Genomic DNA, 144,179 nt, shown 5'->3' with positions numbered 1-144,179 from the left:
AGGATCTATAATTCTGGAGTGCAGATCATATGATAAATTTTATACTTCTAGTTTGTTCCGTTTATGTATGGTTATGTTTACAGATAGACATAGCCTAGATTGATATTTACAGATAGGCATAGGTAGACTAGATAGGTATTTGCAGAGAGACATCGATATATATTTACAGATAGACTAGATGGATACTTACAGATAGACTAGATGGATACTTACAGATAGACTAGATAGGTATTTACAAACAGACATAGATAGACTAGATATATATTTACAGATAGGCATAGGTAGACTAGATAGGTATTTACGGAGAGACATCGATAGATATTTACAGATAGACACAGATAGACTAGATGGATACTTACAGATAGACTAGATAGATATTTACAGACAGACATAGATAGACTAGATAGATATTTACAGACAGACATAGATAGACTCGATAGATATTTACAGACATAGATAGACTAGATAGATATTTACAGACAGACATAGATAGACTCGATAGATATTTACAGACAGATAGACATAAACTGATAGACATAGATAGAACAGATAGATATAAACTGATAGACATAGATAGAACAGATAGATATAAACTGATAGACATAGATAGAACAGATAGATATTTACAGATAGACACAGATAGATATTTACAAATAGACACAGATAGATATTTACAAATAGACACAGATAGATATTTACAAATAGAACACAGATAGATATTTACAAATAGAACACAGATGGACTAAAAATGACATCTTCGGATTCGGAAAATTTCGAATTATGGACAGGGCAATGGGCCATGGAGAAGTTCCCTTCCATACAATGAATTCCATTAATTTCAAGAGAACTTTGCACTCTTACATCATAATGAAATAAAATTTAAATAAAATCTATATTATAGTAAAGCACAGAAAAACAAAAACAAAAAATTAAGTCATTATTAAGAAGGTTATTATCGCTTCAAGAGAATTTTTGATAAAGAGCAAATTTAATTCATTAAATATTTTAAATTATAAATATTAAGTAAACAAAAATGAATAATTAGAGAAAAGTAGAGTTCCGTTTCATGGCGTCAAAGTGAAAAGTTCGTTAAGGTCAAATAAAAGGTTAAAATGGATTGTTCTGGAACTCATTAAGAGTTCACGGAAATGATCACAACGCAAATAAACTGAAAAACGGAGATTCATCAGAATCGAGGTCAAATTTTTTAATGATGACAGCACTTTCTCTTCTTAATTCTCAAATGCTAGTTTAAAAAAAAAAAGATAAAAAATGAGTTCGAATAAATGAACTCTATTGCGATAAAACAAACGAGCTAGTATTCCACAACGATATAATTTTAAATTTTTTTTTAACTCTCAAACAAAAAAAAAAGCCTTTATTGCTCACTCGCATTTGGTTTAAACAAAGCACAAAAACTAGCCATTCACATGACGAAATCATTAATTTATTAGTGAATTGAAAATAACCATTTAGAGGTTCGTCTGTTATTTTTTCTTCTTCCTCTGGGTTGCATCAGAGCACATCCTGTTCTCCATGCCGCAATCGAAAAACCACCCAGCGACATCCCCGCTCGCACCCTCGATTCAATTTCAATCCAACAATGGCGGGCCATCTTAAACAAACCTCCAGAGGGGATTCCTCGGCGCCCTGGAGGACCATTAAGACAAAAATAAATCACTCCACCCATTGCCCGGGCCCCTTCTAACCTTTCTAAGAGCCCCTCCCGATAAGGCTCTTCACCCTTTGGGCCCCAGCCATGTCTTGACCTCTGCGAAGAAAGGATCAAGGGTAACGTTTTAAGGATCAGTCAAGGCCCTTGCCATCGACTCTTCCCGTTATGCGCGTTCTTTTTTTCTGCTCTGGCCTTGGTGAATCATTGTTTATGTGACTGATAGCGATGAAGGTTCAGTCGCAAAGTCTTCTCGGCAATTTTTATTTTTATGTTTTTTTATTTGTTCCCAAAGGTCTGGAAAGTGTATTATGGATTGTGGAAGGAGGCCCACGCTGCCATATTTTTCTGAGGAATTTTCACCACAGCGAGCCGTTTCCCAACCCATTTGGCCTTGTCGCTCTGCCTTATCGTGGCGTACGGAATTCTGATCCGCTTGCACTTTTCTGCTTTCCTCTATCTCGCATGACGCGACGGTTCTTGACATCTTTGTCTACACGCGCGACCATGATTTTTCTTCAGAAGTATGTCGATTGGCGTGAAAATTATTAAATAAATAACTTCTTTTTTCTTTGTCTTTCTGAGTATTGAATTTCTCGTTTTGTACGTATTTTGAAGTAAAATATAGCGATTAATTGGAAATTAGAAATATCCCATTTTTTCACGATTTTGGAAAACAAATTTTTTTGTGCCCTAAAAATTGAGCAGACGATCCTGATTTGCCGGGATAGTTCTAAATAACGATTCTTCCTCCAGGATTTTCTCGAGATTACTATCCATGCATTTTGACGCAAAATAATGTAACATGTCAGTAAAATAACGAATATTGATTATTTATCCCAGTGATATTGATTACTTAAATATCTGATATTTGTTCAAGTTTAGAAAAAAATATTTACTAGACTTTAAAGTGTATAAGTATTCTGGATTAACCGTAGCAATCTTTTTTTTTTTTTTTTTTTTTTTTGGCACTTTGTCCCGAAACAGAATCAAATGACTCACCATCCCAAGGTTTGATTATTTATCCTGGATTTAAAATATCATATTTGTCCTGGTTTAGAATAAAATATTTATCGGATTGTTCAAAGTGGGAAAGCATTCTTAATTTACCGAAGCAGTCCTTATTTTTGACTCTTTTCCACAAAATTGAATCAATTGTCCCACCATTTCGAGTTTTGATTATTTATCCTGGATTGAAAAATATCTTATATTTATCCTGGTTTGGAAAAAAAATAATATTTACCGAGCTGTTCAAAGTAAGAAAGCATTCTGGAAACCGAACCCCCGTTCTAATTTTTGCCCCGAAATGGAGTCAAATGTCCTACCATCCCGAGCTTCGATTATTTATCTTGGATTGAAAAATCTCATATTTGTCCTTGTTTAGAAAAAAAATAATATTTACCGGACTGTTCAAAGCATTATGGATTGACCTTATTTTTGACTCTTTTCCCCGAAATTGAATTAATTGTTCCACCATCTCGAGTTTTGATTATTTATCCTGGATTGAAAAATATCTCAAATTTGTTATCAAATTTAATTATTCTTAAATTTTTATTAAGTTTAATTTAAGTTATTAAATTATTAGTTATTATTCTTATGAAATTTTGTAATTATTATTAAAACAGTAGTACTTTATTAATTTTTAATTATTACTAAATTTATTTTTAAATTATTTAATCTATATTTTTATATTATTAATTTTTTCGAACTGTTTAAAATTAATTCGATTGAAAATGGTCCTGATGGGACTGGATTCCGGTATGGTCCTGATTTTTAACTGTTTGCTCCGGATTGAAAATTGAAATAAATGTCTCGAATTATCCGTTTTTATTTATCAATAAATAAATCACTTTAAAATTATCATCTACACATAATTTTTAAAAAAAATTAATATTTAAAGAATTTTTTCTCAAATGGAATTTTTACTACAGATGGAATAGGGCTGCCTTATTATGCTTCTGTGAATGAATCAAACTGGCGGGAAAGTTTTAAAAGAAATGAAAGAATGTAAAATTTATCTTGCTTAAGTTTTGCAAATATTTTTTAACTAATTTATTACTTTATTTGTATGTAATTTATTACCACTTTTTATTTTTTTTTAAATAATTTATTATTTTTTTATTCTTTTCGAGATTATTTTCTTTCAGAGCAGACGTTCCTGATTAGCACAGACGATACTGATTTCTGACTTTTTTTCTTACCCGAAAATAAGAAGCTAGTAGGATTGATCAGAAGTTCGAATTAAATGTCCCAAATTTCTAACTTAATTGAAAAATAATGCTTATTAAAGAAGTGTTGACTGAATGTAATTTCTTTCTTCACCTAGACAAATACACATAAACTGACATTCAGGATAGCATGCTAGAATGGTTCTAGATCTTTGCGAAATTGAATTAAAGATTGTTATTTGATTACGTTATTTATATGCATTGTGGTGCAAAATCAGATAATTGTTGTTTTGCAAAATTAAAGTAACCTGGTGCTTCTGACTTTGATCGAGGATAATCTAGATATAAAAGAAAGCAGATATCTAAAACTCGATTCGAATTCAAGCCTAGTTCGGAATGTCCGATATCTTAAGATTCATCTTAGGATAGTACGAATTTGTATATTACGAAAATTAATAATATCTGGGGAAATTACAATGCCATCAAAAACATAACTTGTAAAAAAAACCAAGTCTCGCAACTCAGTTCTTCTATCGTAAAAAGTTGTGAGATCCATGTAATACCAAGTCGGTCAATTTATTCAGTCCCTACTTAAGGGTCCTTCTGTCTTAAGTTATTACGTAATTAGCTAACCTAACAACATCTTATAGTGACCATATCAATATTAAAAATCTTTTATGGTTTAAATAAATAGAATGACTTGGCAATCGCACTAGCCAATCTAATTTAATATAATATGCTAATGTAATCTAATTTAATGTAAAAATACAATGTGTTTTCATGCGATGGCCAAGTCAATCTATTTATTTAAACCATAAAAGATTTTTAATATTGATAGGGTCACTATAAGATGTTGTTAGGTTAGCTAATTACGTAATAACTTAAGACAGAAGGACCCTTAAGTAGGGACTGAATAAATTGACCGACTTGGTATTACATGGATCTCACAACTTTTTACGATAGAAGAACTGAGTTGCGAGACTTGGTTTTTTTTACAAGTTATGTTTTTGATGGCATCTCATTTCTTTTTGTATATAGTCATTTTTGTATGGATGGAGTACGTCAATATTTCGACTTAACATGGCTTTTACTCCTATTTTTATAATTATGTTCTCTTCCAGGCCTGCAGTCATAGAAGCATCGTCTTCATATTTTTTATGCATTCACGAGCTCTTTTTGTTAGGTATGTGGGGCAATCTATGCTATCTACAGCTGTAAGTTTTATTTCTGGATGCTGTCGGATGCCAAGCCAGTGACCCAGAGCTTGGTGACAAACTTGGCGACCATTTGGCGACTTGGTGACGAATTTGCCGACAAAATGAATAATGCTCGAAACTTCGAGAAATTTATCGATCCGTCCATTATTATACGCATATTTTAGTTTTTCCTTGATTTATACACTAAACACTAATTGTATTCTAAATTTGAAACTTCTATGTCTGCTAGAAGTGCCTTAGAGTTTTGATGATCGGTCAGTCAGTCAGTCAGTGACAAAATTCACAAACTTTGACTAGTTATAATTCTTAAACTACTGGTTCAAATTTAATGAAATTTGAAATATACCGTGTTTATATAATGCCTGCTTGGTTACTGAAAATTCAGGCTTCTATTTTTATCCACAACGAAGTTATAGGGGTTCGAAAATGGCCTGAACTGCTTCGAGAAAAGGATGGTACGGCCGTGCCGCTTGTTTTTGCTCGACTTGGCGGGGGCACTACCGTGCCCCCAGATATTATACTGTCATTATATATTTAAATAAGTGTTTACATTGTCTTTCTATTAAAAATTATTTAAAAAAATTTCACTAAAATTTTTTGAAAAAAGAATACCTAGACTTATAGCTTTTTTTTTTTTAAGCTTTAATGAAAATAGTTAAATTATAAATAAAAAAACTTGTACTTGTCATTTCCAAATCAGGACAAAATATGAAAAAAAATACTCTTTCGTTTTAGTAAAAACATCGTCTAAGGTTTTAAAAGCAAATGATTTTTCAAAATCCATCTGCTAATGAATACATTATTTCTCTGTGAATTTTCACTTTCCAATTAATACAGGAAGACTTGGAAATACATTTTTATAATAATTCATATAAAAAATTAGTTATTAATATAAAAATGATTAAAAACAAATATAATCAGAGAAGAAGAAAACTTATTTCATTAATTCTGCCAAATTTAGTTGACCGTTCTCTAAATGCAATATAATTTGAAGAGAAGAATTATCCAAAAATTAACTTTTCAAAATGAAATGCATGTTGATGTCGCAAACTTATTCCTGATATATTTTTAATATGAACTACTTAACCAAAAGTACAAAATAAAGAATTCTAAGACATGTAATGATGCGCTTCTAGACAAAATTTGCAAATAAAAATTCGAAAATAAGAACTAACCTTGATCGTACGAAATATCTTAATGAATTTAAAAAAATGAAGTTATGGGCTTTCATATGAAACTGAAATTATTGAAATTGGTTTAGCGGTTTTAGCTGGTGAACTCTGTTGGAGGATTTCCCTCAAAGAATGTATTGCAAAGTTCATTTATCCGATTTTTTTTCGAAAATGGGGAAAGTAGGTAAGCGATCCTTAGTAACGTGTTTAAAGTCACTAGCTTTCATATGAAACAAAATTATCGAAATCGGACCAGAGATTGGTCTCGGCGATTGGTTCATTGACTTTCCTTATTATTTTAAATAAATGGATTCCAGATAAATTTCACGTAATAAAGAATAATAAATACAAGATTAGGAATGTTTAAACATTAGGATAAATAAGTACAGTACACTCCCGATTATCCGCGGAATTGGGTGGCGCGGCCGCCGCGGATAACAAAAATCGCGGATAATCCGAAAAAAGCTAAAAACGGGTATAGCAAAAAAGAAAACAGTCATTCCAACTTCAAAAAAATCGTTTTATGTACAATACAACGTAAAATAAATAGCAGGATGTTTAACTAACGCTTAATATTTTAGTATATCACTCAAAACTAACCTAAATTGCATTTTGTTAATGAAAACAGAAAAGTGCTTTGTATTTACGAGAGGCGTCAAGGATACACAGAAAAATTAATACATATGTACTGTTTTAATACTGTAATGTATTATGTAATTACAAAAGCATAACTGTAAAACTGCACCTTTTTGAAAAAATCAGTCAAAAAAAAAAACTTTGTGCGACAGGCGCGGATAATCCGCACCGCGGATAATCGGGAGTCTACTGTACTATACTTTAAACATTGATAATCGAAGAGCGTGAAATAGGCATGCAAATATTCAATTCCAGTTTGTTTTTTTAAATAAAACAGATTGGATTGCAGAAAAAGTCTTGTCATCTAGAATTCCTTACTGTTTCTAAAAATTATTCTACCCATTATTCTTCAGTTTCTTTTGTCTTATGTTACTTTCTTAAGAAGAATTTATTTAAATACAAAGTTATTTCTAAGCAATCCATTGTCCTGCTTATATATATACGTGGTAATATTTTAATTCAACTCTAAATTTGCATGCGATTGCATAAATTTTTTTTTCCATAGGCACGTCAGTGGCATTCTGTGGAGTATTAATATAATCGAAGGACATCCAATCATTCTTTGAAGGATTTCAATCGATGAATGACGTCAGTGATAAATTACTTCTGTCACTAAATGCTTCCAATTCTAAAGTAACTTCCTGTTTTACTTTCTCGTATATATAGTATAGAGAAAATAGAGTAATCGTCAAAAAATTCGAACTCCAAAGTTTGACAAATCTCCACGTATCAGATCACCCTGAGCTCGAGAAACACATTTTTGGAACATGTCCATCTGTCTGTATGTGATAAAGATAACTCAAAAACGCTTTGAGCTAGATGGACGAAATTTGGTAAACAGTCTTAACATAAAATTTGCAGATTTCTATCAAATTTTAAGCAAAATATGTTCAGAGTAAGTCGATCTGTCCATTTGTTTGAATTTACACTATAACTACAGAGTGACAAGAGCTAGATGGATAAAATTTGGCACACAGATTTAACATGCATAGTATAGACGCCTGCCAAATTTTGAGCTAAATCCAACTAGAGGTTGTCCATTTGTTGGTCTGTACTTTCAGAATCGTATAAACGCTTTAACTCAAATATGCCAATGGTCTTAAGTAAATCAAATTTTGATATAAGAATCTGACTACAAATGGAGTTTTGTGTCAAATGTTGTTTCAAACGGTGGTGTAAAACACGTCCAAATCATAAATACGATTTTCGGGTACTATTTTACCGCATAACAGGGATTAATCTTCAAATAACTGCCAAGAAGGGCACGATGGATTCAGTAAAAAGGCAAAATTTACGCCAAAAGTTAATATTTCGTAACTACTGTGCGCCAATGCCATGCCTGGCGTTTTCTGTGATAAAACTTTTATTAGAGAGTATGCGAAAAAGTTTTGCGGAGACCACTCCTGCTGGTTTATTTTTTAAAGAAGAAATTGATATAACATTGCAGACAATTTATTTTGATGTAATTAGAATAAAACTATCGTTTAGTAAAACACTCGGAGTGACAACACATCAAATAAATCAGCAAAAAACGGACGGCAGACTGTTTCAATACTAGGTACTTAAACATTACTAGTGATCAAATCATTTTCTTCAACAACACTAACTGTATATAATCGCCCTAGTTCTTGCCTAAACATGAGGCTCTACAAATAGCGAAACAAACACTCATTGAATAATCAGCTCTTTTAATGATAATAGTAATAAAAAAAATGACTGATGATAATTGATCAGACAAAAATTAATTGAAATTAAAATTGATAGTTGAAAAGGAATATTAGATAACCTAATTCGGATAACAAGATCTTACGTTGGTCAGTATTGAACTAAATTTTTCTTATTCGTTATTGTTATTAATCACAATTATGTTATTAATTAAATTAATGTTTATCATTTATTTTATTAGTAATTATTAAACAATAATTATATAATTAATTATTAATATTATATTAATAATTCAAGTATTACTTATTAATTTAATAATTAATAATTTAAGTATTACTTATTAATTTAATAATTAATAATTAAATAAGTATAATTAATTTAATAATTTAATTATGTTAAGTATTTATTTAATAATTAATTAGATTAAATTAAATATTTAATTAATTAAAATAACTAATTAATTGTGTTTAATTAGATTACGTTATGTTTATTTTTATATATTTTTTTAAATAAGATAAACAAATCAAGCCTAATATATTATCATGCTTCCATATGGCGGACTACATGTTCGAATCTTCTTTAAAAAAATTTTACCGCGCTGAAATTTTAATAATACCTGCTAATCTAAAAGTTGATAGATTTAATATGAATACTAGGTTTATAATTATCAATTAGAAATATAATTGAAATCAAAAACACCAACAAAGAAAGGAAGTGTGTGATAACATGTAATATTTTCTTTCAGAAAACTATTAAAAATGTAATGCTAATTAATCTGGATTAAATAAGCTTCGCATTTAATAGAGATATTTTTATAGAAAAATCAAAAGTCGTAATTATCTGCAAAATAAACTTCATTACACCTCACTTAATTAGCTAAACTTCATTACAGCTCACTTAATTAGCTTTGGATAGCTAAAGAAAAATAATTTAATTCATAAAAGATAATCTTTGAAACACTCTTTAAAGGGAATTATTATTAAAATAATTGTAAAAACACCTTTTAAAAGAAACGCATACATAATATGTCTAATTTGAAAAAGATGGCTATTAAATTAAATTTCTCTGCTATTTGAGAAATTAGCGTTATTATTATCAGATTTAATTGAATAGATACGTAAGATAAAATTTAATAATTAAGAAAAAAATTTAAATTCTTGTTTCTAATAAGTTTGTTTGATTTAATTAATAGTTTCATAAGTTGTTTTGAAAAGTTTTATGTTTTTGTTTTCATAGTTTGTGTTTTTGAAAAGCATGAATTCATCAATAAATACCAGTAGCAAAATAATGAAATATATTATTTTTGAATATCTTTTCTGACATTCTTTTCACGTATTTTTTTCATAATTTACTTCCTTTTTACTTTCGTTTTTGAAAACAACACAAAGATTAAAAAAAAAAAAATTGAAATTTTCAAAAAGTTCGAAGTCGAGGTTTTGGCGAATTTTTATATTTTAGATCTTTTTGAATCTGAAAAGCACATTTTTCGAATTATATCTGTCTCTCTCTGTCTGTGAGCATAATAAATCTGAAACACGTTGAGTTAGAGAGATGAATTCACATTTTCATAAAGATTTTGTTTTTGAAAAACAGGAATTTATCAACAAAAACTAGTAACAAAATAATGAAATATATTATTTCTGATTATCTCAACATTTCTTTTCTCGTGTTTTTTTTTTTAAAGAATTTACTTCCTTTTTACTTTCTTATTAACAAACAACACAAATATAAAAGATTATAATTTAAAAAAAGTTCGATCTCAAGATTTTGGAAAATCTTCACATTTCAGATCTTTCGGAATCTGAAAAACAGATTTTTCGAATTATGTTTGCTTATCTATCAAAAACATATTGAGTTAGGGTGATGAAATTTAGAATTAAACTAGCATTTCTAGATTTCTGTTAAAACTTGGTAGAGTCCGTTGAAACGAATCAGTCTGTCTTTCTGCCAGCACGCAAAAAGACGATTCAGAAATGTGAAAAATTATATGAATGAGATTTGGTATGCAGCGTTAACATAAGAATTATAGATATATATTGAATTTTGGGGGAAGTCTGCAAAAATCTTTTTTTTTTTTTTTTTGTCTATATAAATCATTTAACGAGCTAATAATATTATTTCAAGTAATGCTACGGTATGCGCAAGTACAGAGTAATTACAAAAAAACTATCCGGATGTATGAAACCGTAACTATCATACCATTCGAATTTTGGTTCAAGGTATTTTGAGGTATGCACCCAAGAATCATGTAAAAAACAACAGACGACGAGGGAATAACGGTTACAGTAACAAATTTTCAAACGGCAACATCGATTTTTTTTTATTTATTGGTTTGTGATCTACATAGCAAAAGCAATAAATATAGTTGGGACGGTATCTGCAGTATGAAAATTACCAACGCTAGACAGACTAAGAAGAAAAGAAAAAACAACTGTGGTGTGCCTAACAGAGACGCGAAATTCAACAGATTGCTTTCGGCAAGGCACGTGCTTTGGTTCTAGGCACCATCTGTCACATGCATAGTGTCATCGGGGTTCAAGCAGGTTAAATAGAAAATTTGTGAGACACATTAAAATGTTTTGCTTTCTGTTGTTTCTCTGCTGTTATTGGTTGTTTTCTCTTTTCTTAGTCTATCTACTGCTGGTGATTTCAGTGCTACAGATGCCGTTGCAACGTTATTTACTGTTTTTTGCTATGCAGAACATACATTCCAATAAAAAAAAATTGGTGTTGCCATTTGAAAATTTTGAAATTTTGTCTCGGTAACCGTAACTCTTTTTTTTTTCATATGATTCTTGAGTGCATACCCGAATATTTTTTTTAATTTTTTATAATCAGCCTGTATATGAAACAATGTTAACAATAATACATTCTGTTTTCAAATTATAAATTAAGTATTGAGTCATTATCAATTTAATAAATGTCTTTTTTGAACCAGCAGAAAAAAAAAGGAGACGGCAGTTATTAGTTATTTTTATTTCTAAATTTACCGTAGACAGAACAAACTGTTTTCTAACATTTATCTTTTAAGAAAAATATGGCTTACTGGAAAAGAAAGCATTTCCTGTCGTACCTGTAAATCATTTCAAAACGTATTTTCTTTCCTTTCTGTACTGTCTGGTGTGGTTTTATCTTTGAACAAATAGATAAGTTTGTAAATGAGAGAGAAAAATGTTCCTTTTATTTTTAAACTAAACGTAAGTTGTTTTAAAAGCCGCAACGGAAGATGTGACCTTAGAAATTATATTGCCATTTTTGATAAAGTTAAGAATGTGGTTTTTCTGAAATATATTGTGGACTATAAGGTAAGGAGATGACAAAAAAAAGCCTTCTCTGGTATTAAAGTTATAATTTCCTCAGTTTATGTGTATTCTAGCATTTGACAAGCCTGGTCTATTCAAAAACTGAAATTACGGAATTTAAACAAGCATTAATTTTATTCAATAAAAGCCTTCTAACATTTTTTTATTTTCTCTTGTGCAAAATTTATAACGAAAAAAAAATGTTACAATCCTACAAAATTGGATTTTGAAAATGGTGGATCAAACCTCAACTCGAATCTGAAAAATTTCCTTTTGCTATATTATATTATATATATGATTTAAATTAGAATTTAAAATATCAATTAATTCATTAATTTTTATCTTAATTTAATCCTATTAACTTCATTCTAAAATGTTTTTTTATTTCCTGATCCAATTCCCACTTTTTTATTTAATTCTACGTGCGTTCTATAAAACTGCTGATTGCAGCATTTTCTTATCTCCAAGTGAAGGGTTAAAAATCCCGAATTTTTACAACATTCTTTTTAAGATTCCCTTTTCTGACAAAAAATCCTTATCAAAACCTCGTAGTAAAATCACTAATGGGAAAAATTTCGGTCTTTTTTGCTCTTAAATCGCGATGTAAACAGACGTCAGCTTATCATCGCTTCTTCCTTTTTCATAATATGCCTCCAGTGATGAAATGAGCAGAAGTTAAAATTTCAAAAGTCTCTTCTATTCGGCTATGCAACTGCTAAAAGATGTTTACATATTATATAATATTTTTTAATCTAATTTAAATATTGATTTCCTAATTTTTAATTTGAATTAGATCATATTACTTTATTCTTAAATGTTCTCTTATTTAATGTTTCCAGTGATCCGAATCTTACTTTTTTATGTAAATATTTCTAACATGCGTTCTAAAAAATTGCTCACACTTAATTTTCCCACACTCTGAGTAAAGGGATAAAAATACCTAATGCCTATGCATTTCTTTTACAGATACCTAAGATTTCCTTTCCTAAGTCTACACATCTCAAAGAAATTCCTACTAGAAATTCATAAAGTCACTGAAGGGAAAAATTTCGATGTATCGAGGTATCGCGATGTAAACAGACGCGTCTCTTTTATCACCGCTTTTTTCCTGTTCAAAATATGTTTCCCTTTGTAAAATAAATTATACTTGTTCAAAATATGCCCAAAATATAAATAAAATAATTGTACCAAGGTATTACCGTTTGTGTGTTAAAATTAATTATGTGTTTTTTAAAAAATTAATTAATTCTTAGAAATTTATGTTAGTCAATTTATTTTAATTATAACAAAGTAATATGTATAAGAAGGCATGGGAACAATATTTGTGTAAAGCATTTGTAGTTCTTAAATTTCCCATAAGAGGCAATGAAATACCACGCCAAATAGTGAGTTAAGAGAGAAAATGCAATATTATATTTTAAAGACAAGAAAAATAATTATCCATTTTTGAAAAGCAAAAATTCATATAAGGAGCATTTATGCGTTTTGATCAAATTATTTCCTTGAAATTAAAAGCATAAGAAGTAATGAACACTTAAAGAAAAAAATGTAAAGCTGCTTTTTCCTGGATTTTAAACTGCTTTATAATCCCCCCCCCCCAAACACATTGCAAAAATGTAATTTTTATTTTATTTTATTACATTACTAATAAAAGATTAAATTTCCAACATTTCTACGTTTGTTTCAAAATCGGTGGCTTTATATCATGGGAATAGCCAAAATGCAACAGGTTGCCGCCACCGCATTAATCGAACTACGCAACGCAACATCTGTCTCTCTCGAAACGTTCGAACAGTGCGCAACTGCAGATGCACACACAAATTGACATTGCATATTTTTTTCCTGCTTTCGCACATTACGTTAGACGAAAACAATACGCGAATGCTCAATCGGACCTTGAAAACGGCAAGGCAGCGGTGAATGTAATGCCAAGGTAAAATTTTCAATGTCGTCTTCGTCGGAAAACTTTCACTTTTTCTCGTCTTGGGAACACGACGATTGTGTAAAAAGCAAACCACATGCTTGAAGGGCAAATGATTATTAGAAGTGGCTCGTAAACGCGGGCCAAAAGAAAAGGAAAATATGATTTATTAAACGTTATAAATATTCAGCGTGTAATTAATACGAGGGATAATGTTTGATGATTTGTAGCTGGACCTTTTGTTTCGACTTTTTTTGTTGCTTTCTTTCTTTCTTCCTTTCTTTTTTTTTTTTTTTCCACGTCGTCGTCTGCGCGGTATGGTTTTAAGAGCAGGTGGTTTTTAGCATGAAAATGAGAAGCTGTAAGACTATGATTATGCATTTTTTTTTTGCAAAGAAAATATTGTCGCGACATGATCGTAAATTTGAATCTAAATTTAGAATAAGTTGCAAATTAAAAGAATAGGCTTAAAAACTTTTTTTTTCTAACAAACCTTCATAAGTTAAGAATTCACCAAAAAGTTTTGCATTCTTCCTTTTTTTTTATGAAAACATATAAAATAATTGATTTTTTACTTTTTTCTAGTGTACATAGAAAAAGCATTCAAATAATCAAAAACTTTGAACTCGAAATAAAGACATATCAAATTGAATAATTATGTTCTTGAAAAAGCTAAAAATAGTCATATAATTTGAGGTGATAATCAATTTTTAAATTTTAATATGAAGGCAAAAACATTTTTTGGTAAAGAACTATTAAGTTTTCATTAATATATTATTTTCATTATTTAATAAATCTTTAAAAAATCCTTAATATTTTTATGGATTTTGATTATTTACATAAAATTATTTTCTAATTACGTTGTTGTAGCAAACAATAATTTTCAAAGGATTAATTCGGAAGATAAATAATATATCTGATAAAAGGGAAAATTTTACTTCTATTATGAATATTAGAATTTTAGCTGAGGAAAATTTTACTATTTTTTCTAAACACTTGTTTCTTTGCATAAACTAGGACAAAAACTTGATGGCGGTCTGAAATTTTGATACCAAGATCACACATGAAATTTCATTTCCAAAAAAAAACATATTTAGTCAAGTTTTAAAGACAAATCATAAGTCAAATTTCATCCTTCGAGCTCGTTATGTTTTTAAGTTAACGTATTCACAAGCAGATGGGGAGACATATAGAACTTCCATTAACATATTTAAACCAAAACTAGATACAAATGATCAATTTTGATGTAATAACCGCATAAGAAATGCCATTAGTCAAGAGTTATCTGTAACAAGCAGACGTAATTCTAAAAATTGAAAATTTCGAACTCAAAGAGATATAAAATGTGAAAACAAATCTCTCTCTCTCTCTCTTTTTTTTTGATAACATTCTTTTTTTCCTTGAGGGTGGGGGTGGGGGTATTTTTACTTTCCAGGATAATTTAAATTAAAAAGTAAAAAAATCTCACGAATCTGTTATTTTGCCAGAACCTCCAATAGGCATCATGAGACCTTCACCAAAAAGTTCTTCAAATTGTAGTTTATGATATTATTTAAAAATAACTCAGAAAATCCCAAACGGTTACAAAGACATGACTGATAATTAACTTTTTAATAAGCATTTAGGGAAAGATGACGGAGCAGAATGTGCGAGACAGACTGATAGGAAAATGGAAGGTTACTTTGTTTCCTTATATATTTGAACAAAACAGAAACAAAATAAGAATTCACCAAGGCTATGCTGTTTTTACTTTCTCGTAAACGAAGTATAGAGGAAGTATAGTAATCGTCAAAAAACTCGAGATTTTGACGAATCACCGCGTTTTAGACCTCCCTAAGTTCGAAAAACACATTTATGGAAAATGTCCGTCCGTCTGTCTGTCTGTGACAAAGATAACTGAAAAACGCTTTGCTCTAGAAGGATGAAATTTGGTATGCAGTCTTCAGAGCAAATTTGTAGATTTCTATCAAATTATGAGAAAAACCTGTTCAGAGGAAGTCTGTCTGTCCGGCTGTTCGAATCAAAGTTAACAAGATAACTACAAAATGGAGTGAGTTAGATAGATAAAGTTGATAGAAACAGTTTTACTGTAGACATCTGTATCGAAGTATATATCTGTATCATTTGGATCGAAGTATGCTTCCATCCAAATAAAACAATGGGTTGGTCATCTGCCAGTTTATACTTTCAGAAACATGTAAACGCAATAATTCAAAAGCGCAATGGTTTAAATATATCAAATTTGGCATCTGATTTTGTGGCCATAAGTGTAAAAATTTTGTTTGAATCGGTAGAGAAAAATTTGTCTAAAACACAAATTCAATCAAGGAATAATCGTCAAAAAACAAACCAATGTTCACACCATAGAGTAGTAAAAATGCTAAATTCTCGCCAAAAGTTAGTATTTCATACTTATTAAACACCAGTGTCACTCAAGAGGTTCACTTGGATATCACCATGCGAGAAAGTTTGGGGACAACCACTTGGTTTATGTTAAGGATAATTTTTTTATTTCGATAAAAGATTAACCCTTTAGGGAGTAGTAATATATTTTTATAAAGTCGAATCTAAGTGAAATTTAGCCAGAACATATTAATATCGTGAAGACATATGCAGCAAACAATTCATTGTTTCTAAATTCATGTTCTCGGAGACTTTTTCCCCGGTATTCACTTTTATCTTCATCTTCAGTTATATAACAAATACTTTAATTACACTGCCATTATCCATTTGGTATTCGGTCCATAATGATAGATGACCCCTTCTTTGCTCTCTCATCATTATTGTTCAAAAGAAGGTCATTAAATTAGATAGAGGGTTCGGTAAAATTTGATAGTATATGTGAATCACCGGTGAGTCACAAGAATCATTAAATTAGATAGATAGTTCGATAAAATTTGATAGTATATATGAATTACTGGTGAGTCACAAGAATCATTAAATTGAATAGATGGTTCAGTAAAATTTGATAGTATATTTGAATCACAGGTGAGTCACAAGAATCATTAAATTAAATAGTGGTTCAGTAAAATTTGATAGTATATGTGAATCACAGGTGAGTCACAAGAATCAATGTGTTAAAATATAAAATAAATTTCCCAAATTCAATTTCTAGCACGCACATATATGAAAGTATTTTAAAAACTTAAATACGAGAATTTAAAAGTGAATAATGCTTTTTCATAAAATATTATTAAAAACAAAATTATTTTATCGTCTGCAATCTTATTTTAAATTCAAATGCGAATATTTAAATCTCCTATGTTCTAAAGAAGCAAAATTGTATCAAACGATATTTAAAAACTATCGAAAACTAACTTATTTAAATACCATTCATAGTCTAATTTTTTTTTTCGTTGTAGAAATCCATATAACTAATCGGATTTCCTTCTAAACAGACTAATGTGAAATCGAAGAAAGTTTTTAATGAAGGTTTCACTACCATGTTTTTTTATTAAGTAAAATTTATATTTTTCTTGTTCATTCTCATCTTTATACAAACGAGCAACTAAGTGGCTTTCAAAATTTATTTTAGTTTTTACTGAATTTCTAAAAGTTGAAACACGAGGCAGAGAGTTATTTAAGCAGCAAAGTTTCTTTTACTTTATTGAATACTAGCCGCCTTTGGCGACCAGCCGGTTCACAAATCTTAATGTTCGTTAAAATTTTAATAATTAAATATTTTATGCAATTTCTACTTTAATAGCTTAATTTAATGTTTAATTTTAAATGCATCAAACATTAAGAAAATAAACAGAACCGATTGAAATAATCCGCCGAAAAATTTTAACCCTAGCCTCATTACTGTTGGGAGAAAAAAAAAAAACTGAAGCCTTTCTCGTTTGGCGCTGGGGATAATGGAAGATTCTTTTGGCGGAAAAGTTGGCGGTGGGGAAAATGGAAGATTTTTTTGGCGGGAATATTAGTTTTTAATTAATAATTAAAATTCTAATTAAAAATTCGAAAAAAGAAACCCCAGGTGCACATTCCCAACCTCCAAGGTATACATGTACCAAATTTGGTAGCTGTATGTCAAACGGTCTGGCCTGTAGAGCGCCAACACACACACACACACACACACACACACACACACACACACACACACACACACACACACACACACACACACACACACACACACACACACACACACACACACACATTGAGCTTTATTATAAGTATAGATATAGATTGGAAAAATTTCTCTTTAACTTAAAAATGTTTTAGGTTTTTTCCCTTCGCATAAAAATTGAATCAAAAAATGCCATTCTGCTATTGCAATCAATGGAGATTTAATATAAATATATATTTGTAAATGATACAGCATTTTTAAAAAATTTCATGTAAATGTATATTTGTATATCATTAAATGTGTATTTATGTCGCCACTCAAATTTTAATAATAATACTCGTTTAATAAGTTTTATATCATTTAAAAAATTATGATGAAAATAGCTTACTGCGGATTTTAAAAATCGTTTGGTAAATTTTAACCATTTTTCAAGAAACTATATTATTTTAAAATTCTTTGGACAAGAGATTCTCATTTTTATGAAAAGTAAATTTGCAACTAGTAGGAATATTTTGTGTGATATAATAATTTATATTATTATGTCACAAGTTTATAAATATTACCTTCAACTACTGATTTGATATATAATAATTATAGCCTTTGCTATAAATATATGTTATTCTATTATACAAATCTTTCAAATTTCTCTCATAATTGTCGAAGAAAATTTTCATTGATTTTTTTCGTGACAATTAATTCTAGAGTTAATTTTTTCATTTACGAAAGATTTGAAAATGATTTCATTCAGAGCAATCTATATCTATACTTATATATAAAGCTCAATGTCTGTGTGTGTGTGTGTGTGTGTGTGTGTGTGTGTGTGTGTGTGTGTGTGTGTGTGTGTGTGTGTGTGTGTGTGTGTGTGTGTGTGTGTGTGTGTGTGTGTGTGTGTGTTGGCGCTCTACAGAAAAGACCATTTGACCTACAGCTACCAAATTTGGTACGTGTATACCTTGAAGGTCGGAAATGTGCACCTGGGGTCCCTTTTTGAAATTTTAATTATTAATTAAAAACTAACTTTCCCGCCAAAAAAATCCTTTTATTTTCCCCATCGCCAAATGAGTAAGGCTTCAGTTTTTTTTTTTCCAACAGCAATGAGGCAAGGGTAATATTTTTCGGCCGATTATTTCAAACGATTCTATTTATTTTCTTAATGTTTTATGCATTTAAATTTAAACATTGTTAATTAATCGATCTTTCAGATTCATTCTGAAGTATTTTTGAATTAAAATAACACAGAATAAAGGAAATTAAAAATTTCTAATCTGCATAGCGTTACCCCAACTGGTGTAGAAACATTCACGCATTTGCGTTACCGTAACTGGCGGTGAAAATTCACGCATCCGCATTATATTCTAATTGTTTACATTTCAACGGATTCGAACTCGATTTAAATTATTTTTAGGTTAGCTGTATGCTTTTGTAATTAAATTGTATTTATGTTAGTTTAAGTTAATCGTTTTTTAAGTAATTTTTTTAACCTGTTTTCGACCGATTATTTTAAACGATTCTGTTTATTTTCTTACTGTTTGATGCATTTAAAATTAAACACTGTTAATTAATATACCTGCTCAAGATGAACCTGAAAAAATTTTGTTGACAAATTCTTGAGATATTACATAAATTAAGAAAGATATTCTTTAGTGCCCATAAGGTTTAAATGCTCAGTGACTGTTTTCAGTAATCATATTACAAAAAAAAAAAAAATGCTTTGTTTCAGTAAAAAATATTATTATATTAATTGCAGATTAATCCTTTCCACTTTAATTTAAAGCATAAATTCTACGAGGGGTAACAGAAAATGAGAGAGATACATATCACGTTATGACTGAAGGCCTTTATAATATTATGAGTGAATTATATGACTATCAAAATTTGAAATTTAAAAATATTTTGACGAAGAAGCTATTAAAGTAGGAGTAACATAAAATATTTAATTATTAAAATTTTAACGAGCATTAAGATTGGCAAACCGGCTGGTCACCAAAGGCGGCTAGTATTAAATAAATCAACTTCTTTTTCAATAAGTTATAAAATATTTAAAGAATAATATAAAATTATTTATATATTGCAAATGGCAACTCACTGACAAATTTATTGAAAATACATACAGCATTTCCATTCAAGAAAATGGCATCAAGAAAGTGCAAAGAGCTCTTCATTTTGAGTAAATAAACAACGAATGACGTAAGACGTCAAAAAAAAAAAGATTCAGGATACGAATTTTGATTAATGACTTAATATTTGATGTATGACGCATGTATTTAATTGTAATCACCATTAAGAAATAAAACGAAACAAATAAAAATCTGTCGAAATCGTTTCAGCTAATGAAAAATATTGAACGACATTTTTTGTGACCGTTATGTAAAGTATTCAGCAACAGGCAGCAGGAAGCTGCAATCAGAATTAATTTCACTCCAACATATGTTATTGGATCGTGACATTGAAATAACTTTCTAGTTTTCTATTTTTTATGAAACATTTTATTAAATTTTTAGATGTAGATTAACTACCATAAATTAAAAGTAATTTTACTTTATCATATGAAATGTATAAAATACTGTAATGGTCAACAATTCTGACAAGCAGATATTGGCCATATATGTGTTACCACATTCCGCCATTCTCCTGGACCTTCATGAAGCAGGCTTTACAATTAAAATTGAACTTCAAATATCAATATCAATTGATGACTAGATCCAACCCGAATAATCATATAATTGACGAAAAAGAAAGATATTTATTAAAAAAAAGTAGAAATATGATTATAAAATATTAATATAATGTCTACAAAAATAATGACGTCTATATTTCGTATACTTATCTGTTTATTTGAAAAATTTAAGGAAAACTAAACAACCAGTCACTCAACACCCCTCTCCAACCAAGGGTTCGATTCGCTTTTTTGTTCTTTTTTTTTTTTTTTTTTTTTTTACTGCTTTGTTTTTTATGAAGACTTACGTTCACAGATACATTATCAATGATAGTCTGCCTTTATTTTTTTTTTATTTTTAAAAAAACTTTATTTAAAAAAACCCTTACCCCGAGAATATGTGTGTGTTGGAGCTCGAAAAAAAAAAAAAAAAAAAAAAAAGGACAGTTTTGATCTAAAATTTGGCACAGATATACTTTGGCAGAATTTTATACATTTCAAATTTGGCATAGATATACTTTGGAGAATTGGAATTTTAACTTCTAAACACTTCTGCGTCATTTTAATGAAAATTTTAATCAATTAAAATTGAATATTAATTTTGTTTTTCCGCCCGTAAATCCAAAAAATAATATTTCGCACCATTAAAATTTTTTGAAAAAAAAAAATGATCTTTTTTATGATATATCAGCGTAATTGAGACGCTAGTTTTTCTCGAATTTTGACAATATTTTAAAATTATTGTTTTTGTATAATTTTCAAGAACAGATTTTACTATTCCAATGAAATTCTTAATGCTTTCATTGTCTCATTAAATATTTAATTGCATGATTTTCTTCCATTGTTGAAAGCTACATTTATGTTTAATATTTGTATATTTATATACGGAATAAAGAATTGAAGTTACAAAACCGATAAATTTAGGAGGCAGATGAAATCGAATAGTTTTTTTTTCTAATAGCACTATGACGTCAAGGAAAATGACTCCATTAGGATTATTTATATGTTCAATAAACATAATTGGTGTAAATCTATTACAATAACGCTCAGAGCCGGCCATCTGGGGGGTGCGGCGGGTGCTATGTACTGCATACTGTTTTCCCCAAAAAAGAGGATACACACGATTTATAGGTGGCTATAATAACTGGAGAAAGCTGTCAACTATAATCCAAGCTCATGAGCGTTCTAGTTGTCATTTTAATTCGTTTATTGCTTGGAAAAAATTACTAAAACGACTAAATTTATGTTCGATTATTGATAAAATAATTCAAGATAATATAAATAAGAAAATGGCACGACTCAAATTACTATTTCAAAGAATTGTAGATTTGATTCTATTTTTAGCGTGTAATTATCTTCCACTTTGAGGAACCAACGAAATAATAGAAATTTTTTACAGTTTAATCGAATTATTAAGTAAATACGACCTTACGCTAATGGATCATATAAACAAAACAATAAATTCTAAAAATAGAATTGTGCATCATTTAGCGCATAAGTCGCAAGAACAAATTATTTCTGCGTTAGGAAATGAAGTCTTTAACAAAATTAAATACGATATTAAAGCAGCCATGTATTATAGTATCCAAATGGATTGTACTTCTGATATTTTCCCATAAGGAACAAACTTCAATCATTATTAGATATGTACATTTTGAAGAGAAAAGGTTAACTATAAATGAGTATTTCAAAAGATTTATTGAAATAACTGGTGTGACTGGAGAAGGACAAGCAAAAACTCCATTGGAAGGATTAAGTGAACTTGATTTAGATATTATGAATTGAAGACGGCAAGCATACGACAATGGTAGCAACATGAAAGGGAAATATAAAGGTGTACAGTCTAGAATAATTGCACTAAACCCGTATGCAATTTATGTGCCTTGCCTATCACACTCCTTTAATTTATTAATTTGTGGTGCCGCTTCCAACAGTATATGTTGTAAAAAACTTTTTGGGATATTGCAACGCTTATGTTGCTTATTTTCTGCATCTACGAAAAGGTGGGAAATTCTACAAAAGCATTTAAACATTACTCTTAAACCATTATGTGATACTCGTTGGGAAGCTAAAGTAGATTCGGTTAAAGTAGTATATGCACAGTTTGAAAGAACTTGTCATGCCCTAGAAGAATTTATTGATGTAAGTAACGATAATGCAGAGGTATCTGAAGCTAAAAGTTTATTGGATGCAATACAAGAAATGCCATTTATTTTATGTTTAATAGTATGGTTTGCAATATTGTCCACAATTAACACTATCAATAAACTATTTCAAGCAAAAACATTTGTTCTTGACTCGGCTTTCAATTTAGTGAATAAAATTAAAACTGAAATCCAAAATTTAAGAACAAAATTTAACACATTTTTAGACCAAGCAAGAGTGCTGACACGCAATTTGAACATTTCAGAGCATTTTCCTGCAAAACGAATTCGAAAAAGGAAAAGATTATATTCCGAATTAGAAGACGAAGTTATAAAAAAATCCGGTAGAGGAATTTAGGTATTCTTTTAACACTGTAACTGATACTGTTATTGTACAAATAGAAGATAGATTTAAAAGTATACCAAATATTACTTCTGATTTCAAATTAATCACTCATATAAAAACTTTAGAAAAACATGAATTGTAGAAATGTTCTAAAAACTTTGTAAAGTTTTATAACAAAGATGTAGATGAAAACCTAATCCAGGGAATTTGTTTGCTATGGGATTTGATTTTGAATAAAAGAGAAGTAAATATTGCGCAAGACATATTGCAATACATACTAAATAATAATTATAATGAGTTATTTCTAAATTTATTAAGTGAATTAAAACTTTTTTGACGTTGCCAGTTACTCCAGCAAGTGATGAGCGCTCTTTCAGCAAATTAAAATTAATAAAGAATTATCTTCGGTCAAGCATGTGTTCAGAACGCTTAAATGCACTTGCTATATTTAAGCATCGAAAAAGAAATTGCAACAAATTGTAATTTTTCTGAAGTAATTGATGTATTAGCAAAAACAAAAGAACGCATTAAATAAACATGGATTAATATGTTCGTGTTTGTATTTTTTTTTTATACTTCTCAAACAATTAGGGCCCCAAATGGCTTCTTCCACCCAGGCCTCTTTATAGAAAAGGCCAGCTCTGATAACGCTGCGTTAATATCCATTACATTTTGCTTAATTGTGATAATCAGATGCTTAAAATTACCTTATTGAAGAAATCAAGAATATTGTATAGAAAATTTAATTATAAATAAACAATTTATATTCCTAGAGGAATATCTGGTCGTGAAAGGCAGCAAGCGATAAATAAAAATATTTAGAATAAAAAGTGAATGAGAATAGAAAGTATTTAAATAATATTTATTAAATAAGTTTCTTATTTAGTGTCTGTGTTCAAGGAATTTTCCAGAAATTTTAAAATGGAATAGAAGTCAAATTCCCTTTAAAGTTTTCAATATGGGAACATTTCCATTTCTAAGAATAACCTTCTATAATCAAGCTTTTTTTTATTATGTTAATGGATGACATCTTCTAATTCGAAAATATGCTTTCTTTCTGACAATAAAATACTTGAGATGTTTGTGGATCGTGCAAAAGTTTGCATTGAATTATAGCATCTTCGAATGATTTAATTTGAATTGGTAAGCCTGAAAAGCGATAACTGGATTCTCATATGACGCACGGCAACGTCGATATAAAGATGCAATAAGGGACGAAAGTGTTCATTTTGAGGGTAGAAAAAACAACCTTCAATATTAGCAACAAAAAAAAAATTCTAAGATTTTTCTTTTAAGGAAATGGAAAAAAAAAAAAAAAAAAAAAACCATGATCATGAGAATATGACGCAAAAACCTCTGAAGGATTCGAATTCGCATTGATAACTTGCAACTTTCTGAATGACGCGCGCTTTTAATTAAGAACTAACCCAAAACAAAGCAACAATCTGTCGAAAACTCTTTCTGCGAAAGCAACAGCCTCTGGTGTCCGTTATGCAAAACGTTCCAGGCACATGTATCTCGGATACCGCAGGAAGCCCCAGTCTATTAGGAAGCTGTCTATTAAGAAGATAAGTGAAGTGAACGGAAGCTTAGGATATTTCTCCGAAATCGATCATTCTTGCGGTTTCATCCCTTGATAACGTAATAGGATCTGGTGACCTTGGCCCTCACTGTTTTGTTTGTGAGCGACATTTGCTTGCGTTCACCTTGAATTCGGGCGATAATCACTCTCAAGAACAGAATTCGGCTCGTGCCACAAGCGCGTGATTATTAAGAGTGCACCGTAAATGGCGGTGGTGCGTTCACTGTTAGCTGGTGACGCACACTTCGAATATTTCTCGAGGATGCGTCGAAAACAAAGGAGGGATCTGTGGAATAAATAAAAGTTCTCTCTGCAATAGTAGCCAGCTGAAATTATTTTAATACTAGCCGCCTTTGGCGACCAGCTTGCTCGCCACGTTTATTGACTTTTTAGACTGTTAAACGATTAATATGAAATGCATTTTTAAAATTTTCTGTTTTTTTATACGATTTAAAAATATGACTTTAACACAAAAAATACCGACACTTAATACATACTTATTTCTATTAAATGACCGTTCTTTATATTTTCTGATTGAATGTATGAAATATGAATGTTAGAAAGGAAATAAATAAATAAACTTCATTATATTTAAACAAAACTGTATATTGTCAATTTCTATGTATTACAAACATAACGAATAAGAGTTTTTAATTCATTGCTTATGGCATTTTTTTACGTATACAGGGTGTTTCCATTGTACATTTTCCGCAAACATATTTTTCACATTTAGAACAAATTTTGATGGTTTTATTTTCGTTAAAGTATCCTATTTGACATGTATTGCGTTGATAAAAACCTGTAATAGATTTAGGCATCTATCGTTTTGTATTTGTTCTTTCTTTTGGTTGTTCAAGCCAGAGTAAAATATCTTGCCTCGAGATGTTTTCGTCTGTCGTCGTCTGTCGTTTGCTTGTGCAAAACCCATGCATTTATGCCAACTAAATCAAGAATGCACAATTAATTGAATACAATGCTTTGAATACGCATTGCATCATAATTTCAGATCCTATAACTTATAAAGCAATAAATTTTTCTCCCGGTCAAATGATCGTTTCTGGTAGATACCGATATATGACAAGTATTACTCAAAATAAACAAAAAAAAGAATATTAACTGCATATAATTCTTAAAAAAAGTCATGAAATCAAATGTGCAAAAGCGATAAGATGATATTCGCATTGTCGATGCAAAAGTTCATAATCCGACCGGTTATGGTATGTTTAGTGTTAACTGAATCATTCTACAACAAAAAACCTTGGACACAAACTAAAAATGTACTTACTATGAAATATAAGCGGAAGTGAAAATCCTGTTTAAGAATTAATGATAAAAAAAAAAGCATTTTTTTTAACCCTTTAAAGGGCCATTTTTTTCTAGTCATATTATGTTAAAATATTTTTAGGCTTGAAATTAGAATAAGAAACGGGATTCATTTAGCTTATTAGATAAATTTAATTTGATTAAATAATTAATTTGGTTAATTAATGATTAAGTAAGAAATCAAGACACATCATTTTGTCTGAGATAAAGAACTAAAGCATCTAAGTTTCTGACTTACTAAAAAAAATTTGCCAGAACTTATGCCAACCTACATAATTTCATACAAAGATGGATAAATTTGGTTTGAAGCATACTTACCACGGCCCTAGAAAGGGTTAAATCTTAATTTTAAGATTGGCAAAAAACACGCGATTGAATAGTATATGAATATAGAATAGTATATTCATATACTATATAGATATAGAATATAGAATAGTATATAGAATTGAAAGATAAGTTTGAATTTTATAACATTAAAAGAATCGCAACATTGTAAAATAAACTTGAAGAATTTATTAAAAGTAAAGAAAAAAAATCTGTATAGAAATGAAATAGATATCATTATTGAGGTAATTTTTTACGTTTTAAAGTAATGCAGAAACTTTTTCGGGAAATAAATAGCTTGGAAGTTATCTTTTTTTCCATTAGGTAAGTCGTAGCTTGTATCCATAGTGATGGTTAAGCCTGTTTCCAATTGTGGTGAAAAGCTTATAAGCCAGATAACAGCTACGAAACATGAGCAATTGCTTTTGTCTTGTGGTCTTGTTACTCGGCTAGTTTACCACAAAGTCCCTGGTTCTATCCTGGCTCATGTCAATCCGCTACCAAATCTTAGTCATTAAACTTTACGAATTGTGCTTATTAATTTCTTTTACATCTTCTAACTGAATGAAATGTTTGACACGGCAAGCAGTATTCATAATATAATAATTTTATTTAATTAGCGAACTGTTGAAGTAAGTGCAGCTGTAAAAGTAGTCTATTGAAACTTTCGTGCATCGATATGTTTACATTTGATTGCTGCCATTCCATAATAAGTAATAAGAGGGACTTCTGTGCCATGTGGGTTGGGTTGACGGGGAGCCTAGCCCCGGCAGTGGCTTATCCCCGGTAATGATGGACTGCAAAGAACCTGACTTTCGTTCCATTAACATGACCGTCTTCGAAGAGCTTTGAAAATGGTGTGAAGGCTTGTTGACTCTGCTTATATAGTATTGGCCAGGGATAAGAGCGACTTCTGTGCCACGTTAAATTAAATAACTATAATTAAACTTTGAAGATATGAAAATATGCATTTTCATCTTAAATATACCAACCTTTCTTAAATAAGGTACATCAGAAATTGAAAAAAAAAATGGATTAGAAATTCTGTCTTTATAAATATGAAAAGAATTAAATAAGTAAAAGTGTTTTAAAATAAATTCATCTGAACTTGAAATTATAACTGCAAAAAAAGAAGAAATGATAAAAGATTCAATGAAGAAAAATAACATAACGTAGAATGAATAATTTAAATATTATAATTAGATTTATGACAACTGAATGCCATTTTCAATTCAACAATAATTCTTGTGTCGTTGAGAAAGAAAAGAAATAATCGGAGGGAAACTCAATTACAAATGCGTCTTAACTGCAACCGAATCGAGAATGAATACAACATTAAACAAATGCGTTTCGGCTGATAAAAATGGCGGAAAGAGTAGTTATTTGGATCGAACGTTAGGAGAATATCTTAGCTTCATTATTTGTAGCAGTAATCATTAAATCGTTTGCATGTAAAGAGGTGAAAATTAGCAATTCATGAGAGGAAGGTACTTTGTTTTTGAGCGATCAGACGAGTTGCCGACATCTTTTTAAGTAACCGTAAGAAATGCGTAAAAGATAACAATACTGTTGCACATTCTTTTCTTCTTTAGTTATTTACTAACTTGATCCTTTTAACTGTTTCTGTTGCGTATATTTTCTTTCTTCCCCCCTTTTTACTTTCTTGTATACGTAGTATAGAGAAGGTATAGTAATTGTCCAAAAATTCGAACTTGATATTCTGACGAATCTCCACGTTTTAGATCGCTCTGAGTTCGAAAAACATATTTTTAAATAAATGTCTATCTGAGACAAAGATGACTAAAAGAAAACTTTGAGCTAGCTGGATTAAATTTGGTGTATAGGCTTAAAACCAAATTTGGAAATTTCTATCAAATTTTGAGCAAAATCTGTTCTGAGGAAATCTGTCAGTCCACCTGTTCGAATATAAGCTAGCACTACAACTATAAAAAGAAGAGAGCTATATAGATAAAATTCGGTACACAGATGTAACATGTTTAGTATAGACGCCTACGAAAGTTTGAATGAAATCCAACCCATGGTTTACCGCCTGTCGGTCTGTACTTTCAGAAACACGTAAACGCGATAACTCAAAAACGCAGGAACTTAAATATATTAAATTTGATACGTGGTTTTCTGACTCTAAGTGTAATTTTATGTCAAATTTTTGTTTCAGTCGGTTAGAAAAACGCGTCTGAAATCCAAACTCGATTTTTGGATATTTTTGACTGCATGGTAGGGATAAATCGCCAAAACATTCGCCAAGGATCACACGATAGATTCAGTGAAATTGCTAAATTCCCGTCAAAGCTTTATATATTTCGTAACTATTGTACCCCAATGCCATGCAATGCGTTCACTGGCATGATTATTGAGTATGCGAGAAAGTTTTGGGGAGACAACTTCCATTGGTTTTTAACTTCTTAATATAAGTAGAGAGTCTAGAAAACGTCAAAAAACTTGACTTGGAGAAAGACTTTCAGATTTCACTGAGTTCGCGAAAGAAAAAGATTATATCTATTGGTTTGTCTATCTGATAATATGGTAATCAAAAACTGCGTGAAATAGACAAAGAAGATTTATTACGCTGTTTTTACACTAAAACAATAGATGTATATCAAATTTTGAAGCAAATCCGTTCGCGGAAAATTTGTCAATCCGCGTCTGACTTAATCCTTGACTGATACGTCAATCAGATAAAAATTAAGTAAATGAAATATATTATGTGGTTTTGTCATCTGAATAGCAGATTTTTATAAAATGTTGGACAAAAAATCTCCGGTGTGTTGATAATTTATTTATTAGCTTATATATGAAAGTGATTCTCAAAAATGCATAGTCTTAGATAAAACAATTCTAGTTTGTCGCCAAAATTATCGATCTTCATTAACTACTGCATCTAATCGATCAATGGGAAGGTATCCAAAATACATAAACAGTTCTTTTCATTCGAACTACGAAATTAGAATTTCAAGCGAGCAGCGGTATACCGAAAGTAACGAGTAATACCGAAGGAGTAATTCAGCCATCTAACTCTCCGACCCGCCACGAAAGCACACGGATTTAAACCATAAAAACTGAATGACCGGACCGCCACAACAGCAACATTAGCGGGAACTGTGGTTGAGTCCTAAGGGCCGTCACCAGCCACGGTACAACCCTCCCCGAAGGAAGTACGTCCCGTCATCGATGGGAGGAGTCAGATCCCCCACCTATTAGTGTACCCTCCAGGGTGGCGAGATCCAACCACCACGCCGGAAGCATCTCATCCTCATTTCGAGGTGCCCCCGGGGGTTATACCGAAGGGGTATAATAGTTGCGAAATAGGAATAATTTAACACTTTTACAGAATCCATCGTGTCATCCTTGACGAGGTTTTTGTTGATTAATATTGGGGCATAAGGATAGTAGTATCAGAAAATCGAATTTGTGTTTTAGACCCGTTTTTTCTAATTTGACCCAAAACTATAATTGTAACCACAAAATACCAAACTAAATTTTATATAATTAAATCAGTGCATTTTTGATTTATCGCGTTTATATATTTCTGATAGTTCATATCGACAGATTGTCAACCCTTTGTTGAATTTGGCTCAAAATTTGACAGGTATTTTCCGCTATAGATGTTAAATCTGTGTACCGAGTTTTATCTGTATAGCTCTCTTCGTTTTGTAATTATCATGTTAACTTATATTCGAACAGCCTGACAGACGGACTTCCGGCAAGTGACATTACTCAAAATGTGAAAGAAATCTGTAAATTTGATGTTAAGACCGTGTATCAAATTTCAGTCATGTAACTCAAAGTGTTTTTGAGTTATCTTTGTCACAGAAGAAAGATGGACATTTTCTAAAAATATGTTTTTCAACTCAAAGAAGTCTAAAACGAGCGGATTCGTCAAAATCTCGAGTTCGAGTTTTTTGACGATTACTATACTTTCACTGTACTACGTACACGAGAAAGTAACAATATGATGAATTTGTTGTGCATCACGTGTGCATGAATTGACTCCATTTCGCATTCAGTTGAAAAACGTCACCTTTTCGCTCTACTTAGAGCTTCTTGAAATGAAAATGAGTCAAGGCCATACAAACTTATTCTACTCTAATTCTTTACATAACGTGATCAGAATGGTAGGAAAGCCAAACTAAACAAAACAAATCTAGTCCAACTCGCTGATATCTCTCTCTTCTTCCACTATGTCCCAATCAAGACTTAGCTTCTTCCACCAATAAAAAGCTGCAATTCCACCGCTGCTGCTGCTGCTTCCATTAGTGACCTGTGCTACTAGCGAAAGTAATTTTCAAGCCAAAAGTATCCATCATTCAAAAAGGGATCAATCATTGTAATAACTGGTCTTAAACTCGCTTCAGATTAATGATGCCATCTTAAAGACTGTTCTTTTATGAGGATTCGCATGGCCTTAAGGGAAAGAATCGACAAAAAATGCTGTGTTCTGAGCTGAGCGTTAAGAAGTTCCTGCCGTGATATGAATATTTATAACACATTGTAAAGGCCGTTGATGCGATGGTTGGGAGTACAATGGCCTGAGAAAAGTCCAAGATATAATGGCACTTCTTTCTCATTCTGCTTAAGTTTTCCATTCATATTTATTTTGGATTATGTCCAAAGTGTTTCTTGGTGACCAGTTTGTAATTTTAAAAGAGTGCTTTACCCTTTATTTTATTTGTAGTTTTGAAGAAGTTTTCAAGATCTCGCAATTTATTTTGATTATATATTAACCCCTTAAGCTCTGAATTTATTTAACATTCATATTAAATAGAATCTTTGTCGGAACATCTACATTTTTAAAATAATAAGCAAAATCAAATAACCAGCCCCCTCCCAAGTTACCCACATTAGTCCGATTTCATTAATTTTTATTTCATACTAAATGTGTTATCAGCAGCCGCCTATCTTTACCCGCTCATTATTCTCAAGGAAATTCGAAAAAATGTTCTTTTTGTGTAAATTCTCTATGGGAAAAGCACCGAGAAAATAACCGAGTTTCCAATCCAACTACTATATCTATTTCGCTAATTTTTATTTCAAATGAAAACTCATGACCTCTCGATTCGTCATCAGTAGTCGCTTGACCACCACTACCTCCTTTACTGAGAACAATATCAAGAAGAAATTCACTGTAATTCCTCTATGCGAAACACTATTGCACCATATACAATATACAGTATCTGAAATTTAATGAGCTTAGTTCATTCATATGAAAATTCATGATCCGTAGATCCTCTATTTTAGTGAGATATTTCAAAATAAAACTTATCCATTTCAATAAATCCTCGGATTCAATAATGACTAACCGATTTTATCCATTTTATTCGCTAATTAATTCTCCAATTTCAAGCGCAGCTTATTAATCAAAATGCTCCAATTTTGTTGCGCAAGTAAAATTTAAAAGAATACTTTCCTATGTCGTGATGAAATGTTATTCATCAAAGTTGGTTGATATTATTAAATTAATATTATTAATATGATTTGCCAACAGCTAATTGCCAAAGACGCCGCCATTTTCTTGATATTTCGATACATATAATAACGTCAAGGATGCACGAGATATTTCAGCTTGCACAAATGATTTTTATCGCTTGCTTTAATTTATTTTACTTAAATCACAGATAAGTAATACCAATAATTCTGTAATTCGATGCACGAAGCTGAGACTTTATTATATGCAAATAGCATGAAAATTATCTCCAAATTCATCCTCACGTCAAAAATAATCTAAGATATTGTGATTTATTACGATTCTCCGAAAGTTAATCGTGGTCTTGTATTAATTCTTGCTTCAAAAAACGCATTACTTTCGGTGGATGCTTTATTTTTCGTGTGCGTTTAATGTCGGATTTTCAACTAGGCAGCTCCCTAGGATCGCTAGGCTGAGAGGGGGCCGCGCTCAGTTTGATTAAAGACTAAGAAATAAATAAATTTGAATTCAATGCAATGAATCGTAAAATGATAGGATAATATTAACACTTGATAAAATATAATCAGTTGAATCAGGTTCTTACATATTTCATTATGTCATTTATTATTAGAATATTATATTAATGTATTTATATTAAAATTATTAGAAAAATCTGCTTTCATAATCGCGTGCATAAATATAGATGCCAAGCAGTTTGATGTCATTATAAATTTATAACAGCAAGAACATTTTCGACCGGCGGCAGTGGTCTTCCCAAAACTTTCTCACATACGCTTACATAATCGTGCCAGAGAACACCTTAGATGGCACTGGCGTACAATAGTTACAAAATATTAACTTTTGGCGTGAATTTAGCAATTTTGTTAAATCTATCATCTCATATTTGGCGATTCATCCCTGGCATGCAGCTAAAAGTACTCAAAATCGGATTTCTGTTTTAGATACGTTTTTACCACCAATTCGTGCAAAAATATGACACAAAACTACACTTGATCTCCCAAAATCCTACACCAAATTTGATATATTTAAGTCATTACGTAAACCGTATACCAAATTTCGACCGTCTAGCTCAAAGCGATTTTGAGTTATCTTTTTCACAAACAGACATTTTCCAAAAAATGTTTTTTTCAAGCTCAGAGAGGCCAAAAATGTAGAGATTTATCAAAATCTTGAGTTCGAATTTTTTCGGCGATTACTATACTTTCTATGCTACGTATACTAGAAAGTAAAAAGCTAATAAACTAAAAATATATATATTCACTTAAATAAAGCATTAACATGTTAAAATGTTCCGAAATATGAAACTAAATTGGTCAATTTATTAAAAGAGGTACCTCATAACATTGCTTTGGGCTCCAAAATTCTTGAATCCGTTATTACGTTTAATCACTTTAGTATCTTCCAATTTGACCACTGCTGATAGATAGTCTTCTTACAGACATTTTGTATCCCTGAAGGTTGGCCATGCGAGGATTTGAAGCCTGATATACAGTCGATCCAAGCCAAATTCGGACATCAAAGAAAAGGCACTCATACAGTCAGTCAAAAGTTGTAAATTAAAAATGATAAGAAAAATAGTTAAATGAATGTTCTATAGTCCATTTATTGCAATTATAATTAGAAATAATAAAAATTATAAACTAATTTATTTTAACCAGAAATTATGACAAGAAACAAAACAAAACAAAACAAAAATGCACAAGCCAAACTCGGATGGATAAGAAGATTTTAAAAACTAGTTAATATTTCAAATGTTTTATTATTTTGCATGTAAGATCTTGATTTTTATAGCCATTTTAAGACGTTTAGGCATAGATTACACAAATTTTTCACAAAAATTAAGTTTAATATTTTCTTATTCCTGCTACAATACTCTTTTCAATTCTTTACTGGAAATAGCGTGTTCTCGGACTTTTTTTTTCTTAATGTATTCCAATAAATTTTCGATCGAATTTGTATCGGGGCTGGAGTGTCCATGACGTGATGACAATCATATAGAAGCCAGGAACGCACTCGAAAAGCTTTATGCTTCGGATCATTTTCCTGATATAATCGCCAGTTGTTGCCAAGATAAAGTTTCAGCATATATTGCTGTAAATTTTTCTTTAAGATATCGAGTTAAAATTCTGATCCATTCTCCCTTCAATAAAATGCTGGGTTTCCTGGGTCAATAGCTGAAAACGAGCCCCAGACAATTACTGATCCATCACCATCCTTCACAGTTGCTTTCAAATGTTTTGTGTGAAATTCCATGCTCGATTTTCTCCAGGCGTGCGGCTTGCCATCGGATCCAAAAATGTTGAATTTGCTCTCACCAGTAAATAAGACATTTTTCCAGTAAGAAAGTCTCGTTTTCACGTTCCTTGGGAATTTAAGTCCTTATTTTGCTAATTTAAGTCGTAGTCTGATTTCGCTTACTTTTGAAAGACTTTTGTCTGACTTTTCTTTAACTGAGTTGCCTTGTGGAGCAAATTTTTTTTTATTGTTGACGGGCTAAATATTTTTCCTAATTCCTTTTCAGCAATAATTGATAGGTTTGGTGCAGGGTTTGACGGTTTTTCAGACCCGGTTTTAAAAACCGGTTTTTTAAAGTAAATTTGTTACGTTTGAAAACCGGTTTTTAAATTAAGAAAACTGGTTTTCCGGAACGCCTGGATATTCCTCTTCTTCAATAAAAACAAACAAATATTTTGAATTTTATCTGCTGGGACCGATTCGTCTAGCAGCGGAAGGCTTATGGCGACGAGATGCCAATTTTTTAATAAGTGAAGGTATATTTAAATTTCTGTTAAATGAACTAAAAATTTTAAACACTGAAATAAGTTTGAAATTATTATATGCTTTAGAAGAACGAATTCAAAAAAGAAGACAAGTAGAATCAGCAGCTCTTTTGCTGTATTTTGCAAAATCCACAAAACATTTCCAGTTCAGCGAAAAAATCTAGTGTACTTTCTTTAGCTTCAAAAACCGATAATATCAAATTATCTGGAAAGATATTGTCTAGAATATTTCCGAATTCTTACGTGGAAACCTATTGTGATGAAAAGCAGATCGAAGAAACTAATCATCCGAGTAATGCTTTTTTAAAGGAAGCCATGGAAAAATCAATTCATAAGTTTCTTCAAGACCCTGAAGGAAAACTTACAAATCCAGACACTGAAAGCAAACGATTCTTATTTCATTATTTGAGGCAAGGAATAAAAGAATAAACTTAGATTTGTTATTTGATGCCATGAAAACTATAAAAATCAAGTTTAGTAGCTAGTGAACGAGTATTTTCAATTTCAGGCAATATTGTCTCCAAAATAAGCACAAGACTTAGCCACCGTTTAGTGGATATTTTATGTTTTTTAAAATCCTATTTTCTTAAGAGAAATTAAAATTAGTGAAACTAATATAAATATTATTTGACATTTTTGTTTGAGTTTCCGTTTTTTTGTGTAAGTAATATGTATATGAATCCTTAATTTTTTTTTAATATTTTAACTTTGATAACGATTTTGTTTTTTGTTATTTTATATAAATTAAATATTTTTCCCTATTTTTTTTTGACAAAAATTCGAAAACCGGTTTTTTGGAAATATTAAATTCGAAAATCGGTTTTTTAAAAAGTCGGTTTTTGTATAAACCCTAGTTTGGTGCACTAAGGAGCGGATTTGCGTTTACTTTTCTGAATATCTTCTTCTTTAGTAATCTTATTGTGGGTTGTCTTGAGCTTATTTTCCACCTGATTATTAGTTTTGAAGCATTTTATGTCATGGACCTTTGAATGACTTCTGTGGACAATCTCTGATATTTCTGGCATATATTTTCCATCTTCAATATGCTTAATAACCAATTTTCTTAACTCAATGCTCGTTTAGCCCCTTTGCTTTGATATTTTCATTAAAATTAATATTTACTTCCACAGTAAATAAAAATAACCCGATTGGGAAATTTCCCTGAACAATTATAACGTTAACCATAAAGGTGGCAGTCATTTTTAAACAGGGTTGCAATTATTTGGTGCTTAATTGTGAGATATCCGATTTTGGCTTACGGATTCTTTTTCACAAATTTTACTTATAAATTATGAATTAGCAGTATTTGGTTTTGTTTTTAGCTGCACAATAAATTCGCCGTTAAAAAGGCCTTTTCGTTTTCTAAACCTTTATTTTCTAATTCATTTTAGTTAAAATGTTTTGGCAGAGCAAGTGCCCAGGTTTAGCTTGTAGTGACTGTATCTAACTCTGGCGCCACTGAAAAGGCAAATGTTTGAATATCAGCCTTGCATACAAACTAAACTTGACTAATTTGTTAATAATCTATTTGCAGATGATGCCTTCCTGCCGCAGATAATGCTTGTAGTGACTGTATCTAACTCTGGCGCCACTGAAAAGGCAAATGTTTGAATATCAGCCTTGCATACAAACTAAACTTGACTAATTTGTTAATAATCTATTTGCAGATGATGCCTTCCTGCCGCAGATAATGCTTGTAGTGACTGTATCTAACTCTGGCGCCACTGAAAAGGCAAATGTTTGAATATCAGCCTTGCATACAAACTAAACTTGACTAATTTGTTAATAATCTATTTGCAGATGATGCCTTCCTGCCGCAGATAATGCTTCCTGATATGATCTGCATTTATTCTTCTTATCGTTGCTTTTCCCCATCTGTTGATTGTGGTTATCATACTTTGATCACCATTCGAAAATCCGACTTTTCTTTTTAGAAAGTTTCTGAATTCTTATACAGATAGTCTTTCACAATTTCCTCTAAAACTCAAAGGAATAGTTCTTTCTTATTTCATCTTACATGAGAATCAAAATATTATTCCTTCAATTGTAGCCCTGTTAGTTAGTTATAAAATTTGATCATGTATTATATAAGCACTCCGATTGGTCAATCAGCAATAACTATTGTTCCCATCTAGTTAACCAGCTTAATTTGGGCCTTATTTTGGAAAAAGATTTCAATTCCGAGCATTCTAAAAATTTGTGCTGCGATCTTATTTTTCGATTGGATCCTATTTTCGGGAAAATACAATACATAGCTAACACTAGGTATCAAGAATAGATTTATCTCTTCGTGCTAGCTTTTCGAAGTAAAGAGGGAGAATTTACTCAGTATGGATCATAGCTCTCAAATTAACCAAGGCAGTCCCGATTTTTGAATTTGTCTCAACTTGAAATACCACAGATTTATCCTTGCTTTCAATCAATCGTTTTGCACCGATTCGTCTTAATTTTTACTTAAATGCCATTTGTTTATAATATTCAAGAATTTTAAAAATCTTCAAGTAAATTTAATTTTAAAAAACTAGCTTCCTAACTTCTACAATGCTCTTTGTTGTCAGCTAATTGTAGTAGTTCAATATTGTTTATATTTTAGGATATCCAAAAAAAATAAGTTCCGTCCTTATTAGCACAAGATAATGTATGATATCTCTACCATGTTATGCGATATTCTGAATGCCGGCCAATACCGTGAAGATATCGGACAATGTTGTTGGCCATTTTGTGCTAACAATTCTTTGTAAATTATGAAATACAAAACGTAAGGGAAGGAAACGCTTTATTTTTTACCGAGACCCATACTTGTCCGGTGAAAAACAATTTTTATTCGTATTGAGATGCTAGTCATAACGAGGTACCATACTTTTTATACATAAATCAAAGAACGATGTCACCAGTTGCAACACACAATGTCACCAGTCACCAGTTGCAACACACGATGTCACCAGTCACCAGTTTCAACACACGATGTCACCAGTTTCACAATATAGATATTCTGGAATCTCTTGTCAAAAAAGAAAGCCATAAAAGTGCAAAAATATGTGAAAATTCCAGTTATAAGAGGGATATTGGAATCTTCTCAACTCGAGACCGGTAATGAATGTCCATGTTTCAAAAACGGTATGGTACTGCAGCAGACATATTGAATTTTTATCTTTACAGAATCATTATGAAACATCTACGTAGTTACTTTCTTCCCTAACGATGACGTCTCTGTTTTGCAGATGGTTCGAATTAACTGGCACTCATGTACACTCATGCGATTACAGCATACATTACAAACAGAAACTTACTTTCCAGGCCGGAAAGAAAAACCTAGAGCTAAAATGACTTAGTGGTATACCCTCCAACAGCTACAGATATTAGGTCAAAATTACGGAGTTACGGATATATAGAGAAAAACTACGGACAGCTAGCTACATAGGGAAAATTGCAAAAAACGTCGAGATTATCCTTTCCCTATCTCCACACTCACAATGCTGGTAGTTAAAGAACGGTTAAAAAAAATCGAAATCGAAAAGTCATTCCAACATAAATATAAAAACATTGGAGTTTCTCCTCACAACAAAAATGAAGGTGGATGTTTGTTATGATGTTAAACTGAACAATGCTGACTTAAAAAAAGGCAAGAGTGGTTGCTACATAATAAAAATATTATAAATGTCCGACAAATGGTGTTAATTTGTTTGATCAACAAAATTGTGTTGTATGATTTTTTAATACAATTTCATTTATGTATTTAGTTAATAATAAATGTATGTTGAACAATTTTGAATAATGTTCGAAAATATTTATTTTAATTTAGTAAAATTCTTTAGAAATATCTATTCTTGAATAATTTGTTGATTGTAATATCTGTATGAAGTGCTACTAGTGGTTAGGTAACTAAAGTGGAGTAATATGTAGTGGAAAGGTATGGCTTCGTTATTTCATTGAAAGATCCGTCTGTATGAGTATCTAGTACATGGTAAATCTGAAACTGTGACCTAAACGTCTTCTTATTAATGGATCGCGGAGGAGAAAAATTGGTACTCATTCAGGAGTCGCCCTCGTCATCTGACCGAGATGCAAAATGACGCGGCCTGTTCCTAGATTGCGTTAAAACGGAATGTTAATATCACAAAACTAATTTTGGATAACCAATACAAATTTTCAAATTTCTTTATATGTGGGTAGGAGCAAGAATTAAACTTGTTGTAAATTCTTCATATGTTTCGAATCAATCAGGGCAAATCTTTTATTTCGAATCTTCCTCAATATCTAAAGCCGAATATTAATTATGTAGATTGTCTCTTTCCACCGTTTACTTAACATTAAAGAAAAATGATAGTCAACCGAATTTATTGCATATTCACTTTCATCATACTAATTAGATGATTGCTGATTTTTTAAAATTAGCAATTAACTTTCAACTAATTAATTATGAATAAGGAAAATGCCTTATTCACTGATGCGGTAAGCTGTCTTGAAAACTAGTCCGAACGAGCCGTAAACAATAGGCTGGCGGAGGGGGATCGGGTGCGGGAAACCAGTTTCCTTTTAAGTATTTACCTTCTTTGATAAAAGAAGAGAGAGCTTTGTTTACTTGTAGGGTAACCCTTTATCACACTCTTCTGCGAAACGCATATTTTTAGAGATAGTGATGTTGAATTTTTGGGAATTTATTATTGTTCAAGGGGAAAGAAATAGTCTTGAATTTCGGCAATATCCTACATAATATCGAAATTTTAGCTAATTTCTGTTAAAAAATATTTGAACACCAAAAAAATCCTTAAATTTGTTCATCGTTCAAAATCTTGTAAATGATATTCAGTATGCGACCATCCCTGATTTTGGATATCAAATTCAGAATAGAAAAGAATCATTTTAGTTTTAGTTTAGTTAATATTAAGGTCCCGTTTTAGAGCAACACTACGGCTATTTTAGGAGGGACCTCGTAATTTTGAGCCGCGGTCAGATGACGAGGATGACACCTGAATGAGTAACCCTCCCTCTCCAAACTTCCACACCACACCACACCACACCAGCGGGAGTAAGTTTGACCTTGACAGATTTAGCGTGCACAAGACTCAGTTACACGACGGTTCTTCGGTGGTATCGGGTGTCGAAATTGAAACTCTATGGTTTCGAAGCCGACACCTTACCACCAGGCTACCATGTCTCCTATAAAAGAATAAGAAAATCTGAAAAGTTCTCAATAAAAGTGCGTAATATCCCATTTCTAATCTTAATTTTTAACCCTTGGTATGAATCCTCATTGAAATTTTCGAAATATTCGGAAATAGAACTCAGTAAATGATAAATGGATAGCCAGAGTATATAAGTTCTATATTTTTTAACGTAGTGCTCTTAGTATTCAGCCAGCATATAACACATGCTTTCCTCATCGAGATTTAATCAGTTTTAATAAAGTTTACAGTCTGGATGCTGGATCGGTTAAATTGTATAATATGGTATGGATGATGTCAGAAATTGTTCGAAACTTAATACAGGGCAGATCACTGTTTCGACCTAGAGCTTCCAAATTTAGCACATGGTAACTTTACAGCAGGTACACACGTATAAAAAAAAGGAAGTTTTCAAAATATTACTTATATCTTTGACTAAAAATTAATTCAAGTTTTGATTTTTTTTTCCCGAAAATTAAACTTTGAATAATATTATTGGAATAACGCCATTTTTTTATGTTTTACACCTGTATGATTTCCCCTTATGTCTTAATACAATTTTAATGGATTAAAAAAATATTTGAATATAAAATTTGTTTTCATTGTTCCAGTTACAAGATGGATACTCATTTCGACAATCGTAAATGGATTTTTGGTTTCACGCTACACTGCTGTACATTTGAGAGCAAATTTTAAAAATAAAATAAAGATCCATGAATCAAGCCAAAAACATTATGCTATGATGCATTGGTATAGAGGTTTGGATCTCTTTCATTTTGCCACCTTTCGTTGTCTAATGCACCGATATACATCTCCTTTATTCGCTGACTCATATAACATGCTTGCTCCTATGTCCGTTCACAGGTGCCCTCAACTCTGATTGGCTATCGTTACACATCAGACATTTGGATTGGGCAATTCAATGACTAAATCAGTGCATTCCATACTGTTGAAATTAAAAGCGGACCAAATGTGTGTCTCCGCTTAAAATTCGCCCAAAAAGTTTGACGTAAATTCTTTATTTACTGAATTATTTTATCATCAATTTTTCAAAATTATTTTTGAACTATTAGTTAAGCTTTGATAATGAATAAACCCAGGAAGAAGAAAAAAAAATAACAATAAAAGATATTTTTTAACGTTATTTATAGATGACATCTACTGATTTCCATTGTAAATACGTTCTTCGTGTTCTTTCAAACACTGTTAGGGAAAAAAAAAATATAGTCATATTGTGAAGATATCAGCCGGATACAAACAGTACTTCGATAAATAAAAGATTAAGCTGTGGGCGAAGTCAAAGATACATTTTAAAACCATTTTGATTAAAAAATTTTCTTAGACAGGAACATTGCAATTTTGATTTCCAGTAATGCATAGCTAAATTGGTATTGTATTCAAAATAAACGCAATTTGACATTGAAAATTCCCATTGGATTCGGTAGAGTATCTAGTAAAAATCATCAGTGGTTAATGTCATATTTCGATGTAAGGAGCTGGAGTTGAAAGTTTATTATTAAAAATGCTTTTACGCCTTGCATAGTTTCATTTATATAAGAGTAAGAAGGAAGATGGCCAAAATTTCAAGGAGTGACGGAGTAGGACCAAAGTGAGACTTTGTGGCCAAAAGCCAAATGATTTAGGAGAGCACCATCTTAATACTCGATATCTGAATTGATGAGTTTCATTGGTGAATCCTTAGCAATTCCTATTCTCCACCTAAGCAATTTCTTTCTCCTGCAGTATTTGAAAAACCTATTTTTAGAAACGCCTATCGATTTTTTCTGCAAACTTTGTTACCAGAATATGCGTTGCATCTACTAAGCCCGCCAGGTAATTTCAAAATGCACCAAATTATTCTATTTTTGCTGTGAATCTTTCACTACAGTTGACGATGGTTTATTGAAACAATTCTATGATTTCACTCGTTAGTTGTCGCTGACAATATTTAACATTATTTGGGACACACGCCAATTTTCCAATTAAAGGACTCTTTCTCCGTTACAATTAATGGACAGTAGAAATAGTATCATCTAATCAAATAGAAAGTGTGAATCACAGGCGTGAGTCATGGCAGCGAACGAGCTGAACGGTTTTCTTTTTATTGTGTTACTGAATTTCGCGTTCGCATTTCACATTTCTTCATTTGTTATATTGAGAAATCTGCTCTTTTGTTATGATCTACAATTTATTTTATAGTCGTCGCAATCTTTCTTTTTACACTGCATGGCAATATCAATGTTTTGCTTATTTTTAAACTCACACACACACTCACATCTGAATTTATAAAAAATACTAATTTAATAAAAGACAGCTTTTATTGCCTTACAAGAACGTTTGTAATATTTTCGAATTCGAAAAAATAATCGTTTAAACGTTTTTCTGTAATTTGTGGCATTGTGATAAAATAATCAAAATAACTTTTTCATCAGGAATAAAAGTATTATTTCACAGAAATAAAATAATTCTACTCTGGAAGTCGGAGCCTATTTTACGATGCTACTCAAATATACCGCCTTCTGACTTGATAATTCTGACTGAGGACACTATTTAAATCAAATACTCACTTATATGCTTTTGTTTAACCCATATTTTCACCTAAGGTAAAATTTTATTTTTGATTTTATAATTTTAATTTATTTCATGCAATAATTTATCAGAAAAAAATTCGATCAATCGCATGTTATTTCCAGTTCATAGCGTATTATTAATATTTTACTACGATTTTTACTGAGAAAACTCAGACAGAAGCGAGAGTTACTCTAATCTGTAACGAAAAGGTTACATCTTCCAAAAAATATTTTAAGGTAAGAAGTTGTTTCATATGTTTATAGTTAAAAAAATTGAAATTCAGTTATTCAATGATTTTAAGATTGACTTTCAAAATTTCATTTAACAACTTGCACATTCACCATGTGTAATATATTTTTAAGGCGTACGATTATTTCCATAAAGTTTATTATTGAAGGAATTATGTTAAAAAAAAACACACAACTTCTATCTATTTCTATTTCAGTTAAAATTGTACAGTTAAGGACTAAATGTCATATTTTAAATATTTTTTTTATAAATTATATCTTTTTTTCTTCTGCTGTACGAAGTATTGTAATTGTCAAATTATTCAAACTCGAGATTTTGCACGAACGGCAACTCCAAAATGCAAAAAGACTGCTGAAATTTGGTATATGTAATTATAATTAAATTTGTAGATTCTTATAAAATTTTGAATGAAACTTATTAGTAGGAAGTCCAGCTTTCAAATACCAGTGATAGCTACAAAAGGCAAAGAATTAGACACATAAAATTTGGTACACAGGTTTAGCATCTAAAATATAGACGTTTATCAAATTTTGAACCAAATTCATCAAGCAGTTGTCCGTCTATCAGTTGGTACTTTCGCTTGCATGTAAACGTAATAATTCATAAAAGCAATGACTTAAATCAATGAAATTCGGTATGTCATCTTATGACTACAGCTGTAATTTTGTGTCAAATTTTAATTCCAATTCGACGTGCAAAAAGGTGTCCAAAATACAGCTTTAGATTCAATAAAAACGCAAGTTTTACGTCTCTGATCTGAATTTCATAAATATCGTTCCCCACTACCATCCAAAATATTTCCAACATTACCAAGGTCCACATTTTATGCGGAGGAAGGTGAATAAGACATTTATTAAGGAGCATGAGAGAAATTTTGATAATTTGGTTCTATTTCTTACAATTTTACATACATAACTCCCTACTTTAGAATTTTGTTATAGAAAGTTCAATCAATAACCACATAATATTGGTTCAATGATATGCATGTAAATATGAAGTCCATCTTATTCTTCATACGTAATTCTTTATACGTAATGAAACACAGGTTGACAACTAATCCTGTACTTCAAAAAAAACTTCTTTCTGTAGCTAATTTGCCATTCCGAAGTGAGATGAAGATGAAGAAACAAGCTTTCGTATTTTACTGAAGGCCACTTATAATTTGTCAAATGATTGGAATTTGGCAATACCCATATCACAAAGAACAGTAAAATTGTACTTAACGATGTTTGATTGCGGACATATAGTTTAAATTGGTTTCAGCCCTATATAAGCTGTGGTATTTTTGTAATCACCATGTGTAATGTGTGCATCAAGATCTATAAAGAATTCTGGAACAAAACCATGCAAACTATAAACCTCCGTAACCTCAAATAACTACCAAGTCTGCATTCATAATGTCCAGTCAACGCAGTGTTACTGTCTTTGCAATGATTTGACGATCCTACTAACCCATCTTTAATGCCGGCCATTCAGTGTTTGTATTCTTACCATTGGAGGCTCTGTGTCATACATTCACCCATTGTACTAGACAGACCCTCTTAAAGGAGATGCCCTATTATTCGTCTGTATGACAATACAAACTTGCGCGTCACTGTCCATTGGTTGGTCTTTTCGTGAATACCAACTGACTCCTTCCTCCTTTGTTGTAGACAGTTTAAAAGGGAGGATGTTTTCTTACTTGCTGGAAGCAGACATAACTTTTTCCGAACAATAAAATGTTGTCGGATATTTAAAAATTAGAAAATCATTTTGGTTTTATTGTCATCTAGTAGTATCGCTTTGATATCAAAGTTATACAGTTCTGATTACAAAATTTATGTGAATTATAAATAAAATGACATTACTCCAAGATGGCCATTTTGTGAGAAAACCGATTATAGTGTTCTTAATGTTAGGCCTGTCAAATGCACAAATTTCTAGTCATTGTTTATTAATTTTTTTTCCATGTCTGTCGTTTATTCATTAGTTTTTCATACTGTTTTTTTTTAAACCCTACATGCTTGCCTTCATCACTGTAATTTATAACTGCCACCGACTTGAACTGAATGGTGTCTAATTTATAATGTAAATTTTAGTTGGTTCATTTTCTGAATATGCGTCTGACCCTTTTTGTCATTGTTGATCTTACGAACACCTTCTTGCCTGCATTTGGCATTCAAAATCCCAATTTTATATTCTTAAGTCGGCTATTTAACTATTCATTCAACCCATTTCTGCAATCGATCATTCAATCGTAGCAGTCTTGCCGTCTGAGACATCTTTATTCACTTGAATGGCTAGTCACTCTCATTGGGGTCTCATCACTATTCATCTACATGACAAGTTTTCGATGGCCCATTTCGCAAATGTTTGACCGACCCTTCTTTTTTCGCTGTAGACAATTTAAAGGGTGACTTAGGGTGCTTCCTACCTATTGGTCGTAATCCTACTTTTTCGAGCTTTAAAACTTTGACTAGATATACACCAATAAAATTCTTCAACTGCAGGATATAAAAATAAAAGTCATCTCGTTTTATTATCATAATCAGTAGATCTAGTAGTATCGAACTTGAAGTTACATAATAGTAACACAAAAAATCACATGGTGTGATAATAATCATTCCGTTCTCAAATAAGCATTCTGTATAAAACTTGATTCTCGTTATTTTCAGCGCAAAGATTCTTATCCATGATTTATTAATTCTCCCATGAGTATAGTTGTTGTCCATTCATTGTGTTATATAATCATAAGGTGTATTGTCCTACGTAGGCTTTCACCATCGCTACAAATCACTACCAATGATTTCCTTCAGCATTTTCTATTTAGTAAATTTTGATGGGTCCATTTTGTGAATGCCCGACTGATGTTTTCCTAATCATTGATAATCATAAGATCTCCTGGGGGTTCCCTAGGGATCTCGGTCAAAATCCTGATTCTATGCTTTCACGTCCAGTCAACTTGACACAGCTTCCAATGTTTGTCAATTCTTCCAATGCATCTCTGCTACCAATCATTCTAGCTTTGCATTCTTGTCATATGAGGCGTTTCTCACCCGAGTTCATTCAATATAAGACTAGCCACTTGTTGAGGATTTCTTCGCTATTCGATTACATCGCATGGCAAATTTTGGTTGGTCTGTGAGCATCCAACTCTTTACCTTTGTTATAAACAATTTGAGAGACGGTGGGGGGGGGGGCTTCTTAAATTCTTGACGCAATCTCTATTCCGAGCAGTAAGTTTTTGAAGGGTGTAAATCTTATAATATAAACCCTTTTGCCGAATCTTATGATATTTTTCAATAGTTTTAATCAATGCGTTTATGTACATGCGCGTTGCGATGATATTAAATATGTTTTCTATGTGAACGCCGTCTTTGCTATAAATACGAATAAATTTTAAATAAGCATAATGTAAAGGCAGGTAAGAAAATCAAACCCAAAGCATTTCTATATACTAAGAAATTTCAGACTCACTGGTGTAGCGGAGGCGTCCGGGATTTAATAGGATCTTTTCGCCACTAGCCAACGTTAGTGGCTTTGCAAATATATCATTATTGTTTCGTCCTTTCATCGTAATTTTCTTTTAATAGCGGCATATGACACTAATATTTTGTTTCCATGGTACCCCCTAAGACTGATGCCAGGGACATCTGTGCACTCCTTGATCCCCGGTCACTATGCCTCTGTTCAATCTAGACGTTCAATCGATTTAAAGTTTTTTTTTTCAACCCTTAACTCTGAGTTTCTTTATACCGAAGGAAGAATGATCGGAAATCAATTAAAAACAAGACTAGATAAAATCACACACGAAAATTTGACATTGACCTTGCGATGGCCAATAATCACTCACAGCAACAATGATTATTTGCCACTGTAGGTCGTCTACACCCTTCTCAATACAGCAAAATGTTTAGATTCAATAAAAGCATTTCCAAAATTAAAAACTAACATTCTAGTTTATTCATCTGAGTCCATTTTAAATCATTCAGTAATTTTAAAATCTCTTTTACAAGCTTAAATTTGTCATTGTGAACAACTAGTGCATTCACCTTTTGCTGTATTTCATTTCTGGAGCACGCGATGTTCTGGAAAATGTCAATGCCGAATCAATCAGATTAAAGAGAGCAAGCCAAATATTTTACATAAAAAGACAATTAAGGCTGAAAACTTACGTGCTGTTGGATTAAACTCGCCATTTTTTTTTTTTTTTTTTTTTTTTGCAAAATAAATGAGTTTGCATTTCGTGATATTGAATGCATAGTTGTACAATATTTCGTTGCACATTTGCTGTTAGGAAATTTATTCACATTTTATTTTTACTTTTTTAAAAATACTTTTAAACAAATTCAGCCACAGGAGATTCAGCCATTTAACTTGATGACGGATTTAAATTCACCGATATTATAAAAACATTTTTATTTATTTCGTTTTACAAATGGAGAATCGATAAGCTCTTTTAAATATAACTATTTTGCAACAAATTTCTCGAGTATTATTTCGAAAGAATTAAGTGCTCTACAAATTTCGACAGAAATTATTTTGACAAGAAGGCATTAAAGCTAGAAGAAGGTTTTTCTATATAAATATCCTATTTATTATTAATCGTCCATCTGTCCATTTAATCAACAAAATTTTATCCTAAATTAAAAGCTAATTTGGAAGGATTATATTTGCAATTCAAATAAAATGTAAAAGAATGTCGAGCAAACGATTTTATTTTCAGCTTGCACCTTCAATCATTTGGAGGAAATACAACTTTTTCTCTGAACCTCCTTAAGAAGTTTTCATATCTGACAGTCCTTTGTAAAATTTAATTCTTCACACAATGTTTCTTTTTCTTATAATTGTGTGAAATTGGGAACTGAGCATTCTTTGATTCCGAGAAAGTTTTCATTAAAAGTTCAACTTTTCAATCCAATTCTGTTGTGTAAAATATCGATATCACTTTTTAACTTTCTTTTACACATAGTATAGGAGAAAGTATAATAATCGTCAAAAAATTCGAACTCGAGATTTTGATGAATTTTTACATTTCAGACCTCTGAGTTCAAAAATACATTTCTGGAAAACGTCCGTCTGTCTGTGACAAAGTTAACTCATAAACACCTTGAGTTAAAAAGCTGAAATTTGGTATACTGTCTTTACACCAAATTTGCAAATTTCTGTCAAATTTTGAGTAAAATTTGTTCCGAGGAAGTTCATCTGTCCGGCTGCTCGAATAGAAGTTAACAAGATAATTACAAAACGAAGAGAGCTAGACAGATAAAATTAGGTACACAGAATTAACATCTATAGGATATACACTTAATAAATTTTGATACATATACACTTAATAAATTTTGATACATATACACTTAACAAATTTTGATACATATGCACTTAACAAATTTTGATACATATACACTTAACAAATTTTGATACATATACACTTAACAAATTTTGATACATATGCACTTAACAAATTTTGATAGACAAAATCCAACTATGGGTTAACTGTCTATCGGTTTGTACTTCTAGAAAGATGTAAACGCGATCATTCAAAAACTCAATGGCTTAAAAATATCAAATTTGATTCGAGATTATGTGACTACCAGCCAGTTTTGTTTCAATCGTTTGAGAAAAACTTGTCTCAAATATAAAGTCTATTTTTGGATAGTATTAATGCATGTCAGGAATTAATTGTCAAATAACTCGCCAAGGATGACACGATGGATTCAGTAAAAATACTAAATTCATGCCAAAAGTAAATTTTTCTTAAGTATCGCACGCCACTGCCATGTAAGGCGTTCTCTGGCAAATTAAGTGTATTAGAGAGTGTGCGAGAAAGTTTTTGGGGGACCATTCCAGCAAGATTTTTGTTTATCTTTCAAAATATCGTAAATAATAAAGGAGTGTGCAGCCACTCCTTAAAGGGGCGGTTTTAAATAAGGGAACTGTGGAGTAATTAGGATAGTTCTTGGCCAGGCTTAGAATTCTTTTTCTACCTCCTCTTGTTTTTGCAACAAACACATTAAAATTTGGCCCTACATATTACTGGTAATATCTCAATCGATACCCAGTTATAGTCCCATTGCGGGAGAAAACTTTCCACATTCATCATCAGAGACAGTACTCTTTTAAGCAAGAAAAATTCTCAGAAGAAGGTATTTTTATTTTTCCAGTCTGGTTCTTTAACACTTGGTACATTATTCTTATCAAATTCCTTGAACTGAAAAAAAAAAAAGGAGGAAAGTTTGTAGATTATTAATGTTTTCACACACATACAAGTTCTACGGTATCTAGGATTTGTTCTAAACTTTCAAATACGGCTTGGTCATGACGATTTCTGGTGGCCAGTATTGGATAATGCATTATAGGCATTCTCCAACTCTTCAAATACATATAGTCATGAGCTAGCTCATGTAGAATTCTCCTTAGCTGGACATCACATCCTCTTGTATGATTAATCTGTTTCATGACCGGACTTTATGTTATAGAACTGAAAGCCTGACTTCCTAACTATATGATTCTGTTTGCTAATATGAACTATAGTATTCTTCCGACAATAGAGCTTTCGTTTCTGATGGGTCATTGAAAGCTGTATATCTTCATGATTGATGTGTTTTAAGGATTGTTCATTATTGAAAAATGGTAACCTAAAAGCAGAATTTCCTTACAGAAAAATCTCACATGTTGACATGAACTTCACTGGAATACAATAGAAGTAAGGCAGGGATTTCTTGTTTATGATCCCATTTGTTAACAAGAAATTTATTAGTCCATTCAAAAGAAACGTTTCTCTCTATCATTGATTATAATCCTGTACATCTGCATGATTGAACGCCGGCTCTCCGCGTTGGTTGGTTCTAACCCAAAGCAGGATTCCCTAATCTTCCATTTGCTACCATGAGCTTCGTTTGAGTAGGCTAGAATTAAGGTATGATTTTAAACTGCGTGATCCCATTTGTTAATATGAGCTTCAATTAAGTAAGGTAGATAATATAAAATTTCGCATCTTCGTTGGTCATCATATTCGCCCCAAATCTGATTAATCTGATTCATGACTGGACTTCATGTTATAGAACTAAAGGCATGATTTTCTAAGTATGCCATTCCATTTGCTAATATGGACTTCAGAAATGAAAGTATTCTTTCAGCACAAGAGCTTCACTCTTTGATTGGTCATCGGACGCTGTACATCTGCATGGTTGACTGTATAGTACTAAAAGGTGGTAATCTAAAAGCAGGGTTTCTTTAAAGAGTAATCCCATAGGCTGACATGAACTTCAATGGATTTCAATAGAAATAAGGCTGGGCTTTCTTATTGGGCGGTCCTATTTCCTCTGCCATTGGTCAGCCATCTAACAGTGTACATCAGCATGATTGAACATAAGCAAAGCTTTGATAGGTGCTAATCTAAGGCAGGATTCCCTATTCGCTCATGAGTTTTTCTAGAGTAAACAAGAGTTAAGATGATTTTAAATTGTGTGATCCAATTTGCTAACATGAGCTTCAATTAAGTAGAGAGCTAAAATGAAGCTTTCTATATGATTCCATTTGGTTATGTGGAATTTACTTGACTGAGTGTTGATGGTATAGTTGCATTTTCATCGGTCATCAGACATGAAAAGTTCTTTGAAAAAGATTATAATAAACACTTAAATAAAATTATTAGAAGAAGGTGAACAAAGTTTGGGCTTCAATAACTTGGAGTTCAAAGTTATTTGTATTGAATAAAGAAAGTATAATTTTTTTTGACAACGTTAGAAACATTTCAATGTGCTCCTCATAAGCCACGCGCAACATACTGAATCAATGAGATTTCCAACTAGGTTCTAACAAGAAGTGGAGCAGCAGTACATCGTCTTAAATCTACAACGCTAGTAACGCACAGACAGATGACTGAAATTTGGTATATGGTTTTATCAGGAAGTGGAAGTTATTTATTGAGTTTTGTAGACATTAACTAGCAAGAGAAGTGTCTGTCCGTGCGTTTACATCTGAATACGATAATTGAAAGGCAAGCCAAACCCACCAGCTAGGAATCAAGCAAATTCCAAATTTCATTTATCTAACTCATTTCAGTTTTGAATTGCCTTTTTCATATACATGCGCAAGTTAACAGATGATGTGCGTGTCCTTTGAAGAATAATCCAAAATTTGATAGATATTTGCAATTCTGGAGTTAAGAAACTGCATATTAAAATATCATTTATCAACTTTACCTAATTTTTTTTAATGCTGAGATATAAACGTATGTGTAGAGAGACAATTTTCTTATGAATAAATATATAAAATTTAACGAAGAAATTCCATTTTGTCGATAAAGCCATATACCAAATTTCATTTATCTGTGTTCTACCATACACATTGACGATAGATAGACATAATTTCTAAGTGGTTTTTCTTAACCATTTAAAGGGCCATTTTTTTCAAGTCATATAATGTTAAAATATTTTTAGGTTTGAAATTAGAATAAGAAAAGGGATTCATTTAGCTTATTAGATAAATTTAATTTTATCAATTAATTAATTTGGTTAAATAATAATTAAGTAACAAATCAAGGTACATCATTTTCTGTAAAATAAAGAACTAAAGCATCTAAGTTTCTGACTTACTAAAAAAATTTGTCAGAACTTATGCCAACCTACATAATTTCATACAAAGATTGATAAATTTGGTGGAAAGCATAACTTCCCACGGCCCTAGAAAGGGTTAACTCAATGAAATCTAACTCTTGGAGAATTAATTGCTCAAATATCGAAACGGAATTTGTTTTTATTGCCTTTTCGTTTTGTTGGTTTTATATAAGAGAAAGTGAAAACAGAAAATGAACGCTTTGTCTTTTTCAGATATTTGCTTTCACAAGCCGTTTCTATTTGTGTTCAGATAGCGATTTCAATACAGAAATGCAATACAATTGGGCGCATAGAGATGGCGGAGGAGGGAAGGGTAGCAGAGGAAGAGATACTCCGGAAACGATTTTAGAGGATGCCGTGGAGTAAAAACGTAGTATATGAATATCATTTTTAAAACTGAATATGACGAAGTTCGTATAAATTTAGTTTAGTTTAGTTATATTAAAGTCCCGTTTGAAGCAACACTAGGGCTATTTTGGGACGGACCTCGCCATTTTGAACCGCGGTCAGATGAATAGGACGACACCTGAGCTGGCACCCCCCTCTCCACACCACACCAGCGGGAGGACGTTTGGTCAGGACGTATTTAACGTGCAACAGACCCCCTTGCACGACGGTTCTTCGGTGGAATCGGGTCTCGAACCTGAAACCCTCCAGTTCCGAAGCCGAGACCTGAAGTTCGTATAAATGTTACCCATACTACGCCAATGATAATAAATAGAAAGGGGAAAAAATTATATTGACGTCATTTTTCCTGAATAGAACATTAAATTTATATTCATGTTACGCACGTCGAAAAAATAAAAATGTTGACATTTGTCTGGAAATTATATTATATTATACATGGTAAGATTTTGAAACTGATAAGACAAGCGTTTTATAATGAACATAAATCCATATTCTTCTCATCCATATTCATTTCTAGCTAAAAAAAAAAATGGCATATATTAAGTTGTAATAATATTATTTTTGTTGTTTATTTTGTTGTGTATGGTATGATAACAAGTTGTCGAAGAGCTATTGAATTCAAAATAGATATTTTTTCAAAAATTCATCTGAAATTTTCGAGCGAATAAGAATTATCAGCGAGTCTGATCTTTCTCGCATATACTCTAAGAAAGATGTTACTTCAGAGATTGCCTTACATGCAATGGATGTACAATAGTTATAAAATATTAACTTTTGGCTTGACTTTAGAATTTTTACTATCGTATCATCCTTGGCGAGTTATTTAGCGATTGATCCCTGCCGTCAGATTTGTATTTTAGACAGATCAGAAATCAGATTTGTATTTTAGACACGTTTCCCCCAACCGATCGAAACAAAAATTTGACACCAAACTGCACTTGTAGTCCCAAAAACCGATACTCAACTTGATATATTTAAGACATTGCGTTTTTGAATTATCGCGTTTACATGTTTCTGAAAGTACAGACCGACAGACTCTCAACCCCCAAGTATGATTTGGCTCAAAATTTTACAGGCGTCTACAATCTAGATGTTAAATCTGTGTACCGAGTTTTATCTATCTAGCTCTCTTCGTTTTGTAATTACCGTGTTAACTTACGTTCGAACAACGGGACAAAGGTACTTCTGAACGGATTTTACTCTAAATGTGATAGAAATCTACAAATTTCGTGTAAAGACCGTATACCAACTTTCAACCATCTAGCTCAAAACGTTCGAGTCATCTATGTCACAGACGAACAGATATAAACCAAAAGTATGTTTTTCGGACTCAGAGTGTTTTAAAACGTGGATATTCATCGAAATATCGAATTCGAATTTTTTTGACATTTATTATTACTTTCTCTGTACTACGTATAAGAGAAAGTAAAAAAGCATCACATATGTCTGATTATGACGCATATTGACTCTTGCTTTATTAATATGTAGAATTAGTAATTTAATTACTTATTATTAGCAAATTATATACAAAACAAAATAAATTTTTTTTTGAAGTTTGCTTCATAAAAAAAAAAGAAAACAAAAGACAGTTTTATATTAAGATATATTCAGCATTTTAAAATTTCGTTTGTATTTTTAAGATAACAGACAAAACTCAAAGCTGTCTAAAATTTAATTTGATTAAACCTGATTTTTTTTAAAGAAATTTTTAAAAAATCTTTTTGAGGTATTGAGTAAGTAAATTTTATATTTTTCATATTTATATATTATCCATTACATTACATATGAAAAATATTAATTTAATTTATAAACAATGAGTCGTTTATTTTATGAAGATGATCTGTTGGAGAGATTATTTTTGTGAATTACACTTGAAATGATGCAAGCTGCAATTTTACCATTTATTTCCGACAGATGGCAGTACTAATCAGATTTTTAAAAATAAAACTTGTAAGGAACGGCGAAATGTTTCCTTTCCGTCATCACTTAGTAAAATATTTCGGTGAAAACATTATCAACAGAACTTAACGCTCTTGGAGATTGAGGCGTTTTTGTAACCTAGGCAGTGTATTAAAAAAGATGTTCTTTCGATGAGTTGACAAATTTAATTTCACATTCTATTTTATTTAATCAAAATGTTAATGATCTATATTAGATTATTTTTTTAATTTATTAATTTTATTATTTTAATAATTTATTTTTATAGTAGCTCTTATTTTTTTTAAGATCCGTATCTATGTAACATCCATGTTTGTAAACCATACTATGGATTTACAAACACATAGTAACATAGTTTTTAAACACATTTTTCCTCTAAATATGCCAAATGAACCCCCAACCTTCAACTTCCATTAAAATTATATTAAAATTAAATATATATATATACATTAAAATTTTTAAAAAATTGTTTAAAATAATTTTTAAGTTATATTTGACACATTTATATTCTAATATATAAGTATATAACGTTTCATAACTAATTTCATAAACCAATTACATGCAAAAAAAAAAAAAAAAAAAATCTAATAGAATCCATTATTCCTTTAAACATCGGCCGGTGTTTTTCCTGCCTGTGTTCCATGTTTTACGCAGAATGTGTCACTGGACCTGTTTCTTGCCCATTGGAAATCAAAGTAATCATACCATTTTGGGAAAAAAAAAATATTCTAATTTGATTTTTGTAGAATTTATTCTCTAACTTTTAAAGTATATTTTATAATACTTTTCATTGTTTCAGTAACAGCATTTATAAACATGCATTTTGTAATTACATTAAATGCATTTTCTTTTTTGTGTATGCTATTTCTACTATGTAAGTAAGAGTAAATTTTAAAAGTAAAACAAAAATAAATCAAAATAAGCTTTATTATATTATATATATTCAACTTCATTATATTATGTACTAAAAGTTTGAATCTCCACTTTAATTCCACTAAGGGGTGGTACGCAGTAAGAGTGCGCGTTTCCAAAATTCTTTATTCGAAATTGACCTTGACTTCCGATCCGTTAGATGCATTTTTTCCCATTAATAAGGATTTCTATTTTAATAAAATTATAAAGAAAGAATAGCACTGTAGAATCGCAAACAAAAAGTTGCCAACTTGAAAATTCTTCGTCTGAGAGCTTCGCCTTTCATACTTTCCTAATAGATACTTTAGAAGACCCTTCAAATCTTAATAGATACAGTCATAATTCTTATATTTTACAGAGCCTCCATTTTTATCGCAAAGTCCCGAATTCGTGACGAAAATCGAGACATCTTAGCATCCGTCTACCATCCATTAAGATTATCAGAAAATCTCTTTTCAGAGATGGTACCAACGTTTCAGGAAAGCAGTATTACAGATTTGTAGAACCATAATCTTTATTCTATAATATGCCCGGAAGTCAAAGTGTTAAGATTTTTTTTTCATCAATCTTCAACTAAAAAAAATGTGTTAAAATTTCGAAAACCCTTTTTTCTATTTATTATTTAAGAAGTACCTAAGTGCCAAATTTTGTATCTCTAAATTCAATAGTCTGTTGTGCAGATATTTTGAACACTTTTTATTTTATTCTATTTTTTCGTATACATAGTATGAAGTGTACAAATCATCAAACTCAAGATCTTGATGAATCTTCACGTTTTATACCTTTCTGAGTACCAAAAACTCATCATTGGAAAATATTCGTCTCTCTGCGACAAAGATAACTCAAAAACGCTTTGAGCTAGATAGTTGAAACTTGGTATACGGTCTTTATTCCAAGTTTGTAGCATTCCATCAAATTTTGAGTAAAATCTGTTCAGAGGAAGTAAGCCTGTTCGAATATAAATTAATATGATAATTTCAAAACGGAGAGAGCTGGATAGATAAAATTTGGTATACAAATTTAATATCCATAGTCTATACACCTATCGAATTTTGAACTAAATGCACCCAGAATTGGTTGTCTGTCGGTCTATAGTTTTAGAAACATGTAAACGCGATAGCTCAAAAACGGAATAATTTAAATACATATCAAATTTGGTATGGGATTTTATGACTACAGGTGTAGTTTTGGGTCAAATTTTGGTTGTAAAAAACGCGTCTAAGAACACAATTTTGATTTTTGGACACTATTAACCACATGTCAGGGATTAATGGCCAAATAATTCGCCAAGTACGCCACGATAGATTCAGTAAAAAGGCTAAATTCATATCAAAGATTAATATTTCGTAACTATTGTATGCCAATGCCATGCTTGGCATTCTCGGGATAAAACGTTTATTGCATGAAAGTTTTAAGGAGGCCACGCCCACTGATTTTTATTTTTTATCATATATATGACGCAAGTTACGGATAGTATGCCAGCCTATAAACAAGCATTCCTTAAAATATCAGTAATTATTTTTAACCAAATCAAATCTCAATAATAATTTCACGCGCATAATGCAAACAAACACTGAATAATAAGAATTAATGATTTTTTTTTAAAAAAAAAAGCTCTATTCTGAAATATGACGAACAATTTGCAAATTTCTAGGGCAGATTTCATCTAAATTATTTTGAAAAATTTCATCACAGCTCTAATTTCGAGTCATTATTTTTAACACAATTTTTTTTTCTTTCCGAATTTTCATGTGTGTGCAATATTTTTTCCTTTGTTACATGACGTCATGAAACACCTTCCTTTATGTAACAAATCAAACAATATGCATAATGTCTCATTTGTAAATCAATTACAAACCGCCGATCTTCGAACAAACTTAATGAATTAATTAAAAGTACACTTTTCAAGGAACGTAAACAACACGCAATGTATTCTTAGAATCCAAATATTTTTCACGCTTTTATTTAATTTCATGTTCATGTTTAGAAAAAATGGTATTTTGTAATCGAATTTTCCTCCTCCTGATGTACTAGGAATTGTGAATTTTTATAAAGTTTAAAAGTTGAGCTCTTTATAACAGCTTTTATATATTTTCAGAAATCAGTTATTAATTTTAATGTAAATAAAATTCATACTGATTATGTATATGCGCTTATTCTCCACTTCTTTCTAAACAATTGCATCGAATTCAATCAGATTTGACATAATAAAGAATATTATCAAATTATCAAAAGATGTAAATTAATTAAATATTCAGCTAATCAGAAAAATTTTTTTTACCTTTTTCACATTTTGAACTATTTTGCTACTCTATTTTTTAAAATTTCTCTTTTAATTTAATACGTTTTTGGGAATGCTTTAACTGGTCTTAAAGAGAAGATTTAAAGATGCTTAAAACTAAGCTTAAGTCATTCGCTCAATCGGAGACAACCTTTCTAATACTTCAGCATTTGCGAATGAAATTTTCAATACTAATATAACAAATATTAATAACTTATGGAGTAAATTATTTTTGACATTTTTAAAATCATGAGGCTATAATACATCGGCCGCAGTGCACGATCTTATGTGTAGCGGCGGCTCAGTTTTTCATTTCTTAATAGATGCTATGGCAAATGAATGGTTTGTCTTTTTGCTTTCTCGTATGCGAGGTATATCACTGACTCTCCGACCCGCCCGAAGGCACACGGAAAAATAAAACTGAATGACCGGACCGTCGCTACAGCAACATTGGCGGGTTTGTTTAGTTTAGTTTAGTTTAGTTTAGTTATATTAACGTCCCGTTGTAAAGCAACACTAGAGCTATTTTGGGACGGACCTCGTCATTTTGAACCACTGTCAGATGACGAGGACGACACCTGAGCTGGCATCCCCTCTCCATACCACACCAGCGGGAGGACGTTTGGCATGACGAATTTAAAGTGCAACAGACCCCCTTACACGACGGTTCTTCGGTGGAATCGGGTCTCGAACCTGAAACCCTACGGCTCACAAGCCGAGACCTTACCACCAGGCCACCGCGGCCTCTGCAACATTGGCGGGAACTGTGGTTGAGTCGCAAGGGCCACGGTACAATCCTTCCCTAAGGAAGTACGTCCCGTCATCGATGAGATAAGCCAGACTCAAACCTTTTCGAGTACCCTGCAGAGTGGCGAGAACCAACCACCATGCCGGAAGCTTCTCTTCCTCATTTCGATGGATGGTATAGAGAAAGTATAGAAATCTTCAAAAAATTCGAACACGAAATTTCGACACATCTCCTCGTTTCAGACCACCCTATGTTCAAAAAACACATTTTTGGAAGATGTTCGTCTGCGACAAAGATAATTCAAGGACGCTTTGGGTCAGATGAATGAAATGTGGTACGTGATCTTTACACAAAATTTGGTGATTCCTGTCAAATTTTCAAATTTGAAATTCAAATCAAATTGAGCAATTTATTAAAAGAAGAATCTCTTACTGAGCACTAGATATGGCCACAAAATTAACTGAATTTACTATTTCTATAAATCATAATCTAGAAAGCCCCGACAATATTCTTTTTCGCGACTTCGTTTTTTACCATAAAAAAAATTCTGGAATCTATTTTAATTAAAAATAAATGACTCGCTACCTCAAATATTTGTATGATCTTTCTCTTGATAGACTTTCACCACATGCTCTCATATTTCACCCCCTATTCCGTAACCAACCGATTAGAACGTAGCTAGTCACATTTCCCGGACCAATCGAAGACGAACTCTCCTCCAACCTTCACACGTGCCTTGAGTATTAATTAAAAAAAACACACTTTCCTCAGCTCCAAAAAAAGAAAAATAAATAAATAAATAAAAATACCGCGCAAATGGTTCAAAATAATTTTTTTGTCCATGCCATGTGGATCAAAGGTTGGACATCAGAAATTCCCCATAGGAATCAATCTACCAAGGCGGGGAGCGTGCGACAGCGGGTTACATGTATCAATTACAACAAGGACGTTTCAATCAATTAATTGTTCTCCCTAAATTTAGATGGGAACAGTATTTCACATCAGAGCCCAAGCAAGGTCGGAAGATGAAGATTCGAGCTATTCCAGGCTCTTAGGACACGTGTTGCCGGTTGTGGACTCGCGTGGCTTTATCTGTGCTATAAACGATAAAAGGCGACAAGCCAACTTGGTTTGTTGTGGTTGTTCATTTCCGACTTTTCTGCTGTCATTCAGTGGGATGAGGGTCACGTGTAGAGACGCGTGTGATTGTGACGTGGAAGGATCCTTTTGAGTTTTTCTGGAAGCAGAAATTGGGGGGGGGGGGGATTGGGTTTTAGTTTATCGCGACCCTATGTCCTTTGTTTCATCACTTTGCCCTTTGAAGATTGATTTTGGTTCCTTATATACGGTGTTGTCCTTGGTGCCTTTTCTTCTTTTTCTTCCTGATTCGGAATCAGGGCTTTTTTTGACTTACTTGTTTTTTCTAGAGCATCAGTTCTGATTTTTTTTTCTTTCAGCTTCTATTTTCTATTCTTTTTTTTTTTCAGTGAAAAACGAGTGAGAAAGAATCTATATAAGATTTAGGGCCCTTAAGAAATGAAAATCTCGGGATCCTTTTTCTCTCACACTGAATATTATGTAATTATATTCACTTATTCAATTTTTTTTAAATTGATTTTCATTTAATCTTTATGTAAGTTATTTCTAAATAGCAAATTTTGTCAAACCTAAATCAAGCACTTAATAGCACATCACTTTCTAAAAAGTTGAATTCAGTATATCGTGAAAATGTAAAAATATCTCAGGGAAAATTTACTTTTAAATATAACTGAAGTTTAAAAGCAATTTTAAACAAAATGGGCAAAAAGGAAATAACAAAACACAATCTAAATAATGTTTAATAATTGGATCGGACAGATTTTAATATAACTGAAATTTAAAGATAATTTTAAACAAAATAGCTATAAAAACCAGGAAATAACAAAACACAATTTAATAATGCTTTATAATAGGATGGGAGAAATTTATAATTTCAAAGCATCCTACTTTTTAGAATTATAGAATAATATATTAAATAATGTAATCTAAAATTATAATAAATAAAATAATACAAACTATAATCTTATAGTACATAAAATATAATCTATAAAATAATATAATCTTGCAAATGATAATTAGGTGATTTTGTAAATGATATTATTACAAAAGTGTTTCCTGAATACCTTTATTGAAAAATAATTGAATTTAATTGAATAAGTTCGATTGCACAACCTTTATAATTAAGTGAAAACACAAAATTAAATAATTTTTAAAATACTGAAAAAAAACAAAAAAAACATCGAAAGTTCTGAGCTTTTGAATAATTACCTACTTGACCAATTGAATTTTTTAGGCCCTGTATATAAGATACAGAGGGTAATATGCTTGCTTTATATCAACTTAAAATTATGATAGTTGAAGAAATGTTAAATAAGATATGAAGAAACAAGTTATTAGTAATACCCATCCTGTTTCTAAATTTTTAAAAGATTTTTTTTTTTTCATATTTGACTTTCACTTTCAAAACTTAAAATTTCCCTGAATACCTTTATTTAATCTAGCCAGTGGAGATAACTAGGCCGCTTTTCTTTTTCTCTCAATCAAATCATTTTAACTCAATTTTATCTCAACTTAACAACAACAATAAAAATAACTAAATAAATCCGCAAAACTTCATTACTTTTAAGAAAATTGATTTCTAACATTTCGAATGTACATAAAAGGCATCCACCCCTCCAAAAAAATTTACAAACTTTCAAAAAAATTCAAACAGATGAAAAAGATTCAAAAATTGACACATAAAAACACAACAAAATAAGTACTTAAACAACAACACAAATGTTGCACTTTAAAGGAATAACAGCATTTATTCTTTCAATTTCTTTAAGCCACTAGCAGTTTTATTTATCATTCAGTTATGGAATTTCTTATAAGTCATGAAAAAAAAACTATATATGTTTTGTGAAATTTTATTACATATTAAACGACTAAGCTTCCTGTTCACTGCCAACCCCACCTCCGGAACGTTCAAATGAAAGTAACAATGACAATAAATTCAATTTTATAGACACTATTAATGCATGGCAAAGATTAATCGCCGAATAGCTGGTCAATTATAACACGATAGATTCTATAAATTAAAATGAAATCGAAGATTGCAAATTTCAAGTTATCATGTGAGAGCATTATTATTTTTAAGTCATTATTTGTCTTAATTAATTTAAGTCATTAACCTGTTTAAATCGGTTTGAAACAATCACGAGACTTTTCTATCGATCCCTATCTCTATATTATATATATGATTTTCTTAAACTTTCATTTTTAATTTTTCTAGCTGACAAACAAAGTTTTGGAGCTCGACCGATTTTGAGATGAAATAACAGCGATGATGTCATAGTTCTACGTCAACCTTTTAAAAACGCATCTGCTGTCAAAGAAGCATGTATAATAATAATGCAATACTGGTAAAAGCAGGCAAAAAATATATGTGATTAAAAGATGATGAAAATTGCCATTTATTCTTTATTCATTGCCTATGCGATTTTGAGCTTCAATATTCATTGCCTACGCGATTTCCAGCTTCATAACCCCCTCACCAAAACAACATCATGTGCTCACACGATAATAATAATAATAAAAAAAAACTAACCAAAATAACATTATGTTATCACGTGATTAAAAAAAGGAATTGCAAAAGAAGAAGACTTTCAAGATTATATTAATATCACAGACAAATTTCTTAAATATCCACGCTTTGATCCTTGAGGTGGGTGAGACACGGGAAGATAAGCGCATTTCCAAAAATCTTCGTAATTCTTTGACCTTGTTTTGATCACAATTATATACTTTTTCCTTCCGTCTTTTTTTTTTCTCTTTTTTTTTCCCCCTTTCTTATTTGTGGATGTCGCGTCGTCTTCTGACTTTACTATTTTATCTCACAATTACATACCAATTTCTTATACGGCGTTTGCAAGTGGCAAAAACGCTTTCACGAGTGCCACAAAGATTATTTTATATAGTATCATTAAAATCTGACCGAGATTATCTACCGTTATTAATTTCAAAATGTTATCCAAAAACTCAATAACAAATAAAAAAGAATTGCTCTGAAGTATTTTATTGTGATTTAGAATCTTTTTCCCATAATATTACGAGTTATCCACACATTTTTCCCTTTCTAAGTCCGCAAATAATCCAAGTTCACCTTATTGTTAAATGCAAACATCTCCTCTTTTCATTTTTTTTCTCTCATCTATTTTGACTAAATAAGCGCATCCTGACGCATGAGCAATAGCGCTGAGAGTTTTCGAATCCGTGAATGAACAGTAGGTGTTGCCAACTCCTATAGCTAAATAACGATGTTTTCAAGAGCCGCAGAAAAGATTGTTTATAAGCATTATTGAAGAATATCAAATATCCTACTGGAGTCATTGATACATAACCAAAGATATAAAATAAATTACTTGCTTACATAAAACATCTCACTTATATACTACTTACATAAAATAAAGCCCCAGCAATTGTCGAAAAAGCGCCATTTTCCTCCCATTCTTTATAAATTATAATCTGTATACTTTCCAGTGAAATTTTACATTAAGAAAACAAATGCTGAAATTGTAAGTAAATTTAACTAATAATATTAGCACATTTTTAAACAAATATTTTATATTGTTACATACGCCTACGACAATTTGTTAACACTTATCATTCAAATTGCTTTTATTAATTTCATGATGCCAAACATTCAGATAATTACTGAATTATATAATTCATTGAATTATTAAATTAATTTTATTAAATTACTAAAATGAGTTCTGCAGTTAATTTTTGGTACGCTGAAAGTATTAATAGCTAAAAATAAAACCAACAATAAATCGAATAGAAAAAAAAGAAGGCCAAAGAAAAAGTGTATTACTATTGGAACTAAATTTTGATACATAATAAAATAATTTTGTTACTGTTGGAAATTTCGCTTTGAACGTTGCCACATTTAATTACAATAAAAGTGTTAGAACATATTTATTTTTAAAAAAAAACGAGATTTAATTAAGATTATTTATTATTTATCAAGCATGTATTTAAGTTACAATAATTGCTCATTATTTAACTAGCAATAAAATATATATTGAAACAAATCATAACACGCAGTTAATTATAAATTAATTGGTGTAGATGTTTTTGTTTTGTAACTAAAGTTTTTTTTTTAAATGTTTAACTAAATATATCTAGAAATAAAAAATGATTGAAGCCATTTAAATCCCTCATCTACGTATTAAATTAATCGCATGCAAAATATAATTCTGTCTAATAAATTATCGTTTGCTCCTAATAAAATCACAAAAAAAAAACAACATTTATATGCTGTAAAATATCTAAATCATTTTTAATTCAGCTGCATCCATAAATGAATAACATAATTTAATAGTTGCTTTCACTGTTTTTTGAAAGAAAATTGCCATTTTTCTTTTGAGATCATACAATAAAATATGCTGGTAGCTTTAGAAAATATCCAAATAATTCATGCACTTATAATTAACATAACAAAAGGTTGGAAAAAAATTATATTTAAGATCACACACACACATACACAAATAATATTCTGAAGACATATCTCTTACTATCTTTTTGTAGCATAAGATTAAAGTAAAATTACTGATTGAAAAAAACTGTCTGAGATATAATGATATTTTTTACCAGAAGAAAAATAAATAACTTAAAATTTGATGAAACCACGAAACGAATTTGACTTGAATCAACAATGAAATGTACTGTTGCAAATATTATCTAGAAATATTTTTACATTTATTAAAATTAAGGACAAATTTCTCAATCGGAATATCGGAAAAGATTTTTTAAATTTTTGAAACGACGCAGAAAATAATTTTGTGTGATAATATTTCCAAAAAGTTGTGTTTAATTAAATTGATTAATTTTTAATTAATTAAATTAGAAATTTTAAGAATCTGAAGACTGAAAGTTTATGGAACGAAAAGAAACACTTACTTTTCTCCCGAGTAAAATCAATTTGCACCTCTTCTTAATGGTGCCCAGGGGATTTGGCTCTTATGGTGCTGTCCAGATGTCTATGATGGAGTCACAACGGATGACAAGTGTATTCAATTCGATCCTATTCAAAATTTAATAAATCGGGAGATAAACGAATTTCGAATTTTCAATTTCTTTCAAGCCTGCAGGACTAAAGTCTGACGAGAAAATGGCAGTTTCCCATTGAATGACAGGCGTCTCACAATTATCGTACCCCTAAGTCAGAAACACCTAACAGTAAAACTGTCCAACTATTCAATAAATTATTTCTATAGAGTCCTGAGGAGCACTTTCTTGAAGCAAAAAACTATACATCCGGGTTTTTTTTTCAATAAGAATATACAATATTTTACAGTTAACACTGCACCTAGGTTATTATTATCTTTAAAGTTATTCTAAGTCTTATCAATGACGAATTTCGGTATTTTGGAGTTCTAAGCAGTGGACTTTGTGAAGCTTTTCTTTTAATAAAATGTCAGTTTAGTTTCAAATTTCAACTTATTTTTAACATGTTAAGGTTTTATTTTAGATTAAATTTCTATTTTATTAACTATGAGAAGAAGTTTGTTTTTATTTATTTATTATGACCCCCCCCCCCGATTGGCCGGCATCCATTGTATTGAAGAAGGCTTCTGTGTTTATAAATATATTTACAGAAAATTAATCCGAAAAACAAAGATCCGATGCAATGGTATGTTGTAAAAAAGTTCAGCAGGCCCAATAATAAACAATGACGCTTTATTTTACAAGAAAACGCGTAAACATAGATAACAAGATATAACCGAAGCATACACAATAACTGCTGCGCACAAGCAGCAAATCGGCAATAACAACGGCCTCCACAATTGTAATAAGCAAAACTCTCAGAGAGAACCCGCAGGAAGAGAGGTTTCGCACGACTATTTAAGCCTCTTGAATCGTCTGCTACTTTCAACTACTGAGCTGAATTCAACTGCCGACTCGCTGTTGACTCAATACTCGACTGGTTGAATTCGATCCTTCAGACTTTCATAATTACTATGATAGGGCAAAGAAGTTCCTAGATTAACTGACATAACTCATATCCTAATAGAGCTATCATCAGGTTCTTGTAGTTTCTCAATTTCCTTGTCAAAGTCCCCAAATTCACCATTACGATGTTAAAATAGTCGCAAGCGTTCACTGCCCCAGTGTCTATTACTATCTGTAAGAAACCATCTTCCTTACAAGGAGACTTACTGTTTGAGGAATCAATATCACAAATTCATAATAATATTCTAATAATAAAATATATAAGAACTTGATCAATTATATTTGAGGAATTATTTAAGATATCCCAAAATTTTATAATTTGTGGAATTTCTATTTTACGGATTTGTAATACGGATTCTTTTTTTTTAATTTGACAACTAGAAAACTAAAGTTCTTTAACTGAATTATTGACGGCCCCTCTCAGCCTAGCATCCTTATCAGCTACCTAGTCTGTATAATCAGGAATATGTTATTGAGTCATGTTATATATCTATACTTATAATAAAGCTCAATGTGTGTGTGTGTGTGTGTGTGTTGGCGCTCTCCAGGCCAGGTCATTTGACATACAGCTATCAAATTTGGTACATGTATACCTTAGAGGTCGGGAATGTGCACCTGGGGTCCCTTTTTTTGAAATTTTAATTATTAATTAAAAACTAACTTTCCCGCCAAAAAAATCTTCCATTTTCCCCACCGCCAAATGAGTAAGGTTTCAATTTCTTTTTTCTCCCAACAGTAATGAGACTAGGGTTAATATTTTTCGGCGGATTATTTTAAACGAATCTGTTTATTTTCTTAATGTTTTATGCATTTAAAATTAAACTTTGTTAATTAATCCATGTTTCAGATTCATTCTGAAGTACTTTTGAATTAAAATAACACAGAATAAAGGAAATTAAAAATGTATAATCTGCATAGCGTTACCCCAACTGGCGTAGAAAAATTCACGCATTTGCGTTACCTAACTGGCGAAGAAAATTCACGCATGCGCATTGTTCTGATTGTTGTCATGACAACCACTTTCAACGGATGGTTTAAATTATTTTTAGGTTAGTTGCATGCTTTTGTAAGTAAATTGTATTTATGTTAGTTATGTATATTTTTTGTATATGCTTATAGTTTTAAGTACATCGTTTTTTAAGTAGTTTTTTTAAACCTGTTTTAGACCGATTATTTTAAACGATTCATTTTATTTTCTTAGTGTTTAATGCATTTAAAATTAAACATTGTTCATTAATCGATCTGTTCATGATGAATCTGAGAAAATTTTGTTGACAAATTCTTGAGATATTACATAAATTAAGAAAGATATTCTTTAGTGCCCATAAAGTTTAAACGCTCAGTGACTCTATTATCAGTAATCATATTATTAAAAAAATGCTTTGTTTCAGTAAAAAATATTATTATATTAATTGCAGATTAATCATTTACACTTTAATTTAAAGCATAAATTCTACGAGGGGTAACAGAAAATGAGAGAGATACATATCACGTTATGACTGAAGGCCTTTATAATATTATGAGTGAATTATATGACTATCAAAATTTGAAGTTTTAAAATATTTTGCTGAAGAATCTATTAAAGTTGGAATTGCATAAAATATTTAATTATTAAAATTTTAATGAACATTAAGATTGGCGAACCGGCTGGTCGCCAAAGGCGGCTAGTATTTCTCATAAAAGCGAAATTTCAGAAGTTTTTCACATATTCCTTAATTCCAGGGTTGGAATAAAAAAAAAATCAGGAATTTCAGTTATATCCGAACCTTAATCAATCATGGACTAGCAATATTTTTTATTCAAGTAATCGGAACAGCATAAATTTCACAAATAAGCAAATAATGATAGCAAATACGACTCCACTGAAGTATTTATATTAAATTTATTAATAAAAAAAAGCATCAGCCTAATTAGTACAACTACGGTTTAGAATTTCATTTGCTAGTTACAGCCAGTTACACACACACACACACACACACACACACACACACACACACACGCACACGCACACGCACACGCACACGCACACGCACACGCACACGCACACGCACACGCACACACACACACACACACACACACACACACACACACACACACACACACACACACACACACACACACACACACACACACACACACACACACAGGGCCCAATGTGGAATAACAAAGCATGCCTTTTCTCTCTTCCTTTTGAAATACGAATTCACATCTTTTTGAAATGCTTTTACCTCATATATTTCATGTTTGAAAGTTAATCGTAATAGACTTTTCATTCACTTCTTCTTGTATAAGTTGTCCAAAATTTTGTACAGTAATATGATATTTCCAATGAGAATAGAATATTTTAATAATTTAAGAGCTCTTATCATTTAATATATTAATTTTGCTAAAATTCATTTCATAAAAGGGAAAAGGACACCGTTTGGATAAAAATTTACGAAATACTATTTTTGAGAATCCATAATATTGGTTTTGATGAATTATAAAATATATTATAAGACAATTACAGGGAGTGGTTCCTTCAAAATTTTCTCACATACCTCCTCCCCCCATAAAAAAGTTACTCCCCTCCTCGCATAAAATTGTGGTTCTTGGACAAAACTGACATTGTGCCACACGAGTGTTCCGATTTTTATTTTCAAAATCTCACAAGTGAGCAAAATGTGTGGCAAGAAGTATATTGAAGAAAACCGAGTTCGGATGTCGGATGCCCTTTCACCGACACTTTCAAAATGAAATTTGATACAGAATTACAATTTTAGCATCAAGATTACATACCAGATTTCAATTATTTGTATTTTTCAGTTTTCAGTTTATTGAGATCGACCAGATTTGTTTCAAAATTTGAAAATATTTACACATCAGATGCTGAAACTGTGTACTTATAAGGCATTTACAGCCTTATTATATGTGAAGGGAGGACAATAAGACCTTTATAAGAAGAGAATATGAGAAAGTTTCGGTGACCAGTCCTGCCAGTTAAATAGGAAATAATTTATTTAGGAAATAATTATTTTTTTATCAATAATCATGCAATAGTATAAAGAAATAAGGCAATATGTACAGTTAAGAAAGAAATTCTCGGATATTGTGTGAAAATTAAAATATACTATGGATGTGATTAAGATTTCAATTAAATTTTGAATGTTTACTTAAAGCATTTTCATCCGAATTTTATGCCTTTTACAAATGTATTTTGCCATCCATATTTTTGCTAAAAATGAATTAAATTAAAAAATTCAAAAGATTATAAAAAGACAAAAATTTTAAAAAAATTATTCCGAGAATAGGAATAATATTAATGTGAATTGGAATATTTACTATTCTACTAATATATTAACCCTTTAAAGGGCCATTTTTTTTTCTAGTCATATCATGTTAAATATTTTTAGGCTTGAAATTAGAATAAGAAAAGGGTTTCATTTAGCTTATTAGATAAATTTAATTTGATTAATTAATTAATTTGGTTAATTAATAATTAAGTAACAAATCAAGACACATCATTTTGTCTGAGATAAAGAACTGAAGCATCTAAGTTTCTGACTTACTAAAAAAAGTTGTCAGAACTTATGCCATCCTACATAATTTCATACAAATATTGATAAATTTGGTGGGAAGCATACTTCCCAAGGCCCTAGAAAGGGTTAAATGATATATTACAGATTCTGCACTTAGAAATCCAGAATATTAATAGAAGGTAATTTTTTTCACATTGAAATCTTTGATGACTGTTTAGAATATTATAAATTTAAAGCAAATCAGCTGGATTTATATAGTCATTTCATACAGTGTAGCGGCGCTGAGAGTATTGAATATTTGATTTCTGAAAAAGACTGAAATATTTAAAAAAAAAAATCAATATGAGTATTATCAGACTAAAAATTGGATGATAATGAATATATATATATATAAAAAAAAACGTTTTTATTAATGCATTAGAAAAGAAAATTAGTTTTTAAAATCTGAAATCTAAAAATCATGAAACCTTTGGAGTTCAAAAAACAGTAGAAGGTTATAAACTCACAATGAATTATTTTCTAAGAAAAAAATCCCAGCATTCAATATATAAAAAGTAAAATAAATGATGAATCTGATGACTATTACAATTTACTGAATACGTTTTTATACAAGCCACAAATTTTTACGAATTATGTTTTGGCCTCCAGATTTTCTGATGATTATTACTTTTTACTAAAAATGTTTCTATCCAAATCTCATATTTATACGAATTATTTTTTGGCGTCCAGATTTTTGATTAAAAAAACTTTTTCTTTGCAATGCACTGATAAAAGTGTTTTAGTAAAAAATCTTTTATATTTATAATTTTTAATAAGTTAATAAAAAAAGAAACCACTTAAGAGATTAATAACCTAAATAAAATCCAATTTAACAATATTTTGTGTTAAAATTTCGATATATTAAAAATATAAAACAAAGACGAAGATCTTGTAATAGAAGTCCTATGTAATCTCTATAATCTGCAATCTTTATAACCTATCTGCCTATATAATTATTAGTTATTACGTAGGCAAACAAATATTGCTCTTGTTGTACACCCAGGAGAGAAAAAAATGGTTCATCTATCTCCTAAATTTCTCGGTATTGTAAAAAAAGAAAAAAGCAAAAAAAGAATGATTTATAATAATATTTGGAACTCGCCGGGTAAAAAAAAATCTCCCTTAATTTCTCATAAATTAAAACTTTAAATGAATTCCTTTAAGCTACGTCTCTTCTCTGTTTTTTTTTTCCTCAAATACAAATGGGCATTTAGAAAAAAAATATCTTTTTTTTCCCTCAAAAATTATTCGTTTTTTAGCAAATATTTTTCTACGCTCATCAACCTTTATCATTAAAAAAATGTATTTCATCAGATAGATAGATATATACGAGGAATCTCTCTTTTCATTGGATTTTTTCGAGAAAAACCAGCTTGTATTTGTGCAACACGTGCGAAGAAAAATAAATTACACAACAAAATCAGCTCTAGGCAAAGGGGAAAATTCCCACGTGTGTTTACGTTGTGATAGTAGGGGTCAATGAATTGCAGCAGTGATTTATAAGGCAGCAGGGTGAAACGACGTATAAATCTCAGTGCTTTGCTCTGTTCTTTGAGGATTAGAAAAAACGCCTGTCTAGGCGGCTATTATCTTATTAACAAAAACCTCTAATATTATTGTCACAGATTTATTAGCGAAAGCTCTAGTAAAAAATCTCACTCACATTGACAAAGCTTTGAAAAAAAAAAAAAAAAACACCGGCGGGAGTGTCATTTCAAAACTTTCTCGTATGCTCTCTAAGAAAGTTGCAATCCCCGAGAATGTTTAGCATGGCATTAGTGCACAATAATCATAAAATATTAATATTTGGCCTGAATCTAACTTTTTTTCTTAATCTCTCGTGTTATTGTTGGCTAGTATTTTGGCGATAAATCCTTGGCATGCCGTTAATATTATCTGAAAATCGAATTTATGCTTTAGACACGTTTTCCTAAAGCGACTGAAACAAAAACTTGACATAAAACTGTACTTGTAGCCACAAATTCCCATACCAAATTTGATATAGTTGTCATTGCATTTTTGAATTATTGCGTGAGCATGTTTCTGAAAGTACAGACCGACAGACAATCAACCCGTTGTCGGATCTGGCTCAAACAAAGGCGACTACACAAAGGTACCTACCTACACTACAGATATTAAATCTGTGAACCGAATTTTATCTATCTAGATCTATGCGTTTTGTAATTAACTTTTATTCGAACAGCCGGACAGACAGACTTCTGAACAAATTTTACTCAAAATTTGATAGAAATCAGCAAATTTTGTCTAAAGACTGTATACCTAATTTCAACCATATAGCATAAAGCTTTGTTGAGTGTCTCAAACAGCCAGACAGACATTTTCTAAAAGTGTCTCTCTCGAACTCAAAGAGGTCTATAAAGTGGAGATTTATCAAAATCTTGAGTTCGAATTTTTTGGCGAGTATTATACTTTCTCTATACTACGTATACGAGAAAATAATAAATTATTAGTAATACACTTTAGATGAAATTATATAGTAAAGTTAAAAATTTTATTTTCTTGCAGTGGAATATCTATTCATAATGTAAACGTACGCTGAAATCAAAACTAATCACTGAAATGAATCAAAACTTATCACTGAATAAATAAAGATCCACTAACAGAAAAAAATAATTGCAATGCCAAATACAAAATAAAAACAATGCTAAAAAGAAATAATCGCAATAACCTCCAATTGGTGTGAGTATATTGTGAATAGGTATAAATAAAAAATAATGAAGATATTGCAGACATCTGCTCACTAACTTTTGCAACAATCCAGCATAAAAAGATGTAAATGAAATGAGAAGTTTACGATCTGTAAGTCTACGAAATTATGATAGCTTATTTTTATTCATGCTTAGGTTTATTCGTACACTGATAAATCAATAAACATTAAAAAAATTTGCATCATTTGCTAGACGCTAAAACAGAAGTTCCATACCAGATTTCCTGGACATTTTCATATTATATATGCCCAAACTAATGCATGTAGCATACGGTTTGTGAATGTACAAATTTATTTTACAAAGTCGGCGGAATTATTCTTCCCTAGACTTTAACATATACTTTTACTTCGTGGCGTATTTTATGTTTCGCTTCGTCTTCTAGTGAAGAGAATAGAGTTTGCATTTTGTAATATTCTCATAGAACTTATTGAGATTAAAATTTATGTAGATCTACAGTTCTGGTGATAAAATTTAATGCCTCATTTCTCTGTACATGTTTATTTTTACGCCTCTCCCCCCCCCCCCTCCTGTTGATTTTCAAATTACATTAAGTTTCATTATACATAAGATGCCAAGAAGCTTGTATTCCCGGGCTTACTTGGCTATTTTCAGATATGAAAAAGAAAGCGTTTACTTGGTTTCAGAATATGTGGTACTAGTATAGATTTGGGTGCCCCTTCGATTGGCCACAAATTTCAGCGATGAAGCACTATTTCTGGTTTCCATAATGTTTTGTTTTCATTGACGTTACTGTTGGGTTACCGACCGAAAATCCACTTGGCGTTAAAAAAATTGCCAAAAAAACCAAGGGGCGCTCAATTGTAAACTTTTATCGAAAATGTCAATATCCCCAATAAAAAAAAAAAATTAAATAATGTTTTTTTTTTCTCTCTTTAAGATTTCAATTAAACTTGCAATGGACATTATTTTTTTCTTCTTAGCAAAAGTTATTATTCGTAGTCTTTTAATGTCAAACATTCTTTTAATTCATGTATTAAAAAATATTATTTCTTGTAAATTTTTGAAATTTGCTTTGCATTTCGAAGATAATTTTAAAAGGTATTTTTTTTTTTTTTAAAAAAAGGAAGAATGTCGAAAGAAAAGCTTAAAAGTAGACAATTAGCCATTTCAGTCAAAAATGTTTTTTTAATGCAATTTATAAATTTAAAAATGAAAGGAAGAAAGATACTCCCTAGAAAACGACCTAGTTATAAAACAAATTAACGTAAACTTTGAATCTTAATTAAGGAAGAGATTTACAATGAAAACTATAACACAAAAAGTAAACAAAAACAGTCGATACTCTATTTACTGAAGTTAATCTGATTGGAAACAAGACTGAAATTTACTTACCACTTTACTAGCTTTAATATAAAACTGCAATCCTGCTTCTTACGGGCGTTATATATATAATACATTTTCCATAAAAGTTCTTAAACTTTTGTAAAGATTAAAAACGGATCAATTGTAACAGGTTCTTGAAATTGCAGTCTTCTTCATATTGTATCAAATGAAGTTTGAATTTAAAAAAAAAACTCCATTGTCATTTTTACACGCTCTATAGTGTTATTCATTTCATTACAACACTTTATTTACAGTATATATCATGTTCTGCTGGACATTCAGAAATCATAATTTATCTACTATGTGATGAAATTTCAACAGTTCTTACTTTCCTCAATAGCTTTCATATTTTCCAGATGTTGCCATTTTCCCTCGCAGACGATTTGATTAAAATTTCAAAAAATCAGAAGATATCAGAAAAAAAAAAAAAAAAGGTAACAAAAATTTTGTTATTTAGAAATTGCGTTCCATAATGCGGAGAGTAAATAGCAAGTAAATGTTGATCAAGATTCCGTAGAAAATTTCTTTAAATATATGTTCAATAAAGACTACTGTGATTTAGATTGTCAGATTAATGTCTGGATTTGAAGCTAGACGAGGACTAACTACATAGAGACACCAGGAAATTTTGATTCCGTTTCAGAATTTTATGACACAACATGAGGTTATTCGACACATAGCAATCTATTTAACACGCCCAAATCGCAGATGCAATCCCAGACCTTGGTGAATTGAATTTCGAACCCCTTGAGTTTAGTTTAGTTACATTAATGTCCCATTTGAAAACCACTTTTAGAACTATTTTTGGAATGGGTTTCGTAAATTTGAACAATGATCAGATAACGAACAAGGCATCTGAAGTGGCAGTTCCATAGCACATCAACAGGAAGCGGATCGTCAATTCGATCCTTAATGGAATCTGATTTCGTACCCCAAGCCAAGAACTTATGACTAGCCATCGCGGTCCTGTGGTCCTCGCAATCTTGAAGACAAAACCTTATTATGGAATCAATGCCTAGTATTCAGTTAGATTAGTAAAATTAACACAAAATACTGGAGTTTCACTGACACTTTTAGCCATAACTATAATTTTGACAAATTTTTAGATTATTTATCTTTCCAAAAGATTTGCTTTTCTATTTGATATACAAAGACATAAAATAGCGTTAAGTTTAAAAGCATCTGCAATTAAAACTAATGAGCAAACTGAAATGAAATTTCATAATACACTGTGAAAGACACAGGCAGGAAAAAAAGTACTAGAAATTTCCGATGAATTTTCTAGTATTGAGAAAACCAGAATACTGAACATGAGGCAATCTCACTAACATTGATTAATCAGATTAATTTCTGCATGTTTTCATATTGTATTTACTATTTTCATGTTCATTACTTTTTATTGTAGTGCTCATACATATTCATTTATGTATCAGCATTTTTTTTTTTATTAATCATTCAACATTAATGAAATTCTGTATAATCAATTTTCCATGAATTCTTTGTAACTTGTTTCCATTTCGATAATGTCAGAATGTTTCCAAAATTAATGATTTTTTTTATAATAATTTTTTCCCAGAATTATTTACCTCAGCCTGTATATGAAATTTGGTGCTCTTCTATTCACTATTTTAGCTGCAGTTGCTAGCAAACAGCTAATTAAAAGCATTTTATAGTTGTCCTACACTTAATCTTTAAATTAATAGAGAATTTTCTAATTATAACAAACATGGTATCATTCATTTTATTACAGATAAGAATTTATAGTCTTATTAAATTTGTGATATTTTAATCCTATACTTCAGTCATGCATATTTGAATTACTGACCTTATTTATAACGTATATGATTCTATAAAAAAGATTTTAATTCAAATTCATGAATAAGATCTTCGCCTGATTGAATGGTATAGTTCATCTAATAATAATTTTAGATCCATGTGTATTCGATTTAAAGGAAGAACAAAAGAGTGAGGTGAAATGTCAGCTGCATATTCATCGGAGCTACACTTTAATAGGTACAGAATAAGAACCAAGATAGCAGACACAGTACAATATTATTTTAATATCTGATAGATAAATTCTAGACTTCAATACTGATAGTATTGCATAAGAATTTCAAGCTAAATGACTTTTTCCTATGGAATTAATTCTATTTATCTGCTGGCATACCTTCAAAATTTAGATTGTAAAAAATAATAAAATGCTTAAAAAAATACATAAGCAAGGGTGGAAAACATATCCAGCCTTTTGCAGCCCTAGGCAATGCACACCATAAAAACCCTCTTTAAATTCATTTTAGGTTCTCATTTCAAAACTGAGTATGCTAACTTTAGATTTAAGCAGATGCTTGAAACCTAACAGCAAAATCAATGTAACGAAATAGGTAAGAATTAATTTTATAAAAAAGTATTTATAGTTAAAATTATTTATATTTTTGGTATACACAAAATTTGCACTTTTTTAAATTTGTATTTTGCCACTAGCCCCACCCCACCCATTCAATTTGTGGTCTTATGCAGCTGCTTAATCAGAAAATTCATTACTAAGCACAACTTTATTTCCTCCACAGAATGTTTGAGTAGACAACGCAAGTTATTTTCAAATATAGTATGCCATAAAGTCATGATAATTACACATAGCATGTAAAATATAAACATCAATAGATTTGGGAGAAATTTAATATATATATTTTTTTACATTGTGATAAAAATAACTTCATGAGAAGTAATATTGTATCTGTATGGATATTGAAGAGAACACAGATGTTTATAATACAAGAGCATTGACAGAAAAAACATCATAGATTGTTTTCTTTATTTGTAAATAATTTTCTGCCTGCATTATTTTCAGTTTATTTTCCCACTGCGTTCTACAGAATATAGATTTCTAAACAAATATTTAGTGTACCCATTAAGGTGATAAGGCCAATCCATGCAAAGATGCAACTCGATTAAGTTGAAATTAATCTCTGTATCAATAAGAAACCAATTTATCTTTCAGTGTTATTTATGACTTTTAAAAAAATATATATATTTTTAAAAAAGCACATTTTTAGTTAGCTTGGATGTACGAGATTATATATGTGATATATAATATAATAATTATATATATTATAACTTTGTTTTTATGTATTTATTTTGAAAAAAAAATTATTCTGTTAATTTTTTATATAATAATAATTTTATATATAATAATTTTGTTTTTATGTATTTATTTTGAAAAAAAAATTATTCTCTTAATTTTTAAAAAGGTTTAATGATATGAATATGAAATAATATTAAAAATGTTCTGAACAGAGTTATCCAGAAATTCAGAGTAACTTTAAAAATCAAATGGCTGAAGATAGAAATATGCTTATAAAAAGAGAGAAATGGTACTGAAATTTGCTATCATAAAACTGGAATTTATTTGCTATCATAAAACTGGAATTTATTCTGCAATTAGTAGAATGATTCACTGCAAAAGGAGAGGGGTGGGGAAAGCTTCTAAATATTCAAAGCATCATTCTTTAGTCAGATTGATTATTGCATGAATAAATACATGTGTCAGGAAAGAAACTATACTTTTTGAGCTTTACACATCCTGATATGACAGAACATGAACAAAAATGCTGTCTACTGCTGTGAAAAATATTCTTCCTCATCTGACAACTGAACTTCTTTAACTGGATGATAAAATGAACTAACATAAGTCGTTATATTGATCAATGTTTTTCCTATATAATTTGATCTTCAGTAGCTGTAGATTTATCTAAGAATTAAAACTAAATAAATTAATTCAAGTTTAACCCTTAGCGTGGCAAGATTGCTTTTTTGAAGAAAAGCAAAAAAAAAAAAAAAAAATGTATATAGGTAATTATTTTTTTTATATTATATATATATATTTTTATTTTATAGTGGTAGTATATTTTCACAAAGTTGTATGTATGGTATACAATACAAAATGAACACAAGGGTTAAAAAAAGATTTCACTTCTAACTTTTCCCAAGGGGGGGGGGAAACTTTTATTTATTTTTATTTGTTTCTGAATAATTGAATTTTAAATGTGATATAAACCTTTGCAATGCTCACATTAATGAATTTGATTTTGTGAAAATGTTTTAAAAAATAACAAAGCTATAACCTATGATTTCTCTGAGTAAGAAAATCATGTACTGTAAATTTTTAAATGAAACAAAGCATTATGCTGCAAGCATATAAATTTATTTACATTGTCTACAAATTGAGCCAAAGTGAGTACTTTGACAACAAATTTATACAAGGGTTAATATAATTGTTTCAACTCAACATTGCCCTTTACAAATTCAATGCTTTCCTCACTTGCAATGCTTTCTTTTAAAACAATCTTTTTTTTCAATAAATAAATACTTCTTTTATTGGCAAATTCCATTTTAAGATGTATCAATTGAGTTATTGTACAATTATTCATTTTATTTATTTATCACAATCTACATGGCTGGTTATTAATTTCAATTTCATTTACTTTTTACATATATCACATTGTTTTGACTGAAACTGTTTTCTTCTTTGATAATAAAAGAAGTTAAAACACTTTGCAGCACCTGAATGTACAGTTTTTTTACTTTTTCTTTTTAAACTCGGTTTCTTGGCGGCTGTAGATTTCATATATTTTCAATGTGATCAATCTCACCAACATTCAACCGGTCAGGGTTTGACTGGACAGTAAAACCAAGCATTGAACTATCTAATTTCTGCATCTTGCCTTTTTTCTTTTTGCTTTTCCCTTTCATATTCGAGCCACCATCATTTTCGTTAGTTGTTGGCGTTGGATTTTTATTTACAGTAGGTGTGATGGCTGGTGCTGGTCCCCATAATGTATTATCCTATTAAAAAATTATTACAATAAATAAACAAAAAAAAAAGCGAGAATATTTGTAGCACATTTTATAAATGCACATGCAATGAAGAAAAAGATTATGAAAAAATTGCAACAATATTCTATTACAAGAAATTTCCTCAAAAAATATTTTGGTAACTCTACATACTGATCAAAATCTTATTTAGAACATTAGGGCATCCAAACAATGACATTATACCCTTCTTTTCCCTGCTATCAATTGTAAAATTTATAAAACATTAAGTGAAAAGTATTCTATTATAATTGTTGAAACTGAAACTCCTAATAACAAAATTGTTGAAAAGATTTGTTTTAAGAAAAGTATTTTTATACTAACAATATAAATATTGTTTTAATGAATCTACTGCTATAAAAATTCCAAATATTATTTTTAAAACAATTCTTGATCTATTTATATTTAACAAAAACAAACGTACAAATACATAACATACAAATATAGAATGACTTAACCTGGGTTCTGTCTTTATGTGTTTAAAATTTCACTTTCTTGTGAATAAAACTTAACCAAACATGAAACACCCAATATTGTTATTTTAAACAATTTCAGACCATTTGAATGACCAATCAATGGGTGGTGTTTATGTCCAAACCAATTTTGACAACCTTAAAATAATAAGCTGAAAACTTTCAGGACTTGGTCAGTCTTAGTTGCAGAAATATGTAATTAAATAGTTAATTTTAATATAAATGATTAATAAGACCAGATACCAAATAAAAAATAAGACTTCACAATTTATTTCCAGGATACCAATAGATTCAAAAAGCATAAAAGAAAATTATTTGCATACATTTATATAAAATAAGCATATGTCTCTAAAGACTTACAAATTAATTACTGGAGTGTATAACATGTAATATTTTATATAATATATCAAAGATAGAGCAAAATGCATATTGAATAATGCAATGAAGAAATAAGCAATTCTTTTACCTCAGATGGTGCTTGCTTTGCTTGGTTACGATACTTGCTTCTTTTTTCTAAAAACTGCTTTGCAAACTCCCTAGGCTCCTTGCCCTCTCCAAAATATGATTTCACATAATCGTACACCTGCAATATTAAAAGACAAAGATAAATTTAATATTTTTTTAATAAAAAAACTGTAATTGAAATAAGAATATTTCATAAGGCACATGCAAAATAATTTACTTTAATCTCCAAATCATTACAGTACATTCTCGGTCTGTTACATTATTTAAATTCAAATCTTAAAAATTGAAACATAAGGCAGCATTTTATTGTTATTAATAAAAAGATAAATGTATACATTGAGATCACAAATATAATATTTTATGAAATTCAAATTTTAATTGTTGTAAATTATACAAGATGATTTTTAAAAAATATATATGTTGGACCATCAAAATAAAGCTATCCTGAATGAAGTAGTGCTCTTTAAATATAATTCATTCTGTACTTGAAGACAAAACTATAATAAAACATTTGAAAAATATGTTTGGAGTTAAACTGGTTCCAGATATATGCATATTCTTTTTAATGGACTTCATTTACCAAGATATCAGATCGAAAGTGTACTAATGAACTGTTCTGCTAACTCCTAAGAACTGACAACTCATCCATACATATTCACATTATAAATTATGAATAATTAAACATCAAGTTTAATTAAATGACTCTTTGTGTCACCACACACATGTAATTTTCAGTGAAGCAAATGATTTTTTATATTGACTGACAATAAAATAATAAAAAAATGACCTACAAAATTTATTACCATCATATAATTTAAGAATACTAATTTGCATCTTACTTTTTAAGTATATCTTTAACTTATAACCAGTTGTGCATTAATAAAAATATATCTATTTTGCTTTGGGTAATCTTAAAGGAATGCCTTTGCAATATACTTCATTTTTCATGAGCAAGATGATTTGGGTATACAATAAAAATTATAACCTTTTACAGTTATAAAATTTTAATATCTAAAAAGAATTATAGCCATGTATTTTTTCCCCTTCATACATAACATATCATTGAAAGATATGACAGCGAATTATAAAAAACCTTCTACCATTTAAAATGTTACAAAAATCTCACCTTTAAATCCTTTCTTACTAATACAAGGTAAATATGATCAATTCATGTAAAAGAACCAAAATTTCAAGTTTAGTTAAATTTACCTGGGAATTACTTTAGGATAATTTTCCAAAAAATTCAACTGAAGCGAGACAATGAAGACAATAAACTATTTAAATGAGTACATTATATATTTCACAGAAATTTTTGTCTCTTATTTTAATAAAATAACAAGAAAATATGTAACAAGCCCAACAGAAATTAGATGATAAAGATTAACCATTTGATGATAAAATCTGATATTTTACAAAATGTGTAAGTCTCCTTTTATTAAGGAGTGTATTTATTTATAAAATGCCATAATAATTAGCATTTCCTTTAGATATTATATCAGTTTCAGAAATCAATAAAGAAAAACTGCAAAACAAAATAAAAAAAATTCATAACTGCAACAGAGGAAATGTATTCAACACATACCTCATAAGGAGATTCAATGTCTTTTAAGAATGCAACAAAAGTAGGAACTGAAAAATAAAATACTCATTGATACATGAACAAATGAAAAATACATTCCTTCAAAGAATAGGGAATAGCAAAATAGTGAAACTAACCATCTACAGATGAGGGCATGGACGAGATTGCTTCGGTACACCACTTAGTGAATTCATCGGTGGGCTTGTGATGAGACACAAATAATCTTGTCACAGCATCCTGTAAGGAAATATATAACATAAATCGTTTAAAAAAGTTTTTATTAGTATATTAAAGAGTATAAGCTAATTAAAAAAATATAAATGTAAAAACAAAATATTATCGAAGTTAATAGAAACAATCTAAGCAGTCTGAAATTTTAAACACATTTATAATACATTTTAAATTCTTTAGAAACGATTTTTTTTTCATAATGTTAATAAGAGGAAATTTTTTTATTTCATTACATGATTTTTATTTTATATAAATGTATCCAGAAAAAATGAATTTATTTCTATGAATTTTAATAAGACAAATTTCAATTTTTTTCCCTAACGATAATCAATACGGGATAATTTCTTTACAATTTGATTTGCAGTACCCTCAAATTTTTATGATTTTATTTTGACAGTCATATTTTTAAACAAAAAAGCTTATTTTTTATTTTTGGATCATTAAAATAATTTTTTCCCCTCAAAATGGCATCATAAGGTGTATTTTATGTGGAATCAAATTTTAGCTAAGATTAATTGATATTTAAGTTCTAAATACATTTTCATGGGTAGGCCACAACTGCAGCATATTTCAAAAACCTAATACATCAAGAATTGAAAGAAAATCCAATACAAAAATATATTTTTACAAACATGAAATATTTCAAAAGCCAAATAAAACTATATATTTTCATGAGATATATATCATGAAGGATTTTTAATTATACAGCATTTAAATACAATAAACTCACCTCATCTTTTTTGGCTCGGACATTTTTACCCTTGTTGCTACTAACATTGGCAGGTTGCACAGGATTCGCTAAAGCAGGGAAGGCACTGTCACTGGAACTGAAACATAAATAAGTTAATGAAACATGCCTACATATTCAATATTTAGAAAACTAAACCTGTTTAACTAATACTGTTGTTAATTTATATGTAACAACTTATTACATATAAATTATTTAAATAGCTATTTTTCTAAAGAGCTATATTCTAATTCAGAGCACATTAACTATTACATTCAAACCACCTCCTTTCTTTACAGATATGTATTAAAAACAATTTAATCATATCCTTAATAGTTTAAAAAAGTATTAAAGATAAATTTTAAGTGAGCTACGAACAGTATTAATTAATTTAATTAAAAATGTTTTTATTATTAGTTTTAGGATATATTAAGTAATAAACAAATTTCTCATTTGGAACAATTTCTTTCAAAATAACTACAAGGCAAAGTTCATTTCATTTGAGTTTACCTGCTTTTGTTTGAGCTTCAAAAGCTCATTACAAATGTACTTTCAGTTTTTAAGTGAAAATTAAATTGCTGGCCATGAAATAACTATGTATGAATAGTGTGCACTGAATGCATTAATTTAACAGCCAACCTGTAACAGATATTTAATGGCTAATGCATATATGATTCTGAAAATTGATTTTATTTAAAATATTACATAATGTAGCTACTCATAAAAATTTTCTTTTCTTCAGTTAATTTTTTTAACTACATCAAAAAGTATTTCAAAGTACACAAGAGTAATTAGTTTTCATCAATTGTAACTAAAATAACAGTACAAGTAAAATTCCTTTGATGGCATTTTAATCAAGAAAGTTGAAATAAAACAGACATGAGATTTGCTGCCTGAAGCGATTTGTGATAGAAAATGTTATTTCTCTACTTAGCAGTCTAGTCCAACATGAAAACTTATAATAATCATTTTATAATTATCTGACATGCTGATTTATTGAAAATTGATACTAAGATCAAGAATATGCACTCAAGGGTGTTAACATCATTTTGATATATAAAAATAAGAGTTGTGCTTAATTTGAAATTTCATGAAATACATTTCATCATTTATGCTTATATAAGCTTTAAATAAATATATCCAAATGACGAAAATGGTAGGAAGAATGTTATGAAAATAGTTATATTCCAAAAAACTTTTTTTTAAATTTTTTTTTTAAGAAAGATTTTCAAGACAAGTATGAAGACAAACAGAAAATTTCAAACCAAAATTTTATAAAATAAACAGTAAAATTAGATAAATTCATAGTATCACTTTCAAGATATTTCCGTAAATTTTTGCTATTTTATATCTATTTGTATAAGATTTTATAACTCAAATGTCTGCACTTTGATGATGTACTTAACACGGTTTGCTGTTTAAGCCATTTAGTTAAAACAATTTTTATAGCAATTTTCACGTACAAAAGTTTTTTAATAATTCAAACTACATATTTTTATGTTTTGTTAGCCATTCTTACAGCAAAGATGCTCAAATTTTTCTCATTTGGAAAATGCTTTTGTTTGCTTATTATTTATAGTAATGGGATATTGTTATATATTATTTATAACAATATCCCATTACTTTGCAATTTTATATAGTTTGAGAAGTTTTCAATAAGTATTTAGAGAAATATTAGTGTTGTAATCAAGTTTACTTGGCTTTAGTAGGTTGCTTCCTAGTTTGGGTACTGTTGAGAGCATCATCCCAAAATCCACCAGTTCCAACATTGTTTGCAGAAGAAACATTGTTCAGGTTCCAAGTGGTAGGAGCTGCAGTTATTTTATTTAGATGACTAGAATTGCCCCAGACACCAGCATTTGAATTTACAGTTGGTGCAGGCTATTAAAATAAATTTATAAATTTTATATATTATTTTTTTAGGGTAACATAATATAAGCATTCATATTCTAAAATAGTTGTAAATTGGTGTTATCTTTGTTGATATTGTATATTTTCCTATATTTGAAATCCGAGTTTTTAAAAACAATTTTCCATGTTCCAGAATGTCCTAAATCTGTCACACTAACTCTCAATAAATACTGTTATACAGCAGTAAACTTTTTTACTTTTTGATGAGAAGATATGAAATTCAAAAGATTTCTAATAAAGAAGCTATAAATAATGTCAGTTCAAAAATCATCTCTAAATCATAGTAGGCCCACATAAAATAAAATTCTTATATAAGAATAATTATTTTCAGATTATGGAAATAAAATATTGATAAAAGAATTAAAATACAAAGATATTAGAATATATATTTTTAGTATTCATTCAAAAAGTGCAGAAATTTTTTAATAATATAGTCACTCTAATTGCTTGGCATTTTAAAAATGGTCAGTAGACGGTTAAATGGAAAACACGGCACTGCATATATATGTCAGTGACATGGACATAATATATATAACTGGCGGTTGATCTGATTTTGGATTATATTTCATAATATTCATATTATATATATATATGTGTGTGTGTGTGTGTAAGCACTTAATTTTCTGAAACTAGAAGACAAAGTTCGAAGACTTTGCATTTTTAAATTTGTTTTATTTTCTCCTGGGAGGCAGGCACGATTTATTTACAAGAAGGTGCAGACAAGACATGTCTGCTCTCTGTGCGGCACAAAAGCAGAAGTCAGGAAGAGAGAGAAATGAATTATCCCTCGTATTATACAACATGAGATATTGATAGGGAAAATATTTTTTCATAGTGCTAATATATTATTAAGATTCTGATAGGGATTTCTGATGCTTGTAAATCACAAGGGAAACACAGAGATCTTTTAAAAAAGAATGTGCTCACTGGACATTTTTCTAGCCTTTCATGCGGAGCATGTGAATGTGGCGTTTAGCCGATTCAGCAATTTTACAAAGCTTCTCATGAATTAATTAAGTAGAAACAGTGGAATCGGATCAGGAAATAAGAGAATAAAATTACATGGGCTAGATAAAGTTTTGGAAACTAATTTGGATTTAAATAAGAGTTTAAAATATCATTACACACGCACACACATATATATTATAGCATACTTTTGATATAAGATTTCTTGTTAAAAAGTAGTTTTTTAAAAATTGATTTTTTCTACTAATACAGAGTTTCAAATAAAACAGCAAATCTTAAGGTTTGATATCTGTTGTTTACTGCAATGGATTTTCTATTTTTAAAATTGAAATTCAAATATTTTCACTGATATCATTACTAATTGAACTTTGGTAAAATATGATTTATTTAATAAGCTAAAGAGAAGGTCAATTCTACATCATAAAAAAATTATCAGTTTATACTAATTCTCTTCATTTCATTAATTTTTTTAACACAATAACTCTAATTTAATTTTGCAAACCATATGAGCCTCAGTCTAAAACTTATATCCTTCAAGTTTATTTACACTGAAATTTGATTTTTTAAATTTGTTTGAAAATGTATAAGTATAGTTACGAAAATAATAAAACTTTGCAGATATAAATCAAAAATACCTACTGCTGGGGGCTTTTGCACACGATTCAATTTAGCCAATCGTTCTGCTTCTTCTTGTTGTATTTCAGCAAGAGACTTCACGGCAGGTTGAGAATCATTTGCTCTAAAATAGTTTATAAGAAATCATTAATATCACACAGCAATACAGTATATGAATAAAATCAAATAATTATAATAATACCTCTTTGCCCAGCTCAGTCCATTTTTATTTTGCTGTAATTGTTTAGCAGCCTGTTGTTGTAGAAGTTGCTGCCTTGCTTTCTACAAATGGGGGGGGATATAATTAGTAATATATATTTGAAATAAACAATATTATTTTAAAAGTTGAAAGAAGCATAAATATGCCTTTATGTATTTAAAACAGGAATCTAGGAAGTTGTAAATTCATGCACAGCTTGTGAAATTTTATTTATACAGATGTTCATTCTTATTAATTAGTGATAGGCATATATATATATATATATATATATATATATATATATATATATATATATATATATATATATAGCATATAGTGATAGGCGAACAATTTGTCAAATGATGTAAATAATCACATTTCATATTTGAGTAAAATAAAGTAACTGTATTAATAAAATATTTCAAAATCTAAATCCTTAGACAATTTCCAGACTCCATTAATCATATTTGGTGAAATATTCTTGATAACAATTTTAAACAAAAAAATGTCACTCTTCAGTGGCTAAAACTGAAGTACTGAATTTTATAATTTCAGATAATTTCAATGTTGGCCATGAAGAAGATAGGGCAATCAATGGATGGTTCATACTTGAAGTAGTCACTCATTGGATTAAAATAATGAAATTTCAATTATAAAAAAATGTTGCAATTAGAACGAACTTTGTATATTGGTCTCCCCTTAATAAGACATAAGTGGTAAATGCTACTTTTCCCCCAAAGCATATTATGTATGCAATACAATACAAAGAGATGGTACATTGTCCAGTGACTTATATTTGTATCACAGCCATTTTGCAATTATTTTGAACAGTTTAATAACTGAAAAGTAAACCATTTAGTTACCACATTTTTGATAAGTTAAATTAACCATTTTAATAGAAAAAAATCCATTCATCAAATAATGTTTATATAATTTAAATAAAAAAATATGCTCAGAATTGAGTTTTTTTTTGTTTGTTAATTTTCCTAAATTTTTTGCACTTATTCGTAAACATTCGACAACTTGTAGGGGGGGGGGGAAGCAATATGAAGGGGTTATGTTTTGTTTTAGAAATTTCTGAACAATAAGACAAAATTAAGAATGCTTCCAAACAAATTACTGTTAGAATATATGTCATTTTTCACTTATTTGGTTTAAGATATAACCATCTTGGCAGAATCTGAAAGACGTAAACAAATTACAGAAATATTTGGAAATAGCTACTTTAATAATAAAAGCTATTTCAAAATCTCCAAAAAGATTTCTTAAGGCACCAAATGTTTTTTTTTTTTTTTTTAAAATTAAAAACCAAGTTATAAGCAGCCATGATTCTGAACAAAAGCCACAGAAGAAACATGCATGCATTATTATCAATTTTTGTCAAATGAAAGCAACATATTTTAGAGCATAATGTTATCGCATCAGATATTGATAGCTACAAACAATTTTTGATTCTGAGTATTAACAAAATTAAAATAGTTATTATTGTTTTTTTTTACATATTTAAATTTTTAAAAAAATCAAAGAGATTTAAATCTACATTTCTACAACTGAACGGTTTTTATAAACAGAATGTCATTACCTCTTCTCTTTCTTCTCGTTCTTTTTCTTCTTGAAGCCTCTGTATATCTGCTAGAGAAAGTTGCATATTTGTTTGAGAGTTTTGAATACCCCAGACTGGACCCTAGGTAAGAAAATGCCTCTTTTTAAGATTGAGGAATGAAAATTCACAGTTTTATTTTGTTCAAAACATTAATTATGTACAGATTAATTTTATTAAACTTAAAGTGCAGTTAAAAGTTGCAGTACGATGAACATTCAGAAATATGAATGATATTTATACTTTAAATAAACAAATAAAAGAATAACAATGCTAATTTAATTACTAATAATTTAATGTGGTAATTAACTAATTAATAGTAATTTAAGGTTAACTGTAGTTAACCTTAATAGTAATACCTAATTAATAGTAATTTTCCTGGTATAATTTAAAAAAAGTTTCAAATATTACTCACAGTAAAAATCTTTCTGTATATAAAACATTAATATATATGGCACAAAAAATCACTATACAAACCTTTCAGACTGTTTTTCTTTGAACTTTTTACACATACACTTAATTTAATGTTTTACAAATTAATGAAGCTGTAAAATATTATTAGAAACTAGCCGCCTTTGGCGACCAGCCGGTTCGCCAATCTTAATGTTCGTTAAAATTTTAATAATTAAATATTTTATGCAATTTCTACTTTAATAGCTTCTTCATCAAAATATTTTAAAACTTCAAATTTTGATTATCATATAATTCATTCATAATATTATAAAGGCCTTCAGTCATAACGTAATATGTATCTCTCTCATTTCCTGTTAGCACCCGTAGAATTTATGCTTTAAATTAAAGTGGAAAGAATTTATCTTCAATTAATATAATAATATTTTTTACTGAAACAAAGCATTTTTTTATAATCTGATTACTGAAAATAGAGTCACTCAGCGTTTAAACTTTATGGGCACTAAAGAATATTTTTTTAAATTTATGTAATATCTCAAGAATTTGTCAACAAAATTTTCTTAGATTCATTATGAGCAGATCGATTCATTAACAATGTTAAAATTTAAATGCATCAAACACTAAGAAAATAAAACGAATCGTTTAAAATAAACGGTTGAAAACAGGTTTTAAAAAAACTACTTAAAAAACGTTGTACTTAAAACTATAAGCATATACATGTTGTCATGGCAACAATCAGAACAGAATGCGCATGCGTGAATTTTCTTCGCCGGTTACGTAACGCAAATACGTGATTTTTTTCTACGCCAGTTGGGGTAACGCTATGCGGATTAGAAATTTTTAATTTCCTTTATTCTGTTTTATTTTAATTCAAAAGTACTTCAGAATGAATCTGAAAGATTGATTCATTAACAATGTTTAATTTTAAATGCATCAAACATTAAGAAAATAAGCAGAACCGATTGAAATAATCCGCCGAAAAATTTTAACCCTAGCCTCATTACTGTTGGGAGAAAAAAACAACGGAAGCTTTTCTCGTTTGGCGCTGGGGATAATGGAAGATTTTTTTGGCGGAAAAGTTGGCGGTGGGGAAAATGGAAGATTCTTTTGGCGGGAAAGTTAGTTTTTAATTAATAATTAAAATTCTAATTAAAATTTCAAAAAAAGGGACCCCAGGTGCACATTCCCGACCTCTAAGGTATACATGTACCAAATTTGATAGCTGTATGTCAAATGACCTGGCCTGTAGAGCGCCAACACACACACACACACACACACACACATTGAGCTTTATTATTATTAGAAATTTTCTGGATATGGGTAATCAAAAATTCTATTTAAAGACAGAAAACAAAATGTGTAAAAAGGGCCCAACAAAGTTTAATAAAACATGAAAATAAGCTTAACTATTGTCAGATGGATAATTGATATGATTTACCTATGGAAATCACCATATTGTTTATTTCACAAAAATGGTTTTTGCATTATCTTAAAATTCAAAAAACAACCTTTTTTAATTATATTTATTTCATCTCTGTACAATTATCTTTTTAATTTTCATTAATTTTTTTAAATACAAGAAACAATTTGAAACATTTAATTTTTAATGTTATGATGAAATTCCAATTCATATAGCAAAATATGCAATCATGTGCTTCTGACAATATTCAAATTAGGATTTAAAAAGTACTTTCTTTGGACATAAATTACGAAGAAGGATTTTCATTTTTATAGTAGTATTTCTGCTTTTAGCATGCATTATGATTTGTTCCAATTTAATCAGATAAATTCATGTTTTCCAGTTTTATCACATAACAAAATGAAATTAAAAATGCATATATGGATTCCACATAAATATTTAAAAGCTAAAAAGTCAATCCTAAAGCTAAACAACCTGGTCACCATGGTAACTAAAACTAAAATAATTAATAAATAATAATGTTGAAATATAATAAACAAATGCTCTATACAACCTTAGGGAATAACCTTATCCCCCCCCCACACACAATAAGTGGAAGTCACTTAAAAACAAATTCATGTTATTTTATGGGAATACTTAAAATTATCCCCTTCCAAAAGGATTTTTTCCCTCCTTCTTGGACAAGCAAAAAGAGGCGAGAGAAAAAAACCTAAATTTAATGTAAAAGGTTACCCATGTATTTCCCTAAACTGGGGAAAGTCCTTTCACAATGATATTTAAACTCACTGGCATTCTGCCAAAGATGAATAACCTGACACCACAAAGAAAATCTCTTTGTATATAAAACTCAATGTCCATTCATCTGTTTGAACAAGCCTTGATAAAATTAAACAAAATTTGACAAATATATTCCTTAGCATTTAGGAAAATGAACTGTGTTATCAAAAAAAATTTCTATGGCTTCCCTAACCTAAAAGAAGTAAAATTGAGTAGAATGATTTTATATTTTAACTTTGGGACATATCAGTGAACAAAAACTATATTTACATCATTTTAAAATTTAAAAAATTAGCTTTTCAATGAACGATTTTCACAATTCATTTCTATATGACTATTTCTCTAATTTCAATGAATTTTTCAAATTTAAACATAATTTTAACAATTTCTTAATATTCTCTTGATTTAAAATTTAACCTTTCAGAATTGTTCAGTATCAATACAGAAGTTTCATATTCCTTCCACGATCAAACATATGTAACAAAAACAAGACTAAATATAATTTTATTCATGAGTCCTAATTACTCAAATTAGGGAGGAGGGTTCTAAAACACCTTAAGGGGATAAATATAAGAATTCAAAAACTATGCAAATTAAAATTATATGCATTTTGTTTCTTCTAGCATATACATATATAACAAATGTATGGGTACACAGCCTAAATATTAATATAATTCAGCAAATTTAGCAAGGAGGTTTATTTTGAAAACACTATATTATATATATATATATATATATATATATATATATATATATATATATATATATATATATATATATATATATATATACACAGTGGTGGCCAAAAGTGTGGACATTTTTTGAAAGTTTCATGTTTTTCAACTTTGCATGCTTGTAGAATATATTAATTTTCACTTAAATACAAATGTTTATATATCAAATTGAAGGTAATTTAATGTAGAATTTAATAACAAAAACAGTATTATAATATCTGTATTACAAAAAAAGTTACGCTCATTTTAGTAGAACAAACAAACACAAATTATTTTGAATAATGACGTGTTTTGCAATAAAAGCGTACTAGCCAATCATAAACACTGTTCTCAGGACCCCATCAAATGTCTGTAACTCTAGTTTAGGTTATTTGGTATGTAAAATAGTTATTGTTGTGGAAATATTTTGCGGAATGATGCATACAAGTACAATTAAATAGAGTATTGCTGCTTTTGAATATTTTAAGTCCTTTTTTCTAATTAAACTAATTTTAAACAATGTCACCAACAAGAAGAACTGATTGGACATCTACAAAAAGAAGCCGAATTGTCATATTGAGAGAAATTGTCCTCTCTTATGCTGACATTGCAAGACATTCAGTGACTTGTTCTGGTGTACGAAAGTTCTGTTTACGTTATGAAAAAACGAAATCAGTGGAAAATAAGGCCAAATCAGGCCAAAAAAAGTGCACAAGTGCTATTGCCGATAGAAAAATTAAACGGCTATGCCTTCAAGATAGAAAAATTTCATCAGATGCCATTAGATGTTAAATGAATGCAGCGGGTATTGCAGTAAGTTCAAGAACAATAAGAAGAAGGTTATCAGGATTTAGACTACAAGCTAGAATTCCAAGGAAAAAACCATATTTAAATCAAAAGCAACGCGAAAAACGAGTTAAGTGAAAAGAACACATTAAATGCTCAGAAAATCAATGAAAGCAAGTAATCTGGAGCGATGAGACTAAAATATCGCTCTTTGGTAGTGATGGTAGAAAATATGTGAGACGTAGAGTAGGTGAAGGACTTCATCCTGATTGCATTGAAGCAACTATAAAAACTACAACAAATGCCATGATTTGGGCATGTATTTCTGCAGATAGTGTGGGCCGAATTCAAGTGATTGATGGCATCCTGAATGCCAAAAAATACATCGAAACTGTCCTGGAACCAAAATTGATACTTTCCATCAGGGATTTCTTCCCCAACAAATCACCATTTATTTTTCAGCAGAATTCAGCTCCATGCCACACAGCAAAAGTATGCAAAGCATGGTTTCAAAATAAAGGCATAGATGTATTACCATGGCCAGGAAACAGTCCTAATCTCAATCCAATTGAAAATTTGTGGCAACGTTTGAAAATTCTTGTACGAAAAAAACGTCCCTCCAATAAAAGACAACTTATTGAATCTATAATTGATTCTTGACACCATGTGATTACGAAAGATGAACTCCAAACACTTGTTCACTCGATGAAAAGACGCTGTGAAGCTGTCTTAAAAAATAAGGGTTATCCTACTAAGTATTGATTGTGTAAGTATCACTTTAAAAAAATGCAAATCTAAGATAGATCTTACTAAAATGAGCGTAACTTTTTTTTTGTAATACAGATATTGTAATACTGTTTTTGTTATTAAATTTTACATTAAATTACCTTTAATTTGATATATAAACATTTGTATTTAAGTGAAAATTAATATATTCTACAAGCATGCAAAGTTGAAAAACATGAAACTTTCAAAAAATGTCCACACTTTTGGCCACCACTGTATGTGCAATCATGTGTTATATATATATATATATATATATATATATATATATATATATATATATATAGAACAAGGACTTAATTTCTTTCCTGGCATAGCATATCTTTCCTGCTACCACCCTTCTCACTTCCAGGGACATCTTGTCTGCAATCATTACTTTCAAAATTAAATGAAAATGAATATCAGAAATTCTGAATCTGACAGGAGACTTATTTCCTTTTAAGAGTGAAAATAACTGTTTCCAACAATTAGTGCAGATGCTAAAAGATTCATGCATCACTTTTGAGTTTCAAGTCTGATTAACAAACATCTGCATGATTTAAGCATCTCAACTATGGTGTATTTTATCTTCAAATATCAAGAACAGAGGAGCTCAATAATCCCAATTTACATATGGCTAGGCACCGATTCTATATGGATGAAGAACTTATTGTATATTTATGAGTTTCATTATTAATAATTATACACAATAAGAAATTTCAAAAATACATAATTTTAATTAAAATTTTTGTTACATACAATTATGTTTGCTGAAGTGCAAAGTTATTTGTTGAGGGCTTTCTGTGACTTGCAGAACTGACACCTTCGCATTAGTACATATAAGGTTCAATTTCTTTAAAATTAGTAATAATGTAAAAAACATACAATGGTTTTAGAAACAGTACTATGAAGCGGACCTTTTTTTTAACTATGATAACAATTTCAGCTTTGAATCACGATAATTTCTTCAGATGGCTTATAAGTTTTCAACCTATTCTTTAGCAACTGTTTTACTAAAAGAAAAGAGAATCTAAGACTTTTTACCTCTCATTATTCTGATTACTATTATACTTAGAGGTAATGAAAGCAGAGATGAAATGACGGATATGGTAGATTTCTTTCTGTAGAGAAATACTGAGGTTAAACACAACAATAGGAAAAGTTAATTTTGGATGATAAAAACACAACATGATCCACTTGGGACATACTTGGTTAAATTATTAGCAACTAGATACAAAATTTAAGTAGCATAAAAACAGATTCATTATAAAATAAAAATTAATGCAGTCTTGAATAAAATTATTATGTACACCACCAAAGGTATAGGTTTTTATAGCTAGAGTTATTAATTTCATAGAGGATTTATTATTAATGCACAATAATATCTAAATGCGATACCTGAGATTTTATTTTGAGCTCAGCTAATCGTCTCATATCTTCTTCTTCCTTTTCTTTTCTTTCTTTCTCCTTCCTCAATTTTTCTTCCCTCTCCATCTCTTTTTGTCGTAAAGCTTCTTTTTGGCGTTCGATTTCTGCTTGTTTTTCTCTTTCTTTTTCCATCTGAATTTTTTTCTGTTGCACAAGAAAAATATATTTTTATTAATACACTTTTTGAAGTAAAAGCTTGCAAACCTTTCATTAATTCAGTGAGTATATGAATTTAAAATGGGTAAAGACAAGTAAGCACAATAAAAATATAAAACTTCAAAATACACATAGAAATTATTCATTAATTGATTACATATTCATAATTCAGAAAATACAATTCCTTTGGCTGTATATATCAGCAATATAAAAATTGAAATTATGTATGAAGATGTAACTATATGATTTCATAGATGACAAAATTTACAAATTAATATTACTTTGTCATTTTACTCTATGAGAATTTAAATGCCAGAACAAAACATTATTTCTATACCCAGCATAAAGTAAATTAAAAAAAAAAAAAGTCAGTAATTAACTGAGAAGTAAAAAATGATATAGCTATGGGGAAGTCGACTCAAAAGACAATTTCATAGATGACAAAATTTACAAATTAATATTACTTTGCTATTTTGCACAATGAAAATTAAAATATTTAAACAAAACATTATTTCTATACTCAGATAGAGAAAGAAGTGTAAAAAAGAAGAGAGGGGGAAGAAAAAAAAAATCGGTAATCAACCAAAATGAAATAAACATTGATATAGCTATCGGAAGGGGGAGGGTTACTTGAGAGACAATTACATAAACAGTCAATTACTGCCTAATCCTCTAAAATTCAAAAATAATGAACATATTAACAGAAGTTAACAACATGCTAAAAAGCACAAAATTAAATTATAAAATTCCATTGTAAAGAAATTGCAGCCTTCTATTAATAAATAAATACTAAATTATTTCCCTCTAAATTGTATCCAACTAATAGAATCATAAAAAAGGATTAAATATCTAAAAAAATAAAGTAATTTTTTTAATACAATTTCTACCTTTAACATATATTAAGGGCTTTATAATATCTAAACTACATCACAGAAAGAAAGACTTTAAAACCAATATTTATTTGAATGCAAATAACACATATTTCAAGTATGTAGCAAGTTTCTATCTTAAATAAAATCGATTACTAAAATAATTCATTTTAAATAAAATACAAGGATGACATACATACCTGCATTTCTTCTTTCTTTCTTTTTTCTTCCAGTTTACGAAGTTCCTGTTGTTTTCGCAATTCTTCTTGTTTACGCTGTTCCTCTATCCTTTTCAGTTCGTCTTGCCTTTTCTTTTCTTCCTCCTGCCTCTTTTTCTCTTCCAATCTTCTTTGTTCTTCTTGTCTCTTAAGCTCCTCTAATCGCATCTGTTCTTCTTTTTTCCTCTGCTCTTCTTGCCTTCTCAACTCTTCCTGCCTTTTTCGTTCTTCTTCTTCTTCTCGTCGCTTTTGTTCTTCTAAGCGTTTCAATTCTTCTTGCCTTCGCTGTTCTTCTTCTCTTTGTCTTTGCAATTCTTCTAATCTCTTTCTTTCCTCTTCCTAATTAATGAAAATAAGAAAATTACAATCATAAATGTTTTAAACGAAGCTTTAAACTACTATAATTATAAAAAAAAATTACAGTAATGCCAATACAAACAAGGATGATTTGCAGTTTCAGGCAAAAATATTTTAATTGCATTCATAAATTTATATCTACAATTGCATTTGAAAATTTCCCTCTCATCTTTATTTGAAACTTTTAACTACGGATCAGAAGTTAAAAGCCAAAAATTACAAAGTAAAATGTTATAATTTTCACAGACAGTTTGTTTATCTTTTCTTCACTCATTATTTAGAGATATTAATACCATTTCTAAAAATTCGGAAATTATTCTAAAGAAACAATTCTAGAGGCCTTCAATCAAAATATTAACTGATTTTATGCTTGTCACTTATTTCTTTTCTGTACAATGAAAACAGATATGAGAAAATATGTAAAACATATTATATATATATATATATATATATATATATGCTTTTAAACTATTTCCTCAATAAAGAAAAATGTTTATCATTTCAAATATAATACTTTTTGTTTCTCAACATTATAAACAGGGGTGTTTGTGGAACCCCAAAAAATCCCCTGAAACTTTTACGGACTTACTACCGACATTTTGGAGTTTCGAGAAGGGGGGGGGGGAGAAATGAAAAATTACGATTATGAAGTATTGAATGACCTAATTATAAAAGTTCAATGAATTACTTTTTTTGCAAAATTAATGGTTATTAATTTTGCAAAATTAAGACCTTTGAACCCAGGTCACGTGATCGCACATCTGGTCGAACGAAGTCTCTCCCTTTTTTTTCTGCCGCGCCTACTTGCCGAAAAGAATCCCGAAGAGAATGTCCGAGAACCGGGGGAATGAGTCATAACTCGCAATAAGGAAAGAACAAAAAAGAAGTTTTTTCCCCCTTTTCACACATTATCACTGCCTTTGGAGAAAGAAAGGAAAAGTTTTCACCACACACACTGATCTTGCGTTTTCTGCTTTCAAAGCAAACAAAATTACCCAGATCAAAATAAATAATTCATTATTATTCCTACTTCCTTTTGAACGACGATCCCCGGAATTTCCGGGTATCGAAGTTCAAAATCCCCGGAATTCCGGGGTTTCCCCGGAGCACAAACACCCCTGTTATAAAATAAACAATAGCCAAGTTTGACATGATTTTAGAAGGAAGTGGATTAAGTTGAGAAATTACTATGTTTATATTTAATTTTTGCTTGTTTCTTTCATATATTAAATTAGAATCTGAAAGCATTTTTAATGAGGAACTATTAAAATGACGAGTGATTTATGATATATACAGCATTTCAATTAACAATTATGGAATGTAAAGAATTAACTAATTAAAATTACCATAAAAAAAACAGCATTATGAGAGGAATTATCTGATCCAAAAATAAGACCTAGGGTTTCATTTAGCGAGTATAAATAATATTTATTGTATTGAAGCCATTCACCCTTTCACGCACGGTGCTTACTAATTGAAACCAAAAGTTCTAAAATAATATTCTAACTTTATTTATTGCCTGTAGATGTCAGCATACTAGTTAAAACCCCTCTTATATGCAAAAATAATGCTTCATTTTTAATGCTTTTTCTCAATAATTTCATTTTTTTTTTATCAGCAAACAAAAAACAAATTCAAAATGCACTTATAAATTTGATGTATGAAAGCTGTCAACAACATGCATATTTTTTTTCAAATCAAATCACGAAAGAAAAGTCTTGACATCTTTTTAGGTGGTTTCAGATACATACCACCACACACCTACGGCATGAGATTCTCTACCACTTGAAACGTGTTAGCAAAACAGATCTATTTTCCTTCTCCTGACTCTCTTAGACAAATTGTTGATAATTTATGGGGGGTTTGCCATGTGTTTTGTGGGTGAGGAATTCATTTATATTTGAGTAAAGTTTATACGAATAGGATGGTGGAAATTTTTACTTTTCAGTTGCTTTCTTCTTGTATAAGTAAGTAGCCGTATTCTGGGGATGTTAAATATATTTTCTAATATTATATAAATTTCTTAATTTTTAAATGGTTAATTTAAATATTATGTTTCTTTAAAACTTGAATATAGTGTTGATTGTATTTAAAGTCAAAATGCCACATAAAGAACTTGCCATTGCTAGCATTATTTGAGAATTACTTGTTATTAAAATTATTTATTTTTCTTTTATAATTTTTTTCATGCTGTAAGATTGTATAAGTAATTTACATTGATAATATTGTATGTTTTAGTATTTTCATAAATAAATATAAATAATTATGTTATAAAACAAATTAAAAAGTATTAATTATTTATAAGAAGAATATGTCGTAGGTGCACATCAGTATTCCAGTGACCCCCCCCCCTCATGGTGGTGTCCACTATAAATTTTTTTAAGGTATTTTCTCTTCCTTTAGACCCTAATCATCTAAATTAATTACATAATTTTTAAAAATTCAGAAAATTTATGTTTGTGTGCTTTAAAGGATTAATAAGCAAAAATATTCTAAACCCAGGTATCATATAATCAATAAGACAAGTGTAATAATTATGATTAAAAAAATTCAGGCAGTTAAAAAATTTACATTTCACAAATCCAAAATATATTCATGCAACTGAAATATAAAAAAAATGACGAACTTGTTTTTTAAGTTCTTGAAGAATTCTAGCCTCCTCTTCTTTTTGCCGTCTGAGTTCTTCCAATCTTTTTTCTTCTGCCTCTCTTTCTTGTTGTAATCTCAGTTCCTCGGCTTTACGTTTCTTTTCTTGCTCCTCAAGCATTTTCATCTAGATAAAAAAAAATTATTACTATTAATGACTAAAATAAAAGTAGTGTACCTTTCTGCTATAAACTGATAACAATAAAAGTATATGTCAATCATAGTAGCTATGTATTATAAAATTTGCCATTTGACGAGTTAACAGGAAAGCATCTAAATAAAAATTAAAATATAAAAACTTAGTTTTAATAGTAAAAACTTAAAATAGAAAAAAAAAGAAGCAAACTTATTTATTTGAAATCAAGGTATAATTAATGGCAATAAAAGGTATACCTTTTCTGATTCATTAGGACTTGGTTTTGATAAGTCAACATCCCAAATACTTCCACCAGGAGGTCCAGGTGGTAGTGACCATGTATCTGTATAAATATTAGGACAATAATTTATTTAAAATATTAACTATCGATTTAATATGGTTCATATCATGAAATTTCTAGTCTTACTCTTAGTTTAGAGAGGAATTTACAATAACAATAAAAAAGTTATTAATTTTTTTTAAATATTATGTGCTTTTCTTAATCAAAAATTATATATTTAGAAAAATTTATATATTGATATAATTTAAATAAAGAAATTATTGATTAAAAATTAATGAGTCTTATTAAAAGCAACAACATAAGGTAAAACATATTGGTAATATTAGCCATAACATTTTAATGTAACAGACACAAATATTTATTCTGTTATTTGAAAATACAAATATTTCATTTATACATTGACACTGAATATTTCATTTTGCAGGGTACAGGGCTGTAAGGATTTTATAGTTTTCTGCCATAACTTTTGACCAATTCATCACACAAACATTATTTCAACATCATCTTAAAATTTTATAAAATTAGCTTTATTGTGACATGAATTTCAATACAGTACAATTTATGTTCAGAATTTAAAATTAATTTTCCAAAGCTAATATATACACAACTTTCATTAATTTCTCTTTTTTGCATCACTATAAATTGTACAAGCTACAAGTGTTCAGTTTTTTTCATAATATGTGGTAACACCACAAATAAACTTAATAGATATTTCATCAAGATTTTCCCTAGCAGCATAGATCAACATAAGGCCATACAGACTTTTTGCAAACAACAAGGATATGATTATTGCATCATACCCCACAAAAATAAAAGACCCCTAAAGGCGGTTTTTAAAGGTCTGCCCCAATAATTCAACCTCGCTGAAATTGAAAACAACCTGTAAAAAGAAGGATTCCCAGCCACTAGAGTGGTTCAATTAATCTAATCTAAAATAGGATCAAAAGACTACTTCTGTTCTATATGATAAAACTTAACAAGGCAGATAACTTGGATAGCATCTATAAACTCAACCATCTTAACTACCTAAGCATTACTATTGAACCATATTGGGGAAGAAATTTAATATCTCAATGCTACCATTGTAACCTTTTCATCATACAACAAAAAACTAACATTAAACCTAGATGCTTGAAATGCAACAGTAACCATAAAACACACACTTGCAAGAAAAAAACACACATACACACACAATAATCCAAATGGATCAATTGCGGAAAAATAGGGCAAATAGCTTCATATCATGGATGCGAGACCTTCCCTAAAATAAAAAACTCGGTACAAAATAGAAATAATTTTTTCACTTAGCACTAAAGTAGGATTAGAGATAATTTAAGTTTCACCAGACTTTTTAGGCAAACAAAACAAAAGGCGCTACCAGATAGTAGTCAATCAGAAGTTATGCTAATTAAAAATAACAAAATAAATTCAAATTCAAACAAAATTGCTGCTCTGCTTGAGGCAATGAACGAATTGAAAAAAGTTAATCAAGGAATATCCCTTACTCTTCACCCAGCTAAAAAAAAACTAAAGTTCATCAAAGAAATTTTCAAAAAAAAAAAAAAAAAAAAAATACTAATTTTAATGATCACATTTGATAACTCTTCAAATTTTGTCTAAAATTTTTGTTAATAGTAAATTTATGTTCACTTAAAATTTCTGTAAGTACTTCCACCAACATTTAGCAAAACTGTGCAGCAGCCAAAGAGGCGATAAATGGCTGTTTGTTTCACCAGTTGGCGATAAGCATCAATCACACCTACGGAGATGAACTTTGCTCTCCAACGAATACAAGCGACTCACTTCCTGCCTTCGCCGGCTTGCTCCGAACATCTGCCTCGTGCTGGTCGATGGAATTACGGCCAATGTATCATGATTTATATTTGTTAATTTAATTTGTAATTAAAATTTATTTTTGTTATTTACATGGCTGGCAGTTTTCATTAAGTAAAAATGTTTTAATACTTTAATTTAAAGTAAATTTGGCAATGCGTGTTAAACCATGCACCAAAACTGCACCCCCCACTCCTTGTAACAACCAATAGCAATGACTCCTGATGTTCTCCACTTCATCCTCCACCTGCTTCATGGACAAGACGGTAGAAGCAACTCCGCCATGTTTCAGTTCAGCCTCCGCTCTCGATGAAGATGACAACACATTGATAGTAAGGAAATTTGAAGTCTACCAAAACCGGAATAAGCCCCTGTCCATCTTATCATATTATATATATACTGCATACCTTTCTAGAGTAAATGTTACATACATTATATATACAATAGGAAGATTATAATCTGCTACCAGCTAAAAGAAAAGTAAAAATTCTAAATATTCTTTTAACTTGGTTGCTTGTGATGACAATTCAGTTGAAATAATAGCAATATATAATAATAGCTTAGCAAATAAACATCCATACATATTTATATTAACAATTAAGGATATTGGAAGATTTAATTTTTTGCAGTTATTAAAATTTAATAGATTAAAAAAATAGAGTATGTTTTATTAAGATATTAATAGAGGAAAAAACAACAGTATCTTCTCACAAAATGACTTATTTTTAGGCATCTTTGGAATAAAAAAATAAATTCAAAAGAATTAAAGAAATTTGAAAATGACATTTTAGAAATTAAGTGCTTAATATATTATTATATCACTCCAAAAGAGAAACTACCTGAAGCAGGTGCTCCAGGCCACATAGATTTCATCATTCCAGGTAATGGTAAACCAAGAAGAGGCAATGAAAGAGGATTTACTGAGCCTAGTAGATTTAGCTTATCGGGTACTGGTTTCATATTAGACCTATAATAAAAAAATCCATGCAAAAATTAAGAAAATAATAAATAGTAGTAAAATGATACTATAAATGGAATCAAAATTACATCTAATACATAATAACTTACTCCTTTGCAAATATGTAGGACATAAGTACATTTCAACAAAGTTATTCATTAACACAGATATACTAAAATATTGCATCATATACCTGTGAAGGGTTTATGTAATTATAAAAGCATTTTGAACATGTAGACTTTTTAAAAACACTTCACTGGATGAAAATGTATTACGAAAAAATGTGATTGATTAAAAAATGACATAAGTAATTATAATATAGTTTTAAAAATAGTAAAAGTGAATATTGCATAAAACTACCATTGCTTTGAATGTAAAAAGAATTTAGCATTTATTCGTTTGGTCCCCCATTTCACAAAGAGAACCAAAGAATAAAAATGTTTTAATATTTATATAATAATAATTGAAACATATATTGGGGAACAATAAGTTTCCTATTTTATGCAGAGTAAAATTATAATAGTTGAAAATTTCTCAAAAACTTATTTTGACATTTAATATGTTTTTTTTTATTAATAAATTACATATGGATATAGGGGTATACAAAGTGGTATCAAAATAATGATTAAGAGATCTGTCAAAATCATAATATGATTGGGATTTTAAACAAACTAATAAATCATCTCATAAATGCACTCACATGAAAATAATAATTGCATATATTTAACAATTCATTTTCAGCTCAAATTTTTAATAACAATATGGCTTCGCTGATTGCTAATTTATTACATTATTTGTTACAATTAAGCACGAATTGAAAAGCAATGAAACATGCAAGAAATTTCATAATTTTAAACATTTTCAGATATCCTTCTTTTTTTGGCAAGAACTTGTAAATTAATTTATATGTGTATGAGAAATGAAACTCTTTGCAGGAATTCTGATTAATGAATAAATTAAAACTTAAAAGAAAATAAATTATTACAAATAACTCATAATGTGTTTTATCTAATAATGAATTTTTTTTTTTTAAAAATTAGTAAAGATAAAATAATTTGAGAATAATAAAAATAAAAAATTTATATATGAGGTAAATAAAAATATATAGGTATTTTAACAGAAAAAAACCATATTGAAAACGAAAAAAAAAAAAAAGGATTTTAATTGACAAATATTTGGGTTTGTTTTATTGTAAGATTTACAAATATTAACAAAGAATTTCATTAATTAATTTTTTAAAAAAGAAATATGTCTTAGCAAGAACGACCCTATTTGAAAAATTTAGAAAATTACTTTGAAATAGAAATACAATATAAATGCAAATAACATACACAAAAGTTTTATGTAAATATTTTCTAACAAATTCAAAAAAAAAAGTTAAAAATTTTAATTTTTAAATAAATAATGTACCCTTTACTTAAAATAATGTACCCTTTACTATATCATTTCACAAAATTAATAAGTTAAAAAATTATCTCATTTTAAAATTAAATGTTTAACTTATTTTGGGATTGGTCAAAACTCCAGTATTTATATATACATATATACTTACTTACACGTACACATTAAACACATTGTTGACCTTGACATTTTTTTAAAGAAGATATTTGACTAAAATTCTTAAGTGAACATTTAACTATTTCTAGCCCATATCAATTTGAGAAATATTGATAGCAAAGCTTTGCATATCGTGTGTATATATATAAAGCATTAAAATGCAAAATATTTTTATTTCGTAATAAAGTGTGAACATCCAACTGGAGAAAACGTGTATTAAATTCATCGGAGAATTCTTATCATGCAGAATTATCTTATTTTGCAATGCAGTAGATATGATTTTTTTTTTCCTCTTAAGAATGCAAAATTATGAAATGAAGTGATTAATTCAAACAGTGAAAGCTAATAGCAAAAGTTTTATTTTGAAAGCTGTAACTGAAAAATGCAAAAATTGTGAGATGAATTACTTCAGGATTGAGTAAGAAAAGCAAATAAACTAAGAATTCAAAATTATATATCAGTGAATCTACAATTTAGAAAGCTTAAATTCTGTAAGCAAAATATTCAGGCCTGTTTATTAAGCTGATGTTTAAATGAGTAATAATAAAAATATTGAATTACCTCAGGATTTGTTGAGATAAGTACTGTTGTGTGACTATTTGCTCTTGCTGTTGGTTTGTTAAGCTTGTGAAAGATTCCTGCTTACTCAGTTGAGCAATAATTTGTTGAAGTTGAGCTTGCCTTTAGATAAGAACATAAATAAAATTTATTATTAATTAAAAGTAAAATATTCAATACTACATGGAAGACTGCAGTTCATTTTAAAAATAAAATTCATTTAAATCATTCCTATTAGACACCCAGGTAGCAGTATTTATAGTTTATATGTTTCATATAAAAATTTTTTGGATGAAAGTAACAACAACAACAAAAAAGATTGAAAGCTAATAAGCCTTTCAAACTTTTTATTATATAACTTCCAAAAAATATAAATTCAGATGAATTCTATTTAACAATAAAAAAAAAAAAAACTTTAATAATATTTTTTTATAATTTTAGGATTTTGGTATAAAAAGTTGGCGAGGTCAAAATGAAATAAAGTATAATTAATGATTAAAATGTTACTCTAACCATTTTTATTTTATAGACATACAGACGATACATAAGTAATTAAATGTCCATTATAAAAATTCACTATAGTCGAATCATAAAAAAAGAGGACATTCCTAAATGCAAAAATTAAACGTACCAATAATCTAACAATATATTTTAAAGGTAGATTTAGTTTCATTTCTTAAAGGAATTAACTCTTAATTCACATAAATACATAATAATGTTAGAAAAAGTCAATTAAAAACACAATGAAGGTTTCTCCCCTTCATATGAAGATATTCAATGTGAATTCTTTATTTTGAAATTTTACAGTAAAATTATTTGCATTCAAAGTAATGCCTATTGTTTATTAAAATTCTTTATTGACATTATCATTTTAAAATTTATTAAATACTAGCCACCTTTGGTGGCCAGCCTTAATGCTCGTTAAAATTTTAATAATTAAATATTTTTTAATAAATAATACTTTTTTACTGAATAATAAATAATATTTTTTACTGAAACAAAGCATTTTTTTATAATATGATTACTGAAAACAGAGTCACTGAGCATTTACATGTTATGTGCACTAAAGAATATCTTTCTTAATTTATGTAATATCTCAAGAATTTGTCAAAAATTTTTCTCACATTCATCATGAACAGATCGATTCATTAACAATGTTTAATTTTAAATGCATCAAACACTAAGAGAAATAAACAGAATCGTTTAAAATAATCGGTCGAAAATAGGTTTAAAAAAAAAAAACTTTAAAAAATGATGTACTTAAAACTATAAGCACATGCAAAAAAATATAACTAACATAAATACAATTCAATTACAAAAGCACACAACTAACTTAAAAATAATTTAAATCAAGTCCGAATCCATTGAAAATAGTTGTCAACAATCAGAACACAATGCACATGTGTGAATTTTCAACGCCAGTTGAGATAATGCAAATGCGTGAATTTTTCTAAGCCAGTTGGGGTAACGCTATGGAGATTAGTAATTTTTAATTTCCTTTATTCTGTTTTACTTTAATTCCAAAGTACTTCAGAATGAGTTTGAAAGATCGATTCATTAACAATGTTGAATTTTAAATGCATCAAACATTAAGAAAATAAACTGAATTGTTTGCAATAATCAGTTGAAAACATAATAAGCCTAACCTCATTAATGTGGGAAGGGGAAAAAAAAAAAAAAAAAAAAAAAAAAAAAATCTGAAGCCTTACTTATTTGGCGGTAGGGAAATGAAATTTTTTTGGTGGAAAAGTTAGCTTTTAATTAATAATTGAAATTCTAATTAAAAATTCAAAAGGGAACCCAGGTGCACATTCCCGACCTCCAAAGTATATATGTACCAAATTTGGTAGGTGTAAGTCAAATGGTCTGGCCTGTAGAGCACCAAAACACACACACACATTGATCTTGATTATAAGTATAGATATAGCCTTGCTAAGTTTAAAGCCAAATATATATATATATATTTTAAACTCTAGTTTATACGTTTTGAAATAGACAAGTTCCACTTCATTATCAATAATGAATTTTCAATTAAAATTTATAAAAAATAATTATAAATATTTAATATTAAAATTATAAAAGCAAGCATACACAATTTATCAGGAACAAAATAGCTTACTTAATTAACAACTGTTGCTGTAGTATTTGATGTTGCATATATTGCTGTTGTTGTAAAGCCAATAATTGCTCATCCTGTTTAGGTAGTTGGTTGGAGGTAGCAGCTGTAACAGGGTTAGGCACAACGGTTTGAGTGACAGGACCTCCTATCGTAGAGGTAAGCTAAAAATAAAAAACATAAATAAAAGTTATATTGTTTATAAATAAAAAAACTTTCATAACAGATATAAAAAATTAAATCAGATTAATAAAGATAAAAGTTTAAATGACTTATAAAAGTTTAAATGACTTATAAAAGTTTAACCAACTTATTATTCTAAAAAATGTGAAACAGTGTATAAGAAGCAAATCACAATAATTAAAAATCAAGCTTTGAATGATTACACAATATTAATAATAACTTACTCTAATAGGTGGTGGATTATTATCAGGTAAGAAAGGAATACAGCCCCAAACTTCCAACAAATCACCTATGGCACAGTACAAGTGAAAAAAAAAATTAGTACTATAAAAAGTTAATTGCTACAAGTTTTAAAATTTTATTTTTCTAGTGTCCATGTAAAAAATATTTCATTAAAATACTAAAACATATTCACAGAAAAATATCCAAATTCGTGATATTAAGTTTAAACTTTTGCAATCATTACAAGCTCATTATTAATTAATTTTCAATAACATGCAGGCACATTCCCATTAAGATTCACTATTCTTAGTTTGAACATTAAATAAAAATGCACATTAGCAGTTAAATAATAATAATAAACATTTTTACATAAATGGTAATTCTATTTTTAAATAATAAATTTAAGGATAAATTTTTAATTACTCACATTTGCTGTTTTCTTGGAATTTGTATGGATCTTAATTTAAAATGTTTATGCACATTTTAAATTATCAATAAAAAATATAACCTTCCACATTTAATGAATCTTCAAAAAATAAATATTTATTAAAATTGTATGCAATATTATAATTTAAATTTCTTCTTATTAGATTTTCAGAAAAATTGCATTTTGGACAAAAACACCCTTTTCTATTAACTAAATTATCTGTTAAACATAAGATATCAATTAAGAGTGTTTCATATAATAGACAATAGCTTATTTTCATTAAAACATTATTCATTGGCGCATGCTTTATTTAGTTACAAAAGTATCATTAATGTCCAAGCATTCATCAAGTTGGATGTACATGTTTCTATACTCCGGAGAAAAAGAATTCTACTGTCTGTTGTTGAAAATACATACTAAATTTATTTTATAAAGAACTGTCTCAAACACTTACAATACTGTTTCATGCAATTTTCTCATTATGAAGTGCTGGTTTTAATCATAAGTTCTCTGAAAGAGTTCATTAGAGAAAATATAAGGTACTCTACTTGAGCAGATCTCAAGCTTTATCTCCAAAGAATTCATACCATCACTTCATTGATTCAAAAAGTTTTTCAAGGAAATAATTCATTTGTGAGGTAGGTATAAGAACTCTTGCAGAAATGACAAGTAACAATAACATATAGCAAACAGATGAATGCTGCCAGGCCAATATAGCTAATAACTGCACACACACGAAAAGTTTTGACTATATGCATTGAATCTTCACATTTTGAAGATTCAATGCATGTAGTCAAATTAGCTTTCAAGCTATTTTTTCTCACAATATTTTTACTGAAGTAAGAATGGATTTTTAAAATAAATGCTTCTAATTTTAATCAAAATACCAATTTATATTAAAATTTTCCCATCCATTGTACCAATAAGAAAAGAAAAGTGACTAGTTTATAGATTTGTATATTTGTTCACTCTCGAGATGTGATGGACATTAAGTGATTTATCCAATTTTATCTCAGCATTTATCTAGAAATTTAATAATAATGAACAAAAGAAACTTAAAAGAACAAAAATAAATGAATAATAAATTGAAAGCATACAATTTTTTTTTATGAAAGTATTATAAATTTAATCTAAAAATATACTAACCAAGTTTTGAAAACTTTTCATCACAAGTTCTTCGTACCATTAAAGAATCAGTAAAGTAACCTGCACTATACCATTCTAACATTTCTTGGGGAGTAAACGGACCTAACAAAATAAATAAAAAAAAATAAACAAAAATTCAAAAAATTCTAATTTAAAAATGTTTTGCAAAATAATATAATCGGAGGAAAAAATGAAATCTCATATAGGAATCACAACTATGAATCTTTTGATTACAATATCTAATAGCATAGCTTTAAAAAAAAAAAAAATAATCATTAAAAATTTTAATATTTTGAAAAAAAATTATTAGATTATTTTTTTATTGGAAAATATAAATGATTCTACAAATTACTTGAGGGATAGTTCTATTTAAGCCTGGACATATTAAATACAAAATTGGCAGTTCCAGAAACATAGTTTATAATACTTTTTTATGAGAGAAAATAGCTAAACAAAATTTTTAAACTGTAATTTGCATGTTATATTTATTAATATAAGCATGGATTCCTTTTAGAATTTTACATTTAAAAAAATTAAATACTGTTATAAATTAACAGAAAAGTTTAATAAAATAAATTAGAGAAAATTTTGTGATAGGAAAAATAACCAAAATAATGTTATTTTAAATTTACATATAAATTTTTTTCTCCGATATGGAAAATAATAGTTTTGCATGAATTTGTGCCTCCACTTTTATCATTAATAACAATAAAATATTTTTTTTTAAATTTATCGCAAAGCACCTAAAAGAAAATCTTAAAATAAATAATATACCCTGAATATCCCCTTGTGGATCTTGATAGAACCACTTGATGTCTTTCTCAAGATGTGTAGAATGAATGGTATCTGTCTGAGAAGGAACACGTTGCTCCTCAATCTGAAACAGTAAGTTTATGAAACCATATTTGGAAAAAATGCTCCAATATTTTAAAAATTCTAAAATGAATTTCACAAGCATTAATATCTATTAAAAATTATTTAATAAAAATCCCACATTTTTATACTAAATAAAGAAATTTTATTTAGGTTACAATTTTATTAAAATTGTTATATTTTTTGTTTTTGAATTTTTTAAAATTTTTTGTCACAATATTGAGACTTTTAATAAATTTTTTTCAATAATCCTTTCAATAAAATCATTTAATTTCTCTTATGCTTATCATTCTGTAATAATCCTATAAATCAGTTATAATTTTGTTATAAATCTAATATTTAGAACACATATTTTGCATTTACACGTCATGATTTAATTTTCTTATAAAATCTCTACAGAGGTTTCCGAGAAATTAAATTCTGTGGTTAAATGCTTAGGGAAAGAAACTGAAAATATGAAGATTAAACCTTTTGTATTCTTAGAATATAAGCAGAAATAAAAACTGTTTAGATAATGCATTATTAAGGTATAACTCGTCCCTAAATTAAAATACAATTTGGATTACCAACCAATTAGGTTGGAATTTTTTTTCTTCTTAGTTAATATTGGTATAATCCATTAAAAATCATTTTTCATAATTGGAATATAGTGAAATATATCAGAAATACATAAAATGGATAAAGAAATTACACTGTTGTCATTTTAAACATCGATCAAGACTGTATTTGCTGTATCTGTAAACAGTAATGACTTCAATAGAAGAAATACTTGTGCCTGTAGCACAAAAAAACATCTTATGTATTTTAATATATTTCTAGATGACAATAGAAAGAGTTCTGAACTACAGAAACCATAATTAAGTTTCATTTCAATTATAGTTTCATATCACAGAATGTTAATAACTAGTATTTGAAATACTTTAGCATATTATTTAGAATTATTTATTAACTATTAATTATTTACATTAAGAATTATAAATAATGATATACGATGCAGCCATTTCTATTTGGTATTTGCATTAAATTCTAGAAACTGAAAGCTTAACAAAGAAACTGTTATGGTGTAATTTTCTTTTCATAATGATGAGCAATAGGATGCACATAATCATAGAAGATGGAAAAGAAGAGCAGTGGGGAAGGGAGGATAATATCTGGCATGTAAATTTATTTCTCTTGAATTTTAACAATCAAAGTGCGATGAAATTCAATTTTTATTTTTTTATCGCTTATAATTTATATAATCATTTGATTTTTTCTCATTGTTGGAAATTTAGAAAGACTCAGCTTACCACTTGCACAGTTTACAAAAGGAATCAAAAAGTTAAGTTATACTGCCACAAAAGACAATGTGCAATTTGAAATAGGTTACTCAGATACTTAAGGATTTTAATGACACTATGATGTCAAGGAATTAGATTATGTTAAGAAGACTCATGTGCATAATAAACAGAACTGGTATAAAGTAACAAGAGTTTTAATATCTGTCTTGATTTGCTTAATTTTATTTTCATGATTAAAGATATTTTGACTTTTTTGCTTAATTTTGATGCTTGAAAATATTTTGTTGAGAATTATGTACATTAGATTATGAACAAAAGATTTAAATGGAATTAAATACAATGAATATTTCCAAAAAAACAATTAATTGTCAAGGGCCACTGGAATTTTTTTACAATATTAATAAATAATAAAAATCTTATAAACAGAAATTCGTTTGGTAAATCATCAGTTATTATCTTCATTTTAAGTAGAACAATTCTTTAACATACAATATTATATATATACATTTTAGCAAAAGTTTCTGATAAATTCTAATCTAAAAACACAATGCATTCTTAAATAAGGTAACAGGGAATCCTTAATTTCTTGAGGTTGTGCCATATTTAAAATTCTCAAAACCACCTCATATTACAGAAATTTTTATATAAATACATAACTTTAATAAATGAAAGAATTGCCAAAAGCATTTGTCAGGGTCTTTAAAAATACATTTATATTCAATAATACAAATAAATATGTATTTTAGAAAGATTGCACTTCAAGCCAACATGCCCAAATAATAGTAAATTATAAAAAGTAATAAAGTCAGCAAACTCTAAAGAGAAAATTTCTATCTAATAATTAAAAGATGAAGAGAGAGAGAATCATTTTTAACATACAGATTAGTTAAATATTTAAATTGCATTTTTATTCATCATACAAATTTCTAATCTTTATAAACTCTTTGTTGCAAATGAGCAAACTTTAATTGGTTTGCTATATATGGTTTTCAAAAAATTCAAAATGTCTAGAATATCTATAATCTGAAAGTATATCCAATTCATATAGTGTAAACTAATAACAATTTGCTGAATATGAATTAGATTATATTTTTTAGTCAGCTATCCAATAGGAATTTTATTAATTTAAAAAGTTGTATATTTTTATTAAAAATTTCTTTTTTCACAGAACTATCCAAAAGGAAGTCGAGTTATAAAATTTGTAACAAAAATAGCTGCTTGCAATCTATTGCAAGTAACGGTGCTTTTTTAAAATTTATTTTTAACACTTATTTTGAATGAGTAGACATCTCATGAATGTGATATAACAAAGAGAATGTTGAAATAAAATTTTATACAACTTTGTGTGAATTTACATTTATAATAATTCAAATGGTTTAAATGCAAATGCATATCCATATAAAAATTAGACTACAAGTGAATATTAAAAAGTCTGGAAAAACTTTATTCTCCTTACTTATTTAGACCAATGTTCCATTTTGAATAAAATAGGATTCAAAATACCGATCCCTTTGGACTTCCATGTAAGTAATAAACCAATTAGGTTTTTATATGTGTGAATGTTTAAAGATGTCATTTTCATTAATCCTCTTACTCTGAAGTTGAGTGATAACATAATATAGCAGCCTTTATAACCATTCGACAAGATGTTTAGTAAAATTAACAAAGTATTTTATCAATTCCATAATAGAAATTAAACTTTCTGGTAATCACATGTTACATTAAGATCTTGGAATAATCAAACACCATCAAAGAAAAAATTTTCAAGACTGAACAATTGAAAGATTAATTATTTACAGAATACTTGGATAAGAATGCTTATAAGATTTTTTTTTTTTTTGCTTGATTACACTGATCCAGATTCAGACAATTTGGTTTTTGCACTAATTCTCTTCTAACAGGAGTAAAACATACAGGAAAATAATTATGACAAGGAAATTTTAAACATTTACAGGTCTTAAACAATTCTTATTAAATGAAGGCAATTTGCATATTTAATGTAGATATTACATTTTTTAATTATTAATTCCTATTTTAAATATAGGTTCAAGAATTTAAATTTCCTGTGAGCTATCTTAACAAAGAAATATGTCTTAGTTCTTGCTTCAATAATAATAATTCAAATTACTTTGCACACTTTGGCAATATAATACAGTGAATATCCTTAAAAGTTCTTTAAAGAGTAGATAAAAAATATATATATATATTAACATTTTTTAACCATACAAAATGTTAAAAAAAAAAAAAAAAGAAATAATAACATGACAAAAACTGACAATCCCTTTTCACTGTAAATAGCATTTTTTTTTTTTGAAAAATTGTTTTTGGGACATATTATTTTGAAGAGAAAGATATTAGCCACAAACACAACATGAAAAAAATACTTTCTTAGCAAAGGAAAAATCATTTATTACTTCTTCTGTCCATTGTGCGACCATATTTTCGGTGGCTTTTTGATGATAAGCAAATGCATCTTCCTCTGATGTTGCTCCTGCTGCCGACATGACATGTTTTTCTGAGTTTCTGACATTACTATTTAAAATAACACTTTCCATTTTCAAAGGTTCAGAAACACTAGTAGGCACATTTGGTTGGGTAACAGACATAAAGTCTGTTTTTGTTTCAACAGGAGTTAGCTTTTCCACATTAGTAGTACTTTGTTTTATCACATTTTCTGTGGACTGTTCAACACTGCTTTTGGAATCAGAGGAGTTAGTTTTAGAGGTTTCAAATTTCTTTTGCAATGATACTTCGTCACTGTTTCTACTAACACCAGGAGAATTTACATTCTTCTGATCAGAAGTCTGTTTAATGTTAGGTGAATTACTTGACTTTTTCGAAGACTTCCTTGAGGTATCTTTCTTTGCTTCTGGGCTATCCTACAAAATAAAAATAAGTTATACATTAATAAAACATAAATGAAAGTAATTGAAATCGAAATATTTACACCACAAAAAAGAAAAGTCAATAAAGATTCTTTATTGGAATCGTAGAGGAAAAAATTTTCAGTCAAAATATGCATAAGATTTTTATAACATATTTAAAAACAAATATTTTTCTTTCTTAAAAAGGTGGAATTTACTTTTTAAAAATTTTGCTACACAGTAACTGAAATAGCAATAACACCGCTAAAAAAAATCAAGTAAATAAGATCATTTTAGAATAGTATCTTGCTCAAGATCTCAAAACTGATGTTACCTTCATTAAATTAGCCCTAGTTTTTAAAATAATGCATCAACATTTCAGTGGTGCCAAAGACCAATAACATATGCTGCTGATTTTTATTTATGCACATTTTCTATTTGGCTATTTTATTCATATATTAAACATTGCAATAGTAATATCCAAGCAATGCACTAGAGAATACTTGGGTTAAACTAGGCAACCAAGCTTTAGCCTCTACATAATATTTACAAAAATACAAAAAGTATATACAAATAGGGGGGAAAAAAGCAGAAGGAAAGTATACAAGTCAGTTAGCAAATGATGTGAGAACGGCTTGTTAATTACTTTAATGAATGCAATTTTTATTTAGTGATGCTAAGATGATGTTAAAAGACTGAAACAATAATATTTTTGTCTTCACAAGAAAAGATATAAGAGAAAAGATAATGACCAACAAATATACAATTATCACTGATCTATTGTGATAATCAGTTTTGTAATGTATTTCACAAACATTTCTAACAGATTTTATGTAATTTCTGTATTGATTTATCTTCTGATTTATATATTAATTACTCTTTAAGGTAATTTGTTGTATTGTTTTCAATATATTACTGATTTACATTGAAGTTAAGTATAAATTTAAAATAAAATTTTAATGTATAATTTATTTAAAATTAGAGCCAATTTAACAAAAACAATGCCAGACTTTGAATAAGCAATACAAAATTACTTTAAAATCATTGAAATAACAATTGGTAATAAAATCAATGTTAAACAGTGAAATCATTATTAATAACAAGCATAACACTAATAAACAAATAATACATTAAACTTAATATTAACTTTTTTTAGATATGTCATGCTTCATGATTATAACTATACCACTCAAGAAAGATGCAAGTCCAAAGTGATTTTACAAAAATACCAAACCTCTAATTCATAATAAACAAAATAGTACAAAAAACAATCAAAAGCATGATGTTTAAATACTGGCTTTATTTATATACTGGCGTTTTCTAAAGCACACACATTGTAGTTGTGATAATTCGTTTAAGAAAATACAGCTCTTCAATGTATAAATTGCCACTGATTCAATTTTATAGCACTCCAAACTTTCTTAAAAAAAAAAAAAAAAAAAAATTCTTTTATATATTGGCATTTAGATGAAAGGATTCTGAATTTTTTTAAAAGTAAATAATTGCATATACACAGCTGATTGTGCCAAATGGCTGCTAATTGTAGTTAATTAAGAACCTTTTCCTTAATTCAGGCTTGTAGAATACTTTAGCTCTCTCAAGTTATTATGTTATAATTTCAAAATCAATAAGATTAATAATTAAGGCACTCAACAAAGTATGTGTTACACACTTGACAGAACAAATGAATAAAAAAAGAATGTATGAAGTACAATATTCTTCCCATAATTGAATATACGGTTGTTTATTTTTTAAAACTAAAACCACAAGAGTAAAAAAAAGATACCACATTATTATGAAAATTATAATTTTTTACTGGAAATGTATAATAAAACCCTTTAAAATCATGATCTGCAATGCTTATAATCTTCTTAACTAAATGGCAGTCATAAATATTATTAACTATTATCAAAATATTATTTTTACTTGTTTAGATATCCCTTCATCAGCATCATCTGAGGCATATATTTCATCTAAACTTGTATTTGGGGAGACCTAGAAAAACCACAAATAATCATTTATCAGCCATAGAGGGAGAATAACACTATTTAAGATGCTTCCCTCATACATACCTTTGTTTCTAAAAATGCACCACTGGAGTCAAATGTCCCAACGGTATCTGGTTCCGTAGTTTCTTCAACACTCCATTCAGGTAATTTACCTTAAAAAATTTTTTTTTAAAAAATGCAGAATTTCTATAAAATATTTTGAAAAATGAACCAGCAACATCACTTTACATATCTACTACTAAGAAAAATGAACACATATTTCTATACAAATTTCTTTTGTATAGACATAGTATTTAAAGCTAAAAAATTATGCACAATTATAGAGAATGTAGTTTTAAGTGCATTTTACAACAAATTTTCTTACCATATTGAAACTGAAATATTTTTTAATTGTTGTTACTATTACTTTATTTCATATTTTACTTCTATTTTTGAAAACATATTAATGCACATTTAGTGTATAAATCTTGTTTATTGAGAAGATTTCTTCCTTTATTCAGGCTTTCATTACTATTACTTTTTAAATTTATAGCTTACTATAGTTACAATTTAATTTTAGAAATATATTATAAAGGAAAATAAATTGTAGGATTTTTTTTCCCACTTCTAAATACTGCTGCTACTTTTTCCTGTAATACAATTCGAAGCAAAAATACACATATTAACGCTTTCTATTAACTTGAAAGTTTAGTTCTTATTGTACAGCACAGAAGTCCCCCCCCCCCCAATATCAGTCAAATACGAAATTCTACTTCAAAGCAATTCTGCCTGTAATTCTTATATTTTATTGTGAGCATGATTTAATTCTACAAGTATTCAGGCAGTATTAGGTTAGATTGAAATTTCATCATTTGCCATTCCAGACTAAAGTTTAAATTAATTTCAGGTGAGAAGTCAAAGAAAATAAAAGAAGTGCCTGCCAAAGAGCAAACCAATGTGAAGCATTTAAAATAATACAGGTAAAATTCTACCAGTTTTAAGTTTAAAAGTACTCTGAAGGGAAAACCCATTTAAGCCAAATTAAGCATAAAAGATTCAATTGAATTTTGTTGCAACTAATGATACTGACTAAACTGTTAATCCTCAAAAGTGGTTTATATTGTGAACCAGAAGATAAATCTATTTAGATAGACTCTTATTCTATTAATAGCATCTTAGATCTGATTGTCATAGATTAAGTAAGAAAAGTTGAAATAGATCACTTTATGCACATAAGCAGTAAGCTTAAGAATATATAATTTTTAGCAAATTTTAGAAGCAAATACATTATAATATTAAAAATAAACTATAAAGATGCATAATTCTATGGAAAAAAAAAAAACACTTTTAAGTTACGGAAGCTGAGATCAATAACTGTATAAATATACCTTAGGGAAATAAAATTTACCCTTTAAAAATCAAAATCGTTTAAATTTTAATGATTACTAAATAAACTATCAATTTGATACATTGGTACTAAAATAGTTTTTATAGTAAAACTCTATATTCCACGGTTTTCAAGGAGTGAAGTAGGGGGACAACTATATACCCATTTTTATGACAGGCAAAGGAAATTATGACATATTTTTTTAAAATAAATTTGTAGGGTGTCATTAAAAATATAAAGGGGCAGTAATAACAAGTACAGAAATTTTATATGCAGATTCTAAATAAATACTTGAATTGTCTTCTTTCCATGATGATGAATGATTGTTTGATTTAGACTGAGGTCCAGAAACACCTCTAATATTTCCACTGTTGCTGCGACTTGGAGGTATCCTTTCAGGTATGTCCCTTCTATCTCTTTCTGAGTTACTACGCCAGGCTCCTCTGCCACCTAAAAGAAATAGAGACATATATATAAAGAATACAGCCATATCGATAATTTATGATCCACATTAAAAAGATATTATATATCAAACTCTTTAAATGCATTTAATTCCTGAAAAGTAAGTTACAGCAAATATAGAAGAATGATCAAAAGTTTTACATTTACATTTTGAAAACTTCGGGAACTATTAGTATTAGTCATTCAAATTCAACTAAAATAAACAGTGACAATAACTATTAAAATTTTTGATAGGTAATTGAAATTAATGTTACACAAACCAAACACAGATAACTTCAGTAAACAAATTATTTTAATAAAAACTATTAATGAATCACCGAAAAATAATTATTTTGATCAAATACTACTCTTGGTTAATGTTTTTTTTTTTATCTTCTTTTTATTCTAACTAGCTATGTTTTTTTTTTTTAAATTTCCATTTTATTTGGTACAAGTAATTTTATTGCAATGATCCTTAAAATAACAACTATAAAGAAACCTAAAATAACTATAAAGAAAAACTAGTGTATTAATGTAAAATAAATCATTATAACCTATTTCATGCCATAAAGCAGAAACTTGCAATAGATGGAATACAGTGAACTTATCTTATTTTCAGTTTTGTTTTGTTATCAGCTCTATTCAAAAATGACCCTATTAATCTCACATTAACAAGATATTTAATTTTAACAAAGATATCAATACATTTTAAAAAGATAAGAGCAAGAAATTTGATTAGCAGCAGTACTCCACATAATGAACTTTAATCCTTATCAGGCTTAAGTCACCTATCAGGTGAAGTGACAATAGTTTTGTCAGCTATATCATATATAAAAATCTAGCATCCGATAAGGTTTAAACAAAAATTCATTTAAAATGAAATTTAGAGATTAAAAATTTTATCAATAAAATATTTACAGACCTATGCAATTTATGTATTCAAAGGTACAACTTTGAAATCTAACAATATTAAATGATGCAACAAGCATCTTATTATTCACATGGAAAATCGTCAGTTTGGTTTTTAAAAACAATGTACTCTTAAAATTTGAATTTTTTGAAAAAACATTAATAACTGTTTAAAATGTCCATTGAAAGCTGTAATTCAATGAAATAACTTACGAGGCTTATAAAATATTTCACCATTCCCCCCCCCCTATTAGAATCCAAGTTAATTGCATTTTCAAAAATATTTGGAATTTTGAAATATTTAATAAGTGTGCTTTTTTAAAGAAGGTTATTACTAACCTTCTAAATAGCATAAATAAATTCTTAATTCAAATCAAATTTTATTTAAATATTCAAAATATTATAAGTTATTTCTTAACAGAGTGTTTACCACTTTCGTGTATTCCTCCTTTCATTTTCATAGACATTTCTTTAAATTAATATAAAACAACCAAATAACCAGAACACAAATGGAACAGATATTAGATTGCAGAATGTTTTCCTTTCCTGGCTTTTGCTAAATTTATAAAAAATGACATCTTGTATTATTATTTTTTTACATTTATTTTTAAAAATAATTTTAATTGCATTTTCATTCTCTTCTTTGACCACAGGGTTATTATTAATGTATTTCTTTGTAGATATAACAATTTTTTTTTTTTTTTTTTTTTACTTAGCAGCTGAGAAAACAAAACTAAAAACAAAATCAGCTTGTTTCACAGTGCCATAGAAAAAAACATTGTTTCATTAGTCATTTTTTGAATGTAGTCTAAGTATTATATTATTTGCATAATGTAAGTAGATATACCAAATTACAAAATCTTATAATTTTACCAGATTTATCTGATGAACGAAACCCAGACGAACGCCAATCTCCATCATCATCTTTGTCCACCTTCCTCCAGTACTCATTTGGTCCACGCATGTCGTGTTTCACGTTGGTGTCATCAAAGCCTCCTCGCCCTTTAATAAATAATGTACTAAACACTCACACTTATACACACAAGCATAAGATATAAATTTTACTGACATCCTTTAACATGAATAGAAAAGAGAGGAATCAATTATTGCTCCCATACCTGAAAATGGACGATCATATCTTCGATCCCTAAAACAAGTTAAAAAAAAAAAAAAGGGTCAAACTTAGGTTTTCTAAAAATGTCATGAAACAATTTAAACTTGTATTTCATAAAAACATATAAAGTCTATGTTATTTTATATATTTAACAGCTATTTACCTATCATCCCAACGATGATCTTTTTCACTTGCACTCAAACTTCTTTCAACTGGTTTTGGACGTGCGAAGGATAAGCCCTCATCTGCATCATCGTGTATCAAATTTCTTTGATAGTAACCTCCACGCCCTGAAAATGAAACATTGATCATATAATAATAAACAAACAAAAAGTATTTGAGTATTTATTTGATGAATTTAAAAAATCTTTGCCTAGTTATAAGAGAAAAGAGGAAATTGTAAAAAAAGTAGTAAATTTTTCCTGCAAACAATTACTAATCAAAAATATAATCGTGTTTTAAATGACATACAAAATATTTCTTCATACTGATATTTACATAAAGAAACGCTCTGCCTAGAAACTTAAAATGTACACAGGTCAGTAGAGAAGGTAACTAATTTACATGAGAGAGGTAGTAAACAAAAAATTTTACACTTTAAGCTAAAATAATCTAAATATGTTTTCAAACAAAATACTAATAAATGCATAAATTTTATCTTGTTTAATAATCAAGAATATTGATAATATTCAGGTATTGATGGAATTAATTATTCTGCATGAATATTTCTTGCAGAAATAATTCTGCTGAAATCATTCACTCCTTTCCTGTATAAGAATTTAAGAGTTTTTTTTAAAGGCTAATCTTACTATTTTTAAGGCAATTTAGAATATAATGATTTGATGTATTATAAACAATTCATTAATTTAATAAGTTTATATAATAATTCAATAAGCAAAATAGTTTTGCCTTACCCTTGCTACATACAATCTTGTTTCCTTTGTGATTTTAAGGCAAGTTGAATTTACAGAATATTTCAAATAATCAATGATCAAGCTATAAAAGACTGTTCTTTTAGGTTTTCAATTTCAATTCCTTTACAACAAGAAAAATCATTTTCTTAATTAAATGCCCCATAAATTATCAAAAGTGGTTATATAATTTTCACAATTTGCTAAAGTTTTTAACTTATCCTAAATACTCATACCCAAAAGATTGTTAATACTAACTGTTTCTGATGAATCATATCTGAGAAATTTTCAAGAATTTGACATTACTACTTTAGTAAGAAAAGAATTAAAATTAAATTAATATATAAATTCCCAGCAAATGAGACTTTTTTATTTGTTATAACAGTCATAAAATTATCAGCCAATTTTCTTGGATCAATACAAAATAAGCACCTAACTATTTTGAACCTAATTGGTAATTTTTCAAAAATATTCTTAGCATTTTCAGAATACACATTTGGAACTGTAATTTTAAATCAAGATTATGTATCTCTATCTGAAATATCAGGTGTTTTAAAACCTTGTCACTACAGAATCCAAAGGTTATTTTAAAAAGAGAGGCAAGAACTGATTTATCTCCACAGTAAAATTTTGATTATAAATATTATTCATGATTTACAAAGTCTCTTTTACATGATATCAAATGTACCAGTGACATCTAAGATCAGTTTTTAGATCTTTAGTAAAGAATGACACGAGAGATTTACTAGACTTGTAAAGACTTAAAAATCACACAATCATTTCAGTTAGAGAATGGAAGAAATTTATTTTAGTACATGTCAAATAAAGTTTAAAAGCCTGTAAAACTATGGCATAAGATATACAACCTGATTTCAACATTCTAACCAACATTCAACAAACCTAATTTCAACATTCTGGATATAATTCCAAATTTCTAATATTCTAAGTGATATAATTTTCAGCTATCTAAGTTTTTTTTTTTTTTTTTCTGTGTGTGTGTCTGGCAGAAATTTTAATTTAGTCTTCTTTACATGCTAGAGAATTTTTAAATAACCAACAAAATGCTGTAAATGAACTGCCTTAATTCCACTATGTTTGCTCTATTTCCCACTTTAATTGCATTATTTAAAATATATAAAAATAGTTATTAATATTATTATATAGTTAACAACTCAAGATATGTTCTTGGACCATGGGAAAAAATTTATAGTTACTGATCCACTCATTGAAATTTATATCACCAATTCATCACAGCTAACTTTTTTGTGGCATTATCAAATGCTTTTGAAGTGTTCTCTACAGTATGACTCATAAAAACTGAGGTTAAATATCTTGTTTCAACTTTTTGGGCATTTGAATTTTAAAATTTCATTAGTATGTCCATCTGTTCCTTTACAGAAATTCATTGGTTAAAGTGTAATTTTTAAAGATTTATTGGTTAAAGTATAATTTTAAACACACAGCAGAGAAGTAAAATATAGAATAATTTCAAAACAAATGAATTATGTTTAACAATTTCACTGCTAGGAACATCCACTCCTTAACTTTATTACTAAACTAATTCATTAATTTCTGAATATTCAGCAGAGTTTAAGAAAGTCACACTTAGCCTTAGAATTTTCGAATTCACACACAGATGGAATTGTAAATTTTGTGTTGGAAGCTCAATAGGAAATTAAGTTTCCAAAATAGAAAACAACATTTTTATGGCCCTAAAACAAGAATTGTGGCCTTAAAAGTAAGAGCTTTTTAAAGATTTTTTCAAGTTCCATGGGTTCCTTATTACTTGCCATTTTAAATTTACAAACTGCTTTGTAAATCTAAGATAAATGGAAAAAAATTAAAATATTGTTTGCCAATGGATTCTAAAACCCACCGCGCTTTGGCGCATGCATTAGGATAGATAGTTCAGCAAAACGGGTGAGAGGAAAGGAGGTAATGTTTACATTTAATAAAAAAGTAAATTCCGGAAATGTGCGCATCCTTCTGCGTGTCACCCCTTAATGAGATAGAATCGTTGAAAAGTGGTCAGCTCCGGATACTGAAACGAACAATATTTATGACATCTATCATCTAACATACAAGCTATTGAAAGTAAACAGGCAAATAAAATGCCACTTTAATCTGACATTAAAATCTTTTATTAAGACAATTTAAAATTAATACTGTCAAAATAAGCATATTCGTAAATGATAAAATAAAAATAAAATACCAATTTAAAAAAAAAAAATCCTTTTACTAAATAATATAGAAAAATTACATATATTATAAAGTAGATACAGTATTACTAATAAATCCTTTACAAAGGAAGAAAAACAAAGTAGACATCATTGAGAGAATATATATATTGATACAATAAAGAGGCAAATCCTCTATTTACTACACATCTAACATTTTAATACAGCTAATGTTAATAGACAAATATAGTTTAAATATTTCATAAGAAGAGGAGAGTCAAAATTTCAATATTAGTAAATATCGAACATTTTTAAAAAGTCAATTTATATGGAACAGATGATTTTGAATTGTATTTTTAAATGTAGGACAGCTTTCAGTAATATATTAATTTTAGAAAAATACTACTTTCTATAAAACTATTCAAGAAATTCAATACAGCTAAGGCATGCATCTTTTACTTGAATTTACACCATCAATCAGAACTACAAATATATGTTGCATACAGAGAGAACTAAATTATTAAACATTCAAGTTAAGAAAAATACATTACTCCATGAATTCCAATACTGGACTTTCAATTTGGATGCTTGTAAATAATCATTCTACTTTGAAAAAAACTTGGCAATTTATTCAAGGTTCGGACAGGCTTGGGAAATCGAAAATTTTTGTTATTTTCAGAAAAATTAAGAATTTTAAACTAAAGAATTACGAGAACTAGGCAAAAAGAAATTAGTAACAGATAGGAGCAAATTGGAAGAAACCTACAACCTTAGTGCCGAAATTTTAATAATGATATAACTATTTGGTAATATATTCATAACATCAAAATCATAGTATCTTAATAAAGAAGACATTTTTTTTAATGAGCATTACCAAAAATTATTAAACATATACAGCAATTATAAATTAATAGTCACAGATACTAGTTATGCTTCCTTTTATGCAGCTTCACTTCAACTTAAATATAAAATCCCCGCCCCCTCTAAATTAAAGAAACAGCAAAATAAAATTAAGAATAATTCAGCTTAATAGCTGCCCATGCATCTTTTGCCACTATTTCTAATTGAAAATGGTAAATTACACCGCCATATAAGATTTAATTTTCAAGCTTAATCATCAAATATAATTACAAGCACTAAGCTATTTATATACATAATGAAAAAAGTAGGAAGATATGAAAACTGGTTGAAATATCAGCACAACTTTGGATGGAAAATCTGTCCCTTTGAAATATTTTGTAATTTTTAATAAGTGCAAAGAAAAACATTACATCAAGATAATTTAACATTCAGCTTGGCATGCTGTATACAATGAATGAATTTATTCCTGTGCATTTGAATACATTTAAAAATAAATAAATGACAGATTATTTGTGATATGAAGATTTTTTCTTCTTCTAAAATGAAAATAAAAAAGACACAAAAATTGGACACGGTTAGTGGATTTAGTTATGGAATAATATTTATCGTAAATTGTTTTCTGGTCATAAAAAACTTAACTTATTAAGAAAAATTATGCTTTTTAATGACTCATAATTTAACATTTTTGTAAAAGATATTAACACCCATAAGACTCACCTCTGCCTCTCCCTCTATCAACTGATCCTCCCCTACCAGTTCTATGCATGCTATACCCAGGCCCTGTTTTTCCTGAAGCTCTGAATGCTAGATCGCTGTTCACAGACCTACTGCTCCAAAGACGCTATAATAATAATAATAATGAGAAAAAGATCAAGCAAACTCTCAAGTTTTAATACACCAAAATACATTTAGATCAAAACATTTTTTTTATGAAACTGTTTTCCCTACTGTGCTCACTTAACTAATAATCATTACATTATGAATCTCTGATCAAACGTAAACCACTTAAATAATTAAATTGAATATGGTTCTGGATAAGCAAGAATTTCTGTATACAAGTAAGTATACAAGTTCTATAACTTTATACAAGTAAGGAAAATATTCTGAGAAACTTATATGATTAAAAAGAAGTGTTCCAAATTTAATCAATCTTAAATAGAGACTGATCTTTATTTCCCCTCCAATTACAGACACTTATCAGTTGTAGTATTGGTTTGAAGATATTTTTGTTCTATATTTGCTTTTCCTGCATTTTTGAAAATAGTATCCATCCTTCATGATCAAAACACAAACATGGCATAAGCTTGGAAGTGAAGAAAGCTGAATTTCATAAAACAATGAAATGTACCTACATAAATATCGAGAAGTAAATAAAATAAATATTAATAATACAATTGCAATAATTGAACAATAAGATTAATAAATTAACAAAAAAATGCTTGAGATGTTAAAAATATTGCAGAATTATTACATAAAAGAAAATTTACAGATTTTATGAAAGATAAAACTTGATTACGAAAAAATCGAAATGCACATTTCCGAAAAATTGTGCCAGATCTGAAAACACCATGTAGGCACTTGAAAATATGAATTATATTTCATAAAATATATCAATCAAGGAAAAAGTTTTTTTAGGAAAGAAATTATCATAATTTTTGTTACTGTACTGAATTTGACTTTAAATGAAAACTTAACCAAGAATTACCTTGAACAAAGAAAAATCCACTTAATTTCACTTTCCCACTTAAGAAGCATAGAAAAAGAAAATACTATAAATTGTCAGAAAACTCAAATTCATCATTTTAATAAATCCCCATGGTATAAATGCAGTCAAGTTTTGAATGAGGATACATAAAGAATGATATTATATCTATCTATGAACATAATTTTAATACAACAAGGACGATAAATGAATTGTAATATAAGATATTCACATGAGAATCTGTAGGATTCTATGAATTTTTGAGGAAATCTTTCAAGGGAAATTTATCCATTCACAGAATATGAAATTAAAAAAAAGTAAAATCAGCAAAATGCATATGATTTTATCAACAGAAAAGCATATGCAAAAAAAGTTATGGATCAAACCATCGAAGGGTTGATTGTCTGCTTATAAGTCAGTTTATGGGTTCATGAAACAACAACTTGGAAATATAGCGATGATAAAGTCTCATGAGCCAATTTAACATAAGAATAGAGAATTTGACCAAATTTTAGACTCGATTGGTTAAAGGTTTAAAAATCATGTTTGCATACATGGACAGAGCAGTTTGAGTATCTTACTTGAAATATATAGATACTTTTTCCCTTTTTCTAAAGATTAAAGCTACTGTTGATGAATTTAAAAGCCATTATATTTATTTTTGACAGTTTTAAATAGATTACAAAATACAGTATAACCCAGATTTCGGACATTTATATAAGAGAAATATAAAAAGATGACATAAAATTATCAAAAGCTTTCATCTGCAAATATAAACATGGTAACCTTTAAATGAGTGATAATGAAACACAAATCACTAGCATACAAAATAATAATGTTCATATGGGATCAACAAACAAACCTGTTCTTCTTCTGTTACAGGAGTGAGTGCTAAAGGTATCTGGAAATTTTCTCGAATAAGCAGTGGAAAGTGCCTCAAACAGTTTGGCATCTTGATGTCTTTGGGCATTAAAGCCAACATCTCCTCACGGCCGTACCGAAATTCAGCTAAGCTATACCTAGGCATCGGCATAGATGTTGAAGTTGGTGCAGATGAAGAACCAGTTGACAGAGCTCGGATCCTAAAGAATAAAATTTTTATGCAACATTTAGACTTTAAAATGATAAGTTGAAAAAAAAAAAATTTTTTTTTTTTGCAAATATATTAAAAAAGCAGATCTTTTCATTTTAATTACTTTCTACTTTAGTAATGAATTTATAATTTTATTATTGTAGTAATGAAATTACTTCATTACTACAATGATATTTAGTTTCCCTTAAAGAGGAAGATTCAGGCACTTAATGATCTTTATTTAATTTCACACTTAAAATATTTTTCGTTCAATCTATTTGAAAAAGAAAAAAAAAAATATTGAGTGGCCTTTTTTTTTTTAAAACTCAAAATCAATAGTTAAAAAAAAAAAAAAATCTCATTTTATTTAAGGCAGAATAATGAATATTAATACATTTATTACATATTATAAATAACAATTTAATAATTTCATACACATTATAAAAATCAGATAATTTTTTTTGTGAAAACATTATTATTACAGGAATAAACTAGCAATAAATATTATGAGCAACAAATGTCAAGTATTATGTCCAATTTTTCAAATTATGGCAATAATATATAAAACAACATTAAAAAAATAAATTATCTTCATTTAAATTAACAATAATAATAAAATATCATCAGTGAATCCTAGCAGATTCTAGAAAAAACTGTAGTAATCATCATTATTTTTGTAAAGATAAAATGCTTATTAATATTTCTATATGTTTTAACAACACGTGTAAAGCTCAAATTTCACATTAACATTTTTATTAAAAATCTTTAAATACGAGCACAAAAATAAATGAAGATTATATATGCAATTTACAAATAAATCTATTGACAGGTGCTTATGTTAATAAAATTTTAAAATATAAAGATAATTACCACTCAGGTCCAAATTTCAATGCAGTTTCACTCATTTTAACTGTCAAAGAAATGAGATAAATTAGCATATAAAATATACAATTCCATTATCTTTTATACATGTTTAAGTAGTATAATGAAAATTCAGTTTCAGCATAAACATAAAAAAGGCCTTTAAAAAAATATGAAGCTGTAATTTCAGAATTAGGCAATGATAAAATTTTTTAAAAAGCAACCAATTTTTTAAACACAGCTGGTCTTTCCTGTAATACACCTTAATGTATAGATATAAGCAAAAAAAAAAAAAAAAATCTGGAAAATACATAATATAATGAGCAGAAAGGTCTAAAATCACATGAATTTATGTCAATCAAAATTTGAATCTTAAAATATTTTGTGGAGGAAACCATTAAGAGAAATTACATAAAAAATTTAATTAAAATTGGTAAGAAATATTGATTTTTGCAAAACAATTTTTTAATAAAGATGGCCAGTATCAAGTAATTTTCTGGACTGTGTAAAAAATATATTACTGCGCACAGATTAATAGCTATTATTAATATCCCATTTAAAAACTGAATATGAAAGGGTGTTAAGGTAAAATTTAGAACAATTTTCAAAATTAATGATAGTATTCTTCAAGGATACCTCAACAGGAAATTTGATGTCCAGTTTCGAATATGATTCTAGCACGTGTATCATTTGAAATAAATATCGGGGAATTTTGAAAAATATACAACAGCATTATTAAACACAGGAAATTAGTAACTATGATAAAAATAGGGAATCTTTTTTTTTTTTAATCTAAAATATACAAATAAAATGGGAGCATTAAGTACTTATGGCATTTGAAAAAGGATACAGCAAAGATATCACGAAAAATATTATCGAGCAGAGGCAAACAAAATTATTTAATAAGGAAAGTTAAAAATATTTTGTGGGCTTTTATAATTTATAATAAAACTCAGTGAAGGTTAAAATAAATTCTTTAATGCAAATATGATATACAAAGCTTAGATTACATTTTTAAGAAATATAATTTGTTATCTATCCATGTAAAATTTACAATACTTATAAAATTTCTACATTATTATTTTAAAATCTGCAGCATGTTGTAGTTTGCTCATCATTATCACAAAACACTGCTAGCCACAATGACTTAATTGTGTCGCATCTGTAAGGAGAAATATTGATGATATACTAGCAAAGACGGAATGACTGTCATATTAGAATGACTGTTTTTGTTGTCATAGAGAAAAACAGGTTTTGAAATCCCTAAAAAATTTTCACTGTTAAAAAGGAGCCTAGATCCACTAAATTAAGAGATTCCATCCCACTTGGAATTACTAATTTACCAATACTAGTATAATAGAATTCTAGAGATAAGCAATTTTGACCCCAAAGGGACTTGTAGATTAGATTGTAAACCCAATATTAAGCAATAAAACACAATATTGGGCAATAATAAAAAGCAACATATTTTTGCAGATTTCTTCTTTACACATATTGCTACTTCTTACATTAAAAAAAAAACCTATTATTTAAATATTTTTTTAGCCTTTTTTTTTTCTTTACTCCTATGATATACTTAAAGTATGTAGATTGTCACCTTGACAGGTAAGTATTCTGCACTGTAATGCAAATAAATTTTTTGTAACTCATACCACATAAATGATTTGAACACTTCATTACTTAGATAAAAATCTCAACAAAATTTTATAGTATTCTTAGAATTACAATACAAAAACTAAGTGAATATAAAATAATTTAAAAACAAATAATTTAATGATAACTTTTATGGCGAATTTAGATACTGACACAATTCAAAGTTAAACACAGTAAAATTTGTTTAATGTAAACTACGATACATTCTTCTTCTGAGAAAGATGAACTATTGGGTGTCATTAGAATCTTGCTGTCAAAATTTTATATAAGCCACATTTTTTCATTCTTAACCGATATTTCAATAAAACTTAGATGAATATTTTTCTATATTAAACATATGGAGATCGAGTTGATGTTTTAAATTAACTATAAATATAATTTTTTATTTGATTTTAGCTCCGATTTACAGTATACCAAATATCACGTATTGTAAAATATTTATGCAACAACAATCATCATAAAACCACGGTGTAGGAAGACAGGAAATAAGGACAGCAACCCACGAGGCCGCATAATGCAACTTCCATGCTGTGTAACAGTTTACATCTTACTGATACATGTATAATTAATTTTAATTAAAGAATGGTAGATAAATTGAAAGCCAATTAAAAAAAATTATGATGGAACATAGCATTAGTAAATTCCGCAGAAACTTTCTTACATAATCGGTTCGATATTTTATAAAATTTTAAATGCTCAAATTTCAGACTAACCTTGCAGCTGATTTCAGGAAATGTAAATAAACCTGCTTTTGAGAAAACGTTTGACCAAGCGGGCTTGTTTTGGTAAGAACAATGCACGTTGAGTGATATGGATTAAATATATGATGTGTCACACTATAATTTAATCTTTTCTCTGAGCAATGAGAAAAAATTAATACTAATTTCAGACACGACGACAATACGAACCAAAATGGCAGCAACGAGTGATCACGTGATCTTCGACAATAATATTTTTAATTAAAAAATAAAAGGTATTAGAGCCAGATTCAAATAAAAAAAATAATTAATTTCTAACAAACAATAGGTGATAAAATTTAAATTTTTCTTCCAACTCAAAATTTTTTTACATCATTTTAAACATAGAAAAATCAGAGCAGGAGTAGGGAAAAACTAAACTAAAATACTGAAAACTGAGCACTTATCTTTCTTTTACTGTAAATTTGAAAAAAATCTTCTCATTAAAAAAGTATATGCATTATACTAATTAATTTAATGTATGCATTAAATTGATTAATATATTTTTCTATTTTAAGAAGTACTTTTTGAAGAATTAGAAGATAAATTCTCGCTCTTGACTATTTATAAAAGAAACTTAAATTAAAAAAAAATGGATGTATATAATTTTAACAAATATATTTTTGATTTATTGAGCATTGTTTATAATTTTGAAAATGTTGAAATGAATATAAATTTTAAATGCTTCTTTCAAAGCGAGAGCATGAAAAATAAAGTAATAACTTTATATACACATTACAGAATTGGCATCAAATTTTAATTCATTCGTCTGCTATTTGTTTCTATTTCAGCTGAGGAACTGATGGATCTGAATTTAGAATAGAAACTGTTGTCTCATTTTTGTCAACAGTACTTATAAAGCCAAAGTTAAAAAAGTTTGCCTTTCTAATTTATACGTCAGATAAAATAAGTGTGAATTAGTCATGAACAGAGCCATTGATTAAATATTCGTTGTATGATGTTGGTCAATAAATGCAAAAATATTGTTCATGAGATCCCAGGTATTAGGAGATTAAAATCATTGTAAACTAGTGTTATATATGTATTGATATATTAAGTGATAGAATTTTGCATGTTAAATGATTTATATGAATAAAAATATGACATTCGGAAAGTTAAGAGTTTCACAAATTTATTTTTCTGAAATGGTTTTATAATCATACGGTTATATCGGATATAAATTCTACTGTATGCTCTTTTTCAAAAGTGTTTGTTATTTCGGTAGATGTATAGTTTAAATTTTACATAATTAATAATACATTTTTATATTTTGTTTTGAAAATACCTTGATGTTTAAGTCAAGTATGGTCATTAAATACAATACTTTTTCATGTTCATTAATTATAGATTTGAAAGATTTTTTTTTTTCATAATCTTTTTTTTTTTTATTTGGAAATTTCAAATTAAATGAGATTGATCCTCTGAATTCCTTTATTCCATAGGATGTTGCATTTTAAAATATTTTAAATTCAGCATTTGTTTGTTAAATTTTTATATCAATAATTATGTTTTGGTGCTCTAATTCAATTGCAATTGTGCCTGAAATTTACAAATTTATTTAAAGATATTTTGAAGTATTCACAAAATATTCTGGAGAGTTAAATAATATAATTTTGATTGGTATTCTGATTAATATCAATACAAAATTTTTTATATATTCTTTTTGTATATTTTAACTTTTTTATTTTTTCTGAATATTTACTCTTTATATAAAAGTTTTCAAGACCACCTTAAAATGTGGAAGATCATGCATAAGGTTTTTTCTACTATTCAAGGAATCATTGGATATTTTTGTAAAGCAGATTTATATACAAACATATTTTAAATGTGTATTTAAAACAAATTATTAAAAATACTAATGCTTTTCTAAGAGTGTGAAAGCAAAAATTTTATCAAAGATTCAAGAACTATTTTTTTTAGATTTTAATTTGTTAAATTGATTAAAAATATTTCTCAATGAATTTTTAAAACAGTACATAAAACTTTTGGAAAAATATCAGTATTTTTTAAAAATGGCATAATTTTTTTATTTTATGTAAAAGCAAAAAAAGCCTACTGGATTGTAATTTCAAATCTAATGATCTATTAATTCCAGTTTCTAATAAAATGATTTTTATTCTGTAGTTAGTTAGTAGGCCATATATATAGTTTATTTATTGAACTGTTCTTTGATCAGATTCACTGTAGGGAAATATTGTGTTGTATTTCATGTTGTCAAGATAAAAAAATCAGATAAATTAAATTTTAAATACAAATAATCTTGTATGATGAAATTCTGTATTGTAAATGGAAATTATTTAATCTTGTAAAAGTCTTTTTATAATTGTAGTCAGCATAGAAATGCATTCTGCCCCCTTCATTAGTGTTGCTATCACTTATAACTTTGTTTGTAATCTTGACATTAGCAATCACTAATAATAGAAAAATGGACTGAATCATTAATTAATACATATAAGCCAAAATCTGGACATAAATGTTTCTGCAACATTAGTTTTTAATGATACTGTCTTGTATAGTAGCCAGGCATTTTGCCTATTGGACCAATTGCTCCCAATTGGGCACCACTTTTAATGGGCTCCAGATCAGAGTCACAGGCTAGTTAAATTATGCAGAATAAAAGTCCTGCATATATTTTCAGTAATGCAAAATTGAGTTATTTCTTTGTAACATAAAAAATATACAAAAGAAAAATATTGCAATCCTTAATGAATCCATCTGAGAATGTTTGATGAATCTCTACATTTTAGTGTTTCCTTAACCAGAAAAAACATAATTTTTGTTGGAATTAAGTCAGTTTAACATAATAAATCAAATGCAATACATGGAATTTGATTTTTGGTTATAGTACTAAAATTACATGTACCGATTATATAAAATCCGTTTACCGGAAACTGTTTTACTAACCATTTGCATGAAGGCAGGATAACTTAATGAAAAGATTAAATTTAGTATAAGGTTTTATCATAATCTTGGATCTGTATAATATTTTGTACTAAATTCATGAAAGGCTTGACTATCTGGTAAGCTGTTTGTTTGTTCATGGGTATGTAAAAATTATAACTGTAAAAAGATAACTTAGATAAATGAAACTTATTATGTGTTCTTGTGTCTTAAATTTTAGCTTTAGTTGAAATTTTGTTTCCTACTGCTAGAAAAAAAAAACTGCTTCAAAGATTATATTCACTATACTATAAAGCACTTAATATGTCATCTTATGCAAGGGTATAGAAAATCAAAATGCAAAGATTTCTACTGTTTTATTTTGTTTTTTCCTTAGTTGCAAATCACTAAATTGTTAAAACATTAAAAAAAAAAATGTCAACTGCATTTTTTTTTCTAATTGCTCTTGCACGTCCTAAGGTAGTGGTGCTGTTTGTATTATATTAATTTATTGCATAAAGGAAATGGTCTAAAAGCAGTTACTGAAAATGTTAAAAAATATTTATAATATCATTATTATTTTTTTAAGGGAGTATAGTCTTTAAGATGGTACTTAAAGATTAAATAAAAAAAAAATCAGATTTAATTCCTTTGATAAGCTTATAATAATTTCAGCCCATGACCTTTTCAGAATTTTGCACATGAAGATGCATGCAGGTTTCTGGTAATGCCAAAGTATAGAAAGAGCATCATATAGTAATGCTCCATTTCATTACACCAAAATGGGGAATAACTTTATTTTGAAATACTAGAAATAAGGTAACACTTATTCTGTTGTTCGAAGGGACTTAAAAATGTCTTCAAGAGCAGATAGCCAGTGAAAATTAGAATAGCTTTACTTAAAAAAAAATGTACTTATATAAGAATCTCTTATAAAAAGGAATATTAAAGTCAAGGAAAAAACTTTAAAGGTAGGCCAGGCATTGAGAAACAGGTTATTTTTATAATAGAATGTTAGGTCTTGGGAAGATAAAGTGGAGGTTATAACAGGAGACTTTTTGTCAATTATTTTCTTTTGCTTAATTTACTGTCAAGAAGGCTTCAGTAGCTATCCTTTGCAGTCTTATACTATATTGCAAAAAGGGTTTATTTCTGTATGCCTGATCTATTTTTAAAATTTCCCCCAAGATATTAGAAATAGCCTTTAAATTGTTATCATTATTTTTAATTTAAAAGTTAACAATAGAATTCTGATTTTTTAAGTCATCAAGTTGTAATTTTCACTAACATTTTAAAACCTTCATGACAATTTATATTCATATTTTAGGTGAACAGCTACAACTTCTATTTCAACCATTAAATGAAAAACAGAAGGAAATCTTGTCCAATTTATTACCATTAAACTTACCTATTGATTTGTTGCTTACCTTGTCTCTAAATGATGTGTATTGGAAAAGAAAATGCTGTGAGCGACAGTGGACTCATCTAAATTATTGGTTAAGTAATTGCAGTTGGAAAAACACATTTGTTTCTTATTCTGTTATGGATATAATTGATAATTTCATCATTGGAAAGTCTTTATTTGTGGAAGTAAAAAAAACACTTTTAAGTTTCCAAAATTATTTGTATATTTTAAAAATTAATGGATTTAAATTTAATTATTCAAATAATAATCACAAATACCTGCCTCTTGAAGATTTTGTCTTTCAGTTAATGTCATTGTTTCCTAATCTTAAAGAAGTATATTTAAATAATTTTCCTCTCAATTATGAAATGCTTCTAGAATCTAATGATTGTGATTTATTAGTTAATAGTTATGAAATGTTGAGTAAAACTCTATGTGAATTTCAAAATTTACAGAAATTTAATTTACTTGGTACTAAAATGGAAAGTTTTCAATTTTCTTCTGTAATTGATGGTTTAACTGCTTTAAATACCTTAGTTGATATTGATTTTTCTTGTAATATAATCACTGATGATTTCTGTTATTCAATCGCAAAGCTTTTAACATCTACTCAACTTGAGGTATTGAAGTTAAATAATAATCAGATTACAAATAGCGGAGTAGAAATTATTGTAGCAGCTTTAAATAACAATAAATCACTAAAAATATTGCAGTTGGATCACAATTCCATTGGTAATAAAGGTGCTATAAGTTTATTTAATTGTTTAATTTCAAATAATAATTTACTTAATATTGATGTAGCATATAATAAATTTACTGCTGAATGCATATTTTCTCTTTGCATGTTTTTGGAAAGGAACAGTACTTTGCAGCATTTAAATCTTACTGGAAATAACTTGGGACAGGTATACTAATTTTTACTAATACATGTTAAATAAGTTTTTGAAATAAATTTTTTTGACATTTATTATTAATTTATTTAGTAAAATAAACTATAAAAATCCTTTTTTTAAATATATTTACTTTTTTGACATATTTGTTCTTGTAGGAAAATACTCTGATTTAATTTTTTAGTTAATAAAATTAATTTTATGACTTATTACAAACATTTTAAAGAAAAAAAATAGCTTTAATTTTAGATTACTTTTATAATTGAATATGAATGCACCTCTCATTGTAAAAACATATTTGATAAAAGAAATTTCTTACTAAGGATATAATTAATTTGCTTTTTGTTAAAATAAAAATATATATATATATTGCTGTTACATCTTTGTTTTACAGTTCCTTTGTCTGAATTTGAAATTCTAATAAAAAACAAATCATATGTAGAAATAAAAAATTACATCTGTTTTATACTTTTAAAGATAATTTTAAAAATAAAATATCAAGTAAACAATTGTTTTAATCTGTTTAAATAATTGCAAAAAAGAGGTTATAAAATATATGATTTTTATTCTTATATAATTTACTGTACATTTAAACCATGAAATCAAGCAAATTGTCTCATTCTTTTAACGTATGAAATTTGATTGCAGCTACTTAATAGTAATTTAATATAATAGTTTTCAAACTGGTATCAGTTACAGTTCTTAAGACTTCATTGCAAGAATTAGGTAAAACAAATAATGGTTATGATAACTTATTATTCGCTGAATATTAGATTTAAACTTACAAGCCATTTTTAGTGTATTAAAATAGTAGATATCAATGTGCTTACCATTAATTCAGGGTAAACTATGATAATAAATTCTTTAATGCATGTTTTAGAAAGTTTTTGAGGATTTGCTCTTATGTGACATTTAACCTCACTATTTTATTATATACATGCTAACAATAGTGGCTTTGATATTTTATATCTTAATAGTTTTGTTAATTTTTATTATTTTACAAGAATGTCCATATATGTTTTTTTGCAGCTATCTTTTTTGCTTTTTAGAACAGTATTTAAAAAATAGACATAATTTTTTTAATAAATTATTCTTATTATCAAAATGATTTTTTTCTTCTTTTTACTTAAAAGGAAGCAGGTTGGAAAATATATAAAGTTGTCCAAGGTAATAGAAGACTTTTATATCTTGGATTTCAGTTCTGTGGATTCATTTGTGAGATAGAAGATTTAATACATCTACAGATATCACAGAATCATGAAAATAGATATCAAAGTGAACTGAAGTAATTTTTATTCTGTTACTTTCTTTTGCATTGAATATAATTTTTATTTGAATCATCTGGTAAAACATGTTAATTGTTCAAATGAATCCTGGAAATTTTTCTTATTGTGTCAATAAATTTTTTCACTCTTTTAGAATTACAAATTATTTAGGGAAATATTTCATGTAATAATTTATTAATTTTTTTATTCATATGAATAACTTGATAACAAATCACAGGCTTTCAAATTTATATATAAAACAAAAATAGAGTTGTCATACTTTCTTTTTTTTAAAAACTTTAATACATTCTACTAATTTTGCTTTTCTAAAAGACACCAACTTGTTTTTGAATAATACTGCACTTATTATAAATTCATGATTTCTTAAATGTCTGTTTTATATATTTTGTTACATAATAGATAAATTCCTGCAACAATTTTTTATATGCTATTTGACATTTAAGGACAAAAATAAATGCAATAAAACAAGAAATATTTAAAATTACACTCACATTTTTTAAAAATAATTTTATTTTTAATTAATAATTTATATTTGTAAATTAAATGGTGCTTTAAATTATACTCCTATTTTAATAGAATTATTTTTCATTTAACTTTAGACATTACTTCACCATTCATTCTATTTAGAAGAAAATTTTTCATCCTTCCCTTATCTCGATCATATTTGATATTTTGATTCCTGCGATATTTCTCAAATTATTTCAAATAGAATAATTAAAATTAATATTTAATTCATTCAGTTTTATTAAACACAATATGAATCTTTTCCAGTTAGATTTTGCCATTTCACTATGTTTTGTCCATTAGAATTCATTACACATAATATTTATATACCTACAAATTTTAAACTGGAGTTTATCTATTGAATTTTAATGCAACATTTTTGGATAAAATCCAATAATTGAATCTATTACAATAACATTCTTTTGTTATTACATAAATTGGTGTATCTAAATATTATCCAGAGTGTTCTACATTAGACTTTCTGGTACACTAACATGATGTGTTTAGCTTTTTTTACATAATGCAGAATATGAAATAAAATTTTTTGCCTCTTTTGCAGTGACCTATTTAATCTAAAATTTTACTCTGTTTACAGTCGTGGTCTTAAGATCAATAACAAAATTTTCATTTATCTATCTCATTTTTTTGAATTGGCGCATTAGTATATGCACAAGAAGACAAATGAACAGACTGTAGATTCTTTGGCAAATAAAATCTAAAACTGAACACAGATTTGTAAATCGGATATAAAAATACACTGAAATTCTGACAGTTAACCTATTGATGAATTTGTCTTTAAAAAATTTTATATTGTTTTGACATTCAGACAACAATTTCATCCTAGCTTATTACATTTCTGATTTATGTTCATGTATAGACATAGTTTTGAAACTTTGGCAGACAAATTCATCAATAGATTAACTGTCAGAATAAACTGAGGTTTTTTAGATATAGAGAGATGCATACAAATTCGTCCAATTTCATATAAAAATTTTGGATTTTCCACATGAAAGAATATGTTCATATATTCAACACTTTTGCATATGCATTAGTACATAAGATGTCTTGCTTTTACATACAAGAAAGTTTCTACTGTGTTGAGATTATATCGACTTCAAAATATTTTTTATAAATATCAGCTAAAAATGCAGTTAGTACATGAATATCGATAAGAGTTAAAACATAGAGTTATTATTGAAGAGTGCTGTTGTTGGAATTATTATTACAAAATAATGGAATAGACATGAAGGGGAATATAATTTGGATTAATTTTCTTGTGTCATACATACAAGTTTTAAGTACAAGGATCAAAGCAACTATCTTAAACATTTTAGCTTTCTCCTTATGAATGTTGCTGATGTTTTAACCAAAAGATTTTATTATAGAAGGTACATATTCTGTGTCTGCAAGTCATTAAAAGTTCTCTCTTTTTTTCAAGATTATCTGTTTGATCCTTAATCATATTTACATAATGCTATTTCTTTATTCTAATATATTATGGCATGTTGCAGATTAATTGCTAATAAGAGAAACTAAGATTAAGTTGCTGTATATGCTGGCTACAGAGACAATACCTCTTATCATCTAATCAGTTGAAAAAGAGAAAAACGCTTTCTCTTTTCTTCGCTAATTTCCTCCAAACTATATTAAAAAACGGTTATTTATATTATGAAGGTTTTATAAAACTTTTAAATTGTAATTTTGTATGAGTGAAACATTAATGGAGATTTAATAAACAATAATTTTATGTTAGTGACACAAAGCAATATTTTTTGGAAGAATTTTCTTTAAATAGCAAACAAAAACATCATTTGTATTTTAGTACAAAATGTCGGATTTTCTTGTCTATTCTGAAAATATCATCTTTGTAAAAAAAAAAAAAAACCAATAAAATTTTTAATGGAATGGATAGTTTTCCTGATGAATAGATTCAACTCCTAACTATTGTACTATGCGAACAATGAATTATCTAATAATACAGAGTTATTTAAAGTTCTGTTCATGTTTTCTTATGCATTTTTTTATATTCCAAATATTTGAATATGCCAACATTTCTTCTAGGAAATAAAATTAACAAAGAATTGAATCAATGCTAAATTTAGTGTTATGCTGCTTATTTCTTTTCCTGCTTGATATATTTATATAAACAATATCTCCACTCTAATTGTGGTTTGATAGTTGATTTATAAGTATATTTTTTATAAATTGATTTCCATTTACTTCCAAATAGAAAAATGCTTTCGTTTTTTTAAGTTTATGAATTTCATATCATATTAATTTTATAATGCTTAGCATTATGAATATTTTGCTATCTTTTATTAGTAAAACATTACTCTTTAATTATCATGAAAGCTTCACTGAAACCTTAAATTTGAAGAATATCATTGTTATAGTTACTGTATATAAAATAAGCTGTTGATGACTGACTAGTATAAATATTATTTATGTGAAAATAAAAACATTTTTGATATTAGAATGCAACAGAAGCTCCCGTAAAAATACACATTAAAAAATATGTATGCAATCTTAATGAGAAAGTACTTTGATATAAAATACACAAAATATTCTTAGTGCTAACAACTTTATTTTTAATTAAAAGGAGAATATTAGTTGTACTATACAGTTTATTAAATTTCACGGCTTCTCACAAATTTATACTCTATACCAAAAAATATTAAAAGTTCAACCTTTTTTTTTCCAAAAGTTTTAACTTATGAAAAAAAAACTTTTTTTTTTCTTTCTGTAAGTTATTTTTATAGAATATGATATTTAATCAAACTTTGTAAGTAGTAACTTGGTGGCTAATAATTTATATGATATATGTATTTATTAGGAGTGATAACACTACTAATAAAATAAATGTTTGCATAATTAGGAACATAATTTTTTAATTAAAATAACTATTTCAGTTTTTTTTTCACTTGTGTGTCACCTTATTATTTATAATTAAAATCTGCTCATAAGTATAGTAATATAGTAATAATACTATAATATTACAGAAACATTACTTTTCCTATTTTTTTAATGGGAAAATAGTGCACATGAACAATAATGCACAGGAATTAAATCCAAAATATGTATGAAACAATTAATATCTGGAATATCTGAGATTTCTCATAGAGAAAAATGCCAAATTGCCTGCCCACTTTGTGTAAGTGTTATTAAAATATACCTATTTTTGTCAGATGTCAGTCAATGGTCTTATCACACTCAATAGGTACTTATCCTGTAGATAAAATGTTTTAAATTCAATTTAGATATATATTTTTCTAAATTAAATTATTTTGGATTCAATGTAATTCATCTTTCATAATGAAATATTATTGAAATTGGAAAGGCAGTTGCAGCTTTTCATCATTTTTTATAAATTCAATCGGCCTACCAATGTTTTTTTCTTCTTCTGTGCTCCCTTAGACCATTTCACATATCCCTGGAAGCAAGTACCACAGATTGAGAAATGCTGAACTACTTAAGGAATTATCATGAAATTTTTACTAAGAGTTTCTTGATTATTTATAGCATTTTTTAACAAAATTTGAGGAAGATTTATTTTTAATAAATACTGATTTTTATAACTCATCGATCATTTGTAAATTTTATTTTTATTCATATAAATGTTTACAAGGAATTATTCATATATGTACCCATTGGTTCATTTCCTTACTGCTGATATTCAGATATAAAATATGGGAAAATGATTATTTTGTATCAGATTTTCTATGAAAAAAAAAAGTTCCTAGATAATGAACAATTTAAGTGCATGATGTCAAGAAAAATATTGTCAAAAGTATTCAAACTTTTAGATTAACACTTTTTTTAAAAAAAATAAAAATATTTCTTCTAAGGCTGGACAAATTGTCCTTAAATTTCAACGAGTAAAGAATATGCATGAACTCGAATTTTACTGCGAAGGTTCAATCAGGAGGGCATTTAAGAATTAAGGGTTTTAATAAAGAGGGAAAGGATTTGGATTCATCAAATTTCACCAAGAACTGGTACTGATTTGTAATCTCTATGACTGGCTTTGTCTGCCATCTGAACAATATTAATGTTTTTAATAAACTCTATGTGCATACCTGCATCTATTTGCTAACTTTATAAAACTGTATTTAAATATTGCATAAATCAAATCATTGATGAAAATTGCACATCTATATCATTTTTCTGTTAAATGAGTGAAACCAAATCATTTTTCTCATGAATTTCTGGTTCATCTCTTAAATGCTGCCATGAATGAATGAATCTTCTCTGTAAAGTATGAATTCATGTGTGTAATTTACTTGTAAGTTTGTCCAGCCTTTCACGAGAAATTCTAATAATAATAGAGAATGTATATACATATTTTCAATAATTATAACACAACAAAAAAAAAAAAATAGCATACATGAAAGTTTCATGACTGAAGTTAACTTATATAAATGTAGAATTTTTTTTCAATTATTTGAAGTGTTGATCATTAATGTTCAAGTTGTTGATAATCTTAGCAAAGTAAATGGAAAAAACTACTAAACATATCAGATAGCATTTGGGCACATTCTCTTTAAATGAATGGTCTCAATTTTTTTAAATATATCTAGTCTGAATCTAAAAATAAGTTTCATGGATTCTTACAAAAATATATCCATCAAGATGAAATTCAAAGAATTTGTATAGGGATTTCAATGTAATATTTTCCTCCTAACCACATATTTACCAGAATTCCATCAAAGTAGAATATCAAGACACAATCTTAATGCAGAAATATTCCATTCTGCTGGAAATACTATTTTGCATTATCAAATATCTCTAGAATACATTACTGCTTTAAATTCAGATTAACTTATTCATTCTTGTTTTTCTCATCAAAAGTAATTTTAAGTTACTAATTACCTTACACAATTAATAACTGATAAATTCACATTTACCGTAAAAATTCTCATTTGCATATAACCATAACAAATGATTGAGTTATTTTTAATGAAAAAGGATAATTTTAATGTGAAAATATAAATCTGGACAATTTTACTAATTGATTCGAAAAATTTTCGCAAAGAAATAATTACAAATATGAATACAACACGAATTGTAATTTAATGAAAGGCTTAGCGATATGAGATGAGCGAGGATAGAACCTGGGACCTTGTGGTTGGCAGTCCAGTAACTAAACCATGATACAAAAGCGTATGCTCGTGTAGGGTAGTTGTTAACTGGCTTATATGCTATTCACCACAAAGGAATAATTCTGAAAGTTAACTTTTTGCATTCAAAAAAATAATTCAATGCATAATTATTCCTCTAATAAAAAAATTTGTTTACTGCTCTAAAAAAATAAATATATATAATTAAGTCGAATTTCTTTAGAAAATTAATATACATCTTTTTACCATTCTGTAGGAGTTTTTAACAATCAAAATTAAAAAACACAGAAATAAAACGTCAAAATGATGCACCATCTTGAATGGTGAGTGAGAGGTCGTGGTGAGAGTCACCATCTTAGTGCAAAGGGTTCCCCTCAAAACTGAAGAACGCTCTACTTATAAATGAACACACGCATAAATGGCATGCATGCGAAAGAACGCTGAAAGTATGAAAAATACAGCATAAATGATTATTTCTCAAAAGATAATTTTTCATATAAACAGGATATGTGCCTGCCTGTTCGTGTAAGCGCGTAAACAAACGGCTGGTAGGATTCTGGAATATTATGGAATGATGCGTGTTGGCAAGCACCCAACATTCTATTCGAATTACTAGATTCTTAACGGGGAACATCTGTGAATGGGAAAGGACAAAATGATTGCCATGATAACGCTGTGGGATGAAATTGCCAACTTATAAAAAAAATAACATCTTTCAACCCTTTGCACTCTGAAAAGTAATGAGATGCGTTCTTATACAAATGAGAATATAAAAGTTCTTTTTAGTGTTTAGAAATTTGAAAAATTACTGCAAGTTTGTTATAATTTCTAAATTTTAATGTGAAAATTTTAAAAGTTTTTTTAGTGCTTAGAAATTTCAGAACTCTCAACAACTATTTCTGAAATTTTCATTATAACTACTCAAAATTATAATTCGTAAATTTATTATAATTCCTTAACCCTTTATTTACCGAATTATGTTGCCATCAATTTTTCAATTTTATTTTTGCAGTAGTAGTTGAGTTTTCTTGCAGAATAATCCCAGGGACCCCCCCCCCGCAAAAAAATATTTTAATTAATAGAAATATCTTAATTAATTTAATTATTAAATATTTTTAATTTCTACTTTTAGCTTATATTAACTTTTTGCTATTTGGGTTACATTCTCCGGGTTCTTTTGAATACCATCAGCAAAAATTGTCATATTACGAAGATATAAGCCAGATTTAAATAATACTTTTTAGTACCGTCAGTAAATAAAGGGTTAAAATTAATGTGAAATTTTTTACTGTTATACGTCTTTTGTAATAATCATTATCCACCAAGAATGTAAAAACGATGTATCTTGCACATTGGCAGTCAGACTTGACATAAGAATGCAAAGAGTTAAAATTTAAAATTTTCTTAAACAACAAATTACGATTTTTAAAGCAACGAAAATATTTACAAAGAACGCGTTCATTTAGATCAATAAAACTGGAGTTCTAATACGCTTTTAAACAAAACCTCTTTGGCTGATGAAAGAATATCCAAAATATCTGAATCTGCAACATTCATATATTCCAGCTCATATTATGGATGCTTGATGGTATTTCTTTGCTTGCAAGGATATCTTGATACAATTTTAAATTATGAAAAAAGCTAGAATTAATTGTATTACTGTATTATTAAGTGATTGATTTTTTATCATTTTTAGATCGTATACTTGTAATAGGGTATAATCATCACCATCACCAACAATGAAAAAAAATCAGGTTGTAATATTAATTAGCACTTAAAATAAAAACGATTTAAGCTGCACATCAACTCATACTAAAACACATTTAAAATATTTTTTTAAAAAAATTATTAAAAATAGGACAAAGTTTTACAGCAAATAAATAAATAAATAAATAAAAAAAATGGTATCATTGAAAAGATTATTTTTTTGAATTTTAAGATGATATAAAATTTATTTTTGCCGAATAACATTTATTATTATTACTTGGTCCAACAATAATTCAACATTTCATTATAAAAATATTAAGATTAATTTGTAATTGCTGCATCTAAGAAGCGATTAAAAGCAGTCTGGATTAGATGCTTCGATATCTGTTTATTTATATTGTATTGAAATTTTTTTTTTAATGCGAAAATCGAAGAATTTCCTCCAGAATTAAAATCTTGGTTGGACGGGCGGAGAGTGTTTCTCTGTATTTTTCTATAGGTCGAAAGCGATCTTTCAACTTCTGCTTTTCGTGTTTAGCCACTCTTTTGATTTATTCTGAACTAGCCGCCTTTGGCGACCAGCCGGTTCGCCAATCTTAATGTTCGTTTAAATTTTAATAATTAAAAAGGTTGAACCGGAGTTTAACCCCCTTCTTCGCCAAGTTGCGATAACGCGCCAAAGCTGGCAATCTTTATTATGCACTATAATTGAACATCTGCTCCTTTGCTTTTGAACATTTCGCTAAGCCGTTGTTGGCGATTTTTAAAAATTGTGCCAAGCAGGCGGTTAAACTCCGGTCGTACTATTAAATATTCTACGCAATTCCAACTTTAATAGATTCTTCAGCAAAATATTTTAAAACTTCAAATTTTGATAGTCATATAATTCACTCATAATATTATAAAGGCCTTCAGTCATAACGTGATATGTATCTCTCTAATTTTCAGTTACCCCTCGTAGAATTTATGCTTTAAATTAAAGTGTAAATGATTAATCTGCAATTAATATAATAATATTTTTTACTGAAACAAAGCATTTTTTTTAATAATATGATTACTGATAATAGAGTCACTGAGCGTTGAAACTTTATGGGCACTAAAGAATATCTTTCTTAATTTATGCAATATCTCAAGAATTTGTCAACAAAATTTTCTCAGATTCATCATGAACAGATCGATTCATTAACAATGATCAATAAATTAACAATGGCCGAATAATAATTTTAAATGCATCAAACACTAAGAAAATAAAATGAATCGTTTAAAATAATCGGTCGAAAACAGGTTTAAAAAAACTTCTTAAAAAACGATGTGCTTAAAACTTGCTTAAAGTATAAGCATATACAAAAAATATATATATAACTAACATAAATACAATTTACTTACAAAAGCATGCAACTAACCTAAAAATAATTTAAATCGTCAGTTGATAATGGTTGTCATGGCAACAATCGGAACATAATGCGCATGCGTGAATTTTCTTCGCCAGTTACGCTAACGCAAATGCGGGAATTTTTCTACGCCAGTTGGGCAGATTATACATTTTTAATTTCCTTTATTCTGCGTTATTTTAATTCAAAAGTACTTCAGAATGAATCTGAAACATAGATTAATTAACAATGTTTAATTTTAAATGCATAAAACATTAAGAAAATAAACAGAATCGTTTGAAATAATCCGCCGAAAAATATTAACCCTAGCCTCATTACTGTTGGGATAAAAAAAACTGAAGTCTTACTCATTTGGCGGTGGGGGAAATGGAGGATTTTTTTGGCGGAAAAGTTGGCGGTGGGGAAAATGGAAGATTTTTTTGGCGGGAAAGTTAGTTTTTAATTAATAATTAAAATTTCAAAAAAATGGACCCCAGGTGCACATTCCCGACCAGGTGCAAATTTGATAGCTGTATGTCAAATGACCTGGCCTGTAGAGCGCCAACACACACACACACACATTGAGCTTTATTATAAGTATAGACTAAACATTTTGTTTTCTAATTAATAGTGCGATTATATTAGTTTATTCATAGTATTGATATTTATATATGCATATGACTTTTTATATCTATACTTTTAATTTTTACATCGTTTTGCAATTTTATACTATTGGTATTTGTATACAGATACATGTATAAATGGAGTGTGGCGAACGTGTGATGCGCGAGGATAGAACCTGGGACCTTGTGGTTCGCAGTCCAGTAACATGCCCACAATACAAAAGCAATTGCTCTGGTAGCGTAGCTGTTAACTAGCTTATAAGCTTTCACCATAGACTGACGAGACGAACGATATGGCTGTTGAGTGGTGATGTATTAGCTGTTGATTCTAATGCCTCTGTACCCATTTGAGTAGCGCCAAGCGTATGTGGGTGAGTGGTTGCTGTTGCTGCGTCAAGTGAATCTGACGACTTTGGTTAGCTGTGGGTAGATGGCGCTACAACAGCTGTACGAAGATTGAAGGTTCATCGTCCGAGGTCACCAATGGGGCGAATTGAAATGCGCGAGGATTGGACCTGGGACCTTGTGGTTCGCAGCCCAGTAACATGACCACAATACAAAAGCAATAGCTCTGGTAGCGTAGCTGTTAACTGGCTTATAAGCTTTCACCGCAGGAGCATGGTTGTCAAATAAATAGAATAGGTAACTACCTAGAAATCCCGCTAAAATGGAGGTTCACGAGATCTCGAGATTTTTGAGATATTCTAAGATAACTAATTTTATGTTTTGAATTCATTTAAAACGAACATTACTCAAAAATATTCAAATTAAAATCACATATAATTTAAATTCATAGTTTTTTTTCATGTTTTCAAATCTACGTTTAAATTTTTTAAAAGGGACTGTCAGGCTCACAAATGACTGTTTTGACAAACTTTTTATTTGAATATTTAGAATCTTTTAAATAAATTTTGTATTTTTTACAAATTTGTTCAAGTTCATTTGCAAATTAAATTTTTGCATTAGGGATATAAAAAATCAACTTTTAAAAAATGATCCGCATTTAAACATTGTGTTATTTCACTTCATCAATATTTTATTAAAATACGGCTTGGATAGACATTAAATAAAAGAAAAATATTTTTCTTTGTAAGTTTGAAAAATTTTATTGCATAAGGGCGCTTTCGGAATTTTATCTTGGCCAGGCTATTTCGCCTTCTTTTATAAATGAATTTGTTATGTATTTCTTTTTAACAACCTCTTATTGTTATCAAAATAGGGGCCATTTATTAACTGCAGAATTCATTATAAAATTCACTAAACAGAATGATATTTTTTTTTTATCAAGATACAATAAATGTAAAATGATTTAACTTATATTAAATGAGTTTAGTTGTTTTTTAAGGAAAGCAGGGGAAAAAAAACTTCTTTGAACTTGGTCGACTTCCTCTTTACCTTGTAGGGAAAAAGAGAAAAAATCTGTAAGTAAAAGAGCTATTTTCAATTCTCTTCAACTTCGACATTTTTCTGAAGTAAAGAACAGAAATTCGTTTAAGTCTTCCCTTTTTTTTGTTCTTGTGTAATCTTAAATGACTTGTAGACTTCTTCTTTTATCTGTTCGACATTTTGACTGATTTATTGTACCCGTTTAAAAAGAGACTGATAAAAGTAATCAGTATGAATGATATTATATACAATTCCGCCGAACTTCCTGATATGACAAGTTATAATTTATCATTAACCAAGAAAGTTTTTTTTTTTTTTCATTTATATATATTACCTGCTGTTACTAGAATTGAAGATATCTTCACATATTTTTAATGCAAAAAATCTTTTATATAAAATATTACAACACAAAATTCTCTTATTGCTTGACTCTTTTTACTTTATCGTATACGTACAGAAAGTTTTGTAATCTTTAAAAAATTCGAACTCTTGATTTTGACGAATCTCCACATTTTAGACCTCCCTTAGTTCCAAAAACACATTTTTGAAAAATGTCTGTCTCCGACAAACATAACTCAAAAGCTATTTGAGCCAGATGGTTGAAAT

The 144,179-nt window shown here is 28.8% G+C and overlaps 2 protein-coding genes across 2 annotated transcripts; one reads left to right on the top strand and one right to left on the bottom strand.

The window, feature by feature from the left end:
- Nucleotides 1–76,139: 76,139 nt before the first annotated feature.
- Nucleotides 76,140–126,598, bottom strand: LOC129971222 (GRB10-interacting GYF protein 2-like). Its single transcript, XM_056084807.1, has 30 exons — nucleotides 126,382–126,598; nucleotides 124,025–124,064; nucleotides 122,945–123,164; nucleotides 121,098–121,221; nucleotides 116,595–116,721; nucleotides 116,436–116,464; nucleotides 116,191–116,319; nucleotides 114,259–114,417; nucleotides 112,665–112,753; nucleotides 112,519–112,587; nucleotides 110,143–110,607; nucleotides 106,350–106,452; nucleotides 105,576–105,677; nucleotides 104,005–104,069; nucleotides 103,601–103,761; nucleotides 101,485–101,604; nucleotides 99,248–99,375; nucleotides 96,532–96,617; nucleotides 96,119–96,265; nucleotides 93,118–93,474; nucleotides 91,863–92,036; nucleotides 85,578–85,679; nucleotides 83,999–84,078; nucleotides 83,821–83,920; nucleotides 82,001–82,185; nucleotides 80,308–80,404; nucleotides 79,484–79,583; nucleotides 79,350–79,396; nucleotides 77,769–77,885; nucleotides 76,140–76,802 (listed from the first exon to the last, which is right to left on the bottom strand). Exons 2-30 carry the CDS (start codon nucleotides 124,057–124,059, stop codon nucleotides 76,581–76,583), a joined length of 3,939 nt encoding a protein of 1,312 aa, XP_055940782.1. The 5' UTR covers nucleotides 124,060–124,064; nucleotides 126,382–126,598; the 3' UTR covers nucleotides 76,140–76,580.
- A 587-nt stretch (nucleotides 126,599–127,185) lies between these two features.
- LOC129972099 (dynein regulatory complex subunit 5-like) lies at nucleotides 127,186–132,968 on the top strand. The gene is made up of 3 exons (XM_056086082.1): nucleotides 127,186–127,406; nucleotides 130,613–131,595; nucleotides 132,714–132,968. The coding sequence occupies exons 1-3, from the start codon at nucleotides 127,361–127,363 to the stop codon at nucleotides 132,867–132,869; spliced, it is 1,185 nt and encodes a 394-aa protein (XP_055942057.1). The 5' UTR covers nucleotides 127,186–127,360; the 3' UTR covers nucleotides 132,870–132,968.
- Nucleotides 132,969–144,179: the final 11,211 nt, after the last annotated feature.

The sequence above is a fragment of the Argiope bruennichi genome, chromosome 6 (assembly GCF_947563725.1).
Source record: "Argiope bruennichi chromosome 6, qqArgBrue1.1, whole genome shotgun sequence".
NCBI classification, from domain to species: domain Eukaryota; kingdom Metazoa; phylum Arthropoda; class Arachnida; order Araneae; family Araneidae; genus Argiope; species Argiope bruennichi.
Note: the sequence above shows the minus strand (reverse complement) of the source record. Positions and strands in the feature narration are given on the sequence as shown.

What these genes read in the sequence shown, in the direction of transcription:
- LOC129971222 (XM_056084807.1), bottom strand. Translation starts at nt 124,059, where the DNA reads ATGAGTGAAACTGCATTGAAATTTGGACCTGAGTG. An exon ending in GTCCTAATGAATCAGAAAAG is followed by an intron (nt 96,266 to 96,531) that starts GTATACCTTTTA and finishes TTTTTTATCTAG; the next exon opens with ATGAAAATGCTTGAGGAGCA. An exon ending in GTGTGCAAAAGCCCCCAGCA is followed by an intron (nt 82,186 to 83,820) that starts GTAGGTATTTTT and finishes TTATTTTAATAG; the next exon opens with CCTGCACCAACTGTAAATTC.
- LOC129972099 (XM_056086082.1), top strand. Translation starts at nt 127,361, where the DNA reads ATGATGTTGGTCAATAAATGCAAAAATATTGTTCATGAGATCCCAG. An exon ending in TATTGTTCATGAGATCCCAG is followed by an intron (nt 127,407 to 130,612) that starts GTATTAGGAGAT and finishes TTCATATTTTAG; the next exon opens with GTGAACAGCTACAACTTCTA. An exon ending in CTGGAAATAACTTGGGACAG is followed by an intron (nt 131,596 to 132,713) that starts GTATACTAATTT and finishes TTTACTTAAAAG; the next exon opens with GAAGCAGGTTGGAAAATATA.